Source organism: Oncorhynchus clarkii, chromosome 8 (assembly GCF_045791955.1).
Source record: "Oncorhynchus clarkii lewisi isolate Uvic-CL-2024 chromosome 8, UVic_Ocla_1.0, whole genome shotgun sequence".
In the NCBI taxonomy this organism is placed as follows: Eukaryota; Metazoa; Chordata; class Actinopteri; order Salmoniformes; family Salmonidae; genus Oncorhynchus; species Oncorhynchus clarkii.
The window spans coordinates 31,140,216-31,249,286 of record NC_092154.1 but is presented as its reverse complement, the minus strand read 5'-3'; the positions used below and the strand labels follow the sequence as shown (position 1 = coordinate 31,249,286).

At 44.2% G+C, this 109,071-nt stretch overlaps 6 protein-coding genes across 29 annotated transcripts in view; 4 read left to right on the top strand and 2 right to left on the bottom strand.

Moving 5' to 3' along the window:
• The window catches only part of LOC139415270 (gephyrin b), a 121,782-nt gene extending 113,945 nt beyond the window's left edge, over positions 1-7,837 (top strand). For 8 of the 16 annotated variants that reach the window (XM_071163256.1, XM_071163250.1, XM_071163260.1 and 5 more), the window contains 8 exons: positions 282-435; positions 2,104-2,225; positions 2,440-2,542; positions 3,740-3,813; positions 3,920-3,987; positions 4,109-4,212; positions 5,946-6,042; positions 6,511-7,837. In XM_071163256.1, the coding sequence (XP_071019357.1) occupies positions 282-435; positions 2,104-2,225; positions 2,440-2,542; positions 3,740-3,813; positions 3,920-3,987; positions 4,109-4,212; positions 5,946-6,042; positions 6,511-6,644 (856 nt within the window). In that variant the 3' untranslated portion in view covers positions 6,645-7,837. The remainder of the gene's footprint in view (positions 1-281; positions 436-2,103; positions 2,226-2,439; positions 2,543-3,739; positions 3,814-3,919; positions 3,988-4,108; positions 4,213-5,945; positions 6,043-6,510) is intronic. The other 8 variants (XM_071163262.1, XM_071163254.1, XM_071163261.1 and 5 more) reach the window with 3 other exon arrangements.
• A 1,092-nt stretch (positions 7,838-8,929) lies between these two features.
• On the top strand, positions 8,930-42,611 carry LOC139415266 (protein PALS1-like). The gene is made up of 14 exons (XM_071163244.1): positions 8,930-9,105; positions 13,295-13,867; positions 15,455-15,666; positions 19,880-19,957; positions 27,115-27,243; positions 27,725-27,886; positions 28,156-28,233; positions 28,348-28,531; positions 29,823-29,891; positions 30,334-30,405; positions 30,909-31,076; positions 31,549-31,751; positions 33,748-33,858; positions 41,519-42,611. Exons 2-14 carry the CDS (start codon positions 13,456-13,458, stop codon positions 41,693-41,695), a joined length of 2,055 nt encoding a protein of 684 aa, XP_071019345.1. The 5' UTR covers positions 8,930-9,105; positions 13,295-13,455; the 3' UTR covers positions 41,696-42,611.
• A 582-nt stretch (positions 42,612-43,193) lies between these two features.
• On the bottom strand, positions 43,194-54,278 carry LOC139415269 (ATPase H+ transporting V1 subunit D). Its single transcript, XM_071163246.1, has 9 exons — positions 54,030-54,278; positions 53,266-53,383; positions 52,389-52,468; positions 52,205-52,272; positions 52,068-52,112; positions 44,684-44,787; positions 44,533-44,599; positions 44,334-44,412; positions 43,194-44,192 (listed from the first exon to the last, which is right to left on the bottom strand). The coding sequence occupies exons 1-9, from the start codon at positions 54,068-54,070 to the stop codon at positions 44,048-44,050; spliced, it is 747 nt and encodes a 248-aa protein (XP_071019347.1). The 5' UTR covers positions 54,071-54,278; the 3' UTR covers positions 43,194-44,047.
• A 13-nt stretch (positions 54,279-54,291) lies between these two features.
• Positions 54,292-62,305, top strand: LOC139415268 (eukaryotic translation initiation factor 2, subunit 1 alpha b). Its single transcript, XM_071163245.1, has 8 exons — positions 54,292-54,482; positions 55,237-55,479; positions 55,589-55,668; positions 56,114-56,265; positions 58,181-58,287; positions 58,889-58,986; positions 59,136-59,279; positions 61,668-62,305. The coding sequence occupies exons 2-8, from the start codon at positions 55,239-55,241 to the stop codon at positions 61,791-61,793; spliced, it is 948 nt and encodes a 315-aa protein (XP_071019346.1). The 5' UTR covers positions 54,292-54,482; positions 55,237-55,238; the 3' UTR covers positions 61,794-62,305.
• Positions 62,306-62,501: 196 nt separating this feature from the next.
• On the bottom strand, positions 62,502-76,456 carry LOC139415264 (RNA-binding protein 25-like). 6 transcript variants are annotated; one of them, XM_071163237.1, is made up of 17 exons: positions 76,295-76,456; positions 75,587-75,683; positions 72,709-72,914; positions 72,337-72,409; positions 71,839-72,008; positions 71,237-71,416; positions 70,133-70,219; positions 66,510-66,977; positions 66,343-66,432; positions 65,988-66,061; positions 65,575-65,725; positions 65,230-65,356; positions 64,795-65,193; positions 64,134-64,444; positions 63,726-63,824; positions 63,586-63,633; positions 62,502-63,392 (listed from the first exon to the last, which is right to left on the bottom strand). In XM_071163237.1, the coding sequence occupies exons 2-17, from the start codon at positions 75,663-75,665 to the stop codon at positions 63,300-63,302; spliced, it is 2,655 nt and encodes an 884-aa protein (XP_071019338.1). In that variant the 5' UTR covers positions 75,666-75,683; positions 76,295-76,456; the 3' UTR covers positions 62,502-63,299. The 6 variants fall into 6 exon arrangements, with proteins under 6 accessions (XP_071019338.1, XP_071019339.1, XP_071019340.1 ...); XM_071163238.1 differs by having other exon boundaries at positions 64,795-65,356; positions 66,510-66,627; positions 66,706-66,977; XM_071163239.1 differs by having other exon boundaries at positions 64,795-65,356; positions 66,510-66,627; positions 66,706-66,977; positions 72,352-72,409.
• A 514-nt stretch (positions 76,457-76,970) lies between these two features.
• On the top strand, positions 76,971-85,663 carry LOC139415265 (breast cancer metastasis-suppressor 1-like protein-A). 4 transcript variants are annotated; one of them, XM_071163241.1, is made up of 11 exons: positions 76,971-77,236; positions 77,518-77,608; positions 77,753-77,880; positions 78,011-78,034; positions 78,221-78,300; positions 80,920-81,016; positions 81,242-81,331; positions 81,459-81,523; positions 81,613-81,652; positions 83,574-83,700; positions 83,924-85,663. In XM_071163241.1, exons 1-11 carry the CDS (start codon positions 77,101-77,103, stop codon positions 84,039-84,041), a joined length of 996 nt encoding a protein of 331 aa, XP_071019342.1. In that variant the 5' UTR covers positions 76,971-77,100; the 3' UTR covers positions 84,042-85,663. The 4 variants fall into 4 exon arrangements, with proteins under 4 accessions (XP_071019342.1, XP_071019341.1, XP_071019344.1 ...); XM_071163240.1 differs by having other exon boundaries at positions 76,972-77,236; positions 81,459-81,524; positions 81,605-81,652; positions 83,924-84,292; XM_071163243.1 differs by lacking the exon at positions 78,011-78,034 and having other exon boundaries at positions 76,972-77,236.
• Positions 85,664-109,071: the final 23,408 nt, after the last annotated feature.

Genomic DNA, 109,071 nt, shown 5'->3' with positions numbered 1-109,071 from the left:
GTGTGTGTGTGTGTGTGTGTGTGTGTGTGTGTGTGTGTGTGTGTGTGTGCGTCAGTGGAGGCTGGTGGAGGCTGGTGGAGGGTGGGCTCATAGTAACGGCAGGAATGGAATAGATGGAACGGGATCAAACACATATTGCACATATGGAAACCACATGTGTATGTGTCTTTCTGTATGAAGTGTGTGAGTGTCTGTAGTTATTTGTCTGTAAAATGTGTGAACATATGTTTCAATGGTGTCCCTCTGAATCCTATCCCCTCCCGGTCTCCGCTTCTCTCCAGGCCCATAGGTCATGACATCAAGCGTGGGGAATGTGTCCTGTCCAAGGGAACCCACATGGGCCCCTCTGAGATTGGCTTGCTGGCCACCGTAGGGGTCACCGAGGTGGAGGTGCAGAAGTTCCCCGTGGTGGCTGTCATGTCCACAGGCAACGAGGTGAGACAGACAGACAGACAGACAGACAGACAGACAGACAGGCAGACAGGCAGACAGGCAGGCAGGCAGGCAGGCAGGCAGGCAGGCAGGCAGACAGACAGACAGACAGACAGACAGACAGACAGACAGACAGACAGACAGACAGACAGACAGACAGACAGATTCACACACTTGGCTGTGTATTTCCTGGTCAGGTCCTGTGGTCAGCCCAACCTCCAGGCCCTAATCATAGATGGAATGACATGAGGAAAAGAAGCTGTTCAAAGTACTGTATTCGGACAGTCATAACAGTACATGAGTGTGCTGACCTGCACCAACCCAGGCTCCTGTTTTAAAGGCCCAGTGCAGTCAAAATTCAGTTTCCCTTTGTTTTGTATCAACAACTAATGAAACTCACACTATAAAAGTGCGAGAACATTTAATCAGGGTTATTCCCTAATAGTTGCTGGTTGAAAATACAATTTACACAGGACTTTCTAATCAGCAGGTTTTGCATGAGGGGAGTTTTGACTTGCCTGTTGACACCAGGGTATGGTTGATTGGCGGGAATCCGGCATTTACTGATATATAACTGGATAAATAACTGTGTGAACGCAGTACATTATAAAACATTATTTATATCAACAGCAGAAGCCTATATATCATACTGTATATGTATTGGATAACGGCACAATCATTTGGGCTTGGGCTCATAATGTATGGCTCATAAAATGTATTTAATGTATGGCTTATCGGGGTCAGGTAGCTTCAGGCTTGAATTTTCGATCAAAGCTCTTATCAAACCTGTTTGATAAGAGGGGCTCCCGAGTGGCACTGCAGTCTAAGGCACAGCATCTCAGTGCTAGAGGCGTCACTACAGACCCTGGTTTGATTCCAGGCTGTATCACAACCGGACGTGATTTGGAGTCCCATAGAGCAGCGAACAATTCGCCCAGCGTCATCCGGGTTAGGCCGTCATTGTAAATAAGAATTTGTTCTTAACTGACTTGATTTATTTATACATTTTTATTTAACCTTTATTTAACTAGGCAAGTCAGTTAAGAACAAATTCTTATTTACAGTGACGGCCTACCCCAGCCAAACCTGGCATGCTTTTGAATGACATTTCCGGATTTGGAAACACTGGGTTACCAGGGAGAAAGTGATTTATTGTCAGGATGGAACATTTGTAATATCCCTGGGAAATATTCAACCTACACCAGGGGGTAAATGTTAATAGACAAATAAAGAGAGTTCCAAACCTCTCTGCTAATAACAGCTAGCTTTCAGGTTACATATCCCTCCTATTAAACCCCTTCGCTCTAGTGGATTGATCCCTGCACCACAATCCTGTGGTTAGTACATCGCTTTGGTGACCTTCCCCGCACCACTCTGATCACTCCCAGACAGTCCTAGCAAAATTCCTGCTAGAGAAATCGTTTTTGCTAAAAAGCTCATTTTGTTCACTTTTGACCATTTTAAATATTACAGCAAGTTACTTAATTGTTACCCAAAAATGATTTGATATTGAGATCAAAACAGCTGCACTGGGTCTTTATTAAAACATTTTGCAAACAGAAACTGACAATGAGTGTTTCTTATTGGACAAATCCAGGTTGTCCCTTCCTGTTGCAGTTCGTTTTTTTTCTCCAATTGCTGCCTAATGAACACGTCCCCTGGTGTCTCTAGCTGTTGAACCCAGAGGACGACCTCCATCCAGGGAAGATCAGGGATAGTAACCGCTCCACGCTGCTCGCTACCATCCAGGAGCACGGATATCCCACCATCAACCTGGGCATCGTGGGAGACAAGTAGGACTTCACACTCCTCTTCCTGTTCTTGATGCTCCTCCCCTTTCTGTTCATCTTCCTTTTCCTCCTCCTCCTATCCCTTCTCTTCTTCTCTGTCTACTCTCCTTCCTGTTCCTAGTCCTCTTCCTCCCATTACTTTTCCTCCTCCTCTCTTCTCCTCTTCTGTGGTGTTTGATGGTAACTGGTAACTGTTCTCTGTCTATCGGCCCCACAGCCCAGACGACCTCCTGAACGCCCTGAACGAGGGCATCAGCCGTGCTGACGTCATCATCACCTCTGGAGGGGTGTCTATGGGAGAGAAGGTATGTGAGCAAATCGTGAGTATGAATGGTCATTGGTCATGACATTGCACTATGCTGACACCTTGTGGTTGGGATGGGGAACTGTTTAAAAATATATAGTAGATATTATTTCAGCCTGGTCTCATAGACCAGATGTAACAAATTAGTATGATATGTTATGTTTGGTATGGTTACATAAGACATAGTTATCGAAGGCAAAAAATGTAAGTAGGATGGATGGATGGGAGTATAAGGCAAACGTCTAGCTACCCAAAGGTTGTGAGTTTGTATCTCATTACGGACAACTTTAGCATTTTAGCAAGTTTTAGCAATTTTTTTATTTGAGCTAACCCTTCCCCTAACCTTAACCATTTAAACTAACTTCTACACTTAACCCTACCCTTAACCCTAACCCCTAGCCTAGCTAACATTAGCCAAATAGCTAACATTACCACCTTGTGCAAATTCGTAACATATATTGCGTTTTGCTAATTCGTAACATTTAGTATGTTTTGCTAATTCGTAACATATTGTAACGACCTGGGTTTATAAGCACGGAAATCGACCCTGCCGCACGAGCATGCTTTTACGGCACAGTCGATAGCGCGCCGGACCTCAGGCTAGAAGGTCGAGGGTTCGAGACCTGCTCCCTACTGTTTCATTACAGTATAGTAAGTTTTGAAAATTTGTAACATATAATACAAATTGTCATTCGTAATATATCATACGAAATGAGTGATGGACATCCACTAATTAATACATACTTTACGAAACGTAACATATCATACTAAATGCTAAATCTCGAATTTACTTACATAATGATACAAAATGCTCTGAGACCAGGTTTTTAATTTGCACATCCCTCTTTGGAGGACATAATTGTGTTTTTTTTACAGCTATTTCGTTACCTATACATTTGACACAAATGTTACATACATACATGTAATTGTGGTGTTAATATTATGTGGAGAAATGTACAATTTCACACAGCAAGGGTCGTATTCATTAGGGCCCAAAACGAAAACATTTTTGCAATGAAACATTTCTATCTAAGTACTCCCTTCCTGTTTCAGTCAGTTGTCTTCCGTTTGGTGCCTGTTGAATACACCCCAATGGTGCACAAGACCTATCTGGGTTTTAAGTACAGCTACACTATAACTAGAAGGTGAATGTTTTTGTCTAATGTTTATGTGTACCTTTGAAGACTCCAAAATGTGTGATCCTCTTTTTCAGGACTATCTGAAACAGGTGCTGGATATTGATCTGCATGCTCAGATCCACTTTGGACGAGTCTTCATGAAACCAGGGTGAGATGGATGGATGGATGAATGGCTGGCTGGCTGGCGAGGTGGATGTGTCGATGGATGGTTCCTTGAACAACCGTGTTGTTCTTCTCTTCTCCCATCATTTCAGTCTCCCGACAACATTCGCCACGTTGGATATGGACGGCGCTCGCAAACTCATCTTTGCCCTCCCAGGTAGTGTGTAAAGTAAAGAGAAAGAGGGAATCAGACAATCGTTTCCAGACTGGTTTTCTAACACACTCTTCTTTTCTCTCTCTCCCCACCTCCCCCCCCCCCCCCCCCCCCCCCCCTGGCCCAGGTAATCCCGTGTCTGCCGTGGTGACATGTAACCTCTTTGTTATCCCCGCCTTAAGGAAGATGCAGGGGATCCTGGACCCACGGCCCACCATCATCAAAGCCAGGGTAAGAAGGCACAGGGCTCCATGAATCTTTCTCAATTTGTCTTACCTCAATTGCTTGCGTCCTCTATCTCGCCTTCCTCTCCAAATTCAATAGAGGAGAAGGTCAGAGTGGAGGAATCTGGGATCTTCTCCTCCAATGCGTTTTGAGAAGGAATCGGGAAAGAGCCCGCGTACCTCGAAGTAGGATCAGCTCCATGCAAATTTTATACTCCGCGTAATCACATTTTATACTCTGCGTAATCACATTTTATACTCTGCGTATGCACATTTTATACTCTGCGTAATCACATTTTATACTCTGAGTATGCACATTTTATACTCTGCGTATGCACATTTTATACTCTGCGTAATCACATTTTATACTCTGCGTAATCACATTTTATACTCTGCGTATGCACATTTTATACTCTGCGTATGCACATTTTATACTCTGAGTATGCACATTTTATACTCTGCGTAATCACATTTTATACTCTGCGTATGCACATTTTATACTCTGAGTATGCACATTTTATACTCTGAGTATGCACATTTTATACTCTGCGTATGCACATTTTATACTCTGAGTATGCACATTTTATACTCTGAGTATGCACATTTTATACTCTGCGTATGCACATTTTATACTCTGAGTATGCACATTTTATACTCTGCGTATGCACATTTTATACTCTGCGTATGCACATTTTATACTCTGAGTATGCACATTTTATAGTGGTTGATGTGTTGTATTGCAAGCAGGCAAGTAAGTATTTTGTGCATAGAGGGGATATGATGACATGCTTATTCTTATTCTGATTGTTTTTTTTAACAGGAGCTTTATGACGTTAGTGAAGAGTGGAGAGTGGATAGCTCTGTTGTATTTTTGGAAAGTAAAATAATTTGACATAGAAATCTATTTCCTATATGTATTTTATTATCATAAACATTGCAGAATAAATTCCTCACCTCTTCTGGCTGTGATGGGTTCATATTCACGAAGAAGTCATACAACAACATACCATGCCCAAATCTCATTTAATTGGGCCTAGTAGCCTAGTAAATAGATAGGCTGTGTATTTCAAGTTTTGCTGTATGCGATCCTATAGGCAGTGTGGTTTATAATAGGCGAATTTCAAAGACCAACACTTTATCTTTTACATTGAAGTATGCTACTGTATTTTTTTGTGGTTGAGTAGGCCTACAATGTTTCAGTCCAGAATATTTGGGTTGGGGGAAAAGGTCCACAACAATTTGCCATTGTTTTCTCTTTAAGAAACTCACATTCCTTTGCCATAAGTTACTGCAAAAGATTAAAAGATTCTGCCGTCTCCAAAAACACTATAACATTTGCCATTGCTTTTTCTTTTAGAAACTGCTGTTGCCTAATTCCAATAGTTCCAAATTCTACAGCAAAATGGTGTTATTTTCACCATGAAAGGTGAATGGAGGGTGTTTTCCAGGTGTCGTTATAATGCTCGTTCAGGTGCACACAGTTTTGCGACAGGTCTGATTTACAACGGAAAGCATGCGCACAAGTATGTATGGCGTGTGCAAAGTTTTCATTATCTATATTTGCTGGCATAAGTACTCTTTTTCAGAAATGGCGCACTCAGATATTTAGTGTGAAATGTATGCAACGGTTATAAATGAGGCCCCCTGGGTCCTACCTATGAGCGTTTACATTTTTGCGCCCCAATAATCTGTCTTTACTCCTGAAGTGTACACTTGTTTACTTCCTTTCATGTCTCGTAGTTGTCATGTGACGTAAAGTTGGATCCTCGCCCTGAGTACCACCGCTGCATTCTGACATGGCACCACCAGGAGCCTCTGCCATGGGCACAGAGCACAGGTAATAATAGAACCCCATTCTATTCTATTCTGTTTTATTGTGCCCTGCGATACGGAGCGATACGCTGCTATACTATACTGCATGTGTAGTCACAGGCTCTATAACGGACTATCAATGGACTGTTCATTGATTTTGTTCATGGGCAATTGTAGAGGGGTTAGCTACAGTCCTCTAATCTAACAAAGCCTCCCACTGTGACTATTTTATTGTTTTGTATTCCATGTAGTGCCTAATTGATTCAGTATACTGTAGAGCTCAAGTGCATAAAGAGCTACAATTAGATTGTGTGGTATTAGTAGCCTCTCACCCCATTGCATGGTGTGGTACCGAGGTCATCCTGACTGTCATGGGTTAGATCCTCCTGGACTTGTGTGGTTGGTTAGGGCCTAAAGTGCATTCTCACCATCAGTCTCTTTCTCTCCTCATTTCCTCCCTCCTTTCCTCCATATCCTTTCCTCCATCCTGTAGGTAACCAGGTGAGCAGCAGGCTGATGAGCATGCGCAGCGCCAATGGTCTCCTGATGCTACCTCCAAAAACAGAGCAATATGTGGAGCTGCACAAGGGAGAGGTGGTCGACGTCATGGTCATCGGCCGGCTATGATGTCATCAAAGGGGGACGTTGAGATGGCTTCATAGAGAGAGAGGGTTCAAATGGGTGTTTCACGGTGCATGTCCACATATCATTGACTATTCTGTAATATGCAACGGCACAGCTAGTTTTTATTGATTTGGATAACGTTGAGGTATAGTCAACATCTCGATCACAAACCTAGGTACATATGATACAAAAAAATATACAATTACTTTAAAAAGATTATAATAGTATTTCAGACAAAGAAAAATATAACTTTTAAAGAAGAAAATCGAATTATCAAAAGAGATTTATTCTGTAATATATTATTATGATTATTCGTATTATTGTTATCATTATTCTTCTTATTATCATTATTATATTATAAGTCAACTTAATTCCTTTCATTGCAATTGCTTTGTGTGTTCAATGCTAGATCTTATCGATATCGGTAGCATTTTAATAGAGCTGTAGGTGCCTGCCAGGACAAAAAAAAAATATATATATATATATATATATTATTTTCTCATCTTTAGTGGGGGAAAAATGTTTGTTTTTTTAAATATAAAGAAAAACAATGAGGAAGACTCCAGATTTCCCACGGTGCTCGGTTAAGAGGAAGGAGGGGAGGGCATAATCTAGGTCTACTTTCTCTGTGGTGTGACGCTTTAACGGTGACGCCACACACTTCTATTTTTCTCTCGTTAGTATGCATCATAATGGCTTCACAAAGAGCTTTGCTTGTTGTTTATCTTGTGAGTCTTGTTTATGTGCGCAGTGCCAAATGCCTGGGCAGTGACGGTGGTGGTGATAGGAGGGAAGGGGGCAGTCACCCACCAACCTGCCCAGACCCTGAAGCTTCCTTATTTATCATCTGACCAGGTGCAACTCTGCGCCCGAACCCCCTGGGGGCGTGGTCACCCGTGAAAAACAAAAACTTTTATTTGATCGACTAAGAGTAAGGGGGGGGAGAAAATGAAATAAAATAAACAGCTTCTTTACGTGCTGACAGCCTTTTTAACTGACTTCACAAAAAAAATGTACAGATAAAAAAAAAATGCGAAGAAGATGAACCATATTGTACAGATATATGTGACCAGCACTCCTAAGGAAATGATTATTATTAAGCAATGAAGAGACATTGAACAACGCTGTACTATAATACATTTTCCGTAATGATATGAAACTGATGAAAGAGAATAAAAATCCTTGATCATTATGTAAAAAAAAAAAATTACAAAAATTGTTGGGTTTCCTTTTTTCAAATAAAAACCTATTCAAAGAAAGAAAAAAGTGTTCTTCTTTGATGCGTGCAGTGACACCTTGTTTTAGGGTGGACCATTAACATGATCACGTTGATCAACTTTATTAGCACTTCCGGGGCCTGTAGAGTGGGAGTGCTTATCCACGATTCGTTTTGCAATTCGGATTATATTCCTAGATCAGCATTGGTACACTGAGACGCTTTATGAATACGGGGCCCTGGACGTTCCGCATCCTGATGTAGCCTATGAAGAAACCTAGGCCATTGAACGGTTGATTAAATACACGTGTCACTGAGAGATGAGAGCGGATTACCCTCATAGAAAATACAGTGGAAATACTTCTGAAGCTGTGTTTGGGCAGACAGATACAGTGCAGGTGCCGTTGACTGACCCTACCTAGAATCATCAATTGCTTCCTTTTTCGGTCCCACTTTAAACGAAGTACAACTTGTAAAAGCTTTATATAGTATACGTAGGCGCTTCTTAAGCACTACATAAATGCTTCACAAATAATTTATAAATGGTGTATACGCGTACATAGTGCATTACGTCGCATTTGGCAATTCACCCTAAAGTGGGAATGGTTATGCCACCCTTTATAAACCATGTATAGTATTACATACTCTTAAAGAGGATTTGTGATGCAGTTATGTAGTGTTTATGAAGCCTTTATATATCCTATGGAAAGCCTTTAGAAATTGACGGCTACTTCATTTAAAGTGTGACCCCTTTTTCATTGACTTCATGCACACTGCCACGTGATATTACAATATTATTCCACTAATCATATATGATCGTGAGGTGCACGGTCTATTCTCCATAACTCCACTAATTCTGACCAAAGTCTTCTTATTATAATATTTAGCCGTTATGTATGTGTCGTGCTGAAAGTAACCTAGTGCATTGTTTGGGGAATAGAATGTCAAGGTATTTCAGGCTGTTGACAGGTGAACACTTTGGCGCATGACCATTTAAATGGTCAACTGTGGCGCTGTGGATTTGCCTGGGAGATGCCCAAACACCATGCGCAGTTACACCACATTGATGTGAGCTGACCCAACTCGCCACAGACCCGCTAAGTACGATCATGAGAGACCAGGCCGAAGAATAAAGACGTTAAAGCTACGCATCTTGGAAATGTTATGTACGCAATAGAACACGACATTTCAGAACCATCGCATGTTAAGGGATTACGGGATTACTTCTTCTGTAAAGACTTGGAAGCGGTGAGTAGACTTCTCTGTGTAGTGAGACTTGCGTCCGATCGATTGACTACTCTAGAAAACATTCATTGAATACCAACTTCACCAACAGGATCAGCGCACTCTTGAGTGTGTGTGTAGAATGCAATGACTGTATGATGTGGAATGTTGGCCACCCAACGGTAATCCGACTATTCAATAAAGAAAATCACAAACAACAAGCCTACAAATGCATCAATTTAACTTGTATAAAATATTGCTGTATTTCACAATTTAAGTGGCTGTTTATCGCAATTAAAACTGGACATGACAGATCGGCACTCCAAAGGTAGGCTATAATTGTTACATTAACGGTGTTACTATGTAACACCTATGTCGTGCCATTATGTAACAATAACTCCTTGCTCCCAGTATTAGCCCCACTACTAGACATGTAATAGGTTTTGCTGTTGCCAGCAGTGAAACAAACCTCTAAACTGCCTAATCTAAGTAGGTCTAACAATAACGTACTTTTAAGCAAGCCACATGGCTGTCCTGTCCTGCTTCTATACATTTCGATAGATCTACATTGTCCAGACCAAATGTAAAAACCTTTCCTATTTTGGAACCCTTTTGACGTATGAGTCCACCTGACATTTAAAAGACATTTAAAACAGAGTTGTACAATAGATTCCAGGGCATCTTCCTGTGAACAGAAGCCCACATTTTTGGACCGGTTTAGACAATCAAAACACATATTGTGATCTGATTATGACCAGATCATCCTGACCACCTCCAGAGGAAGTCAGGCACACATTGTGTCTGGATATCTTACACGTGTAGACAGAGCTGGACAAAAACCCTGTTCATACCTGCTGTTAACATGTGTCCTTCATCCTGATCTTGTCTGTGTACACTTTTAAGATCTGATCACAATGCATCTTTTAATCTTCTACACTTCTACACTACACTCAAAAATGTGGGCACAATCAAAATGTGGACAAGATCAGGACAAAGGCTACATGTTAGAACACAGGTAAAAACAGTGCTAAATCACTGACAGGTAGCACCATTATGTCTTGCAATAAATAAATTAATAAATATTATTTAGAAAGAATAGCTGTGAGATAATTGGCATAAAGGAAGAGACCAGGAAATCTGGTCACAATGCAGACACAGTGGATGGATAACAGACACATTTTAATACCATGTGTAGACACATTTCTGGTAATCTGGCCACAATCAGAATGTGGACAAGATCAGGACAACGGACCCATGTTAAAACCAGGTATAAATAGGGCTATAGATAGTTGTGCACTGCTTTTGAGGAGAGTCCATAATGCTGGTCAAAGGTAGTTCACTATATAGGGAATAGGGTGCCATTTTGGTACACAAGCAGTCACTCTGACAAGTAGTCTAGCCACCAGCTGTAAGGAACAGTATTTAATTAGTCACCAATTTGTACCTGTTTACCCAGAGGGGCACCTCTTATCAATGTCCCCCTCAATGAATCAATTAGCTATGATCTAGTGTAGTTAAAGCTAGATGACCCTTGAGCCCTACTGTCTATTGTAAAGCTTACAGTTAGTGAATTGATTTTATACACTTCTAAATTATACAAGTGAAGATAATTCTACTTAGGTCTAAATTTGGATACAGTTACCCCAACAAAGTGTGTGTGTGTATACATTCATAGTTGAATTTACATGCAGTCATCTCATCAGAACCAATGCCAGCTCTCAGATATCTCCTCAGTCTCACGCTGCTGACAGAGATGAAGCCTGGAGGACTGTAGTAAACCAGATCTCTCCTCAGTCTCACGCTGCTGACAGAGATGAAGCCTGGAGGACTGTAGTAAACCAGATCTCTCCTCAGTCTCACGCTGCTGACAGAGGTGAAGCCTGGAGGAGTGTAGTAAACCAGATCTCTCCTCAGTCTCACGCTGCTGACAGAGATGAAGCCTGGAGGACTGTAGTAAACCAGATCTCTCCTCAGTCTCACGCTGCTGACAGAGATGAAGCCTGGAGGAGTGTAGTAAACCAGATCTCTCCTCAGTCTCACGCTGCTGACAGAGGTGAAGCCTGGAGGACTGTAGTAAACCAGATCTCTCCTCAGTCTCACGCTGCTGACAGAGATGAAGCCTGGAGGACTGTAGTAAACCAGATCTCTCCTCAGTCTCACGCTGCTGACAGAGATGAAGCCTGGAGGACTGTAGTAAACCAGATCTCTCCTCAGTCTCACGCTGCTGACAGAGGTGAAGCCTGGAGGAGTGTAGTAAACCAGATCTCTCCTCAGTCTCACGCTGCTGACAGAGATGAAGCCTGGAGGACTGTAGTAAACCAGATCTCTCCTCAGTCTCACGCTGCTGACAGAGATGAAGCCTGGAGGAGTGTAGTAAACCAGATCTCTCCTCAGTCTCACGCTGCTGACAGAGGTGAAGCCTGGAGGACTGTAGTAAACCAGATCTCTCCTCAGTCTCACGCTGCTGACAGAGATGAAGCCTGGAGGACTGTAGTAAACCAGATCTCTCCTCAGTCTCACGCTGCTGACAGAGATGAAGCCTGGAGGACTGTAGTAAACCAGATCTCTCCTCAGTCTCACGCTGCTGACAGAGGTGAAGCCTGGAGGAGTGTAGTAAACCAGATCTCTCCTCAGTCTCACGCTGCTGACAGACATGAAGCCTGGAGGACTGTAGTAAACCAGATCTCTCCTCAGTCTCACGCTGCTGACAGAGGTGAAGCCTGGAGGACTGTAGTAAACCAGATCTCTCCTCAGTCTCACGCTGCTGACAGAGATGAAGCCTGGAGGACTGTAGTAAACCAGATCTCTCCTCAGTCTCACGCTGCTGACAGAGGTGAAGCCTGGAGGACTGTAGTAAACCAGATCTCTCCTCAGTCTCACGCTGCTGACAGAGGTGAAGCCTGGAGGAGTATAGTAAACTAGCAGATCCCTTTTCCCAAGGCTTAACCAACCCCACAGGAGAGGAACAGATGGCCTTGGTGGCTGACTGTGGCTGTCTGTACTGTTTGTCAGCCTCACCGCGCTCTAAACGGGGCTAAATGAGAGTAGACCTGCCAGACATGATTAGCTGGTGAGGGGGATAGGGAGGTTTACCATGTGGGACGTGTTGTGGGTGGCTGCATCTCTGACAGGATCCTCCCAGGTTTCAGTCTAAGAAAATGCTGAGAAAATGTCCAAGATAATCTTTCATTATTACATTGATGACGTTCTCATGTTATTTCCTGTTATTCCCTTTCACTGGGTTTCCTTTTTGTCATGTTAGTTCGAGACATTTACATTGTTTGCTTCATTTTCATGAGGTTTTCTCCCGTTTCCCACAGCATCAGGTCTGACTGGGTCTTGATTGGGTGGACATTTAGAGAGCCGGCTGATTTTTATAGTGAAGTGCCCCAAACACTACCTGAGTAATGGCCCTAGCTTTCTGCTTCTCCATTCTACTGTTCTTAGCCAGACAGAACCTCACCTTCGTGAGAACTTTGTCCTCACATCCTGGCATCCTGAAATACTGTACTTCCGTCCCTCACACACAAAGAGCTTTCTCCTCATCCATTCTCACCTCTTTCTGAAGAAAAACAAGACTCACATTTTGCCCTGTAAAAAGAACTTGAAGTTCAGTTGTCTATTTCCCACTGAACATCTAATAGTCATACAATCATACAGTTGGCTAATCCAGATTAATACTGGGTAACATCCTTAAAATAGATTGTAATCCACAGCAGCAATAGCAGACCAGGTTGGTTGTATACCCGTAGTATAACGGTATTGGTTGAGTGCAATATCCTACACTTATTGTCTCATTTTGTATCCCTATTATGGCTGTAGATGGATAAGATCAGCCTGAAGGACCCAGAGAGCAAAGAGTTAAGTGCTAAGCGGGTATTAAACGAAGAATAGATACTCAGAAGGAGAGATACTCAGGCAAGTCCTGCTGGGGACAGAGTGACAGACAAGGGTGGATGAACCTGCTGGACTCAAGGGATTGCTGCAGGCAAAGTAAGGGCAGGCCAGGGAGGTTGCCATGTTAGGAGTTAGATTAGCTCTTCCTGTGATTGGAAACCTGGGAGGAGGAAGGAGAAAATGGTGGTTCTTGTAGTAAGGTAGGTGATTAACAAAGGTCAGGGTGAAGCAACCAGGTTGGCTATTATTGTCGCATATGGCTCACAAGACTAAAACAGTGGTAACCTTGCTGCTCTATCCTGATTATCTGTTTCAGGACCTGCTGCCCCACTGAAGACAGATAAGATCCGTTCCCGACTGAAGTGCTATGGCCCCTGCTGCAGTGAGGAGTCCTAGCCTCAGGCCTTCATAGTGGACATTGAGCTACCATCACACACGGGTATAGGCCAGGGCCAGGGCCAGACTCCCGGAGCAGGGATGATCACTTCCCACAGGAACGGAGGACCCGGATATGTAATAGAGGACCCAATGGGGCCTGTGAGTGGCACAGAGGGTCTTGGGAGTGAAGCCAAGCTGCAGCAGAGGGAGAGGGCTGTGGACTGCCCCCCTGGGGACAAGGTGGTGGGGACTGGGAGCAGCGTTGTGCAGGGTTCCCGGTGCAGCGCCCAGATGGAGAGGATCCAGCGGTACCAGGAAGAGCTGAGGAGGAAGAGGGAGGAGAACGCCAACAAAGCGAAGCATGAGATCGATCTCAACGCCTCACTCAGGCTCAAGAAGCTTGCCCAGAACCCAGCCAAGACGGGTATCGACAACCCTACGTTCGAAGCGCCTAAGGCGGGCAAGGAGACCAAGGATGGGAGCCCCCCGCTTGGTGGGGACACGGTTGAGGGTGAGTAGGGTCATGTGGGACTGAAGGGAGGAAGTGGGGGAGGTGGAGGCGAGGGGTAGCTCTGTGAGAAGAAGAATAGGAGAGTTGGGAACTTTTGTGACATTTCTGTGAAACAAAGAGTCAGTGTTTTAGGGGGGGGGGGGGGGCTGAGCGAGGGGTATTGGTGGAGAATGGGGGATCAGAAGTGAATGTCAATGCAGAGGCTCTCTCCATTTAGTCACATTAAAGTCACTCACTCCCCCTCACATTAAAGTCACTCACTCCCCCTCACCTCTGGATTCATTTGGAGTTTAAAACACTTCGGTTTGGAAGTTTGTTTTTTTGTCGGTGTTCTCATTCCTGCATAGGCCTGAAAACTATCTGCTTGGTTGGAGGGTGGTTGTAAATCATATTAAGTGATCTTAATATGATTTGTGACGTGAAAACGAGTTATTTGAAATTTTAAAAAATTCAGAGTATTAGCTTTTGTGTCAGTTGGCTAGATTTAGAGGAGACGGGCGATTGCTGCTGACCAGTTTTATCAGACTCTTATGAGCATAAAACTCAAGTCTGCCTCAAGTGCCTATAATATAATGACCATTAATAAAATATAACCTTATATCTGCACAGCCTTTTCAAAAAACACACACACACTCAACATGGGCATACACTCCCCTACTTATTTATTTGGACAGTGAAGCTAAAATGTTTTATTTGGCTTTGCACACCAGCATTTTGGATTTGAGATATTTTTAAAGTTAAATATGAGGTGACAGTACAGAATGAACTTTTATTTGAGAGTATTTTCATACATCTGTTTTACTGTTTAGAAATGACAGCACTTTATGCATCTAGTCCCCCATTTGAAGGTGTCATAAGTAATTCAGACACATTCACTTAAATGTGTATTAAAGTAGTAAAAAGTTGAGTATTTGGTCCCATATTCCTAGCACTCAATGACTACATCAAGTTACTAAATGGCCCACACACACACACACACACACACACACACACACGCACACACTATACACCCTCCCTGCTTCTTCTTATCTCAGGTATACCCACTCAAACAGACCAGCTTCTGGTTCACAACAATAGATTGGGCTGTGTGAGAAAGGCTTTACCCTCCCTTTCCCCTGGTGCTGTGTCTCTGTGCTCCTCAGAGGTGCTATGTGTAGGTGGTACCTTCATGCCAAACTTGATGCAGATGCCAAATCCTGTCTGGGAAGTGCAGAATCCCACGGTTGCACAACCCAAGCAGGGTTTGGCACCTAAACCGACTTTTGGCATGACAATATCCAATTAGTAGCAAGGTTTTCACATAACCACACTGTCTCCATGCAAGCCAGTGCCTACTAGCGCCAGAGAGGTTTGAAACAGAGACATGCCATTACCTTCAGAAAAAAAACGCCCCATTGACGGTGGTCTGAATCTTTGGGGTCACGGGCGTTACAAGTAAATGTATGTTGAGTCTCTCGGTTTTAAGCCCCTCTCTATGGCACTAGTAAGCAAGGGCTCGCATGGAGATCGAGTGTTCCTGGTAATTAGGCAATTGAACCTAACCAACCTCTTTGTCTCTCCCCCTCCCCCTCCCCTCCCCCTCCCCAGAGCTGGAGGAGCTGCTGGAGGCCCTGCGGCGGGTGCAGAGCTGCCTGGTGGACGCCCAGTCGCAGGCCGACGTGGCTCTGGTGCTGGGCCTGCTGCACAAGGAGGACTTCCAGAGCGCCTTCGCCGTCCACAGCGCCGTGGCCCAGCAGATGCAGCCGCGTGGCAGCCCGCCCTTGCCCCTCACCGCCAAGGCCCGCAGCCTTTATCAGGAGGTAGAGTGAAGTAGAAAAGAAACTACAGCAGACTCGTGATCTTGATGGATCTAGAAGCTGAATGGATCTTTTTTTCACCAATGTATCGGTCAGGAGGAAGGGGGGAGAAAAGAGGAGAAAGAAGGGATGGTGTTAGGAAGAAGGTAGAGAAGTGTTGGGAGAAGGGAGAAGAGGATTTGGGGGACGAACAGATGGAGATAGGAATCTGGAAAGGAAGAATGGTACAGCAGGGTAGGGAAGAGAAGTGGAGAGAGGTGGATGGAAGGAGATTAGGATGAGAGGATGGTGACAGAGAAACCTAAAGAAAGGAGGGTAAATGGGGCCGGGACGAAAATATCCTTGGCACTGACCTTAGTGTGTTGAAACTGGATTAGGGTTTTGGCTGGACGGAGTGGAGCTACAGACTGAAGTGACTTTAAGTAGCAGGTAATGAGAACTAACGCAGCAGGTTAAGATAATGTCGCAGGTTAGGATAGTCCGGTTAAGGTTAGGGTTAAACGCTACAGTTAAACGCTTAAACGCTACAGTTGTCCCCTGACGCAACTCTAACATGCGACTTCTGGACCATAGCTTTATTCTATCTAGCCACAATCCTGAATTCCCCCTCTCGCTTGTCGTTTGTTGCATCCGTGACGTCACCATTGAACACCTCACAACATTTCCCTGCTGGGAGTGGTGCTACTCACTGTGCCAAGATGACAGGTGCAACATGAACTCAGATGTGGACATGCACCCTGAGCTATCTGAAGACGGGTGTATGGCTGCACTGGGCCTTCCCACACATTCCATACAATAATAATCATTCACTGGGTTTATAGAGCCACGCAGTCTGTCATATAGTCAGCCATGCTGCAGTCTTGAGAGAAGGAGTTGATCTAGCTACACTGTAATATATCTGATGGGATCCTCCCACAATATACAAGTTCTCGGGATTGATGTCAAGAACTAATAGGACATGATGGAATTTAACACACGCGGGTCAATATTGATCAGCGTTCGAATAGTATTAACTTTTCTTCCAAATTATTTAGCTGCGCTTGATTGAGCTTGCCTGGCGCATTGGAATCAATGGAATAGTCCCAAAAGCAAACTTCTACCATTTGGCACTCCGCGGCAGGCTCAATAACACACTTAAGAGTTTGAATGAAAACAAATACTATTTGGACCCAGGTCTTGATTTCTATAGGAAAGCTGGCTGTCAAACAGTCACAATCACGCTCACGCTCAGCCACGCTCAAGGTCCTAAACGATATCATAACCGCCATCGATAAGAGTCATTACTGTGCAGCCGTATTCATCGACCTGGCCATGGCTTTCGACTCTGTCAATCACCACATTCTTATCGGCAGACTCAACAGCTTTGGTTTCTCAAATGACTGCCTCGCCTGGTTCACCAACTACTTCTCTGATAGAATTCAGTGTGGCAAATCGGAGGTCCTGTTGTCTGGACCTCTGGATGTCTCTATGGGGGTGCCACAGGGTTCAATTCTCGGGCCGACTCTCTTCTCTGTATACATCAATGATGTCGCTCTTGCTGCTGCCGATTTTCTGATCCACCTCTACGCAGACGACACCATTCTGTATACTTCTGGCCCTTCTTTGGACACTGTGTTAACTAACCTCCAGACGAGCTTCAATGCCATACAACTCTCCTTCCGTTGCCTACAACTGCTTTTAAATGCAAGTAAAACTAAATGCATGCTCTTCATCCGATCGCTGCCCGCACCTGCCCGCCCGTCCAGCATCACTAGTCGGACGGTTCTGACTTAGAATATGTGTACAACTACAAACACCTAGGTGTCTGGCTAGACTGTAAACTCTCCTTCCAGACTCACATTAAGCATCTCCAATCCAAAATTAAATCTAGAATCAACTTCCTATTTCGCAACAAAGCATCTTCACTCATGCTGCCAAACATACCCTCGTAAAACTGACCATCCTACCGATCCTCGACTTCAGCGATGTCATTTAGAAAATAGCCTCCAACACTCTACTCAACAAATTGGATGCAGTCTATCACAGTGCCATCCGTTTTGCAGTGCCATCCGTTTTGTTTATTCCATGTGTAACTCTGTGTTGTTGTACGTGTCGAACTGCTTTGTTTTATTCTTGTCCAGGTCACAGTTGTAAATGGGAACTTGTTCTCAACTAGCCTACCTGGATAAATAAAGGTGAAATAAATAAAACAAGCAATAGGATAACTGCTTTAGGCTGATAGGGTTAGTTTGGAGAGCACTGTGTGAAATTAAGGAAGAGGTCGTAGGCTACGATTGAGGGCCTCAATCAGTGCGATGATGATCTCTCTCACACACACACACCATCTCTGTGCGTACAGTAAATAGATGTATACATTTGCGCCAGGAGATACTTAGCAAGGTGGTAATAGTTTGAGCCGGTGAACTGTGTCTAAACTAAGTGGCTGTTGCCGTGGGACTTCCTGATTGGCCTTCGGGGCGAGGTAATCTCCCTGCTGCCCCTGGGCCTGGCAGGAAGTGGCTGGGGATCTGAACTGCCGTGGCCAGAAAAAGAAACTCCAGCGGCTTACAGGCTAGAGGGGCAAGGGCTGGAGGGAGCGAGGAGAGGAGGGCTGGAGGGAGGGAGGAGAGGAGGGCTTGAGAGAGGGAGGAGTGGAGGACTTGAGGGAGGGAGGAGTGGAGGGAGGGAGGGCTAGTGGGAGGAGGAGAGGAAGGCTTGAGGGAGGGAGGAGTGGAGGGCTGGAGGGAGCGAGGAGAGGAGGGCTGGAGGGAGGGAGGAGAGGAGGGCTGGAGGGAGGGAGGAGTGGAGGGAGGGAGGGCTAGTGGGAGGAGGAGAGGAAGGCTGGGAGAGGAGGGGGAGAGGGGAAAGTGCGTCACCTCGTTACCGACACCTTTGATTAGTTGAATGGATGAGCTAAACTAGAGCCAGGGACCCGGATTGAGGGAGACGGAGAAGAGGGGGAGGAGGGAGGATACAAGGGTGGAGAGAAAGAGGGGATTGGGATTCTCATTTTGAAATGTGCAGTTTTTTTTTCTATGATGAAGTAGTTTGTGTATGTTGATAGTTTGATAGTTGTGGGTGCTATGAAGTTGTTATAGATGCTACTATACTTCTATGCTACGTACTTCTGTTGGCCTCACATGTTGAGAGCTTCATTCAGTGTCTTTATTTTCCAACGCAACAGCCAGTGAGCAGAATAAGTGTCCGTCTCAAATGACAACCTATCTCCTATATAGTGCACAACTTTTGGCCAGAGCCCTATGGGCCCCAGGGGCCCTAGTCAAAAGTAGTATACTAGGGGATAGGGTGCCATTTGGAATGGAGACTGTTACAGTAGTGTGACTTCCCTGTCTGGAATGTGAAACCCCACTGTGACTCATTGGAGAGCTGCCAACTCTCTGTGTGTGTGTGTGTGTGTGTGTGTGTGTGTGTGTGTGTGTGTGTGTGTGTGTGTGTGTGTGTGTGTGTGTGTGTGTGTGTGTGTGTGTGTGTGTGTGTGTGTGTGTGTGTGTGTGTGTGCGTGCGTGTGTGTGTGTGCGCGTGCGTGCGTGCGGAGGAATCCAATCGATTAAGTTAACAGCAGAATGGCGTATGACATGACCTTCCCGTAAGAGCAAATTATTTGCAGGCTGAGACTCCCTCAATTATGAGGCAAACATATTTACTGTTATGGCCTTCATATGAGGACAAAATACCTCTGATAACATGAGCCCTCAGTCATAACGCATACACTACACGATGACAAGCGTAGCAGGATGAACCATCGGTGGTTTTAACGATAATATACTAAGACGTCGTTTGTGAGTAATGACTGAAGCCTTGGCTATGTTGAGGACGGGGTGATTCTCCAACCCATGACGTGTGTTCAGGAAGTTGTATGATTCAACTGCGATGTTAAATCACACGTAGATTCTCAAGGAGTATTCAAGATGGCCATGTCCCTACTGGTTCCTGGCTGGTGAAGTTACTAACTCATGCACACTTTGAACTTCGAAATGACGGTTCCAGATTACCAATGCTGCTTACTTAGTGGTGCTTATACAGCTTACGATAGCCTGACCCCTTCTCTCGCTCTCTCTTCCTTACCATCCCTTCACCCCCTCTCCCCGACTCTCTCCCCCTCTTTCTGTCATTCCCTCCCCTCTCTCGCCCTTTCCATCCTCTTCCCCCTCCCCGTTCTCTCTCCCCCTTTCTTCGCTCCTGATTTCTCCCTACTCTCCCCCCTCTCTTCTTCAAGGTGCAATGCATCCTACAATCCAGTCACCAGGAGGAAGGTGTAGAGCTCAGGAGCCTACTCACCACCCCCCACTTCCAGGTAAGAGACCTGAAATGCACCAGAACTTAACCCGTAACCTTCAATTAGGGAACATCACCTCGGATAACATCTAGAAAACATTATTTGGTTTGCGGGGTGTCCATGGCCCCCACACTCTGTCAGTGGTCCTGAGCTGGCCACCTGAGACGTACTATGGATAAAATCACAATGTCCCATTTGCCACTCAGATATCTGTGAATATGCTCCATATGCCTTGTTCATAGATTCCATATACTGTACGTCTATGCGAATCCCTGAGTCATCCTCATGTGTCCGACTGTATCCAATCCTGACTTCAGCCTCCGAGGGGCTAAGGAAAGTCACTTAATGGGTTTTAAGTGGCTTGGCCCGTTAAGGGCCTTGAACTTTACTCTGTGTCTTGACTAAAGGTTCACATGACTGTCCTCGATGAAAGTTAGGGAGGACACTTCCATTTGCCTACTAATGAATTGGCACGCTTTTCAGGTCACGGATGAGAGAGGACAGAGGAGAGAGGGTGGAGAACGGACTTTTTCCCAAATGAGACAAGGCCATGATATTACAGGGCATCGTGGGTTTTGGAATTTGGAAGGTTAACATGATACATACAATTAGGATGATACTTACAGTGTATGCATCTCCGACACTGAAATCTCTTCTTTGGGTTTATAGCCGAGCATGTCATCAACAAATCCTTAGATCTATGAAGCAGCCTAAGAGTTGCCCTTTGACACTTGACCCAAGCTTCTTTGCTGGTCAGTGTCCAGCTCAATGGCATGCCCCATATGCGTGCCACACAGGTACAGAGAGGTCACTCAATATAGATGGCTTACCGCTGACGTTTACATGATTGACCCCAGGGCTACGTGCCAGCCTGGTGTTGGCACCGCTGAGATGTGCTCTCTAAAGCCTGTCGCATGCTTCCCAGTCAAAACAGTTTGCGCATATATTATGACTACATTTTGTGACGTTTTGGTGTTCGGCAGGGTTTGTTCGTCTGTTCGGGCACACTAAATGTTTTCTTGGGGAACGTCAAAGCTCGGTAGCCATAGTCTACACCCCTTTGTCGGTGATTGGTCAACCGTACTAACCCTAGTGGCAGTGGGAACTATGGACAGAATTCTTCAATAAAGTGTTTGTTGTCATTCAACGAGAGACAACTAGGTTTTCATGCAAATTTTTTCGCTTGAGAAATACTGAACCAAACAACTTAGTTAAATGTTAAATTGTGCAACTAAATCTCCTCTGCAAAAATTTACAAATGTATTACAAATGCCTTGATTTATCTTACATTTATTCTGACTATTTTGAGGAAGTGGCAGTTGTTGTTGCTGCAGCGTATCAAGAGGGACAAACGGTAACATTGCCGCTTTTTTCTGGCTTTTCAACAAGAAGAAAAAGAAGGTTCGGTTTGCTCCTAGCAGAACTTGGCTAGGCTAAGCGAACGTATGTGTCTCAGACACTCCCTTAAAAGACCTTCGCTTCGCCTAGCCAAGTTCTGCTAGCAGCAAACCGAACCTTCTTTTTCTTCTTGTTTTCTGCTATTATGGCGGTCTGCAAACAAACTTTAAAGGTGCATGCCGCCACCTACTGTACGGGAGGCCACCCCATTGCGAGATATGGAAAAACCCCAACATCGTATACAATTCAAAAATAAAATAAATCCGAAAACCCATTCCCCACCCTTCAGACATAGTCCAAATCACATCCCTATACAGGCGCAGGGGTCTGTGAGGACGGAACATTCATCCACAGGATTCCTTGTAATAAATGATACAAAGTCCACCTTTTTAACATGCGACATGTCAGGATCCTGTCGGCGAGTAACATTTACTGGGGGTCTCTTACCCAACTACCATGGTTTCTTCAACGTTAACCCCTCATTTCGTTCTCCTCCATGCTTCCGGATAGGAGACATGTTGGACAGCCTGGCTCTTACATGGTATCTCACTTAACCCAAAATACATTGTACAAAACATTAAGGCCCCCCCCCCCTCCTTTTTCATTCAGAACAGCCTCAATTCGCTGGGGCATGGACACTACAAGGTGTCGAATGCTGGCCCATGTTGACTCCAATGCTTCCCACAGTCGTGTCAAGTTGGCTGGATGTCCTTTGGGTGGTGGGCCATTCTTGATACAGACGGGAAACTGTTGAGCGTGAAAAACCCAGCAGCGTTGCAGTTCTTGACACGAACCAGTACACCTGACACCTACCACCATGCCCTGTTCAAATACATTTCAATATTTTGTCTTGCCCATTCACCCTCTGAACGGCACACATACAGAATCCATGTCTTAATTGTCTCAAGGCTTTAAAATCATTCTTTAACCTGTCTCCTCCCCTTCATCTACACTGATTGAAGTGACACCAATAAGGGATCACCTGGCTTTCGCCTGGATTCACCTGGTCAGTCTATGTCATGGAAAGAGCAGGTGTCCTTAATGATTTATACAACCAGTGGGTCTAATCCTGAATGCTGATTGAGACTCTTCTTCAAAGAACAAAATAACACGGGCGTGCACCAACCACGGAATCTATACTGAACGGAAATATAAACTCAACATGCAATCATTTCATTGATGTTACTGAGTTACAGTTCATATGAGGAAATCAGTTGACTGAAATAAATAAATTAGGCCTTAATCTATGGAGTTCACATTACTGGGAATACAGATATGCATCTGTTGGTCACATATGCATCTGTTGGTCACATATACCTTTAAAAAATGGGCCTCAGGATCTCATCACGGTATTTTTGTGGATTCAAATTGCCACTGATAAAATGCAATTGTGTTCGTTGTCTGCAGTTTATGCCTACCCTACCATAACCCCACCGCCATCATAGGGCACTCTGTTCACAACGTTGACATCAGCAAGTTGCTCGCTCACATGTCGCCATACACATGGACTGTGGTTGTGAGACCAGTTGACGCATCTATGATTTTCATCGAGACGTCAAACGGATCTCCCAGATAACGCCATTGGTCCAAAACGCTCACTCCAACAACAACAACAGAGTCAGAGGCTTGGATTTACTAGATTCCACGACTACTTTACTTCTCTTATTTCCCTTCTTGTTCGCCACTGTAATCCATTCCTTCTCACGCTCATCTTCGCTCAACGTGCCATCCGTTTCAAACAAAGAATCCCCGCCTTCGCCATCTTCCTCCTGCTTCACCTTTTGATGTCAAGCTTACAATCTCACGCCATTCGAAAACCGAACCTCGTATGCGGGTGCCTTAACAAGCTCCAGTTGAAAACTGTTCCCTTAACGAGGGTGTGGCAGCCCTCTAATTGACTGCATAAAGACTTTAAAGGCCCAGTGTGGTCAAAAAGGATTTTCCTGTGTTTTATATATACAGTTGAAGTCAAAAGTTTACATTCACCTTAGCAAAATACAATTAAACTCAGTTTTTCACAATTCCTGACATCCTCAAATGTATTTATATAGCCCTTCTTCTTTCAGCTTATATCTCAAAGTGCTGTACAGAAACCCAGCCTAAAACCCCAAACAGCAAGCAATGCAGGTGTAGAAGCACGGTGGCTAGGAAAAATTCCTTAGAAAGGCCAAAACCAAGGAAGAAACCTAGAGAGTAACCAGGCTATGGGGGATGGCCAGTCCTCTTCTGGCTGTACCGGGTGGAGATTATAACAGAACATGGCCAAGATGTTCAAATGTTCATAAATGACCAGCATGGTCAAATAATAATAATCACAGTAGTTGTCGAGTGTGCAGCAAGTCAGCACCTCAGGAGGAAATGTCAGTTGGCTTTTCATAGCCGATCAATATGAGTATCTCTACCGCTTCTGCTGTCTCTAGAGTGTTGAAAACAGCAGGTCTGGGACAGGTAGCACGTCCGGTGAACAGGTCAGGGTTCCATAGCCGCAGGCAGAACAGTTGAAAATGGAGCAGCAGCACAGCCAGGTGGATTGGGGACAGCAAGGAGTCATCATGCCAGGTAGTCCTGAGGCATGGTCATAGGGCTCAGGTCCCCCGAGAGAGAGAGAGAGAGAGAGAAAGAGATAATTAGAGAGAGCATACTTAAATTCACACAGGACACCAGATAAGACAGGAGAAATACTCCAGATAGAACAAACTGACCCTAGCCCCCCGACACATAGACTACTGCAGCATAAATACTAGAGGCTGAGACAGGAGGGGTCAGGAGACACTGTGGCCCCATCCGATGAAACCCCCGGACAGGACCAAACAGGAAGGATATAACCCCACCCACTTTGCCAAAGCACAGCCCCCACACCACTAGAGGGATATCTTCAACAACCAACTTACCATCCTGAGACAAGGCAGAGTAAAGCCCACAAAGATCAGGATTCTAGCAGCCGTATTTAGCACTAACTGAAGTTTATTTAGTGCTTTATCCGGGTAGCCAGAAAGTAAAGCATTGCAGTAGTCTAACCTAGAAGTAACAAAAGCATGGATTAATTCCTTGTCTTAGGTCAGTTAGGATCACCACTTTATTTTAAGAATGTGAAATGTCAGAATAATAGTAGAGATAATGATTTATTTCAGCTTTTATTTATTTCCTCATATTCCCAGTGGGTCAGAAGTTTACATACACTCAATTAGTATTTGGTAGCATTGCCTTTAAATTGTTAAACTTGGGTCAAACCTTTCAGGTAGCCTTCCACAAGCTTCCCACAATAAGTTGGGTGAATTTTGGCCCATTCCTCCTGACAGAACTGGTGTAACTGTCAGGAGGCCTCCTTGCTCGCACACGCTTTTTCAGTTCTGCCCACAAATGTTCTATGTCATTGAGGTCAGGGCTTTTTTTTTATTTATTTTTTTTACCCCTTTTTCTCCCCAATTTCATGGTATCCAATTGTTGTAGTAGCTACTATCTTGTCTCATCGCTACAACTCCCGTACGGGCTCGGGAGAGACGAAGGTTGAAAGTCATGCGTCCTCCGATACACAACCCAGCAAGACGCACTGCTTCTTAACACAGCGCGCATCCAACCCGGAAGCCAGCCGCACCAATGTGTCGGAGGCTACACCGTGCACCTGGCAACCTTGGTTAGCGCGCACTGCGCCCGGCCCGCCACAGGAGTCGCTGGTGCGCGATGAGACAAGGACATCCCTACCGACCAAGCCCTCCCTAACACGGGCGACGCTAGGCCAATTGTGCGTCGCCCCACGGACCTCCCGGTCGCGGCCGATTACGACAGAGCCTGGGCGCGAACCCAGGGACTCTGATGGCACAGCTGGCGCTGCAGTACAGCGCCCTTAACCACTGCGCCACCCGGGAGGCGGTCAGGGCTTTCTGATGGCCACTCCAATAGCTTGACTTTGTTGTCCTTAAGCCATTTTGCCACAACTTTGGAAGTATGCTTGGAGTCATTGTCCATTTGGAAGACCCATCTGCAACCAAGCTTTAACTTCCTGATCGATGTCTTGAGATGTTGCTACAATGTATCCACGTCATTTTCCTTTCTCATGTAGCCATCGTTTTTGGAAGTGCACCAGTCCCTCCTTCAGCTAAGCACCCCCACAACATGATGCTGCCACTCCCGTGCTTCACGGTTGGGATGGTGTTCTTCGGCTTGCAAGCATTTTTCCTATAAACATAACGATGGTCATTATGGCCAAATAGTTCTATTTTTGTTTCATCAGACCAGAGGACATTTCTCCAAAAAGTAAAATCTTTGTCACCATGTGTAGTTGCAAACCGTAGTCTGGCTTTTTTATGGCAGTTTTAGAGCAGTGACTTCTTCCTTGCTGAGCGGCCTTTCAGGTTATGTCGATATAGGACTTGTTTTACTGTGGATATAGATACTTTTGTACCTGTTTCCTCCAGCATCTTCACAAGGTCCTTTGCTGTTGTTCTGGGACTGATTTGCACTTTTCGCACCAAAGTACATTCATATCTAGGAGACAGAACGCGTCTCCTTCCTGAGCGGTATGATGGCTGCGTGGTCCCATGGTATTTTCCCTGCGTACTATTGTACGTACAGATGACCGTGCTACCTTCAGGCGTTTGGACATTGCTCCCAAGGATGAACCAGACTTGTGGCGGTCTACAATTTATTTTCTGAGGTCTTGGCTGATTTCTTTTGATTTTCCCATGATGTCAAGCAAAGAGGCACTGAGTTTGAAGGTAGGCCTTGAAATAAATCCACAGATACACCTCCAATTGACTCAAATTATGTCAATTAGCCTAACAGATGCTTCTAAAGCCATGACATAATTTTCTGGAATTTTCCAAGCTGTTTAAAGGCACAGTCAACTTAGTGTATGTAAACTTCTGACCCACTGGATTTGTGATGCAGTGAATTATGAGTGAAATAATCTGTCTGTAAACAATTATTGGAAAATGTCTTGTGTCATGCACAAAGTAGATGTCCTAACCGACTTGCCAAAACTATAGTTTGTTAACAAGAAATATGTGGAGTGATTGAAAAACGAGTTTTAATGACTTCAACCTAAGTGTATGTAAACTTCCGACTGGGGTGCATTCATTCTGCCGACTCTGTTGCTATACATTTCTTAAACTGAAGCAAATGGAATGAAACGGGGAGGGAACTCCCACTGGGCACAGACCTCTTCCCCTTTTTCCTTCCTCCTCTCCCTGCCGTCTTCCTTCCTTCCATGGAATGCCGAGATCGAGGTGTTTTGATGATTGATGGAGGGGAATCCTGCCTCCTAAATGCAGGGCAGATTAAGACGGATTGTGTGTACGCTGGAAGCTTAGCCAGCCCTCCTCTCTGGCTTCTCAAGTCTCTCTGCTGCAGGATAGAGACACTAATTTGGCTTGACGGTTATTAATTGCGGAGTACGGAGCGCCTGTCACCTTAAACGAAGTGGGGGAGTAATCTTTGTATTCTTGTTGGCTTAGAGGTGGAGACTGCTGACGGCTTGTGATAAGGAGGGAAGAAGGGAGAGAGAGAGAGACTTTCGGTAACAGGTGCATGTTTAAGCATGGGATGGGAGCAGAGTTTAGGTTTCCCCCTTGACCTTTTACAATAACTGGTGAATATGAAAGGATATGCGTGTGGATACACTGTGTATCAAGTAGTGGCTCAAGATCAAGAAGCTCCAATTCACCTTAGTCATTACTACAACAATCTAATTCAAGCAAAATCGCATACACACACTTCCCAGTTCTCATGGCACACACTCCTTCTCATCCATGTGCCTGTGTGTGTTGTGTCCATCCCAGGCTCTGATGCAGGCCCATGATAGTGTGGCGGAGCAGGAGTTGGAGCCGGACCCAGAAGAGAGATTGATTCAGTACCTGGGTGAGACCGTCAAACTGGTGCGGCTGGAGAAGGCCAGCGACATTCCTCTGGTGAGCCACTCTCCCACCCCCACACACACACCCATCTCTTCTGATGCTCCAAGATATTCTAATTGCTATCCCTCACAAATTACCAGTTACCAGTTGCTGAATCCCTGAACTGACTGGGAGGAAGTCTGCAAGGAGTGAGCCAGCAGCTGGAGGGTTACCGGCTTCAATATCCTATATACTACAGTACATGCTGCTGTTGTGCACTTGATCAAGGCAATTGATTGTTCCAGGGGTGCTTGTGTGCTGCCTGTGCTACTCCCAGCCTATGATGTGTGTTTTGTGTCAGGTTGGGTACTGGAACAGCAATATATATATGTATACTGTATATCAATATCAATTTCTGTAGACCAATAAAGCATGTCATGTATTGTATTGTATGTCCCCGATGCAGACTTGTCTTTGTGGTGGATCTTTGTGTCTTTGTGTCAAGTACGTCTAGGTGGTTTGCACTGATAAGCATGTCTGACTGGTTTTTGCCCAGGGCGCCACGGTTCGTAACGAAATGGACAGCGTGGTGGTGAGTCGTGTGGTAAAGGGCGGGACAGCCGAGCGGAGCGGTCTCCTGGCTGAGGGAGATGAGATCCTGGAGATCAACGGCGTGCCTGTCCGCGGGAAGAACGTCAACGAGGTCCACGACCTTCTGGTGAGGAACGGGTTAACAAGTCAGGAACGCTCACAATGGATATCACATCTGCCATATTTAAATTGACTGGTGTCAGTGGTACATTGATGCCGTCAGATCTAATGGATATAACATTTTATATAGCGCCGCTCTCATCATTCTTGAACCAGAATATGTGTTGAGGTCTGGTCCCTCGAGACTGTATTGTGTGATTATTTCTTCATTTCAATCAAGCTGATTCCATGTAGATTCTACTCACTGTGTGTTACTGTGTTCTCCTCTCTCCTCAGGTGGAGATGCATGGCACTCTGACCTTCCTCCTTATCCCCAGTTCTCAGAACAAAACACCCTCACACAGGCAGACTGTGGTAAGGTTTTCCTTCAGAGTGTGTATGTGTGTGCACAGAATGTGTGTTCAATTATTCAATTCTAATCAGTTCATAAACTCTTTGGAGAGATGATGATGTCACCCATGTCTTCAGATGCACGTGAGGGCTTACTTTAACTACGACCCGTCTGATGACCCGTACGTGCCGTGCAGGGAGCTGGGCCTGTCTTTTCAGAAGGGAGACATCCTCCACATCATCAGCCAGGATGACCCCAGCTGGTGGCAGGCCTACAGGGACGGGGATGAGGACAACCAGCCCCTAGCCGGGCTAGTTCCAGGTACACAACCCTAACCACCCCAACCCTATCCCTAACCCTAACCATAAAACTAACCTTAACCACCCTAACCCTAACCCCAACCACAAAACTAACCCTAACCACCCCAACCCTAATCCTAACCACAACACTAACCTTAACCACCTTAACCCCAACCATAACCACCCTAACCCTAACCACAAAACTAACCCTAACCACCCTAACCCCAACCCTAACCCCAACCATAACCACCCTAACCCTAACCACAAAACTAACCCTAACCACCCTAACCCCAACCCTAACCACCCTAACCCCAACCACAAAACTAACCCTAACCACTCTAACCCCAACCCTAACCACCCTAACTACAAAACAAACTTTAATCACCCTAACCCCAACCCTAACCACCCTTACCACCCTAACCCCAACCCTAACCCTAACCACAAAACTAACTTTAACCACCCTAACCACAACCCTAACCCTAACCACAAAACTAACTCTAACCACCCTAACCCCAACCCTAACCACCCTAACCCTAACCACAAAAATAACCCTAACCACAAAACTAACTTTAACCACCCTAACCCCAACCCTAACCCTAACCACAAAACCAACTTTAACCACCCTAATCCCAACCCTAATCACCCTAACCCCAACCCTAACTACCCTAACCCCAACCCGAACCACCCTAACCCCAACCACAAAACGAACCCTAACCACCCTAACCCCAACCCTAACCCCAACCCTAACCCCAACCCTAACCCTAACCCCAACCACAAAACTAACCCTAACCCCAACCCTAACCCCAACCCTAACCCTAACCACAAAACTAACTTTAATAACCACCCTAACCCCAACCCTAACCACCCTTACCACCCCAACCCTAACCCTAACCACAAAACTAACCTTAACCACCCTAACCCCAACCCTAACCCTAACCACAAAACTAACCTTAACCACCCTAACCCCAACCCTAACCGTAACCACAAAACTAACCTTAACCACCCTAATCCCAACCCTAACCCCAACCCTAACCCCAACCCAACACTAACCTTAACCACCCTAACCCCAACACTAACCTTAACCACCCTAACCCCAACACCTAGCTTGACCCCAGCTGGTGGCAGGTCTACAGGGACAGGGATGAAGACAACCAGTCCCTGGAAGGGCTTGTCCCTGATATGAGGCTTATCAACCTCCTCCTTGAAGAACTATAAACTATGGCAGTCTATGGGTTAGTCATAGTGCAGAGTTAGGCTTCATCAACACTTTCATTGAAACACACTTGTTTCTGTCTCCCTTCTCCTTCTCCCAGGGAAGAGCTTCCAGCAGCAGAGAGAAGCTATGAAGAAAAACATTGTGGTCAGGAATCCTGACAGCCCAGGTAAGGGTTTATATACTCCCTGCACAGTTACACACTCCAGCCACCGTCACAAGCGTCTTAACACACACACACACACACACAGGCACGCACACACGCACACACACGCACGCACGCACGCACGCACACACACTCACACACACACACACACACACACACACACACACACACACACACACACAGGCACGCACACACATGCACACACACACACAGGCACACACACACACACACACACACACACACACACACACACACACACACACACACACACACAGGCACGCACACACATGCACACGCACACACACACTCACTCAACATGGGCATATGATCGCTGCCATTATGATTTGATAAGCTGCATTGTTAGTTAAGGGCTTGTAGGTAAGTGATTTGATTTGATAGGCTCCAAATCACCCTTTGATAACATTCCACATCTAATTTTCTCCAGGGAAGCTTTGGTGTGCAATGAAGAACAAGAAGCAGAGGAAGAAAACCATGTACAACCCCAACAGGAACGTTGGTACGGCTAGTTCTTTTTCCCAGCTCTTTTTGGTCCAATCCTAAATCGACCCCTAGACCCCTATGCATTTGTGGAGATTTATAGGTATGAGCAATATGGTGAAACTTCCACCTAGCCTATCAGAGGACAAGGTGGAGCTTATACCTGTCAAGTCCTCTTGGATATTCACAAAATAGAGGGGGCATAGGTCATAGACATACTACATAGGCATAGGAGTTGATTTGGGATTTGGCCTCTCTCTCAGTCAATGTCCCTATGTACATTCTATGACTTGATAAGCCTGCTGGTTCCTGAGCCAGACTTGGTGTTGGTGTGACATGTACCCAGGAATCATGCCTGCTCTATCCATTACATTTCTATCGGCAACATTTACCCTCGGCTGAATATTCAGATAGAAATATGTCATGTCGAACAGATATACTTATCTGATAGAGTAACATTTCTATGACAACATTTCACCTCCAGTACACCCCCACCTCTCTACCTACCTCTGTCCTGCCCAGACTACTATGCCGACGAAATCCTGACCTATGAGGAGATGGCACTCTACCACCAGCCGGCCAATCGCAAGCGACCTATTGCCCTGATTGGTCCACCCAACAGCGGGCAGGACGAGCTGCGGCAAAGGCTGCTGTCCATCGAGCCGGACAGGTTCGCCGGCGCCGTTCCACGTAAGTAGACCAATGAGAAGAGGGGATTGGGGAATAGAGGGCGGGGCAAGACTTGAGATGGGTCTAGGCTACATAGTTATTGTGTGATGTTAAGTTAGTGGCCTGTTAGGTATGATTTTCAATATATTTTATTGTGTCCATTTTCTATAGTGTTGTGATTATTCAATGCATTTTAAATCAAGTTTGATGGAGTTTGATAGCTTGGAGCATTGACGAATGACCACAGGAATTCAATCAGGTAGGGTAAACGTTACCACTACATACAGCTTAGCTTCTACCAATTTATCATGTATTATTTTATGTTAAACTGTTTATTATAATAGACTAGACACTAACTTAACGTCACACAATAACTGTGTAGCCTAGACCCATCTCAAGTCTTGCCCCGCTGGAATGAGTAGCTGTGTCCAAACTTTTGACTGGTATTGTACATTTTAAAATACCAAATTCTCATTTCACAATAATCACTCAGATACAACTAGAAACCCACGCATACATGAGAAGAACGGGAGGGAATACCACTTTGTAAACCAGCTGGCTTTTGAGGCGGATGTGGCAGCGGGGAAGTTCATTGAGTCTGGGGAGTACGAAAGGAACCTGTACGGCACCAGCAGTGACTCGGTTCGACAGGTCATCAACTCAGGCAGGATCGGTCTGCTGTGCCTGCACACTAAGGTAGGAAAACACTGATTTTTAAGCACTGCATAGAACTTCATAAGCACTACATAGAACTTCATAAGCACTACATAGAACTTCTTTAGCACTTACATAGAACTTCATAAGCACTACATAGAACTTCTTTAGCACTACATAGAACTTCATAAGCACTACATAGAACTTCTTTAGCACTACATAGAACTTCATAAGCACTACATAGAACTTCTTTAGCACTACATAGAACTTCATAAGCACTAAATATAACTTATTTAGCACTACATATAACTTATTTAGCACTACATAGAACTTCTTTAGCACTACATAGAACTTCATAAGCACTACATAGAACTTCTTTAGCACTACATAGAACTTATTTAGCACTACATAGAACTTCATAAGCACTACATAGAACTTCTTTAGCACTACATAGAACTTCTTTAGCACTACATAGAACTTCATAAGCACTACATAGAACTTATTTAGCACTACATAGAACTTCTTTAGCACTACATAGAACTTCATAAGCACTACATATAACTTCATAAGCACTACATAGAACTTATTTAGTACTACATAGAACTTCATGAGCACTACATAGAACTTCTTTAGCACTACATAGAACTTCATAAGCACTAAATATAACTTATTTAGCACTACATATAACTTATTTAGCATTACATAGAACTTCTTTAGCACTACATAGAACTTCATAAGCACTACATAGAACTTCTTTAGCACTACATAGAACTTCATAAGCACTACATATAACTTCTTTAGCACTACATAGAACTTCATAAGCACTACATAGAACTTCATAAGCACTACATAGAACTTCTTTAGCACTACATAGAACTTCATAAGCACTACATAGAACTTATTTAGCACTACATAGAACTTCATAACCACTACATAGAACTTCTTTAGCACTACATAGAACTTCATAACCACTACATAGAACTTCTTTAGCACTACATAGAACTTCTTTAGCACTACATAGAACTTCATAAGCACTACATAGAACTTCTTTAGCACTACATAGAACTTCATAGGCACTACATATAACTTCTTTAGCGCTACATAGATGTTTCATCAATCACGTGGAAGCAAGTCATTCTGCATGAAGGATGATAGGTCCTTACATCTGGTGCTTTGCCAAATGTGGCATAGCCCTTGGCCCCACATTTTAGAGCATGACGTTTTTCAGCATTTAAACAGGCCATATAAAGGGTTTATTAAGGCTGTATTATCCTATGTTATGTTATGTTTAAAGTGGGACTCTTGTTAGCCACTAGTTGAGAATATGTTGTGGAGCAGTAGTGTAAAGTACTTAAGTAAAAATACTTTCAAGTACAGCTTAAGTGTTTTTTGCTGGAATATACTTTACTTTACTATTTACATTTCTGACAACTGTTAATTTTACTTCACTACATTTCTAAAGACCTAGTGTACTTTTTACTCCATACATTTTTCCTGACACCCGAAAGTATTTACATTCTGAAGGGTTAACAGGACAGGAAAATGGTCCAATTCACATACTTATCAAGAGAACATCCCTGGTCATCCATACTGCCTCTGATCTGGCGGACTCACTAAACATTGTAAATCATGTCTGAGTGTTGGAGTTTGCCCCTGGCTGTCCGTAAATAAAAAATGTAATGGTGTCGTCTGGTTTGCTTCAAATAAGGAATTTGAAATAATTTATACTTTTACTTTTGATAATTAAGTATATTTAAAACCAAATACTTTTAGACTTTTACTAAAGTAGTATTTTACTGGGTGACTATCACTTTTACTAGAGTCATTTTCTATTTAGGTATCTTTACTTTTTTTCTTTTCTAGTCTCTTTACTTTTACTCAATTATGACAATTGGGTACTGTTTCCACCACCGTTGTGGAGGGTATTTCATAAACAGGGTTTGAAAGATACTAACCACTCTATTACTCTCTTCTCTATTACCTACCTTTTCTCTAACCTTCTCTCCTCCTGCTGCTGTTTTCATTTGTTCTCTGTCAGTCACTGCGGGTACTGCGGTCCTCCAACCTCAAGCCCTATGTGATCTTCATTGCGCCTCCCTCTCAGGAGCGATTGCGCACCCTGCTGGCCAAGGATGGCAAAAACCCAAAGGTATTTCCTGCTCTTCATATCTCACAAAAAAACTATTTTATCAGCATTAGCAAGTATTGTTGATACATTCATATCCACAGTGAATGTGTCACTACATTGATCACACGTATCATGTCGATTATATATGCCTGTGAGAAACTATACACCCTTTTGTTGGTACAATGCTTAAACACTCCTCTGCTAGTATAGTAATAGTTCTGCCTTGCCGTCTACTGGTCTAGGTGGAATTTTTGCCACATTGCTTGTACATTTGCAATCTTTTCCGATAGGAGGTAGAGGCTAGGCGTGGTTTCTGGACATGACCTACTTATCTCCCTAGCATCCCTTCCCTTTGGAATGGACATCCCTGTCTAGTGTACCCAGTGCCTACGAACATTAACATTGTGAAAACAACATGTCAATTTAGCATCATTTAATCTGACCAGGATATCTGTAACTCCTGTCCTTTCCTACTGTGATTTCCTTCATCTAGCCAGGATATCTATAACCACTGTCCTTCCCTACTGTGTCCCTACATCTAGCCAGGATATCTATAACTCCTGTCCTTTCCTACTGTGATTTCCTTCATCTAGCCAGGATATCTATAACCACTGTCCTTTCCTACTGTGATTTCCTTCATCTAGCCAGGATATCTATAACCACTGTCCTTCCCTACTGTGTCCCTACATCTAGCCAGGATATCTATAACCACTGTCCTTCCCTACTGTGTCCCTACATCTAGCCTGGATATCTTAAACCACTGTCCTTTCCTACTGTGTCCCTACATCTAGCCAGGATATCTATAACCACTGTCCTTCCCTACTGTGTCCCTTCATCTAGCCAGGATATCTATAACCACTGTCCTTCCCTACTGTGTCCCTACATCTAGCCAGGATATCTATAACCACTGTCCTTCCCTACTGTGTCCCTGCATCTAGCCAGGATATCTATAACCACTGTCCTTTCCTACTGTGTCCCTACATCTAGCCAGGATATCTATAACCACTGTCCTTCCCTACTGTGTCCCTTCATCTAGCCAGGATATCTATAACCACTGTCCTTCCCTACTGTGTCCCTTCATCTAGCCAGGATATCTATAACCACTGTCCTTTCCTACTGTGTCCCTTCATCTAGCCAGGATATCTATAACCACTGTCCTTCCCTACTGTGTCCCTTCATCTAGCCAGGATATCTATAACCACTGTCCTTCCCTACTGTGTCCCTTCATCTAGCCAGGATATCTATAACCACTGTCCTTTCCTACTGTGTCCCTTCATCTAGCCAGGATATCTATAACCACTGTCCTTCCCTACTGTGTCCCTTCATCTAGCCAGGATATCTATAACCACTGTCCTTCCCTACTGTGTCCCTTCATCTAGCCAGGATATCTATAACAACTGTCCTTTCCTACTGTGTCCCTTCATCTAGCCAGGATATCTATAACCACTGTCCTTCCCTACTGTGTCCCTTCATCTAGCCAGGATATCTATAACCACTGTCCTTTCCTACTGTGTCCCTACATCTAGCCAGGATATCTATAACCACTGTCCTTCCCTACTGTGTCCCTTCATCTAGCCAGGATATCTATAACCACTGTCCTTCCCTACTGTGTCCCTTCATCTAGCCAGGATATCTTTAACCACTGTCCTTTCCTACTGTGATTTCCTTCATCTAGCCAGGATATCTATAACCACTGTCCTTCCCTACTGTGTCCCTTCATCTAGCCAGGATATCTATAACTACTGTCCTTCCCTACTGTGTCCCTACATCTAGCCTGGATATCTTCAACCACTGTCCTTTCCTACTGTGTCCCTACATCTAGCCAGGATATCTATAACCACTGTCCTTCCCTACTGTGTCCCTTCATCTAGCCAGGATATCTATAACCACTGTCCTTCCCTACTGTGTCCCTACATCTAGCCAGGATATCTATAACCACTGTCCTTTCCTACTGTGTCCCTACATCTAGCCAGGATATCTATAACCACTGTCCTTCCCTACTGTGTCCCTTCATCTAGCCAGGATATCTATAACCACTGTCCTTCCCTACTGTGTCCCTTCATCTAGCCAGGATATCTATAACCACTGTCCTTTCCTACTGTGATTTCCTTCATCTAGCCAGGATATCTATAACCACTGTCCTTCCCTACTGTGTCCCTACATCTAGCCAGGATATCTATAACCACTGTCCTTTCCTACTGTGTCCCTTCATCTAGCCAGGATATCTATAACCACTGTCCTTCCCTACTGTGTCCCTTCATCTAGCCAGGATATCTATAACCACTGTCCTTCCCTACTGTGTCCCTTCATCTAGCCAGGATATCTATAACCACTGTCCTTTCCTACTGTGTCCCTTCATCTAGCCAGGATATCTATAACCACTGTCCTTCCCTACTGTGTCCCTTCATCTAGCCAGGATATCTATAACCACTGTCCTTCCCTACTGTGTCCCTTCATCTAGCCAGGATATCTATAACCACTGTCCTTTCCTACTGTGTCCCTTCATCTAGCCAGGATATCTATAACCACTGTCCTTCCCTACTGTGTCCCTTCATCTAGCCAGGATATCTATAACCACTGTCCTTCCCTACTGTGTCCCTTCATCTAGCCAGGATATCTTTAACCACTGTCCTTTCCTACTGTGATTCCCTTCATCTAGCCAGGATATCTATAACCACTGTCCTTCCCTACTGTGTCCCTTCATCTAGCCAGGATATCTATAACCACTGTCCTTCCCTACTGTGTCCCTTCATCTAGCCAGGATATCTATAACCACTGTCCTTTCCTACTGTGTCCCTTCATCTAGCCAGGATATCTATAACCACTGTCCTTCCCTACTGTGTCCCTTCATCTAGCCAGGATATCTATAACCACTGTCCTTCCCTACTGTGTCCCTTCATCTAGCCAGGATATCTATAACCACTGTCCTTTCCTACTGTGTCCCTTCATCTAGCCAGGATATCTATAACCACTGTCCTTCCCTACTGTGTCCCTTCATCTAGCCAGGATATCTATAACCACTGTCCTTTCCTACTGTGTCCCTTCATCTAGCCAGGATATCTATAACCACTGTCCTTCCCTACTGTGTCCCTTCATCTAGCCAGGATGTCTATAACCACTGTCCTTTCCTACTGTGATTTCCTTCATCTAGCCAGGATATCTATAACCACTGTCCTTCCCTACTGTGTCCCTTCATCTAGCCAGGATATCTATAACCACTGTCCTTCCCTACTGTGTCCCTACATCTAGCCAGGATATCTATAACCACTGTCCTTTCCTACTGTGTCCCTACATCTAGCCAGGATATCTATAACCACTATCCTTCCCTACTGTGTCCCTTCATCTAGCCAGGATATCTATAACCACTGTCCTTCCCTACTGTGTCCCTTCATCTAGCCAGGATATCTATAACCACTGTCCTTTCCTACTGTGATTTCCTTCATCTAGCCAGGATATCTATAACCACTGTCCTTCCCTACTGTGTCCCTACATCTAGCCAGGATATCTATAACCACTGTCCTTTCCTACTGTGTCCCTTCATCTAGCCAGGATATCTATAACCACTGTCCTTCCCTACTGTGTCCCTTCATCTAGCCAGGATATCTATAACCACTGTCCTTCCCTACTGTGTCCCTTCATCTATCCAGGATATCTTTAACCACTGTCCTTTCCTACTGTGATTTCCTTCATCTAGCCAGGATATCTATAACCACTGTCCTTCCCTACTGTGTCCCTTCATCTAGCCAGGATATCTATAACCACTGTCCTTCCCTACTGTGTCCCTTCATCTAGCCAGGATATCTATAACCACTGTCCTTCCCTACTGTGTCCCTTCATCTAGCCAGGATATCTATAACCACTGTCCTTTCCTACTGTGTCCCTTCATCTAGCCAGGATATCTATAACCACTGTCCTTCCCTACTGTGTCCCTTCATCTAGCCAGGATATCTATAACCACTGTCCTTCCCTACTGTGTCCCTTCATCTAGCCAGGATATCTATAACCACTGTCCTTTCCTACTGTGTCCCTTCATCTAGCCAGGATATCTATAACCACTGTCCTTCCCTACTGTGTCCCTTCATCTAGCCAGGATATCTATAACCACTGTCCTTTCCTACTGTGTCCCTACATCTAGCCAGGATATCTATAACCACTGTCCTTCCCTACTGTGTCCCTTCATCTAGCCAGGATATCTATAACCACTGTCCTTCCCTACTGTGTCCCTTCATCTAGCCAGGATATCTTTAACCACTGTCCTTTCCTACTGTGATTTCCTTCATCTAGCCAGGATATCTATAACCACTGTCCTTCCCTACTGTGTCCCTTCATCTAGCCAGGATATCTATAACTACTGTCCTTCCCTACTGTGTCCCTACATCTAGCCTGGATATCTTCAACCACTGTCATTTCCTACTGTGTCCCTACATCTAGCCAGGATATCTATAGCCACTGTCCTTCCCTACTGTGTCCCTTCATCTAGCCAGGATATCTATAACCACTGTCCTTCCCTACTGTGTCCCTACATCTAGCCAGGATATCTATAACCACTGTCCTTTCCTACTGTGTCCCTACATCTAGCCAGGATATCTATAACCACTGTCCTTCCCTACTGTGTCCCTTCATCTAGCCAGGATATCTATAACCACTGTCCTTCCCTACTGTGTCCCTTCATCTAGCCAGGATATCTATAACCACTGTCCTTTCCTACTGTGATTTCCTTCATCTAGCCAGGATATCTATAACCACTGTCCTTCCCTACTGTGTCCCTACATCTAGCCAGGATATCTATAACCACTGTCCTTTCCTACTGTGTCCCTTCATCTAGCCAGGATATCTATAACCACTGTCCTTCCCTACTGTGTCCCTTCATCTAGCCAGGATATCTATAACCACTGTCCTTCCCTACTGTGTCCCTTCATCTAGCCAGGATATCTATAACCACTGTCCTTTCCTACTGTGTCCCTTCATCTAGCCAGGATATCTATAACCACTGTCCTTCCCTACTGTGTCCCTTCATCTAGCCAGGATATCTATAACCACTGTCCTTCCCTACTGTGTCCCTTCATCTAGCCAGGATATCTATAACCACTGTCCTTTCCTACTGTGTCCCTTCATCTAGCCAGGATGTCTATAACCACTGTCCTTCCCTACTGTGTCCCTTCATCTAGCCAGGATATCTATAACCACTGTCCTTCCCTACTGTGTCCCTTCATCTAGCCAGGATATCTTTAACCACTGTCCTTTCCTACTGTGATTTCCTTCATCTAGCCAGGATATCTATAACCACTGTCCTTCCCTACTGTGTCCCTTCATCTAGCCAGGATATCTATAACTACTGTCCTTCCCTACTGTGTCCCTACATCTAGCCTGGATATCTTGAACCACTGTCCTTTCCTACTGTGTCCCTACATCTAGCCAGGATATCTATAACCACTGTCCTTCCCTACTGTGTCCCTTCATCTAGCCAGGATATCTATAACCACTGTCCTTCCCTACTGTGTCCCTACATCTAGCCAGGATATCTATAACCACTGTCCTTTCCTACTGTGTCCCTACATCTAGCCAGGATATCTATAACCACTGTCCTTCCCTACTGTGTCCCTTCATCTAGCCAGGATATCTATAACCACTGTCCTTCCCTACTGTGTCCCTTCATCTAGCCAGGATATCTATAACCACTGTCCTTTCCTACTGTGATTTCCTTCATCTAGCCAGGATATCTATAACCACTGTCCTTCCCTACTGTGTCCCTACATCTAGCCAGGATATCTATAACCACTGTCCTTTCCTACTGTGTCCCTTCATCTAGCCAGGATATCTATAACTACTGTCCTTCCCTACTGTGTCCCTTCATCTAGCCAGGATATCTATAACCACTGTCCTTCCCTACTGTGTCCCTTCATCTAGCCAGGATATCTATAACCACTGTCCTTTCCTACTGTGTCCCTTCATCTAGCCAGGATATCTATAACCACTGTCCTTCCCTACTGTGTCCCTTCATCTAGCCAGGATATCTATAACCACTGTCCTTTCCTACTGTGTCCCTTCATCTAGCCAGGATATCTATAACCACTGTCCTTCCCTACTGTGTCCCTTCATCTAGCCAGGATATCTATAACCACTGTCCTTTCCTACTGTGTCCCTACATCTAGCCAGGATATCTATAACCACTGTCCTTCCCTACTGTGTCCCTTCATCTAGCCAGGATATCTATAACCACTGTCCTTCCCTACTGTGTCCCTTCATCTATCCAGGATATCTTTAACCACTGTCCTTTCCTACTGTGATTTCCTTCATCTAGCCAGGATATCTATAACCACTGTCCTTCCCTACTGTGTCCCTTCATCTAGCCAGGATATCTATAACCACTGTCCTTCCCTACTGTGTCCCTTCATCTAGCCAGGATATCTATAACCACTGTCCTTCCCTACTGTGTCCCTTCATCTAGCCAGGATATCTATAACCACTGTCCTTTCCTACTGTGTCCCTTCATCTAGCCAGGATATCTATAACTACTGTCCTTCCCTACTGTGTCCCTTCATCTAGCCAGGATATCTATAACCACTGTCCTTTCCTACTGTGTCCCTACACCTAGCCAGGATATCTATAACCACTGTCCTTCCCTACTGTGTCCCTTCATCTAGCCAGGATATCTATAACCACTGTCCTTCCCTACTGTGTCCCTTCATCTATCCAGGATATCTTTAACCACTGTCCTTTCCTACTGTGATTTCCTTCATCTAGCCAGGATATCTATAACCACTGTCCTTCCCTACTGTGTCCCTTCATCTAGCCAGGATATCTATAACCACTGTCCTTCCCTACTGTGCCCCTTCATCTAGCCAGGATATCTATAACCACTGTCCTTTCCTACTGTGTCCCTACATCTAGCCAGGATATCTATAACCACTGTCCTTCCCTACTGTGTCCCTTCATCTAGCCAGTATATCTATAACCACTGTCCTTCCCTACTGTGTCCCTTCATCTAGCCAGGATATCTTTAACCACTGTCCTTTCCTACTGTGATTTCCTTCATCTAGCCAGGATATCTATAACCACTGTCCTTCCCTACTGTGTCCCTACATCTAGCCAGGATATCTATAACCACTGTCCTTTCCTACTGTGATTTCCTTCATCTAGCCAGGATATCTATAACCACTGACCTTCCCTACTGTGTCCCTACATCTAGCCAGGATATCTATAACCACTTACCTTCCCTACTGTGTCCCTTCATCTAGCCAGGATATCTATAACCACTGACCTTCCCTACTGTGTCCCTTCATCTAGCCAGGATATCTATAATCACTGACCTTCCCTACTGTGTCCCTTCATCTAGCCAGGATATCTATAACCACTGTCCTTCCCTACTGTGTCCCTACATCTAGCCAGGATATCTATAACCACTGTCCTTTCCTACTGTGTCCCTACATCTAGCCAGGATATCTATAACCACTGTCCTTTCCTACTGTGATTTCCTTCATCTAGCCAGGATATCTATAACCACTGTCCTTCCCTACTGTGTCCCTACATCTAGCCAGGATATCTATAACCACTGTCCTTCCCTACTGTGTCCCTACATCTAGCCAGGATATCTATAACCACTGTCCTTTCCTACTGTGTCCCTACATCTAGCCATGATATCTATAACCACTGTCCTTTCCTACTGTGTCCCTACATCTAGCCAGAGGAGCTGAAGGAGCTGATTGAGAAGGCCCGGGAGATGGAGCAGGCCTACGGGCACCTGTTTGACGCGGCCATTGTTAACGGCGAGCCAGACACGGCATTCCACGAGCTCCTGCGGCTCATCAACAAGCTGGACACGGAGCCCCAGTGGGTGCCCTCCTCCTGGCTGTGCTAGGGGTAAGAGGTTAGGGTTGAGTGGTCAACCTAGCGGGCAACTCCAGGGAGCCACAGGAAGGAGAGTTTGGCCTGGGTTGTGTTCATTAGGCACCAAATGGAAGAAAACGTATTGAAACAGGAAGGGAATACCTGGACTTATCCAATGAGAACCATATGTTTTAGTTTTTCATAGATAAACGTTTTAACACATTTCACAACGATGTATCCTAATGAACATGACCCATAACACAGCTCTGGAGGAACGACCCTAAAAGGAAGGATGGACAATGATCATTGAGGCCACTGTTAGACCATTGTGGAGCCTCGCAGACACAAAATAGAGGGCCCATTCATTTTTTGCCAGAAAGGGTAACTTGTCCTTTATCTAGCCTTCTTATGAAAGTTGGAGTTTACTTCATTTACAGGGATGGACTTTTTATTATATAAGTGTTTGTTTCTGTGTTTGTCTTTGTGAATGTTCTCTTGGGTTTTTGTCAATGTCGGCACCATTCCAGATTCCAGTAGCATATGCAAAGACATTTATCCAAAACTGTAGAAAACATATTTCCATTTTATTCTACTCTAAATAGCTATTTATAATTGTAAATATCTATTTTTAGATGAAATGGCAAACAAATGTGATTTACCATTACATCAGACCCAGTCTAATAATGTATGGTTTGTTTGTATGTGGTATACAAGACTGGAACTGTCTGTCTACAGTTGAGGACCAATTTGCTCCTGGGGAACTACTGTATGTAACTTTCTCCTAGAAGTAAGGACCAAAGAGAAAGCCGTTGTATTCTAAAGATGGGTGAAGGTACTTGCTGTGTATCAATGATAGTATTATGTTGTGTTATCTTGAGTTGCTGCACTTGTACATCAAAAACAGACCTCGAGAATCATTGATCATCAGTAAAGATGACCTCGATATCCATTGTCTAGTGTACCTAGTGTCTACCTACGGACATGAACAGTGTGAAAACAACATATCAATTTAGCATCATTTAATCTGACCAACTTTTATTTTATTTGGTACTTTATAAGCACAACCCAAAAGAAGCCATCTTCAATATAATGAATATTCCTGAAGAGAATTGTTTCAAAATGGTGGACATTAAAGTTACATGAATACTATTTAATCAGGTAAAATGTATGATTTTGGAATATACTCGATACATATTCATTGTGTACGAGGGTATGCATAGTTAAAACATTTGAGTAGGAAAAAGAACGAGAGCGAATATAAAATGTACACAAATTCCTTCCGTGGCACCACACAATACAGCATGTTACATTTAGCGCTTCAATGCAAAATGGCTGCCATTTCACATACAGGTGTGTGCCCCAGATACGTTCAGGATGTTGTACTTTGTAATAGCTTTCTCAGATAGGACTTTGTTCAATGTCTCCAGCACAGCTTTGTCAACAGACATCAGAAACTGAGGGACAAATCGTGACTGAAACACCTACAGTAACACCTCATTTGAGAGAAGAATCGCAAAGTGACACTTGGAGAATATTCAGATCATCTTTATTTGGATGAATTGTTCTGACATAAGAGGGGTTGCACTCAGGGTGCCACTGTGGATGGTTATAGGGGGTCAGCGGTACATTGTCATTTAGCAGACACTCTAATCCAGAGTGACTTACAGTACTGAGTACATACATTTGTCGTATTGGGGCACCGTGGGGGTACCCCACAACCCTGGCATTGCAAGCGCGATGCTCTACCAACTGAGCCACACGGGACCCACATGTTAGCCATCCTCCTGTAAAGGGTCAATACAGTACCATAGAAATAGAATGAAATTGCACAGAAACAGAATGTCATTGTTTTATGGTCAATACAACCCCACTGATATGTGGTGACCATGGAAGGGATTAGCATCCACAACACAGACGCTTAGGGGGGGAAAGAACAGCCACCCTGTTTTAACTGTACAGAATGACAGCATGCATTGACTGAGTGTTCTGATGGAAGCATTGCCAATAGCCATCTATGTCCTAACCCAATCAGATGGAATGCTTAAATACAGTTCACATTTGTAAACCATGTCATTTAACTCAATGTACATATATTATTTGCTACTGAAGCATTCAAAAGATAACTCATCTTCAACACGTTTGACACTCTAGTGAACTGATGTGATTGCTGTTAGCTGCAAAGTTCTGACAGTTCTATACAGTGCTAAATCTGGACACTAATCTCCAATACTGAAAACGACAACAAAACATCACCAACATGTACACACAAAAAAAACAGACAATTCTTCCCTTTCGCACACAAGAAGAAGACAACAACAACGTGGCCGGAGAGGCACAGAATAAATAGAATGTGGGTGACGGAGTAGCCACGGGTGACGGCATGTCACTCAAACAGCAGGTCCTGGTCGGTTTCCTCCATTAGCATGTTGGATGGCTCGGCGATGGGGCCCAGCTTGGCCAGACGGGCGGCGATCTCCTTCTCCGTCCTCTCCCTCATCTGCTTCTTTTTCTCCTGGATCTTCTTCAGCCTGAGGAGGTGGGACTCACCATAGAAATCTGAATTAGAACACTCAATACCGCTACGAGACACGCGGACAGTGATCCTCCAGTCAGCTGGGAGTGTAGACTTGGTGTGGAGGATGAGGAGTCTGAGGGATGACGTAACTTACCTGTAGAACTCTTCTCGTTCCCTCTCGTCCAGCTCAGTGATGATGTAGCTGAGGGTCCGCTCAATGCGGGGGATGATCACTGAGGACAGGTCAAACCATATTTTATCCTCTCCACGCGGTCTTCCAACCATCTCTTTTGACTGCCATTATCGATATGTAGTGCAGGTTTAGTTATTGTGCCGAAGCGGTGCAGACTCACCATGCTCAATGGCGTTCACGCGGCGGTTGGTGATCTTGATGGCCTGATCCAGTGTGACAAAGGAAGTCTGTAGATCAAAACAGTGAGACCATGAGACTTTGTTGTTCAGTCACACATGCTCCGCATGGTTTACCAGTCTCGCGAGACTTACCTGTAAGGAGGCCAACTCCACCAGCAGCTCCACTGCTTTGGCATAGTTCCTCTTCAGCCTGGAGACCTGCTCTCCTCCCCTGGCCAGACCAGTCAGCTCATAACCTAACAAGGGGAGGATAGAGGGAAGCAAAGAATACAGTGAGCAGTGACACAGAAACACACTACAATACAAGTTCTATAGCAGGGCATAGCTTTCTAGAAGTTGTTCAACTAAATTTGCCCATAAATGGAGCCATGCCAATATTTGAGGTAATTTTAACAATAATAAATGCCATTTGCAGATGCTTTTATCCAAACAGGGCCACAGGGTTAGGGTTAATTCCACAAACTAAATTAGATTCCCTCTCCCTGTAAATTCCATTGAATTCAATTCAAATTCTAGGTCTTTGAATTCAGAACAGTGTTGGTGAAGCTACTCTGAAAATATAGTTTGCCAAGCTACAAATTACTTCACACTGGAAGAAGTTAAACTAGACCACAGAAAAATTGTTTACTTAACGAAAGTTACTTCGAAAAAGTATTTCACCACATACACAACACTTAGTGAAAGATTATCATATATAAATCTGAAATGTCATAGACTACTTTGGGGTAATATGTTAACAGAATGTATAAAAACAAGATCTCACCCATCTACATAAAATAAGTGTTTCTAGACATTTTTGCAAATGTATTGAAAATGAAATACAGAAATATGATGCTACAAACTGAGTTTAGATGCATTGAATTTCCTTTGATCATCCTTGATATGTCACTACAACTTGTGGCCAATTCAATTGTTTTTTGGATATGATTTAGAAAGACAACACACCTGTCTAAATACAGTGCATTCAGAAAGTATTCAGACCCCTTGACTTTTTCCACATTTTTTATGTTACAGCCTTACTCTAAAATTCAAAAAAATCGCAATCTATACACAATAAAGCAGAATGACAATGCAAAAAAACAATATATATTTTTTAAATGTTTGCAAATTGATAAAGAAATCAAATCTTAATTATCACATTTACATACAATTGAAGTCGGAAGTTTACATACACTTAGGTTGGAGTCATTAAAACTTGTTTTTCAACCACTCCACAAATTTCTTGTTAACAAACTATAGTTTTGGCAAGTCGGTTAGGACATCTACTTTGTGCATGACACAAGTAATTTTTCAACAATTGTTTACAGGCAGATTATTTCACTGTATCGCAATTCAAGTGGGTCAGAAGTTTACATACACTAAGTTGACTGTGCCTTTAAACAGCTTAGAAAATTCCAGAAAATTCCACCATGGCTTTAGAAGCTTCTGATAGGCTAATTGACATAATTTGAGTCAATTGGAGGTGTACCTGTGGATGTATTTCAAGGCCTACCTTCAAACTCAGTGCTTCTTTGCTTGACATCATGTGAAAATCAAAAGAAATCAGCCAAGACCTCAGAAAAAAATGTTTACACCTCCACAACTCTGGTTCATCCTTGGGAGCAATTTTCAAATGCCTGAAGGTACCACGTTCATCTGTACAAACAATAGCATGCAAGAATAAACACCATGGGACCACGCAGCCGTCATACTGCTCAGGAAGGAGACGCGTTCTGTCTCCTAGAGATGAACGTACCATGGTGCGAAAAGTGCAAATCAATCCCAGAACAACAGCAAAGGACCTTGTGAAGATGCTGGAGGAAACAGGTACAAAAGTATCTATATGCACAGTAAAATGAGTCATATATCGATATAACCTGAAAGGCCGCTCAGCAAAGAAGAAGCCACTGCTCCAGAACCACCATAAAAAATGCCAGAATACGGTTTGCAACTGCACATGGGGACAAAGATCGTACTTTTTGGAGACATGTCCTCTGGTTTGATGAAACAAAAATAGAACTGTTTGGCCATAATGACCATCGTTATGTTTGGAGGAAAAAGGGGGAGGCTTGCAAGCCGAAGAACTCCATCCCAACTGTGATGCACAGGGGTGGCAGCATCATGTTGTGGGGGTGCTTTGCTGCAGGAGGGACTGGTGCACTTCACAAAATAGATGGCATCATGAGAAAGGAAAATTATGTGGATATATTGAAGCAACATCTCAAGACGTCAGTCAGGAAGTTAAAGCTTGGTCGCAAATGGGTCTTCCAAATGGACAATGATACAAGCATACTTCCAAAGTTATGGCAAAATGGCTTAAGGATAACAATGGCAAGGTATTGGAGTGGCCATCACAAAGCCCTGACCTCAATCCCATAGAACATTTGTGGGCAGAACTGAAAAAGCGTGTGCGAGCAAGGAGGCCTACAAACCGGACTCAGTTACACCAGCTCTGTCAGGAGGAATGGGCCAAAATTCATCCAACTTATTGTGGGAAGCTTGTGGAAGGCTACCTGAAACGTTTGACCCAAGTTAAACAATTTAAAGGTAATGCTACCACATACTAATTGAGTGTATGTAAACTTCTGACCCACTGGGAATGTTATGAAATAAATAAAATTGAACTATTATTCTGACATTTCACATTCTTAAAATAAAGTGGTGATCCTAACTGACCTAAGACAGGGAATTTTTACTAGGATTAAATGTCAGGAATTGTGAAAAACTGAGTTTAAATGTATTTGGCTAAGGTGTATGTAAACTTCCATCTTCAACTCTAACTATTCAGACCCTTTACTCAGTACTTTGCTGAAGCACCTTTGGCAGTGAATACAGCCTCGAGGTTTCTTGGGTATGCTACAAGCTTAGCACTAGAGGTCGACCGATTAATCGCAATGGCCGATTAATTAGGGGCGATTTCAAGTTTTCATAACAATCGGAAATCAGTATTTTTGAACATCGATTTTATTTATTTTTTTACACCTTTATGTCATCTTTATTTAACTAGGCAAGTCAATTAAGAACACATTCTTATTTTCAATGACGGCCTAGGAACGGTGGGTTAACTGCCTCGTTCAGAGGCAGAACGACAGATTTTTACCTTGTCAGCTCGGGGGATTCAATCTTGCAACCTTAAAGTTAACTAGTCCAACGCTCTAACCACCTGATTACATTGCACTCCACGAGGAGCCTGCCTGTTACGCGAATGCAGTAGAAGCCAAGGTAAGTTGCAAGCTAGCATCAAACTTATCTTATAAAAACAATCAATCATAATCACTAGTTAACTACACATGGTTGATGATTTGACTAGTTTATCTAGCGTGTCCTGCGTTGCATATAATCGATGCGGTGCGTATCGTTGCTCCAATGTGTACCTAACCATACACATCAATGCCTTTCTTAAAATCAATACACAGAAGTATATATTTTTAAACCTGCATATTTAGCTAAAATAAATCCAGGTTAGCAGTCAATATTAACCAGGTGAAATTGTGTCACTTCTCTTATGTTCATTGCACGCAGTCAGTGTATATGCAACAGTTTGGGCTGCCTAATTTGCCAGAATTTTACGTAATTATGACATAACATTGAAGGTTGTGCAATGTAACAGCAATAATTAGACTTATGGATGCCACCCGTTAGATAAAATACGCAACGGTTCCATATGTCACTGAAAGAATAAACGGTCTTGTTTCCGAGATGATAGTTTCCGGATTCGACCATATTAATGACCTAAGGCTCCTATTTCTGTGTGTTATTATGTTATAATTAAGTCTATGATTTGATAGAGCAGTCTGACTGAGCGGTGGTAGGCAGCAGCAGACTCGTAAGCATTCATTCAAACAGCACTTTTGTGCGTTTTGCCAGCAGCTCTTCGTTGTGCTTCAAGCATTGCGCTGTTTATGACTTCAAGCCTATCAACTCCCGAGATTAGGCTGGTGTAACCTATGTGAAATGGCTAGCTAGTTAGCGGGGTGCGCGCTAATAGCGTTTCAAACGTCACTCGCTCTGAGACTTGGAGCGGTTGTTCCCCTTGCTCTGCATGGGTAACGCTGCTTCGAGGGTGGCTGTTGTCGATGTGTTCCTGGTTCGAGCCCAGGTAAGAGCGAGGAGAGGGACGGAAGCTATACTGTTACACTGGCAATTCTAAAGTGCCTACAAGAACATCCAATAGTCCAATGTTAATGAAATACAAATGGTATAGAGAGAAATAGTCCTATAATTCCTATAATAACTACAACCTATAACTTCTTACCTGGGAATATTGAAGACATGTTAAAAGGAACCACTAGCTTTCATATGTTCTCATGTTCTGAGCAAGGAACTTAAACGTTAGCTTTCTTACATGGCACATATTGCACTTTTACTTCCAACACTTTGTTTTTGCATTATTTAAACCAAATTGAACATGTTTCATTATTTATTTGAGGCTAAATTGATTTTATTGATGCATTATGTTAAAATAAGTGTTCATTCAGTATTGTTGTAATTGTCATTATTACAAATAAATACAATTTTATATAAAAAAATATATAATATATATATATATTTTTTAAATCGTCCGATTAATCGTTATTGGCTTTTTCTTTTTGGTCCTCCAATAATCAGTATCGGCGTTGAAAAATCATAAATCGGTCGACCTCTACTTAGCACACCTGTATTTGGGGAGTTTCTCCCATTCTTCTCTGTCGATCCTTTCAAGCTCATCAGGTTGGATAGGGAGCGTCGCTGCACCACTATTTTCAGGTCTCTCCAGAGAAATTAGATCTGGTTCAAGTCCAGGCTCTGGCTGGACCACTCAAGGACATTGTCCCGAAGCCACTCCTGCGTTGACGTGGCTGTGTGCTTAGGGTTGTTGTCCTGTTGGAAGGGGAACCTTTGCCCCAGGCTGAGGTCCTGAGCAGGTTTTCTTCAAGGATCTCTCTGTACTTTGCTCCGATCATCTTTTCCTCGATCCTGACTAGTCTCCCAGTCCCTGCCGCTGAAAAACATCCCCACAGCATAATGCTGCCAGCACCATGCTTCACCGTAGGGATGGTGTCAGCTTTCCTCCAAACGTGACACTTGGCATTGAGGCCAAAGAGTTCAATCTTGGTTACATCATGCCAGAGAATCCTGTTTCTCATGGTCTGAGAGTATTTAGGTGCCTTTTGGAAAACTCCAAGCAGGCTGTAGTGTGTCTTTACCTGAGGAGTGGCTTCAATCTGGCCACGCTACCATAAAGGCCTGATTGGTGGAATGCTGCAGAGATGGTTGCCCTTCTGGAAAGTTCTCCCTTCTCCACAGAGGAACTCTAGAGCTCTGTCAGAATGACAATCGGGTTATTGGTCACCTCCCTGACCAAGACCCTTCTCACCCGATTGTTCAGTTTGTCCGGTCGGCCAGCTCTAGGAAGAGTCTTGGTGGTTCTTCCATTTAAGAATGATGGGAGGCCACTGTGTTCTTGGGAACTTTCAATGCTGCAGGTACCCTTCCCCAGATCTGTGCCTCGACACAATCCTGTCTCTGAGCTCTACGGGCAATTCCTTCGAACTCATGGCTTAGTTTTTGCTCTGACATGCACTGTCAACTGTGGGATCTTATATAGACAGGTGTGTGCCTTTCCAAATCATGTCTAATCAATTGAATTTACCACAGGTTGACTCCAATCAAGTTGTAGAAACTTTATTTAAATGTTTGCAAAAATCCTAAAAAGCTGTTTCGCTTTATCATTATGGGTATTGTGTGTAGATTGATGGGGGGAAAAAATATTTAATACATTTTAGAATAAGGCTGTAACATAACACAATGTGGAAAAAGTCAAGGGGTTTGAATACTTTCCGAATGCACTGTAAGGTCTCACAGTTGACAGTGCATGTCAGAGCAGAAATATACAATCAAGTCCAAGGAACTGCCTGTAGATCTCCGAGATAGAATTGTGATGAGACATACAGTATCTGGGGAAGGGTATAAAACTTTCTAGAGTGTTGAGATTTTCCAAGAGCACAGTGGTCTACATCATTGGGAAATGTAACAAATACGGAACTACCCAGACTCTTCCTAGAGCTGGCCGTCCGACCTAACTGAGCAATCGGGCTAGAAGGACCTTGGTCAGGGAGGTGATCAAGAACCCAATGACCACTCTGACAGAACTACAGAGTTCCTTGGCTGAGATGGGAGAACCTGTCAGAAGGCAAACAGTGTCTACAGTACTTCACCAATCTGGGCTTTATGGGAGTGGCCAGATGGAAGCTACGCCTGAGAAAAAGGCACATGACAGCATGCCTGGAGTTGGCAAAAATATTCTGTGGTCTGTTGAGACAAAAACTGAATTATTTGGCCTGAATGCAAAGCACTATTTCTGGAAAAAACAAGGCACAGCTCATCTGTCTAACACCACATCTAACACCATCACTAAAGTGAAGCATGGGAGGCAGCATCATGCCATGGGGATGTTTTTCAGCAGCAGGGACTGGGAGACTGGTAATGATAGAGGGAACAATGAATGGAGTCAAATTCAGGCAAGTCCTTGATGAGAACCTGCTTCAGAGGACAAACGACCCCAAGCATCCAGCCAAAGCAACGCTGGAATGGCTTCAGAACAAGAATGTGAAAGTCCTTGAGTGACCTAGACAAAGCACAGACTTGAATCCCATTGAAAATCTGTGGCAATTCTTGAAGATTGCTGTTCACCGCTACTCCCCATCTAACTTAACAGAGCTTGAGAAAATCTGCAAGGAAGAATGGGAGAAAATCCTCAAATCCAGATGTGCAAAAATGATAACAGACATACCCAAGACAACTCAAAGCTGTAGGGGCTCCTACAAAGTATTGACTCGCGTGTAAATACTTATGTAAATTATATTTCTGTATTTAATTTGCCAAACATTTCTAAAAACATGTTTTCAGTTTGTCATTATGGGGTGTTTTGTGTGAATGGATGAGAAAAAAAAATATCTAATCAATTTTTATTTCAGGCTGAAACAACAAAATGTGGAATAAGTCAAGGGGTATGAATACTTTCTGAAGGCACTGTAGATTTGAATACCACCAAGCTACTGCAATATGTAGTTAAATTACTAGTTGAACTACATGTAGTTAACTACTACCAAACACTGATTCAGAGATAATTCAATTCCTCTAAATTACAATGTTGGGAATTTAATTATTGGATATATTATCCTCAACAATTCCATAAATTCCAATTTGAATTCAATTCCCCTCAGGCTTTAAGGCTGATCATGTCACTGTTCAGACAGTCTAGCTATACTGGAAATATAGAAATACAAGTTAATGACTTCAAACAAACCCTTTTAGTCATTTCATTAACTGGGCAAAGTAGAAATATTTAATTTGAATTATTAAATTATTTTTATCATTCCAATTCAAAACATCCAAACAGCCTAAATCCAATTCCATAACTTGAAGATTGTTGAAAATCTAATTGAATTCAACGTAAATTCTCCACTTCATGAGTGAATTCAAGAATTGATTTGGAATTTCAAACTAAATTGGAGTTGGCCTCAACCCTGCATGACCAGATAAGAACACTACTTACTGTCCCCTCCTTCTTGGTAGTGCTCAAACACAGGTAGAGTGACACCTGTGAGGAAAAGGAGAATCACACAGGTGAGACATTAAGGAGAGACATGCTGTTGTTCTAAAAAGATACAGAGAAGTCCAAAAGGTGTTGACCTGCCACGTTATCCTTCTTAGCCCGAACCTTCACCTGGGCCTTGTTCACATTCTGGATGACAGTGGTGCTGTGGGAACATGATAATGTTATGAGAATATTTACAAAACATTAGCAAAATATTGACATCAGACAAACACCTAAATAAAGGCCTCAAATGGCTCATGATGAGGCCCATCCTCTCACCTGAAGTCGCCAGCGGCGAATTTCGCCTCAGCCAAAGAGAAGGCTGCCTCCCTCATCACTTCACCCATCAATGTCTTTGTCTAGAAATCGGGAGAGGCAACAAAAAGACAGGAGCCAGCGTAACATGCACCGATGACAGGATTTTATACAAATAAATAATACAACTAGGGCCTCCCGGGTGGCACAGTGGTTAAGGGCGCTGTACTGTAGCGCCAGCTGTGCCACCAGAGACTCTGGGTTCGCGCCCAGGCTCTGTCGTAACTGGCCGCGACCGGGAGGTCCGTGGGGCGACGCACAATTGGCCTAGCGTCGTCCGGGTTAGGGAGGTGTTGGTCGGTAGGGATGTCCTTGTCTCATCGCGCACCAGCGACTACTGTGGCGGGCCGGGCGCAGTGCGCGCTAACCAAGGTTGCCAGGTGCACTGTGTTTCCTCCGACACATTGGTGCGGCTGGCTTCCGGGTTGGATGCGCGCCGTGTTAAGAAGCAGTGCGGCTTGGTTGGGTTGTGTATCGGAGGACGCATGACTTTCAACCTTCGTCTCTCCCGAGCCCGTACGGGAGTTGTAGCGATGAGACAAGATAGTAGCAACTAAACAATTGGATACCACGAAAACGGGGTAAAATCCCCCCCCCAAAAAAGAAAATAATTAATACTTATATTAAATCAGATAAGAAACAGAGAATTAGACAATGTTTTAATCATAGAAACAGAACTACTAGAACAGATATTCCCATTCAAAGATTGATGGTCCGTGATGGGTGGGCCGGCAAACATATTGAGTTCACTCATGAGCGCACTGTCAAATGTCCATGGTCCGGGGGGCTTTTTCCGTTCTAGTCATTCTTGTTTCTATGGTTTTAAACCTCCTTGAATTACCTCGATGATCTTGCGGAGGATCTGACGGAAGCGCATGGAGAGGGCATCAGCCTTCTTCTTCAGTAGGTTTCTACCAGTCTGGGCCCCCTTCAGACGGGCCTTCATGATCGTCTGGGCCCTTCACAGACAAGTCATCAGGTGTCAGAGAGGACTTCCATCATAAACATGCATGGCCATTCAGATTTGAATCATTTTGAAAGATATTGGTGCTTTTATGCCGTTTTCTGCAGGTCACCACAATATCAAAAGTGCCTGTTATTGACCCATCATTATGATGTTCCAGACAAATTAAGATAGTAAGTAGTTAGACATGGCATAATCTGTGCCATAGACTGTGTGAGTAAAGTTAGGGCACATCAAAATCTCCCAGTGGTTGTTTGGAAATTATGGGCAGTCATCACATGACAGTGACCGTCCATTTCCTCTTTTAGATGTTCATCATGAAATGGCAAAGAAATACAACTATTGACTCGAAATAATAACTAATGCCATTGCAAATTGTTGCAACAGTGCAAAGGTTGAGTTTTTCCAACATTTATTTTAAAGGGCTCACAATTGACTGTGCTTGGCTAACTAGCTGACAGCTGGCTCAGTTTACTGATCTGTAATTTCCTTCATTTCAATTTGGCTCAACCTAACACAACTAAAATGTCATGTATTAAATAGGGGGCATAAACTTGCTCCCCTAGATTGAGTGGACTAGCTTGCTAGAAATGTCAAACTATGTTGGCTAAAATAACAAGCTACCTAGACTTGCTACTTACATTCTAGAGGGGAAGACGTCGATTCTCTCTTTTCCTGACATCTTCTTTGGCTGCAAACGGTCTTATGTACTTCAATTACGTCTGGACGGCGATTAAATAACGAGACAGCACGCAAATAACTAAAATATTAAAGAATAGGTATTGCACAGTTGTTATTACTTGGAGAATAACAGCTTTGTAACCGATGTCGTGTTATTCATGATATTCTATTGCAAAAAGCCATCAGCTGGTTAGTAGTCATGTGACTATGTTGTTAACCGCTATTGCGCTTGTGCGTGTCAACCCGGGCGCTTTCTCTTCCGGGTCGAAAAATTTGCACACCACGGATGAATTTGAAGTTGTAGCAATCGGGCCTAATTCGCTAGCTACGTATTTGAATACAAATTATAACGTTTAACAAAAAAAACTAATACAGGACATTCAACAGTGTTGTTCTGTAACCATACGATACAGGTAAGGCATTTACTCGAATCACTGCGAACACAACAGCTGTTTGCCGGAGTTGTGAATGACTGGCTAAGTAACGTAGCTATGTAGCTAGCGCTATAGGTGCATGTGCCGCATGTATGAGCTAATGGGTTAGCTGGGTAGCTAGCTAGCTAAATGATCAGTTTTGCGTGTGAATAAATGTGGATGCGTTGACGTCCATACATCAGACTGAAGACATAGATTCATGATGACAGCTATTTAGTCTTGCAAGTGTATATGACACTCTGTTAGTATCATCTTCAGCTCTAGCCAGCACACGTTACAGTAGCTAAGTTAGTTAACGGTAAGTAAGATGATGACGTTGAGTAAGTGTACAAGGATAGCTACATGACTATGAGAGATGACTGGCATTTTGTTCTGATATTGCAATCTAGCGGCACCAGATCACTCCTCCTTGTCCCGTCCCCCCCCCCCCCCCTCCAAAAAGGCATTTTCAATTGTTCCAGTACTGTTACCAAGATGATTGACCAATGATTGACAAAAGAGAACTGCCACTGTATATCATGAGAATGTATTCCGTCTTTTCCTGATGTGACTGTCCAACCAAATATACACCCCATTTCCCTCTTTTCAACCTAATTAGACCTCTCATTCAGTTGCTCTCTAGAGTTTAATCAAAGCCTGTTTAAAACCCTTTGTAAGTATATGGAATAGCATATTTCTCTGTTTTCATTATATTGACCTCTGTCCTATTGTCTCCCTAACCCCCCCCCCCCAGTGATGCCGAACCTTAGCTGTAGGTTCTACCAGCACCGGTTCCCTGAGGTGGAGGATGTGGTGATGGTGAACGTGCGCTCCATCGCCGAGATGGGCGCCTATGTCAGCCTGCTGGAGTACAACAACATTGAGGGCATGATCCTGCTGAGCGAGTTGTCGCGCCGACGTATCCGCTCCATCAACAAGCTCATTAGGATCGGACGCAATGAGTGCGTGGTGGTCATCCGAGTGGACAAAGAGAAGGGTGAGGCGGGGTTTGAGTGTGTGCGGTCAAGAAATGTAGACCGTGTGTGTGTGTGTACACATTGTGTTACAGGTTTAAAAAAACAAAAAACATTGTCAACTCTTTGCAGGGTACATTGATTTATCAAAGAGAAGAGTTTCGCCAGAGGATGCTATCAAATGTGAAGACAAATTCACCAAATCTAAAACCGTAAGTTAGGTTCACCGTCAACACTCAGCCACGTGCCGGAGGATGCTGTAATATACAAAATTCTATTTATCATTCCGTTCCACCGATGTCATAAACTCTCAGACGTCTGTGCAGCCTGGTCCCAGATCTGTTTGTGCTGTACAGCCTACTACTGTCGTTGTTGGGATGACAATGACCATAGGAGTCCGTAAGAAAGCACAAACAGGGCCGTATTCATAGAGCATCTGATTATGAGTGCTGATCTAGGATCAGTGTAGCCTTTTAAATCATAATGAATATGATTACACAAACAGGGGGCACCTGATCCTAGATCAGCACTCATACTCTGAGACACTTTATTAATACGGGCTCAGATCTTGGACCAGGCTGACATTTGTGAGTCTTCCCTCTTGACCAGAGGTGATATCGAGGTGTAAATGTTTTTATGGTGTGGCGTCCGTGGCAGGTGTACAGTATCCTTCGACACGTGGCTGAGGTGCTGGAGTACACTAAGGACGAGCAGCTGGAGAGCCTGTTCACGCGCACCGCCTGGGTGTTTGATGAGAAGTACAAGCGTCCGGGATACGGCGCCTACGACGTCTTCAAACAGGCTGTATCGTGAGTATCGTGACTCTTCTTCCTATATACATTACCAGTCAAAAGGTTTGGACACACCTACTCATTCAAGGGTTTTTCTTTATTTTTTGCTATTTTCTACATTGTAGAATAATAGTGAAAACATCAACTATGGAATAACACATGGAATCATGAAGTAACCAAAAAAGTGTTAAACAAATCAAAATCTACTTTATATTTCAGGTTCCTTCAAAGTAGCTGCCCTTTTCCTTGATGACAGCTTTGCACACTTTTGGCATTCTCTACCAGCTTCATGAGGTGGAATGCTTTTGCAACAGTCTTGAAGGAGTTCCCACATATGCTGAGCACTTGTTGGCTGCTTTTCCTTCACTCTGCGGTCCAACTCATCCCAAACCATCTCAATTGGGTTGAGGTTGGGTGATTGTGGAGTCCAGGTCATCTGATGCAGCACTCCATCACTCTCCTTCTTGGTCAAATAGCCCTTACATATTCTTACTAAGAGCAAACCAGATGGGATGGCGTTTCGCTGCAGAATGCTGTGGTAGCCATGCTGGTTAAGTGTGCCTTGAAAGCACCATCACACCTCCTCCTCCATGCTTCACAGTGGGAATCACACATGCCGAGATTATCCGTTCACCTACTCTGCGTCTCACAAAGACACGGCGGTTGGAACCAAAAATTGCAAATTTGGATTTCTACCAGTCTAATGTCCATTGCTTGTGTTTATTTGCACAAGCAAGTATCTTCTTCTTATTGGTGTCCTTTTAGTAGTGGTTTCCTTGCAACAAAACCACAAAGGCCTGATTCATGCAGTCTTCTCTGAACAGTTGATGTTGAGATGTCTGTTACTTGAAATCTGTGAAGCATTTATTTGGGCTGCAATCTGAGGTGCAGTTAATTGCTAATTTCTGAGGCTGGTAACTCTAGTGAACTTATCGTCTGCAGCAGAGGTAACTCTGGTTCTTCCTTTCCTGTGGTGGTCCTCATGAGAGCCAGTTTCATCATCGCACTTTGTTTTTTTGCGACTGCACTCAAAGTATTTTACATTTTCCATATTGACTGACCTTCATGTCTTAAAATAATGATGGACTGTTGTTTCTCTTTGCTTATTTGAGCTGTCCTTGCCATAATATGGACTTCTGTATACCACCCCTACCTTGTCACAACACAACTGATTGGCTCAAACGCATTAAAAAGGAAAGAAAGTCCACAAATTAACTTTTAACAAGGCACACCTGTTAATTGAAATGCATTCCAGGTGATTACCTCATGAAGCTGGTTGAGAAAATGCCAAGAGTGTGCAAAGCTGTCATCAAGGCAAAGGTTGGCTACTTTGGGGAATATAAGATATATTTTGATTTAACACTTTTTTTGGTTACTACATGATTCCATATGTGTTACTTAATAGTTTTAATGTCTTCACTAATATTGTAGAATTGAGAAAATAGTTCAAAAAACAGAAAAACCCTGGAATGAGTAGGTGTGTTCAAACTTTGGACTGGTACTGTACACATGACTGAGCAAAGCCAGGCTGTGTTAGGCTGGCTTGGTTACGTATTCTCCATAGTTGCTGGAACCATGCTGGAAAGGACAATGTGAAAATAATATATCCGAGCCAGCACGGTGTGGCTGAACTACCCTGTAGTGTGAATAAGGTTTACAATGAGACTAAGACCTTTTATGTAGGTCTGCCCTTGCTCTGTCCTTGTCTATTAATGGTCTGTACTATGTCATGTTTTGTGTGGATCCCAGGAAGAGTCACTTCTGCGACAGCTAATGGGGATCCTAATAAAATACCATCTGTCATTCTTAGTAAGGGATGGACGCAGATATTGTAGACGGGTGTGAAATGGGTTGTAAGTGTAGTGTTTGCTCCCGATCTCCTCAAATCATTTAGTCAGATATTCATGCTCCAAAAATGTTTTATTTTTCCCAGTGACCCTGCCATGCTGGATGGGCTAGACCTGACCGAGGAGGAGAGGGCCGTGCTCATCGACAACATCAACAGGCGTCTCACTCCACAGGCTGTCAAAATCAGAGCAGGTCACAGCACACTCAACATTAACTGTGCAATAAATATGTACTAGACATGTTAGAGAAGATCAATGAGGGGGGGGGGGAGATTACATTGTAAAGATATGGGGGGTAGTTTTGAAGCTACTTGCATTCCTGCATTTCTAGACATTTTGTTGTGCGGCTGAGAGAAAAGGTTGCAGATTTACTGCAATTCTATGTATTTTGCCATGGCTAATGCTGTGTTGTTTTGCTCGAACATAATAAGAAAATCTATACTGCTAAATGTATTATTTTAGGATGATGGTTTATTTAGAAAAAATTTTCCCACTGTTTGGACTTAGGCGAGCTGGAAAAAAAGATTAGGCGGCCCACCCAAGGATTTCAATTGCAGGAAAGTTATTGGCTAACCGATGAAGTCTTGTTGGGTCCGTATTTCCATATTTGATGTGTGTAGTGCCTACACAACTATGGGAATTGGTGACAAATGCTACATAATGTTCATTGATTCATTTGCCAGAGTGGCATGTTGATGACACTATTGAACTCCTCTGAAGTTTTCAAATTAGAAACATGGCGACTTGACACTTTATTTTCTTTAAACAATACATTTTGACTATCATCCTTGCAGACATCGAGGTGGCATGCTACGGGTATGAGGGCATTGACGCTGTGAAAGACGCACTGAGGGCGGGGCTTAGCTGCTCGACAGAGGCCATGCCCATCAAGGTAGGTTGCATCAAGGAACTCTCATACTCAATACTTCTAATCTATTTAATTATATTTCTCTATCGATTTCATCTCGTCGTCCTGTGGTTGACCTCAACTTTCTCGAAGGCGTTGTATGACCACGCGTTGTATGACCACTCTCTCCCTAGATTAATCTGATAGCACCGCCACGCTACGTCATGACCACAACCACTCTGGAGCGCACCGAGGGCCTTTCGGTTCTCAACCAGGCCATGGCAGCCATCAAGGAGAGGATCGAGGAGAAGAGGGGCGTCTTTAACATCCAGATGGAGGTGAGACTGAGGATATGCAGTGACTTCAGAAAGTATTCACACCCCTTGACTTATTCCACATTTTGTTGTGTTACAGCCTGAATTCAAAATGATTTAAACAGACCCATCTATACACAGTACCCCATAATGATGAAGTGAAAAGGTTTTTAGAAATGTTGGCACATTTTATTGAAAATAAAATACAGAAATGTCTCATTTACATATATATTAACACTCCTGAGTCAATACATGTTAGAATCACTTTTGGCAGGTTATTGTCCTGCTGAAAGGTGAATTTGTCTCCCGGACCCTGTTGGAAAGCAGACTGAACCAGGTTTTCCTCTAGGATATGTCCTGTACTTAGCTCTATTCCATTTATTTTTATCAACAACAAAAAACTCCCTAGTCCTTGCTGATGACAAGCATACCCATAACATGATGCAGCCACCCCCATGCTTGAAAATATGCAGAGTGGTACTCAGTGATGTTTTGTTGGATTTTCCCCAAACAAAACGCTTTGTATTCAAGACATAAAAGTTTATTTCTTTGCCACATTTTAAGCCGTTTTACTTTAGTGCCTTATTGCAAACAGGATGCATGTATTGGAATAATTTGTGTTCTGTACAGGCTTCCTTGTTTTCACTCTGTCATTTAGGTTAATATTGTGGAGTAACTACAATGTTATTGATCCAACCTCAGTTTTCGCCACAGCCATTAAACTCTGTTTTAAAGTCAACATTGGCCTCATGGAGAAATCCCTGAGTGGTTTCCTTCCTCTCCAGCAACTGAGGAAGGACGCCTGTATCTTTTATAATGAAAAAGTGTAATTAATAGCTTCACCATGCTCAAAGGGATATTCAATGTCTGCTTTTTATGTTTACCCATCTACCAATAGGTGCCCTTTGTGGCATTTGAAAACTTTCCTGGTCTTTATGGTTGAATCTGTGTTTGAAATTCACTGCTCGACTGAGGAACCTTACAGATAATTGTGTGTGGGGGGTACACACACACAAATAATGTTAAACACTTATTGCACACAGTGAGTCCATGCAACTTATTATGTGACTTGTTAAGCAGGTTTTTACTCCTTAACTTATTGAGGCTTGCCATAACAAAGGGGATGAATACTTTTCAGCTTTTCACTTTTAAATAATAATACTTTTTATACCTTTTTCTCCCTAATTTCGTGATATATAATTGTCCCATCGCTGCAACTCCCGTACAAACTCAGGAGAGGTGAAGGTCGAGAGACACGACCCTGCCAAGCCGCACTGCTTCTTGACACACTACTCGCTTAACCCGGAAGCCAGCCACACCAATGTGTTGGAGGAAACGCCTTACAGCTCTGGTGAGCGTGCAGGCGCCCGGCCCGCCACAAGAAGTCGCTAGAGCGCGATGGGACAAGGACATCCCGGCCGGCCAAACCCTCCCCTAACCCGGACGGTGCTGGACCAATTGTGCGTTGCCTCATGGGTCTCCCGGTCTCGGCCGGCTGCGACACAGCCTGGGATCGAACCCGGGTCTACCGTGACGTCTTTAGCACTGTAATGCAGTGCCTTAGGCCGCTGCGCCATTCGGGAGGCCCATTTTGTAAACATGTCCAAGAACATCATTTTACTTTGACATTATGGGGTGTTTTGTTATAGGCCAGTGACAGTCTCAATTTAATCCATTTCAAATTCAGGCTGTAACACAACAAAATGTGAAAAAAGTATTGGGGTGTGAACACTTTCTGAAGGCACTGTAGATACAGTAGATGGTTGGGTGAGAAAATGGAGCGATGGGTGGTCAGTTTGCCAGTAGTATGAGGGAATACCAAAGTACTTGGTGGTTTCTCTCGTCGTGGCCTTTGACGCTACTTCCCATGAAGTGCATGTGTCATGTCCAACCATGTTTATCATACAGAAGAGCCCAAACTCTGTTTCAAATGTTGACTCGGCGTGGATGTACCACCTGAGTACGTCCATTCAATATAGTGCAGTGTTCATTTACACCCGTAGCTCTCATCCACTCCCTTCCACAAAGATGTACTTCAGTACTTTTCGATTTCTCCATGCATATCTTATCAGCCAGGAGACCTTTATTTATTTGGAGTGCACATTCCTTCAGTTCCCTGCAGTCCACTAAATAATTACACTTCTCATACACAGAGCTTGAACCTAACACTACTTTCAATCTCTGAGGATATATAAAAACAAAGAAATAAAACACCACCAGTTTTTCTTACCGTTTACTATAATAGTTAGGTGGGTGCTTATATTTGTCCTGTTTCACACGTGAATTGGATTCTACATTTTTGTTGTTGCATATCTTACTCCTTGAGTTGATTGATTGTAAGTCGATCTTTATAAGAGCATCTGCTAAATAAGTAAATGAGGTGTAATGTTCTTGTTATACCCCCCCCTTCAGGCGAAGGTGGTGACGGACACGGACGAGACCGAACTGGCCCGTCAGCTTGAGAGGCTAGAGCGGGAGAATGCAGAGGTGGACGGAGACGATGAGGACGGAGAGATGGAGGCTAAAGCAGAGGACTAGTCCAGTTAGCCCTGAAAGAAGGGTCGTTTGGAAGAAAACAAAAGGATGGACAGACTTCGCCATAGTCGCACTGTCCCACAGATGTGCAACTCTCATATTACATAAAGAGGTATTCACTGGCTAATAACCCTCTAAATTGATAATTAGGGACTTCTCAGAAGGAGAGAAACATACATTGCTATTCTCCTAAGTCTAGAGGTGGATAGACGGAAGTGTTTTAAAGCAAATAAGACAAACTATACCAGTAACCATTTACAGTACAAACACCAATTTGGATCAATTATACCTATATATATATGCAGAAAACTGTTTAAAAGCAGTGGCCATCGCAAATTCACCTCTCGCTGGTCACAGGAAGTGATGCGTGTAAAGAGGTATAGGCTCTAGTTGTGTGTGATACTGGCTTGGGTTACTTATGTGCTGTTCCTCTTCCAGTAGTATGGATTTTTACTGGCAGGATCTTGCTTTTGTGTAGCTCATGACATCAATAAAGTTCTGCACGTTTGATCTCAGTGGTTTTGGGTATGAATTGCAGCTGTGCTCTGATTGGTTATTTCATCTGCAACATGCCCATATAAACAAGTATTCAAACTTTAATAGCACAATGAACCATGGCACAGTGGTTCTTCATAATACCAATAATTTAAACTATTGGTGTATGATGGGCCACAACCCCTTATCTATTGACAAAATCCAAGTATCCAATTCTTAAAAAAAAAAAAAAAGTATTTATTCAAAACAAAATTTCCACTGGTACAAAAAGAAAAAATGGAAACAATGTTTACACAAATCAGTATCCTTTCCAGGTGGTGCTGTTGCCTGTGTTACGAGACCACCAACCACAAGTCAAATGTTCAATAGCTGGCCTATCCTTAAATAGAATTTATAGAAAGCATTGTTTGTAATACAAAAACAAATCTACCTTTTAAGGTCTACCCTTCGCATAAACACAAGTTTCACTCAGCAGATGCCACGTAGAAACAGCAGTCCAATAACCTTCGATATTACTAACGTCACAAAACTAGAGAGAAACAAAACGGTGAGATGCTTTTCAGCGAACTTTTTTCCAAAGCTTAGTAGCTATGTTCTTCTCTTCATCAACCGTTAACCCCTAATCCGCTACCTCCACTGTCACCCTCAGAACATCCAACTCGAGCCAAGAGTCTGTAGTAGGGCCATTGTCCAAGTGGTTGCTTTCATGCATCTTCAATAAGCACTTCGTCATTCATTCATTCAAGCACGCACGCACGCACACACATACACGTAGGCTATACACCAATACAAAGTCAGCAGCTGCAGTGGAGTAACATGACATGTACCAGAGTCTATTGGATGAATGAGAAAACGGGAGCTCAACGTGTGAATGCTGTTGGGGTATTATTAGGTTGAGCGCATTCTTTGATTTTAGGCCACTCAAATTGAGAAGTCTTTTTGGTGACTGACAACGCTAAAGTCAGATTACTCTAATAGAAAAAGTTGGATTCGTTCAGTGCTTTCCTGGGTTTCTTATTTCACAAGCCCAATCTTCTTGGCTTCAGTTTCGTAGATCAGCAACCGCCACATCTTGACGATGAAGACCTCTGCTTCTTCATCCAAAACCTTGGTGTAGAGGAACCGCATTGCAGTTAGATTAACGACATAGTACTTAACAAGTTTAAATCAGGAGACCAAAAGCAGTTCACCAAGGCTCTTTTAAGGCCTGTTTAATACTTTGATCAAAATACAGTTAAATCAGTTTTAGCTGGACAGACAACTCTGAGAATGTTCCCAGTATATTTCTTGGGATACTCACCATGGCAACATCATCCAAGATACCCTGTGGTGTACCATGAGCCATCACCTGGGGGAGGTCAAAATTAAGGAATCAGAATGATACTCATATTGCAAAAACATCCAGCTCCCCAGTAAATTGCATCAATCACGCTTACACACCTTGGAGCAGACAAAATCGACTAGCGTAGCCTCCTCTTCTCCAATGTACTCGATTATCTTTTTGTTGATCCAGGGGCGTATGCGTCGATCCATCAGAGTCTGGGGAGAACAGTCAGAAATACTTTAGTCACTGCACCAGGTATTATTCATATAGGTCTGTACCAGTTTTGTAGGGAAACACATTTTCTACTTTGACAAAGAAGGGCTACATCAGCCATTCCCTTGGACTACAGCCTCTAGTCATTGAATTATCAAAACCAACCAGCGTTATCTGTATGTCATATTTCCTCTGGTCTGCCCACCACTAGTCTGGTTTCCATTCCGTTTCTGCACTCTTGCTAACACAGAATTAGTTGGCAAGAGAGCAGAAAGACTGGAAAGCGGGGTACTGCCACATCCTATCCTCACCGAGTCCACTGCGGACCAGTCCAGCGGGTAGGAGAACAGCTCCGTCTTGCCCGTGGGGATCTTCTCGATCAGGCTCTTGATGTGCTTGCGCTTCTCCTCTGTGTTGGCGCCCTTGATGGCCGCCAGGCCCGAGGCGCCGTCTACCACACTCTGGAGGTTCTTGTCGTCGTCGCCGTAGTCCAGTGGTACCAGCTTGCGCTTGCGGGGAGCCTCGTCTGCCTCCTCGTCGTCGAATTTGTTAAAGACGCTGTCCACAGTGAGCTTCTTGCGTTTGATGGCCACGTTGGGCTGGCTGGGGCTGCTAGTGGCTCCTAGAGAGATATTTAGACATACTTTAAACCTTTCGTCATGGAGTATGTCTGAAACAGGACAGTTCCATTTAATTGATATCTTAAAGCAATTTGAGTGACATCCCTCTCAAATTAAACAGTTTGTCAGGCTCAAGATATCTGTGCAGATACAGCTATATGCCTCAATCTAAAAATGAATGGTAAAGATAGGCAGTCCTGCTTCATTATTTTAATTATCTTGATCTTTCCCCTTCATTAGTGATTGAGGCGCTTAATTGGATCTACACAACAGATCATTAGGTAGTTAGCACTATAGTTGTCATTATGTCCATATGATTCTAGACCTAGCTTGTCCCACCAACCAAACTCACCCAGTTTGAGACTGAGGCCGATCTTGGGGCGGAACTCCTCCTGGGGTGGGGTCTCGTGAGGGGGTGAGTTCTCGTGGGGGATGATGATGCCGCAGGGTGACTCGTCCCCGCCACAAGGCGTGTTGGGGGTGGCGCCCCCGCTGGCCGACGAAACAGAGGGGGCCGCAGTGATTGGCCGCAACGTGGGCTTCAGGCAGGGCTTGGACCCCGATTGGTCGTCGTCATCAAACTCCTCCCCCTCTTCCACATCATCATCAGAGTGGGGGTGGTGATGGTGGGGTACATGGTGGTCCCCTCTGTCCCTCTCCCGGTCTCTATCCCCTCTCTCCCGGTCTCTTTCCCCCCTCTCTCTCTCCCGATCACCTCGGTCTCTTTCCCCCCTCTCTCTCTCCCGATCACCTCGGTCTCGATCACCTCTCTCTCTCTCCCGATCACCTCGGTCTCGATCTCTGTCTCCTCTGCGATCCCGGTCCACCCGTGGGGCCTTGTGTACCCGCTCCTCCTCGGGGTCGGGCTCTGGCTTCACTGGAGGCTGGCGCAGACGCTCCGCCTCCTCTTCCATCTGGACCAATCGGTAAAGAGAAGCAGTGTGAGACAAGGGGCTTACAGTCAGGAAAGTGGATACACTCGCCTAACGTTATTGTGTAGCCAAGATAGCCAGATGGATAGAGACGCACTTACAATGCAGACATACAGACAAAGGGATCCGAGGACAAAATGACCTTCAGGAATAAACACAGTCAAGCGGATACAGTCACACACACACTCCCTCTCTCTCACCCTGCGTATCTCGGCTTCGGGGTCTGGGTGTCCCTCGGCCAGCAGCCTTTGTCTGATCTCCTCCAGCTCTTCCTTCTCTCTCTTCCTGTCGCGCTCATCCACCTCAGTCTCCTTCTCCCGGTCTCTCAGACGCTTCTGCAGTGCGCTGCCCCTAGGGGTCACACACGGAACAACACTTTTTATAACAATGGCCCTGACACTCATCAACAAATGTCTTCAAGTTTTTTTTGTTTTATTTTAAGTAGTGAGGTTTCTCTTCCCAAATGTCGAAGCCAAAAACATGTTGTCGTTTCAGACCGCCATCATCTTGACAGTTTACATTATCGACATTAAAATGGTCTCAATTATATCTTCTGTAGTATGTAAACCCAGCGGATCAGCATCATAAATGAATTAAATATGCTGGTGGTCACCTGTAGTACTTAGGGTCATCTCTGTCGTCATCGTAGTCCTCCAGGAACTCCTTCAGCCGTTTGCTTTCTTTAGTCTGTAGGACACAATGAAGAATGGAAACACATACCAATTATGTCTACGGTAGGACCCTTCAAGCCAGAAGGACATTTCACACCCAGATCAGTGGTAAACCTGAGTCCTGTTCAGTAGTGGGGCACAGCGTGGTAAAACATTTCACAACGTACAATTAAAATCAGCATTCCCATTGGACAAGTTCAGGTAGTCCCGCCCCTGGTTTCAAAAGGTTTTCTCCCTGCTCAACACGACCCAGGAATGCCATGTGAGGGTGAGAACGGGGTTTGTATTTCTTCCTACCATTTCTCTCCTGCGCTCTTCCTCCCGCTCAGACTCCTTGGAGTAGTCTCGAGCCTTCTTCCTCTCGCGGATCTCCCAGTTTTTCAGACGCTTCAGACAGACACGAGACAGAAATTAAGCAACATTTCACAGACAACACACATGATTCTCACACCACTGTAAGCTACCTCTTGATAGGCTGCCTCCTTGTCTCGGAGTTTCCTCTCCAGCCTTCTCCGCTCGTAGACCTCCTCCTCATCCTCTTGGTCACGCTTCTTGTCCTTGTCTCTGTCGCGACTCACCTCTCTACAACATAACATCAACCTAGTTACCTCCCAATCATTCCTTCCTTCACAATCCATTGCTTTATTTAATAACACACACCTGGAGTGGCTGCGGTCCTTGCTCCTGTCACGGCTCCTCTCCCTTTCCCACTCCCTCTCCTTCGTCCGGTTACGATCACGGTCTCTGTCACTTCTGTCCCGCTCGCGTTCCCTCTCGCGCTCCCTCTCACGCTCCCTCTCCTTCTCGCGCTCTTTCTCCCGCTCGCGGTCCCGGCGCTCCCTTTCACGTTCCCTCTCCTTGTCCCTCTCCCGTCGCTCGCGATCAAACTCTGCACGCTCCTTGTCTTTCTTGTCCTTCTCCTCCTCCAGTTTCTGCAAAGAGAACAGAGGAGGTTGATAAGTTGGAGGCTCCGGGGAGGACAGCAATGCAACAGAACAGGAGCACAGTGAGGCTGGGTCACACGCTTCTCTATAAGTGCACAGAAGTGGATCTAGAAGTGGCTTCCAGGCTCTGGGGGCGGAGGGGACTACTGTAACAATGTAGATTCTTGTTATCTAAGGATGAAGTAGTTGAGTTAGAGGCTGACATTTTTGCACAACAGCCGCACCTTGGCTGGGCTAAGAGTTTCATGAGACACGGCACTCCTTTGTCCATATATAGCATGATTTTGTTTTTTTCTCCCCCGAGGACCTTGGGGACCAAATAAAAAAAAATGAATCGGCTTGCGGGACGGATTTGGCCTGCGGGCCACCAGTTGCAGACCACAGTATCAATATAGTACAATGATTGTTTAGCACAAGCTGGGCGACTTACAAGTTACCTAAAAAAAAGACACTGGAAACCACTTTGAGGTCAAAGACGACATCTTGTTGGCCATGTCAAAGGTCACAGACATTCAAAACGAGAAAAAGGAGCTGCTTGATAGATAACGATCTCTCTCTCCCAAGTCAGTGTCCTCATTACAAGGGAAACAACAAAACAAAAAAAGGCGTCAATCCTTTTTGTGAAACTAGTTGGTGACTTACAGGTGTTGAGCTACGGATTTCAGCCCGTCGCTGCCCCTACAAGACTATAAAAGTTAGGCCTGGAAGGAAAAGCAGGTCAAACAATACACCGGGGGGGGGGGGGGGGGAGAGATTCACTTTCCCTCAAGCAAATCATCAAAAACAACCGTTAACTTCTATGGGGTACATTGGTAAAAACAGAAAGCCATGAAACATCCTGGTACATCTTTAAAAATAAAAAAATAAAACATTTTCTGGACAGGTAAATTAAATCGTAGAGGCTCTTACCCCTGCTTCGGTCTTCTGTAGTTCTCCCGTGACTCGATTTCCCAGACACACGCTAAGAGACAACTCCCTCCTAGCACTACGCCCATGGCTCCCCATGTACTCAACTGATTAGCAGACAATTACAAACCATGCATTCTAAATACACTGAGGCTCAAGTTTGTGTTGGGGTTTTTGTGAAATACACAGTGAGACCACAGGTTACCTATGGGCCTTTCCCACAAGGTCGGACCACTAAAAGCAGTCCATAACGAACAACAGATGGTTGTCCTCCTGGTCTGACCCAGACTACAGAGCCACGGGTTTAGTGCAGCTAAAGACGAAGAGCAAGGAAAACAGGCAGAGAAGGAGAGATGGGGGAAATAGAGAAGAGAGCACAGATACTATGGGCATGGGTGGAAGGGGTCTGATTGGTTAAGTCTTCCTACTTGAACTTACCTTGCTCTGCGCTCCATTGGTGACAACTTGGGCATAGAGTAACTGCAGGTAGGCCATAGGTACATGACTTTCCCCTTCTATATCAAGCATAGGCCTTACCATTTGTGCTTGAGAAAGGATCTCATTACGTATTACTCGTACCTCCACAAGTCTATTGCCGTAGATTGTGAACACCAAATAATGGTCGCGTGAAAATGGAGATGAAGGGGGTGAACGGCAATTAGAAACCAGGAAGAAAAGGGGACAGACAAGTTCAGAGAATAAAGGGAGAAAGAGCTAAAGTGACGAGGGAAAGAGAGAATCAAAGAAGACAAATAGAGGGACTGACAATTGTACACAGGACTAGGAGAGATGGGGCTTTTCTCTAACACACACACACTTATCCACAGGGTGGGTTGGAACTCACCTGGCTAGTCTTCAGAACGCAGAGTGCTGTGGAGGGGCGCCCCCCCCACTGCTATAACAGTACAATCTACAGCCCAAAATCACTGCAGTGGTTATTGACCTGAGTCTCAGTGACTGGACTTTTACACACACATTATGTAGAATGGTCATCATTTACAGAGGACTCACACAGGTTCACTGGCCTCCCTGGCTTGCGGACATGATAAATAGATGGAAATCAAAAATGGACGTGGTTCTCTCCACATTTGGCAAATAACTGGTCTAAAAGCAAGACCAACATTCTGTTGACATGTATCTAAATGGAAAAGGTGGGCTGTGTGTTGAGAGGTTCTCATTAAGTTCCACAACCTCAGCCACCACTGTAAGCCAGAGTGCCTGTGCAGTTGCCCCTATGCAAATCCTCGAGGAGGGAGCGCCCAGTATATGTACAAAATAAAGGAAAGCTCATACTTACATGCTATCCTCGACAACTTTTTCCAAAGCTCTGAGATTCATCTTGCTTTAGTCACCATATGATCTCTATCATAATGGCGGGGTTTAATGAATAGATTAGCTTTAAGGTAACTTTACATTGTCGCCATGCATTTTGTTTGTGTGTGATGAATGAGTTATGAATCTAGCCAGCTATACTATCACACCTAAATACCCTAATTATATACAAAATAAAAATGTCCCGTCGACACGAGTCAAATTAGGTTTGAAAACGGTGACAAAACTACAAATCCAGATATTTCACATTGAGATTTTTGAGCAAGGTATGCAATAGTTTGGCGTAATATTCTCCCATCCTAAATTTAGACCAGGGATGGGCAACTGGTGGCCCGTGGGCCTTTTGAATTTCAAAACATCTGCAGTTTTACTCTTGTTTTGTCAGTCAATTTGCCCATGTCAGCTAAAATGTTTTAGATTGCCAAGTTAGTTTAGCGGCCAGCTATCTAAACTTGTTATCATGGTGGAATTACCGGCCGGGGGCCCCCCCATTGATTTTGTTAGTCCGTCTCAGTCAGAAAACACATTTTAAAAACTGCAAACCTTTTTCCAACCGCATGGCAAAGTGAGTAGAATTGCAAAAAAAATAAAAAATAAAACTCCACTGTCAAAATGGGGGCCACCAATTTTTTTTTTGCTCGCAGTGTAATGTGTGTGTGTGTGTGGGGGTATGGATGTGGGTACGCAGACCCGCGAGTAACTGCAGCCCCTCATGATGAGTTCAGATTGTGGCCCCCACCCCCAGCAAAGTTGCCCATCCCTGATTTAGACTATATAAAACAGGTCCTTGCACAAAATGTCCACTAGCAGTAAGTGTAAACCCAAAAGGACTGTACTACTAGCGTGTGTAGCTTCTTTTCCAAAAACCTGCAATGTGAGTGAGAGAGATGAGTACAGTCATATACCTTGTGGGTGTCGCGGAATTTACTGATCTCTCTAGAAATCAGGTCTCTCTTGTCATCCTCCAATCCGTCAATTGCGTTGATATCCTCCTAAGGGACGATGGGAGGCAGGAAGAAGGGATAGTGTTCAGGGTCATGCTGACAACCAGACTGACAAAAAAAATAATAATGATTAAATATAAAATGTTGAATCTGTAGACTTCCTCAAATTAAGGGGATTGGTCCTCAAGTCATGGCACAGTCATTTTATTTAGGTTAAATGGGGTTAGCCTGCACCGGACCAGGTGTAGTGCTGAAGAATTCATTGCCATAGAAATGGACCTGGCTAAAAGGTGAGACACTTTCGAATGACCGGTTATCCCGAGTTGAACTCAGAGATGACCAACGTTATCTCACCAACTCCTCACACCAGGTACGTAGGATACTCCTCAGGACTAGACTTAATCCCTATCCAGACTTTCATATACCAACAAATACAATGTAGGCAATTGGATTAACATAAAATAATTTCACCATTTTTTTTGAACATACCATTTTGTTCAGTCTAGTTTATTTTCCCCTTTTCAGGATATCCAAGTGGTAGTTACAGTCTTGTCCATACGGGAGTTGCAGCGATGGGACTCGGGAGAGGCGAAGGTCGAGAGCCGTGCATCCTCCGAAACACGACCCAGCCAAGCCGCACTGCTTCTCGACACAATGCCCGCTTAACCCAGAAGCATACTCCTGGCGATCGTGTCAGCGTGCATTGTGCCCGGCCCGACACACAAGTCTGTAGAGCGCAAAGGGACAGAACATCTCCTGCCGGCCAAACCCTCCCCTGACAATTGTGCTCCGCCCCATTGGTCTCCCAGGTCGCGACCCGGCAGCGACAGAGCATGGACTCAAACCAGGATCTCTAGTGGCACAACTAGCGCTGCAGTACAGTGCCTTAGACCACCGCGCCACTCAGGAGGCGTTATCCTGCCTTTTATTTTGCTCATCTTTATCAAGGGTGCCAATAATGTCAGTCATGACTGTATATAATGTGCCCAAATACAATATCACAACCCCCAACCAACATGTACCAGGTAAACCTAAAGTGAGATAAGAGAAAGTAGCCCTAAGTACCTCTTCTTTCTTCTCTTTCTTCTTCCTGCGGTGGGGGGACTCATCATTCGAGGCAGCATTGAGCTCGCTGGCATACTCGCGGATCAGACCGTCGATGGCACCCTTGACGACCTGATCCCGCCTCTTGGTGTCCTCGTCGATCACCTCCTCTTCCTCCGCCTCCTCTTTTCCAACCTCTGCCTTCAAGCAGAAAGAAAAACAGAGCGCGAGAGACAGGCGGGTTAGTATTACATCCAAGTCAACTCATCTCCAGCTATTTTGTTTCAGGCCTTTCGCCAGTTTCCCTTTCGTTTAGCCAACCCCGCCCCCGAGAGCTGGGTGAATCAGTCTCCACTGGAAGTCGCTCAGACCTGCATAATAGCAGGAGGCTGAAGGTTTTAATTCCATTCAACATTTAGGACCAGTTTCCTAAAAACAGATTAAGCCTAGTCCAGAACTAAAAAACAAAGTCAGTAGAGATTCCATTGAAATAGATTAAGCCTAGATTAAGCCTAGTCCTTGACTAATCCTAGAAACTAGCCCATAACCTACATGGTAATGTGACATTCCCCTCTCCCATCCCTCCAGCTCAGAATGTCCCCCTTCCCCACTACATTACCCACCCCATTGCCGTTGGTGCTGCTCTTCTTTTTGGCCTTGAACTCATCCAGCTGGGCCTTGGTCTTGGCATCCACTTTTACCAGCAGCTTTTTCACCCCGATCTGCAGCTCGTGGAGCAGCCGCAGGGCCCGCAGCGTTGACTCGGGCTCTTTGTACTCACAGAACCCAAAAGCTGGAGAGAATAGAGAAGGAAGGATGGGCACCGGGGGTTTATATCAATACACAGCCATCGGAGTAGCAACCAGGAATGAGGACTGGGGTTGTGTTCATTAGGGCATGGAATGGGCATTTTTAACGGGTGTTTCTTATCAGACAAGTACATGTAGTTAAACATTTTTTAGTCTGCTTTCTTCTGATTAATGCCTACTGAACATTTCAGTAGTTCAGCATGCACATTTTTTTTTCACTAAATAGTAGTTGCGCTTCACATTGGCAAAGCACGCCTTGGTGAGGGTAACATTGGACTTACATGGTGGTGGAGTACTTTAGAAGTGTTGTACCTGTTCTGTTTTTACCTTGAAGTTTTCCAGAGGCTCCTTGGACTCTCTTCCAGCTTAGGACCAGGCCACATTTCTGAAGAGTGAATAATTGCTTGCTTTACTACGGGGACCTACTAAAGGACATTGCTTTTCATCAGAGTATCAGGGGAAACATTGTTGGCCAAAAGGGAAACAGCTTTTATAAATCAAACCTAAAAAGGCAAACTGCACCGTCACATGCAAAAAAACAGAAGCAAAACTATCCTGGCTCGGAAAGGTGGTTTCAATTGTCTATTCCACTAGCACGACTTGTGACTAAAGACATGGTCTATAGCCTAAATAAAGCTTAATGTCTCTTTCCAAAGCATCTGCATTCAAGTTCCCCTTCCTCACCGCCAGCAGCTGTCGAATCAGCATGTCCGAGGCTCTCTCTGAGATGTTCCCTACAAATACAGTGGTGGTGGGGCCACTGTTCTCGTCCGTCTCCTTGGCCTTCACCAGGGCGGCCTCCTTCCTGGGTGCCGCAGGCATTGAGGTGGACACCAGGACCGCGGGGGTTTGGGTCATAATACCCATGTGGACTGGTATCATTGGGGTGCCTGGAATAGAGACAATGCGATAATGTATACTAGAGGTCGACCGATTAATCGGCAACCGGCCTTTTTGGACACCGATTACATTGCAATCCACGAGGAGACTGCATGGCAGGCTGACCACCTGTTACGCGAGGGCAGCATCAAAAGGACCTTGTGGCTGCAAGGAGCCAAGGTAAGTTGCTAGCTAGCATTAAACTTATCTTATTTTTAAAAAAAAATCTTCACATAATCACTAGTTAACCTAGTAATATCATCAACCATGTGTAGTTAACTAGCTTGTCCTGCGTTGCATATAATAAATGCGGTGCCTGTTAATTTATCATCGAATCACAGCCAACTTAAATTTCGCCAAACGGATGATGATTTAACAAAAGCCCATTCGTGAAAAAAAGCACAATCGTTGCACAAATGTACCTAACCATAAACATCAATGCCTTTCTTAAAATCAATACACAGACGTATATATTTTTTTAAACCTGCATATTTAGTTAAAATAAATACATGTTAGCAGGCAATTGTGTCACTTATCTTGCGTTCAGTGCAAGCAGAGTCTATGCAGCAGTTTGGGTCACCTGGCTCGTTGCGAACTGTGTGAAGACCATCTCTTCTTAACAAAGACCGTAATTACTTCACCAGAATTTAAAATAATTATGACATAACATTGAAGGTTGTGCAATGCAACAGCAATATTTAGGCTTAGGGTTGACCCCCATTCGTTCGATAAAATACGGAACGGTTCAGTATTTCACTGAAAGAATAAACGTTTTGTTTTCTAAATGATAGTTTCCGGATTTGACCATATTAAGGACCAAAGGCTCGTATTTCCATGTGTTTATTATAATTAACTCAATGATTTGATAGAGCAGTCTTACTGAGCAGTGGTAGGCAGTAGGAGGCGTGTATGAATTCATTCAAACAGCACTTTACTGCGTTTGCCAGCAGCTCTTAGCAATGCTTGAAGCACAGCGCTGTTTATGACTTCATGCATATCAACTCCTGAGATTAGGCTGGCAATATTAAAGTGCCTATAAGAACATCCAATAGGCAAAGGTATATGAAATACAAATGGTAGAGAGAGAAATAGTTGACGCGTCAAAATTCCAATAATAACTACAACCTAAATCTTCTTAACTGGTAAAATTGCATAGACTCTGCTTGAAGACTGGTGAGGGAGATATGAGTCTCCAGCTTCAGTGATTTTGCAATTCAATCCAGTCATTGGCAGCAGAGAACTGGAAGGAAAGGTGGCCAAAGGAGGAGTTGGCTTTGGGGGTGACCAGTGAAATATACCTGCTGGAGCGCGTGCTGCTATGGTGACCAGGGAGCTGAGAAGACTTTGCTAGATAAAGCACCGCCTTATAGATGAACGGAAGCCAGTAAGTTTGGCGACGAGTTTGAGGCGAGGGCCAGCCAACGAGAGCATACAGGTCGCAGTGGTGGGTAGTATATGGGGCTTTGGTGACAAAACAGATGGCACTGTGATAGCAAATTGGGTGCAGTCTGAGTAGAGTGTTGGAGGCTATATTGTAAATGACGTCGCCGAAGTCAAGGATTGGTGGGATAGTCAGTTTTATAAGGGTATGTTTGGCAGCATGAGTGAAAGATACTTTGTTGCGAAATAGGAAGCCAATTCTAGATTTAATTTTGGATTGGATATGCTTGATGTGAATCTGGATGGAGAGTTTACAGTCTAACCAGACACCTAGGTGTTTGTAGTTGTCCACATATTCTAAGTCAGAACCGTCCAGAGTAGTGATGCTAGACGGGCGGGCAGGTGCGGGCAGCGATCAGTTGAAGAGCATGCATTTAGGAGAGTTGTATGGAAGGAGAGTTGGGTGGCATTGAAGCTCGTTTGGAGGTTAGTTAACAAAGTGTCCAAAGAAGGGCCAGAAGTATACAGAATGGTGTCGTCTACGTAGAGGTGGATCAGAGACTCACCAGCAGCAAGAGCAACATCATTGATATATACAGAGAAAAGAGTCGTCCTGAAAATCGCCACAGGCCCTCCGATGACTGACAGAGTCGAAAGCCTTGGCCAGGTCGATGAATATGGCAGCACAGTATTGTCTTTCAGTGGCGGTCATGATATCGTTTAGGACCTTGAGCGTGGCTGAGGTGCACCCATGACCAGCTCGGAAACCAGATTGCATAGAAGGTACGGTGGGATTCGAAATGGTCGGTGATCTGTTTGTTAACTTGGCTTTCGAAGATGTTCTGAGCAAGGAAATTAAACTTCAGCTTTTTTACATGGCACATATTGCACTTTAGTTTCTTCTCCAACACTGTGTTTTTGCATTATTTAAACCGAATGGAACACGTTTCATTATTTATTTGAGACTAAATTGATTTATGTATAATATTAAGTTAAAATAAGTGTTCATTGTGCATTCAGTATTGTTGTAATTGCCGTTATTACACACACACACACAAAAAACAGGCTGATTAATCGATATCGGCTTTTTTTTGGTCCGCCAATAATCGGTCTCAGCGTTGAAAAATCATAATCAGTCGACCTCTAATGTATACAAAATGTCTTTTAAATTAATGTCTATCTCAATACAAAGTTCGCTGAGTATCAGATATCCTTACAAATCAGTCATGTTAACAATCTAGTCGCTGTTTAATTTACATACAGACAGGCCCATAGGATGGGATATCTGTCTCTGATGACTCACCTGAAGGAAAACCAGCAAACTGTGGAGGGGGGATGCCCGGTGGCAGAAGGGTTCGGTTGAGATGAGGAGGGAACGACATCTTGTGGAAATCACCCACCTAAACATGGGACCGAAGAAAACCAGTCAGAACTGCAATAAGAGAGTAGTATGAATTAGACCCTGACCATCTCTCAACACAAGATAACAGCACGTGTTCAGTTGGCTTTTTTGTACTTGTGGCTGCATATGTCAGCTGACAGATGTCCACCTGTAAAATACCCGCCACAGGTCGTAAGTTAGATCTGTGTGGTCGAATGAAGGCCTGGTACTAACGTTAGCCAACTTAAACGTTAGTTAGATGGCTAGCTAACTGGATAACAGTAACGTCGTCAGGTCATATCCATGACTCTGGGTAACGTTAGCAGGCTAAGTTACTTATGAAAGACTAACTTCACCTTGTTTGTCATATTTGTCGTTAAGGGCAGCTACAACGTATTCTAATTAGTTAACGTTAGCTATACTCGCTAAGTAACAGAGGTTTTAGGTTTTGTCCTCCACAACAAGCCTGGCAAGGCTAGCTTGTGTGTTGTAACTACGCTAACTAGCAGCTAACTACCGTACCGGGAAACCATTCTCACAGTTTGTTAGTTACAAGTAGCCAGCTAAATATTGTCGATAATACTCAGACAATGAAGTGAAAAACAAACTATCGAATCAGATTTTACTTACCCACAACCAGTCGGTTAAGATGGGCTACTTCGCTTCTGTATCCCTCCGTTTAGGTGGCTAAATGTGATAGCTAGCTACTGTACATCAACCCCGCAAAAAGTCAGCGCACCAGAGATATTACAGAAAGGAAGAGATGGGACTCACATTGGGCAACGAAAATCGTATAACGCCCCACCCAGCAGACTGTCGACCTATCGTAATAAAGCTGTAATTATACGTCACGCAACTGCTAAACAAATCGCCAAGCGTTCATGTGCTAGTCGAACTAGGAAACGGGTTGCAGTTACACACGTGCCGCGTTCAACCAATCAGCAAGTCCGAAATGTCCGCGTGTCCAAAATCCGATTAGCATTTTCGTAGAGAAATCTTAAATCTGCCTATTTTCCTCGAAAGTACGTAATGTCACGATTACAAAGCTACACTGAACAAGTCAATTATCTCAGTTAAGATTTGTAATGTTGTACTTCTTGTTCACAACATACATGCTAATTTTGGGTTTTTGAGCTAGCGCCCAATTGACACCCATTCCGCCCCTTATCCCAGAATGCACAAACGGCGTGTATATGACTCAAATAGAGTTTCCCATCTCCTCAAAATTGGCTCCGAGAGCACGCAGCAGGAGATGGACATTTTTTGTAAAAGAGCATCTGATTGGTCGATTCGGTAGCCATGTTTTTAACCTCCAGTTCCCTCTGTTGTTTTAGCTAGCTAGTTGTTTATCCGGTTAGCCGTCGTCATTTTTATTGCTATTTTTTAAAAGTCAGTTCGCAAACCCTTTCCTCTAATTTTCCAAGAGAACTAACGTTATGCCGGTGCACGCCCGCGAAAAGAAAGAAAGCAATCACGAAGAAATGGAGGTTGATTTTCCCGATCAAGACGCTAGCAGCACCGACGAAGAGGACACTGTAAGCTCTTCTGTATCCGAAGATGGAGACAGCTCGGGTAAGGGATAGGTACATTACTAGTCTGTAAATATTAGAGCTAGCTAGGCAAAATGCAGCTGGCTGCTATGCATAATGCATTGTAGTTCCTAAATTAATGTGTGTTTGCTGTAATGCAATGTAGGTCCATTTTTATGATGGTCTCCTTAATTCTGGCCAAATAAAGTGATGTTGGTGCTGCGTGGCCAACTAACAGTTAGCTAGCTGACGTTAGTTAGTATCAAGCTACCGCTAGTTTGTTTACTGTATTAGATGTGTCTGCATGTTTATTATTGCCAACAGATATGGACGATGAGGACTGTGAGAGAAGACGAATTGAATGCATGGACGAGATGACTACCCTCGAGAAGCAATTCGGCGACTTGAAAGAACAGTAAAGACACCTTTTCTACTTTTCACATTTAAGCACACTTTCCACATTGTTTTCTTTCTGGTCCATGTTTACATGCATGATTATAAGCCAACCAACTACTGATGCTGCTGTATTGCTCACCGCTGTCTGTCTCGTTGTGACTAGGTTGTACAAGGAGAGGCTAAGTCAGGTGGATATAAAGCTGAAGGAAGTGATAGCTGGCTGTGCCCAAGAGTACCTGGAACCACTGGCCAATCTGCAGGAGAATATGCAGATCAGGACCAAAGTAGCTGGTAAGTTTGAATGTAATTTTAGCCTACACTAGATTAGATACTAACGTCCCACTTTGTAACTTTAGTTGTGGCAGATGTCAATGTCAAGAAGATCAGTGGTTTTCTAACATTTTAGTTGTGTGTTCCTCAGATGACCTACCTACCAGCTCCCTGGGTAGGCTACCTCCAAATATAAGAAACACACATCTGTTAATATATGTTGTCTCTATTCTCATATGCAATGTACTGTTATAACAATGTTACAATGTAATATATGTCTCTGTTCTCAGTGATGTCAAACCGTCTGAAGGGTGCCGACAGAGGCTAAACATTTGTTTTCCTTGTCTTCTATCTTCTCCAGGGATCTACAGAGAGCTGTGTCTGGAGTCTGTGAAGAACAAGTATGACTGTGAAATCCAGGCTGCCTGCCAACACTGGGAGGTCTGATGGCAATTCAATACAATAAACCTTTATTTATCCCCAATGGGCAATTGTTGGCACAGTGAATAATAACACAGTGGTCAAGCATAAAGTGCATCCATTGTTTATCTCTAGCCCTGTCTAAATACTGTAGGCTCTGAATGACCAAGGCTCTGAATCTGTCCTCGTGCTCCTAAACCTTAGTGCCACTTTTGACACTGTCAATCACCGCATTCTTTTGGAGAGATTGGTAAGCCTAATTGGTCTACACTGACCAGTTCTTGCCTGGTTTAGATCTTATCTGTCGTAAAGATATCAGTTCGTGTCTGTGGATGTTTTGTCCTCTGACAAGTCAATTGTACGTTTCGGTGTTCCTCAAGGTTCTGTTTTACGACCACTATTGTTTTCACAATATATTCTACCTCTTGGTGATGTCATTTGGACACACAATGTCAACTTTCACTGCTATGCGGATGACACAGCTGTATATTTCTATGAAATATGGTGAAGACTCCAAATTGCCTACCCTGGAAGCCTGTGTTTCAGACATAAGGAAGTGGATGTTGGCAATTTTGTATCTTTTAAACAGAGATGCTAGTTCTAGGTCTCAAGAAACAAAGAGTTCTGCTGTTTGATCTGACAATGAATCTTGATGGTTGTACAGTCGTCTCAAATAAAACTGTGAAGGACTTCCGCGTTACTCTGGACCCTGATCTCTCTCTTTTGACGAACATATCAAGAATATTTCAAGGGTAGATTTTTTTTCCATCGTAACATTGCAAAAATCAGAAACTTTTTGTACCAAAATAATGCAGAAAAGCTAATCCATGCTTTTGTCACTTCTAGATTAGATTACTGCAATGCTCTACTCCGGCTACCCGGATAAAGCACTAAATTACCATCAGTTAGTGCTAAATAGAGCTGCTAGAATCTTGACTAGAACCTAAAAATGTGATCATATCACTCCAGTGCTAGCCTCTACACTGGCTTCCTGTTAAGGCAAGGGCTGATTTCAAGGTTTTACTGCTAACCTACAAAGCATTACATGTGCTCACTCCTACCTATCTTTCCGATTTGGTCCTGCCTTTACATACCTACACGTACGCTACGGTCACAAGACGCAGGCCTCCTAATTGTCCCTAGAATTTATAAGCAAACAGCTGGAGGCAGGACTTTCTCCTGTAGAGCTCAATTGTTATGGAATCCATGTGAGAGACGCAGACTCGGTCTCAACCTTTAATACTTTACTGAAGACTCATGTCTTCAGTGGGTCCTATGATTGAGTGTAGTCTGACCCAGGGGTGCGAAGGTGAATGGCAAGTCACTGCAATGATGAACCGCTCTTGCTGTCTGGCTGGCCAGCTCCCCTCCCTCCACTGGGTTTATCTGCCTCTGGCCCTATCACGGGGGCTAGATCACTGGCTACTAGGGGTTTTCCACTCCGTCCCTAGGGGGGGTGCGTCATGTCATGCCAGGCTTTTCTGCGCTGTACGCGACTTGAGTCAGTTGAGCCACTGACGGGATCTTTCTGTCCGGTCTTGCACCCCCTCAGGAGAGTAAATTGGTTGTCTGTAGATATCCCTCTAGTGGTGTGGGGGCTGTGCTTTGGCAAAGTGGGTGGGGTTATAGCCTGCCTCATTTGCCCCAGGGCTATCGTCAGATCTCCCCGTCTCAGCCTCCAGTATCTCTGCTGCAATAGTCTATGTGCCGGGGTCTGTTATATCTGGTGTAATTCTCCTGTCTTGTGCTTTTGTGTGTGAATTTAAGTATGCTCCCTCTAATTCTCTCTCCTTCCCGGAGGACCTGCGCCCTAGGACCATGCCTTAGGACCACCTAGCATGATGACTCCTGACTGTCCGCAGTCCACCTGGTCGTGCTGCTGCTCCAGTTCCAGCTGTTCTCTCTGTGGCTATGGAACCCTGACCTGTTTCACCGGACGTGCTACCTTGTCCTGGACTTGCTGTTCTTGACTCGCTCTCTCTCTACCGCACATGCTGTCTCGACCTCTGAATCCTCGGCTATGAAAAGCCAACAAATATTTACTCCTGAGGTGCTGACATGTTTGGTTACCTGTACAACCACTGTGATTATTATCTGACCCTGCTGGTCATCTATGGGCGTTTGTTCTTCAAGATGTTCAATCTGACCTTAATGGTCATGTACTCTTACAATCTCCACCCGGCACAGCCAGAAGAGGACTGGCCACCCCTCAGAGCCTGGTTCCGCTCTAGGTTTCTTCCTAGGTTTCTGCCTTTTCTAGGGAGTTTGTCCTAACCACTGTGCTTCTCCACCTGCATTGTTTGCTGTTTTAGGCTGGGTTTCCGTATAAGCACTTTGTGACATCTGCTGATGTAAAAAGGGCTTTATATATACATTTGATTGATTGGGCAGGTGAAAGCAGTCGGATTGAATCCTTACCTTCACTTGTACAGTCACATACAGATCAACAATATGGCTACCTCAAGGAAGGGAGCAATGAAGGATGCATGGAAAACTACTGGGAATTGACCTTTGTCTAAGTAGAATGCTTTGCAGTTCTGCAATCAGCAAAGGTGCATTTCGTATGTATTGGACACCAGGGTCTCTCTCCGTGGCTTTGGTGCTACAGTAGGCGTCGGTTTACTGTGTTTCTCCTCCCAGAGTGAGAAGCTGTTGCTGTTTGACACGGTGCAGAGTGAGCTAGAGGAGAAGATCAGACGCCTGGAGGAGGACCGACACAGCATCGACATCACCTCAGGTGCTCTGCACACATGACCTCTAGTGATCTGGAAGGTTTTGTTCCAGCCCTGCACTAATTACAACAAACCTGGCTTAAGTAACGGAGGAAAAGTTGGAACAGTCAAATCAGGTGTTTTAAAAGCTGGGCTGGAACAAAAGCCTGCACTGCCTGTAGCTCCCCAGGGTTTGCTTTGCCCCCTTTAAAAAAAATATTTTTTTTTCAATCTGTCTCTCTGCATTCCAGAACTTTGGAACGATGGTTTACATTCACGGAAGAACAAGAAGAGGGATCCCTTCTGCCCTGCCAAGAAGAAGAAGCCTGTTGTCGTCTCCGATATCCTTTCTTTCTACCGGTCTTCCTCCATCCATCCTCTGATACAACGAGATACTGTCAGTGGCAATAAAAATGTCTCATTTCAATACTGCGCCAGAAGTTTTTGTTTTTCTTAACCCCTTCTCACGACCGTATATTGTTTATATGCTGCAAGACCTGGATATACTTGAAGACTGGACAGCAATACGAAAGGTATTTGAGTTAACCAAACGTAAGCCTTTGTTGTGATTTTGTTTAGGGTTGGAATTTAACCTTTTGATCTTGTTCTGTATGCACCACAGGCGATGGCGTCGTTGGGGCCGCACAGGGTCAAGGTTGACGGTAAGAATCTCTCATATCATTGTGTCACTGTAAAGCTCAGGGGCCTCATTTATTACCGTTGCGTAATTTTCCCCGTACATTTCTGTGTGCGCCATTTCTGAAAAAAATCTGCCCACAAAGAAAAATATAGAGATTTATAAACTTGGCGCACACCATGCATACGCATGTTTCCCGTTATAAATCGGTCCTGTCGTAAAATTGTGCGCGAGCGAGAATTAAAACTCTGTCTGGAGTCTCTCAAGGACAAGTCTCTGAATGTCCTTGAGTGGCCCGGCCAGAGCCCGGACTTGAACCCGATCTAACATCTCTGGAGAGACCTGAAAATAGTTGTGCAGTGACGCTCCTCATCCAACCTGACACCGCTTGAGAAGATTTGCAGAAAATATTGGGAGAAACTCCCCAAATACAGGTGTGCCAAGCTTGTAGCTTCATACCCAAGAAGACTCAAGGATGTAATCGCTGCCAAAGGTGCTTCAACAAAGTACTGAGTAAAGGTTCTGATTACTTATGTAAATGTGATATTTCAGTTCCGGGAAAAAATATTTAAAAACCCGTTTTTGCTTTGTCATTACGGGGTATAATGCCCTCAAATAGGGAATGGATGATGCTTTTCCTATGGTTCATTTTCATGCCAGCCAGGTAGGCTATACTCCTGTTATAAAACAAAGTAATGTGCTTAATGTTAGGCAAGTTCGTAAATAATTATAGTAGGCCTAGCCTATAGAAAGCTGATGGGGACCCCTCTTTCTAATAAGAGGCCATCAAATTTGGGGGGGGTCATTCTTGATACACACGGGAAACTGTTGAGTGTGAAACACCCAAACTGCCACCTAGTACCATACCTACCCTCTGAATGGCACACGTATACAATCCATCTCAAGGCTTAAACCTTCTTTAACCAGTCTCCTTCCCTTCATCTACACTGATTGAAGTGGATTTAACCTGTCTCCTCCCCTTCATCTACACTGATTGAAGTGGATTTAACCTGTCTCCTCCCCTTCATCTACACTGATTGAAGTGGATTTAACCTGTCTCCTCTCCTTCATCTACACTGATTGAAGTGGATTTAACCTGTCTCCTCCCCTTCATCTACACTGATTGAAGTGGATTTAACCTGTCTCCTCTCCTTCATCTACACTGATTGAAGTGGATTTAACCTGTCTCCTCCCCTTCATCTACACTGATTGAAGTGGATTTAACCTGTCTCCTCTCCTTCATCTACACTGATTGAAGTGGATTTAACCTGTCTCCTCCCCTTCATCTACACTGATTGAAGTGGATTTAACCTGTCTCCTCTCCTTCATCTACACTGATTGAAGTGGATTTAACCTGTCTCCTCCCCTTCATCTACACTGATTGAAGTGGATTTAACCTGTCTCCTCTCCTTCATCTACACTGATTGAAGTGGATTTAACCTGTCTCCTCCCCTTCATCTACACTGATTGAAGTGGATTTAACCTGTCTCCTCCCCTTCATCTACACTGATTGAAGTGGATTTAACCTGTCTCCTCTCCTTCATCTACACTGATTGAAGTGGATTTAACCTGTCTCCTCTCCTTCATCTACACTGATTGAAGTGGATTTAACAGGTGACATCAATAAGGGATCAAAGCTTCCACCTGGATTCACCTGGTCAATCTGTCATGGAAATAGCAGGTTTCCTTAATGTTTTGTACACTCAATGTAGACTGGTACAGTGCAACTGCGGTGCAGCTATTGATGCATAGTAACGTTAGTAGTTTAAACTGTTGGACCTACCCTTGTGACCAATGTTTTGCTGTGTGTGTGTGTGTGTGTGTGTGTGTGTGTGTGTGTGTGTGTGTGTGTGTGTGTGTGTGTGTGTGTGTGTGTGTGTGTGTGTGTGTGTGTGTGTGTGTGTGTGTGTGTGTGTGTGTGTGTGTGTGTGTGTGTGTGTGTGTAGTCCCTGCCAAGGCTGACAGACACCACCATGTGGTGAGGTCTGAGGAGGGCAGACTGTTCTATGACAGCCAGTGGTATTGCAGAGGACAGGCCATATGCATCAACAGGAAGGACCAATACCCCACCAGGTGTGAGTCTGTGTATGAAATGTATGTTTTTAAACGGTGTGTGCCCTGATGTTGGAGTACTTGAGGAAAGTGCGTGCGTGTATATTTGTATGTGGCGCAATTGTGCGCGTATGCCGCTGTCGTTCATAGACTAGATCCAAGTGTCGCTGTGTGGTGAGGCGTGTGTATATAATGTACGTTCCTCTATTTTACTATCCAATCCTCTTCCACCTCTCCTCCACAGCGCCATGATAACCACCATTAACCATGACGAGGTGTGGTTCAAACGGCAGGACGGCAGCAAGTCCAAGTTGTACATCTCTCAGCTGCAGAAAGGCAAATACACCATCAAACACTCCTAATGTCCCTCACGTCTTGCCGTACTTCCTCTCCCTGGATAACAAATAGTGAACTTCGGTGCCACGATCCCGTCCCTTACTTTCATTGCCGTAGGGGGAAACTACATCATGTCAATGGTCTGGAGAGCTGTAGGTCAGGGTGGGTAGGGGTTGTACAAGGTTGGTGACGAACTACTGCTTTCTCTAAATATGTATGTATGTTACAAATATCTGCAAGGCGTCCAAGTGTCGTTCCTCCTGGAAGAGAAAGAAGCAAATGCTGCTAAGAAGGGATGAGTTGCTGTTGAGAGTAGTGGTGGTGTTGTAGCATGCCTTTTTAAACAAGATGCCTACAGTCCTGAACTAACTCAGTGCAGTGAAGCCTTAATTCCTACGGCCTGTGAGAACAGTACTAGGATCAAGTCAAAGCGGGTCATTTTCTTTGAGTGGGTGAGTAAATGGAAACCTACAGTGTACCATCCAGGTTAAGAATGAACTATTCAAATTTCCTAAACATTGAGATCGCATCTTTTACGCCGGCAGGCTGGCACAGCCAGTAGTATGTTTGCCCTCTGTACAGAACCCTTGTTGATTATGATGAGGGCCAGAAGATCTCTGAGGCCTGGTTAGAGACTAGGGCCTGAAAACTCTGTTGGAAACATTGTCAGGAAAAACTCCTGGCCTTAATTCTGTGTCATGTCTTAAATTCACTGTGAACTCAGTAGCCATCTGCCTCTTGTAGTGTACTTTTGGAGACTCTCAATTGCGTATTCCTTGCGTCCTTTCGCCTCACCTCCCCCTCAAAACCGATTTGGAGGAGAAAGCCAGAGGTCCCTCCCCTTTGACCTTATCCTCCAACGGGTGTTGAGGAGTCGTCGGGGAGAGTGGACACGAGGAGTACGCAATTGAGATTCCCCCTGCGTTTTTCTGTGTCATCTTCCCTCCCCTGTGAAGAACTCCCTGCGTCTCCATGTTCGAACGATACTCTACCTTTTTCTCCTGTAGTGCGCACTTGTGCACTCCTCCCTACCCATGCCAGAGGGATCTGATGACATTGAGAAGGGTCAAAGTGTCTGGTTGTCGTACAATCCCGTCCATGCAATCCCATCCACTCTTTTGCACATTATTGGATAGAGGGGAAACCGTGTGTGTGTGTGTGTGTGTGTATAGTAACGTACTGCTGGTTCAACCTCTATGTGGTCATGTGGTGCTTTACATTCACAGCAGCATCACATCTGTATAAAAGTATCAACTGCCAACAGTGTTGCATTGAGAAGATTCTCAACATGTTATGAATTATGTAGAGATGTTACAAGCTGTAATGTCGGGAGTATTTGCAGGGTTGTGGTTTTGTTGTATTTTTTTGCAGCTCACGAAGAAGGTCTGTCATAATACGATTAGGTCAAATGTTACAGTGCCATGAATTGAAACGTAGTATTGCTTTTTGTCCTCGAGTTTTATTTGTCAAGTATGGATTGTTATTTTGTGTTGGTTTTTTGGGGGGGAGGGGGGGTTGTAGTAAGTCATAACGCTCAGCCGCTACACTACGTTATCTTTTCATATCATGCGGGAGGGAAATATGAATACAACTCTTGTTATAGTGCCAATGCATGTACAGCAAATTAAATGTTTAATTTTGTAGTAAACATGTCCCTTGCCTTCATTTGTAACGATTGAAGTCCCATGAGGCATTCATAAAAATAGAACTATATTTATAGCCTTTTGATTGAAGGGAAATATGCTGGATGGGATGTTAGGGCCTATCCTAATTCATTTTTATATTGTCTGTCAGAAATATATCATGTATAATGTGCTTGTTTGAAGTTGGTGCTCGGGTGGAGCAGTATCTTGATTTTCATACTGTTTCTGTAGGGAGTATACGATATTACCAGAAGTGCACACAAAAGATGCTATTTAAAAAATAATAAAAAACATTTACAAAAATTTGTTGGGGCTCACAACAATTTAGGCAACATGGGAATCTTTGATCCAGGAGGGTATTGGTTGTCTCTGCTGTAACCAGGAAACTTGATCTAGCCACTTAGCAAGTTAGCTAACCAAATGCAAATCTGGAGCCCTGAGCTGCATATAATTTATTTAGAAAATCTTAGATAGTTAACTTAGCAGTGGCGTAGCACGCACCCCCCCCCCCCCCCCCCCCGCGAGGCGATGGGGCCCCCAACCCCAATTATATGTTTTTCTACGGATTTGACAATCACACCATCAATATAAATACCCCGGTATACGGTATATCGCCCAAGCCTAGTTGACAGCATGTCTGGCTATAACTAAATCAACTTCACATGTAATGGGCAGTCTGCTGTGCTTAGCATAAGCCAATCTGTATTGCTCTCTGTCCATTGTGAAATGAAGAAGCATTAATTACCACAGACAAATCACTAGATATAATCTTAACAGCGCCAGTCTGGCTGACAATGCTGTCAATTCCAAGGTTTATGCAACCTAACCCTCTTCATTTGAAAATGACTTGCTTTGAAAATAGTGAGCGTGGCTCGTTTGATAAGGGCTTAAATCCGCTGTGCTGTTCAACCTTTTAGCCAGTGTTGTGTGCCACTCACTAGATTAACGCACTGTATTGGGATCGATTCAGGATCCACTTAAATATTTCACTCATCCCCTTCTCCATTCTCTACTTATCTCCCATGCCGAGCACAATCTAATACACTAATTTACAAAGTAGCCTACTGAATAGGAGTTGACCTTAGACACAGATCTAGGATCAGTTCTCCCTGCCCCTAATCCTACCCACAACCATTAGAGGTATGAAAGATATCTGACCCTGTATCAGTGGTGAGAGGTGATTTTACTCCCAAAAGCACATGCAGTATATAGTGCAGTACTACCAAAATCAAATTTCTCACTGCAGAGTTCCCATCTGACCAGGTAGTGTCAGTAGAGCTCCACTGTAGCGGTGTTGCAGCACTGCACTAGATTGGAGAGGAGAGGAGAGGAAAGTGGTCCCTGTAACTGAGGCACCCTTCTGGAGAGAAGCTTCCCAGCTGATGATGGTTGGGAGGGAGGGAGGGACGCAGGCGGGCGTCTGCTGTGGAGGGACACTTTCATCACATCACAGCTCGCTGGCCATGTCTGCTGCTGCCAGAGAGAGAGAGAGAGAGAACAAGAGAAGGAGGGTAATACAAAGAGCTGGAGAGAGAGAACTAGAGAGTGAGAGAGGAAAATCCCCATCACAGTGTCGCAGGCAGGACTGGGCCCCGGCTGTCTGTCTCTACGCAATCACATCTCTCTAGAGCCTTCTCTCTGAGCCGGAATCTGTTCAAACATGCATAACAAGAGGAGATTCTCACTGTGTTTTGCTCCCCCTCTCATGTTCTCTCTCCCTCCCTATCTCTCACTCATGTCAGAAGGTCTGCATGGCTGTATTAGCCGGGTTGTTTGGAGCTTTGCATGATACTAGGTCCTGTGACTGCAGAGGTCTTGAGGTGTTGCTGGATGAGAGCGAGGCAGAGGCTAGTTTCGGTCCCATCCGTAGTTGATGAGCCACCAGACTGTGAGGGTCATTTGGATGTGTTTAAAGCAACACATAGGGCTGAGTAGACCGTAAAGTGTGACACTCCGCTAAATAACGTATAGTCCTCTGTCCCTGTGTGTCTGGGTTGCAGTGTGTGTGCATGCGTGTCTGTGGGTATGTGTGTGACGATGTAATATGCACACTTAGGCTGGACAGGCAACTTCTCAGCAGCGGAAGCGGTCACCACGATGACTGCGCCCTCGAGGGCAATTTATTTTCAGCATGGCAAGAAAGGCATTCTCTCAGGTATCTGTCTCACTGTGTGAGATACAGAATCCAGGCATGCCTCGCCTGCCCAGTGCGGCCAAGTGTCACCATCACACTTCAGCTGTCACCTGGCTTGTGTGCACTAGGCCACACAACAGAAAATGTTGTGCAACGGAAAACAAAAATGAGCAGGTAGTCCCTGCTTCAGTCTGTTTTCTTACGTTTGGTGCCTAATGCATACAACCCTGACTGTGCAAATAAGGTTACTCGTCACTGTCTTTCCTTAGATTAGAAGAAGTGAAGCGCATGCTTGTACTGTAAGTCATTTTGGGTAAAAGGAGTGTTCAAAGTGGCTTAATATAATGTCAAAAGTATGATATGGAAAGCAGCAGCTGTAACTTCCCTGTGAAGGTGGGCAGGGCTGTAGGGTGGCAGTGGTGTGGGCACAAGCACAGAGCTGGGCTGATATGGAAACGTAGTCAAATTTTCAGCTGGTGTTGATCGTCTTTGGGAGACTGCAGAGCCCATGCTGGAGTAGCCGGTGCTGGAGTAGTCGTGAATTAGATTGTTTTTGGCTTTTATTTACAGAAGTGTGTGCACGGCGGTGCACGCATACGTGTGTTTGTGTGCGCATGCATGCAAGTGCGTGTGTAGTACTGTCAGTGTGTGCAGACTGGTCACAGAGTAAATGTAAATCTAAATCTCAAATTCGTAACACATTTAAATGGAGGATGGACATCCACAAATTAATACATACTGTACTAAACGTAACATATACCAAATGGAGAATCTCCGATTTCCGTACAAAATAATACGAAATGCTCTTCGGACCAGGTTGGCGAGTGTATGTATTTTTGTGGCGGCGTATGTATCTGTATGAGCGCGCGTGTGCGTACTGGACACCGAAACTCAGACTCGGTGGAGTGAGGAGAAAGCTCAGCCAGCCATTTGGCTCTGGTCCTAATTGGTTGAGTTGAAAGGATGCTGACAGTGCATCTCAGACAGGTAGCTACTTAACTGTGTATGTGTGTGTGTGTGTGTTCCTCCACCCTCCACCCAGGAATCCCCCGCTGTCCTAATTTTCACCAAAGAACACAGCAGTAGCCCTTCCTGTCTTCTGAGCCTTTGAAGAGCACTACTTTGTTTTTTCTGAGCTTTCGCTACAGAAGAAAAGGGGAGCATGCTGGAGTGGAGCCAAGCCTAAGAAGATTTTTCTCAGCTCATCAGCCAGTTTGTTCTACTGCATGGTGACCCAGCCCAGCCTGGATATACACACACACACACGCGCACACACACACACCAATTATCTCGGTACTTCAGACAAATTGAGCCAGACATCCTGGGCATAGATAATCAAACTCCCACACGTACAGTTTGCACACTTGACTCTATGGGACAACACACACACTTGCTGGCCGTGGAGGGCAGAAGGGTGTTTCTAGTAGGAAGACTGCAATTTAAACCCAACATTATGAAAGTGTTCAGGTGACATCCAAACATACAAACTAGGAGTTCCCCTTTGGTCAGTTCACCTGAAATAGACTGCATCATTTATTCCACTTGTGGACTATGGAGTTTACATTCATCCGCAATATGGCCCAAGTCTATTTTGTGGCAATTTTGTTGTTGTTGACACACACATAAGCAACGACTAAGAGATTAAAGCCCAGGGTCAGCCTCAGTCCAGTAGCCCCAGAGAATATCTTTCTAGGAACCTTCCAGAAATGAGGGAGAGTAAAATAGTCTAACCTCAGAGCAAGCAACATTGAGAAGAAGTGAACTGTGGTTAATTCCTTCAACAGAGAGGCAGAGTTAAGAGGAGGGAGAGTTGTAGTCGGCGTGCCAAATGCCACTCTATTCCATAGTGCACTACCTTTGACCTGGGCCCATAGGACTATATAGGGAGTAGGGTGCCATTTGGAATGCAGCTGTAGTGTTGAGTGTCCAGGCGTCTCAGAGCCTACTGTCAGGGGACGACTGCAGTGGAGGCATGGTTAACTAGCTTATACTCACTCCTCACGGCCTCCCTCTCAATATCCCTACTCTCTTTCTCTCCCTCTCTCTCTCACCCTCTCTCTCTTTCTCTCCATCTCGCCCTCTCTCTCTTTCTCTCCATCTCGCCCTTTCTCTCTCTTTCTCTCTCGCCCTCTCTCTCTTTCTCTCCATCTCGCCCTCTCTCTTTCTCTCTCTCAGCTTAAGTCTCTCTTCAGCATCCATCGCTTCTCTCTACTACTACCTTTCTCTTCTCACTCTCTCACTCTCTCTCTCTCACACTCCCTCTCTCAGCACGTACCGACATCACGCTGTTTCCTTTCCCAGCACCCCTCCCCCTCAACAGTCCTGCAGCACACGTTCGCTTCATAATAGAACAGCTTTATGATACAAAACATGTGAGGTTGCCAACGGCCACAAGTGTTACTGATTTACACACGCCTTTATAGTAAGATCTGTTAGGTCTTACTCCTATAGGTCTCCGTCTTTTTAGGAATTCAAAAATCTGGCTTGATAAAGATCATTGAGGTTTGGGAAAAGAAGGAGAACTTGCACGCTTGTACATTTGACCCCTGTCCAGGCTATTCAGGGTTGTCTTCGCTTCTGCTTTTTAACGAGAAGCCGACGCGCAGATTGAGAGAAACAGTCTCTAAAAGTTCTTGTTTTGAGCTTTGTTCTCTGTAGGCTGGAGACGCTACTCCGCTGTGTGTGTGAATATTCCACCGCATGTGAAAGTGTGCTCTGTTTTACTGTTCCCCCCTAGCTGCTTCCTTCTCCATTTATGACGTTCTGATGTCGATTCATTCTGTTTCATGTCCATATTATCAACCCTGAGTCACAGCCAATCTCTGATTGATGTTGTACAATTTCCAATGAACAAGAGAAACCTTTCAGCTGTGCTACAGAGATCTCCAGGGCATTGCGGAGGAGTTACAGTGAACCTGTTCCACTTATCGGGAAGCTGGTTTAGTGCTTAACCCTTACCATTGGCTCATCTATCATGATAAGCCAACATTGCCTGCCACATACTGTATGAGACACACTGTGTATTGCCACCCAAGGAAGGAACCGGACATAAGAGGCAGACCTGGGTTAAAATACATTTTAGTATCTGATATTTAACAGCGTTTTTTCCTCCCGTGTATTTGATTATTTCCAAGTACACAGCCCAAATCAAGTACTTTTTATGCTAATGACATCAGTGTGATCCGAAATGAATGATCCCAATTGGGATTTCTTTTCTTTGATAAGACATATATACATGTCATCACACACACGTTGCACGCGTGTACACAACCCCCCCCCCCCCCACACACACACACACACACACGCACAATCACATTAATTGTGAATACTCTTATGCCCCCACCCCGAGCTCTTAAAAAAAAGAAAAGTTAACAGAATAGCTCACTCTGACCGACCAACCAACCGACCATTTCTCTCTTCTCTGTGCTGCTGTGCTGTTCATTCATTCATTCATATGGCTATGTCTTCCTACTGGGCTGTAACACAACACAGCTCTCACACCCCTTCAGCTTGACAGCCCTGCTTTCACCTCCAGGCTCTTTCAGCCATGCCTGGGCTCTCTGCATCTGAGATTTACCTTCACCTCTTTTGTAACAACGAAGAAGAGACTGAGAGAGAGAAAAAAGAGGCACTTCTTTCCTTCTCCTTTCTTCTTCACTGTCTTCGTTGAGCTTTAGTGTTGCCGCAGGATGTGTTTTAGCCTACAGACTGCACTGGAACATACTATATAAAGAGAGCACACAGAGAGAGAGAGAGAGGGTGGGTGGGTAGAGAGAGAGAGGGTGGGTAGAGAGAGAGGGGGTAGAGAGAGGGGGAGAGAGAGGCAGGGGGGTAGAGAGAGGGGGTAGAGAGAGAGAGAGAGAGGGGAGAGGGAGGGAGAGAGAGAGAGGAGGGATAGGGTGGTGGGTATGTTTTGTAATAGTGGTTGGATAGAGGGAAGTAGTCCACTTGGCTTTACAGGGAGACATTGGGTTCCCTTTATTCTGTCAGAGACCTAATGCACAGGGCCACGGTGTTACAGTATGTCTGTGGTGAAAGGGCTTTTGTTGTGAAAGCGTTATTATCGCGAAATGGACAATGATGCAATGGATTTGGGTCTATGGTTTGGGTACAGACAGAGGCAGACGGGCCACAGCCAGCAGACAGAACAACAACCACTAATGGAGTGAGTCCCTGAAGGTCTAATCATTTCCTGGTCAGACCAACCCAATGGACTTTTATATTGAATCGCTAGTATTTTCCTTGCTTTTTCGAATTAACCAAGAATGAGTGAGCCTCATAGTAAATGTTGAAGCCTCACCGTTGCGCTTTGTTCACTAGATAGACTGTGGTTGTCTAGAATCTGTCCCAATATCCATACTTGCACACAGTGTCTTTGCATACTATGTAGTATGACAAGACATTTTATGGACTTTAGGACACTGCTCTGTTTTACTGACCTAAGCCCTAGGTAGTGCCACTTGCAGGACTGGGCGTGATGCCCAAAGGCCTTTCTCTGCTCCCTCCATGGTCTGTTCCCCTCTCCCCAACCCCCTCCCGGCCAGGCCTTCCTGGTGGTGCTCCAGCAGGACTGAACTCTGACCCCAGGCAACTGGCCATAAACCTCCATTATTAAAGAGGTACCGCTGATAAACACTCTGTCCTCATGTGGGATCCAGTGTCTCGTTAATACACCGGGGCGAAGGAGTTACTCTCTCCATGACTTCAGCTCAGCCGCAGTCTGTCAACCAGCCAGCACAGTTTGGAATCAGAATACCTGGGTTCAAGTACTATTTGAAATAATTTCAAATACTTTATCTAGGCTTGATTGAGCTTGCCTGGCGCAATAGAACAAATTTGTGGCTAAATGGGAAAACCTCGCCCATTTGGCTCCCCAGGCAGGATAAAGCAAACACTCAAAAGTATTTGAAAGATTTCAAATAGTATTTGAACTCAGTTTTACTAGCCAGCCCGTTTGTCGTCCAGTCTCAGGGAGCCAACTGATTGGGCCCAGGCAGGGAGAGCAATCTGACAAGCTCCACTCCAGGGTAAATTAAAGCCGGGTTGGTTAGGTAGTGGTGAGTTTCAATACAGCGCTTCACCGTGCTGTGTCCCTGCACTTCTCAGGTTCTTCATCCATGTTGAGTCCCTGCTGCGTCCCCGTAGCAACGCTGGATGGACCCTCTAATTTATCTATCCACTTTAGTGCTCGTTCAGCGACAGAGAAAATAAGCAAAGCTGTGTGTGGGTGTGTGTGTGTGTGTGTGTGTGTGTGTGTGTGTGTGTGTATGCATGTGTGTTGAAGTGAAAGAAAGAGGTGTACTCAGACAGACAAAGGAGCACTCCATCGCCAAGAGATGTGGTACGGGGAATGTCTTTCTCTCCTCGTCTGGCACTCCATACATTTCTCACACTACAGCTTCGTTGTTCACCCCCCCACTTCACTTAATCTGTTTCTGAAGCTCTGCATCAGCTAGGCCCTAGAAGTTAACATTGGCCTGTATGACCCCTCTATTTTCCACAAAGACCTATTAGAAAAGTCTGAAGGTATAATGCTATATAACTTGTTATAAGCATGTACAGTTGAAGTCAGAAGTTTACATCCACTTAGGTTGGAGTCATGAAAACTCGTTTTATCAACCACTCACAAATTTCTTGTTAACAAACAATAGTTTTGGCAAGTTGGTTAGGACATTCTACTTTGTGCATGACACGGGTCATTTTTCCAACAATTATGAAATAATCTGTCTGTAAACATATAATTCATTGTATCACAATTCCAATGGGTCAGAAGTTTACACACACTAAGTTGACTGTGCCTTTAAACAGCTTGGAAAATTCCAGAAAATGTATGTCATGGCTTTAGAAGCTTCTGATAGGCTAATTTACATCACTTGAGTAAATTGGAGGTGTACCTGTGGATGTATTTCAAGGCCTACCTTCAAACTCAGTGCCTCTTTGCTTGACATCATGGGAAAATCAAAAGACATCGGCCAAGACCTCAGAAAAAAAATTGTAGACCTCCACAAGTCTGGTTCATCCTTGGGAGCAATTTCCAAATGCCTGAAGGTACCATGTTCACCTGTAAAAACAATAGTACGCAAGTATAAACACCATGGGACCACGCAGCCGTCATACCGCTCAGGAAGGAGACGCGTTCTGTCTCCTAGAGATGAAAGTACTTTGGTTGCGAAAAGTGCAAATCAATCCCAGAACAACAGCAAAGGACCTTGTGAAGATACTGGAGGAAACAGGTACAAAAGTATTTATATCCACAGTAAAACGAGTCCTATATCGACATGACCTGAAAGGCCGCTCAGCAAGGAAGAAGCCACTGCTGCAAAACCGCCATCAAATAGCCAGACTATGGTTTGCAACTGCTCATGGGGACAAAGATCAGTCAAAGACATCAGTCAGGAAGTTAAATCTTGGTCGCAAATGAGTCTTCCAAATGGACAATGAACCCAAGCATACTTCCAAAGATGTGGTAGAATGGATTAAGGACAACAAAGTCAAGGTTTTGGAGTGGCCATCACAAAGTCCTGACCTCAATCCCATAGAAAATTTGTGGGCAGAAGTGAAAAAGCGTGTGCAAGCAATGAGGCCTACAAAACCTGACTCAGTTACACCAGCTCTGTAAGGAGGAATGGGCCATAATTCACACAATTTATTGTGGAAGGCTTCCCGAAACGTTTGACCCAAGTTAAACAATTTAAAGGCAATGCTACCAAATACTAATTGAGTGCATGTAAACTTCTGACCCACTGGGAACATGATGAAAGAAATAAAAGCTGAAATAAATCATTCTCTCTGCTATTATTCTGACTTTTCACATTGTTAAAATAAAGTGGTAATCCTAACTGACCTAAAACAGGGAATCTTTACTAGGATTAAATGTCAGGAATTGTGAAAAACTGAGGTGTACGTAAACTTGTATGTAAACTTCCGACTTCAACTGTATGAGCCTTTATCATGTTTTATAATATGGATTTAGATGCTTGCTCTTTTCTCTGTATTTCTTTTTTTAACAATTAAACATTTGTTAATTAAAGGCCAGGCAGGCATTTGATTCCCCCTCATTAGATAAAGTCAGCAGTTAGAAAACAAGACCCTTAATCTAATCCTGACTCTTCACTATTTTACGAATTTGCAAAACTTATGATATGTTATGAATTCCAGTTTGTTGTAGCTAACATTAGCTAGGTGGCTAACGTTAGTTTGGTTAGGGGAAGGGATAGCTAACATGCTAGGTAGTTGCAAAGTTGCTAGAAAGTAGTAAGTAGTTCCAAAGTCTCTAATTAGCTCAAATGATCTGTGATGAGATTCAAACACGCAACCTTTTGGTTGCTAGGCGTTCACGTTGTACCCATCCACCCCGACCACCCACCCTACTTAATTTTTGCCTTAAGTGAACTTCTGTCTTATTTAACCACACCAAACCATATCTTACTATTTAGACTGTTTTACACGTACTGTTACGTTTATTATATGACACCAGGTTGGTTTAACACTCATTGCTACTTTATAATGATTATGATGATGATAATATGGTATTTAAACATTTAACAGATGCTTTAGTACATTATGCATTTATCCAAAATGAGTCATGCATCTATCCAAACTTGAGTATAGGTGACCCATCGGGAATCCAACCCACAATTCTTGGTTTTGTACACGCCATGCTTCGTCATCGATCTGAATCATCTGACATGTTATCTGTTCCTAATAATACATTTTCTCATATTGGAAAGGTTGAATTGCTCATCCTTTGGTAGTCACTGTAAAAATGATTCTAAAAACCTTATGAAAGTCCTGTGTAGGTAAATGTTGACTTTCATCCTGAAACAGCCCTACACATCTCTGCAACGTGTTTGTGTGCGGTACATGCGTGTGTGTATGTGTGCGCGCGTTCATCATAGATGGAAACAATTTTTCTTTGGCTCGGGAAAGCGATCTTATTTGCGTTTCCGTCGCTGTGAGCCTAGATCTATTCAACTGAGTCCAACCTGGTGTGTGTGTGTGTGTGTGTGTGTGTGTGTGTGTGTGTGTGTGTGTGTGTGTGTGTGTGTGTGTGTGTGTGTGTCTGGTAGGACGTGGCACTCTGGACGCCCAGTGCTCAAAACCATCAGCCTCTCTGTGATCAGACAGGCTGTAGTCTGATGACATAACTAGCAACACATCCATTCTCTAGTCCACCAGATCATCTTTTTATTAAATGGGTGAATCTACGACAGCAACAACATTGATTTGTTATTTATTTGGTACTGACACTTGTTGCTTGTCCCTACTGTATAAGATTAATTTGTTAGATAATGCTATGTATCTTTACAATATATATTCTGTTGTGAGTTAGCTACTGTAGTGTATTGCCTGTATGAGATTTTCCCTGGTCTATTTGGTGCCATTGTCTATTTGAACTGTTATGTCCCACTGGCTTAAATATGCGTTATAAAGGGTTTTGTATAATTCCAGCCAGTAGTTTTGAAAGTAGTGCTCACGAGCAGAGGTGAAAGTAGATCAAAATGATTCTCGGTACCGCACCTCCTATCTGTGCACGCTCCCAATTCATATAGATCCGTCTTTTCACTTTAAAAATGTCTTACCTTTTATACCAGTTAGCAGAACCAGTCATAGCGTTTTCATCTGATTGTCAAACAAATCACTTCAAAGGCACCGTAGGCTACCTGCGCACGTTGATCCACTCTATCCAATTCCAGGAACCAACAGCGAACCAGCCATCATCTCTGCCGTGGCTAAGTTTCTGTGTGCTCACACACACACACACACACACACACACACACAATAACAAACACCCCCCACACAATAAGCCAATGGAAAATGAATACAGAAAATGAAGACTGTAATAGACTTTATCAAACAAAGGTTTAATGACATAACTCAAGTCCTGTCAACATAACAAATAGGCCAAATAGTCATCGTTACTAAAGATACAAACAAGTTAATTAACAGAAACTGTTGCCTATAGAAATGTGTCTGTGGGCGGCGGCTTGGCGACTTGTCGAGAGAAAAGAGGTGGACAGCGCCCTGTTGCTGAACATTAGATCAGATTCAAAATTAATCATCGTGAACATTAGAAACATTCAATATATCATATTTCCATACATAAGCTTTAAAATTAAATCAAAATAGCTAAGTTAATCATATAACTTATCATTAGTTCCATCCCACTTCACGTAGCCATTAATGACATTAAAACATAGCCTATCAAACAGACAAAATATTAAATTAGGCTGACTTTTTTTAAACACGAGACATCAGAAATCAGTCATCTTCCTGAATGGAGACTGGTCTATCAGATTCAGAGATTAATTGCAATCAGGATGGCAAAATAAAAAGTTGACCAACAAATAGGATCATTGTGCGGCCTGCCGTGCTGTAGCGAGAGAGAAAATAGATGGACAGCGCAGTGGTGCTGAAATGATGTATTCCTGATCCGAGTCATCACACACACAGTATGTGACATACCCGTTTCTCCCATCTAAAAACAACATCTTGAACATAATACAAAATTCAATACATCTACTTTCCATATAATGTCGTGGAGAATCGTTTCAGAATATAACACTTACAAGAACTTGTGAATTCAATATAGGCTTTTAATACAAACATATTAGAAGCCTCAGATGGTTCGAGGAACACATCCTTTTCCAGAGAACTGGCTCTGTATTTATACACATACAACATATGAGTCCATCCCACATGCAAATGAAGTTACAGTACCTTTTGCTCCCACAATAACCGTTGAGACTAAAATCAAAACAAATAACTTATTGCATCCACTTTATCAATAGCCTATAATGACACCAAGACATCATTCCAAATCATTGTGGGGTTTTATTTCAAAGGCACTTACAGAGATGCATTGACTCACGAGCCAAAACAGGTCCTCGAAAATGTTCCACAATTGTGTACTTAATCTATTTAGTATGTTTTGTCCTGCAAAGTAAAATACAAAATCGTGCAATTTGTATGATATACTGCAAATTCCAATTGCTAGAATATGTTAGGAATTTGTAAGTGCTAACAAGATCCTGTTAAATTCTTTGAGACCCCTAGAGTTGGTTGACACACCTGTGCATCACATGGTGACATCATGTTGAATATTGAATACCTCACAGTGTGTTTATGCTATTTATGCTGCAACTCAATCCACTCTTTCCACCAATATAAAGTTTGCGCCTGTTTAACCCCGAACCGTGTGAATGGTTAATGTAAATGGTGCCCTACTCTTCTTCAATAGCTGTGTGAAGTTGCTGGATATTGGTAGGAACTGGAACACACTGTTGTACACGTCGATCCAGCGCATCCCAAACGTGCTCAATGGGTGACATGTCTGGTGAGTGTGCAGGCCATGGAAGAACTGGGACATTTTCAGCTTCCAGGAATTGTGTTCAGATCCTTGCGACATGGGGCTGTGCATTATTATGCTGAAACACGAGGTGATGGTGGCGGATGAAAGGTACGACAATGGGCCTCAGGATCTCCTCATGGTATTGAAATTGCCATCGATAAAATGCAATTGTGCTTGTTGACCGTAGCTTATGCCTGCTCATACCTCGCCCACACGACGCCAAACATGCTGTCTGCCATTTGCCGGGTACAGTTGAAACCTGGATTCATCTGTGAAGAGCATACGTCTCCAGCCATTCAGTGGCCATCGAAGGTGAGTATTTGCACACGGAAGTCAGTTACGATGCCGAACTGCAGTCAGGTTAAGACCCTGGTGAGGACGACGAGCACGCAGATGAGCTTCTCTGACACGGTTTCTGACAGTTTGTCAAAATCAAATGGCTAAATGATCCATTTTATGACCATCTTAAAACAATTCCATATGTTTGCTTCGTAGATATTGATATCTAAGGGCTTAGACCTACAGGGTTTTTTAAGAGAGAAGAGAGCTCTGACAGTTCACTGTCTGTTATTCAACTGTAGCTTTGCCTTCACTGGTGCTTGACCTATCCTGGGAGGGAGCAGGGAGGGAATATGCTGCCTACTGCCTGTCCTTTTAACACCACTGTCTGTCTGTCAGCATCTTTCACAGAATACACCAGGCAGTCTGTCCAAACCACTCTCTGATCTCACCCATCGCATCCTTCTCATCTCTCTTCTGATAGGGTGTGTTCGTGTGTGTGCACGTGTGCGTGTGTGCGTGTGTAGCTTTCTTCTCCGACAGAGCTTTTCCCACAGCAGAAAGAATATGTGACTGGACCTCAGCCTGTTCATCTCTATAAAAACCTCTGAGTCGACAGGTTGTTGTTGCCACTAGAGTCGACACTCAACAATAGTGAGGGAAACAAAACATAAATTAGAATAACGACGCATGCATAAACAACACTGTCACAACACATTGCGTAAATAACTCAAACAACACTGTAACAATACATTGTGTAAATAACACAATAAAAACACTGCCACAATACATTGTGTAGCTAACTCAATAAACAACACTGTAACAACACATTGTGTAGCTAACTCAATAAACAACACTAACAATACATTGTGTAGCTAACTCAATAAACAACACTAACAATACATTGTATGGCTAACTCAATAAACAACACTGTCACAACACATTGTATGGCTAACTCAATAAACAACACTGTCACAACACATTGTGTAGCTAACTCAATAAACAACACTGTCACAACACATTGTGTAGCTAACTCAATAAACAACACTAACAATACATTGTGTAGCTAACTCAATAAACAACACTAACAATACATTGTGTAGCTAACTCAATAAACAACACTGTAACAATACATTGTGTAGCTGACTCAATAAACAACACTGTAACAATACATTGTGTAGCTGACTCAATAAACAACACTGTCACAACAATTCATTGTGCAGCTAACTCAATAAACAACACTGTAACAACACATTGTGTAGCTGACTCAATAAACAACACTGTCTCAACACATTGTGTAGCTAACTCAATAAACAACACTGTAACAACACATTGTGTAGCTAACTCAATAAACAACACTAACAATACATTGTGTAGCTAACTCAATAAACAACACTGTCACAACACATTGTGCAGCAAACTCAATAAACAACACTGTCACAACACATTGTGTAGCTAAGTCAATTAACAACACTGTCACAACAATGCATTGTGTAGCTAAGTCAATTAACAACACTGTCACAACACATTGTGTAGCTAACTCAATAAACACACTGTCACACCTCATTGTGTAGCTAACTCAATAAACAACACTGTAACAATACATTGTGTAGCTAACTCAATAAACAACACTGTCACAACACATTGTGTAGCTAACTCAATAAACACACTGTCACACCTCATTGTGTAGCTAAGTCAATAAACAACAGTCATAACAACACATTATATAGCTAACTCAATAAAAAACAGTCAAAGCAACACATTATGTAGCTAACTCAATAAACAACAATACATTGTGTAGCTAACTCAATAAACAACACTGTAACAATACATTGTGTAGCTAACTCAATAAAAAAACAGGCATAGCAACACATTATGTAGCTAACTCAATAAACAACCCTGTCACAACAATACATTGTGTAGCTAACTCAATAAACAACACTGTAACAATACATTGTGTAGCTAACTCAATAAACAACACTGTCACAATACATTGTGTATGTAAGGATCTGGGTGTAGCTGGTGCAGAGGAGTCAGGTGCAGGACAACAGAGATGAGTAACACAAGGAACTTTACTCAAAATGTCCAAATCCATGAAGTAATACCAAGCCCACAAACATCGGACAGAACTTACAATAAAACAATCACGCACAAAAACCATGGGGAAAACAGAGGGTTAAATAATGAACATGTAATTGGGGAATTGAAACCAGGTGTGTAAAATAAAGACAATACAAATGGAAAATGAAAAGTGGATCGGCGATGGCTAGAAGGCCGGTGATGTCGACCACCGAACGAACGCCGCCCAAACAAGAAGAGGGACCGACTTTGGCGGAAGTCGTGAAAGTGTAGCTAACTCAATAAACAACACTGTCACAATACATTGTGTAGCCAACGCAATAAAAACACTGTCACAATACATTGTGTAGCTAACGCAATAAAAACACTGTCACAATACATTGTGTAGCTAACTCAATAAACAACACGGTCACAACACATTATGTAGCTAACTCAATAAACAACAGTCATAACAACACATTATATAGCTAACTCAATAAAAACAGTCATAGCAACACATTATGTAGCTAACTCAATTAACAACCCTGTCACAACAATACATTGTGTAGCTAACTCAATAAACAACACTGTAACACTACATTGTGTAGCTAACTCAATAAAAAACAGTCATAGCAACACATTATGTAGCTAACTCAATAAACAACACTGTAACAATACATTGTGTAGCTAACTCAATAAACAACACTGTCACAATACATTGTGTATGTAAGGATCTGGGTGTAGCTGGTGCAGAGGAGTCAGGCGCAGGACAACAGAGATGAGTAACACAAGGAACTTTACTCAAAATGTCCAAATCCATGAAGTAATACCAAGCCCACAAACATCGGACCGAACATACAATAAAACAATCACGCACAAAAACCATGGGGAAAACAGAGGGTTAAATAATGAACATGTAATTGGGGAATTGAAACCAGGTGTGTAAAACAAAGACAATACAAATGGAAAATGAAAAGTGGATCGGCGATGGCTAGAAGGCCGGTGACGTCGACCACCGAACGCCGCCCAAACAAGAAGAGGGACCGACTTCGGCGGAAGTCGTGAAAGTGTAGCTAACTCAATAAACAACACTGTCAAAATACATTGTGTAGCTAACTCAATAAAAACACTGTCAAAATACATTGTGTAGCTAACTCAATAAACAACACTGTCACAATACATTGTGTAGCTAACTCAACAAACAACACTGTCACAACACATTGTGTAGCTAACTCAATAAACAACACTGTCACAACACATTGTGTAGCTAACTCAATAAACAACACTAACAACACATTGTGTAGCTAACTCAATAAACAACACTGTAACAATACATTGTACAGCTAACTCAATAAACAACACTGTCACAACACATTGTGTAGCTAACTCAATAAACAACACTGTAACAATACATTGTGTAGCTAACTCAAACAACACTGTAACAACACATTGTGTAGCTAACTCAATAAACAACACTCTAACAACACATTGTGTAGCTAACTCAATAAACAACACTGTGTTAACACTGTGTTAACTAACCTCCAGACGAGCGTCAATGTCATACAACTCTCCTTCCGTGGCCTCCAACTGCTCTTAAACGCAAATAAAACTAAATGCATGCTATTCAACCGATCATTTCCCGCACCTGCCTGCCCATCCAGCATCACTACTCTGGACGGCTCTGACTTAGAATACGTGGATAACTACAAATACCTAGGTGTCTGGCTAGACTGTAAACTCTCCTTCCAGACACACATTAAGCATCTCCAATCAAAAATTAAATCTAGTATCGGCTTCCTATTTCGCAACAAAGCTTCCTTCACTCATGCTGCCAAACATACCCTCGTAAAACTGACCATCCTACCGATCCTTGACTTCGGCGATGTCTTCTATAAAATAGCCTCCAACACTCTACTCAGCAAACTGGATGCAGTCTATCACAGTGCCATCCGTTTTGTCACCAAAGCCCCATATACTACCCACCACTGCGACCTGTAACGCTCTCGTTGGCTGGCCCTCGCTTCAGTCGTAGCACATGCTCCAGCAGGTATATCTCACTGGTCACCCCCAAAGCCAATTCCTCCTTTGGCTGCCTTTCCTTCCAGTTCTCTGCTGCCACTGACTGGAACGAACTGCAAAAATCACTGAAGCTGGAGATTCCCATCTCCCTCACTAGCTTTAAGAACCAGCTGCCAGAGCAGTTCACAGATCACTGCACCTGTTCATAGCCCATCTGTATACAGCCCATCTATCTACCTCATCCCCATACTGTATTTATTTATTTTTCTCCTTTTGCACCACAGTATCTCTACTTGCACATCCATCTTTTGCACATCTACCATTCCAGTGTTTAATTGCTATATTGTAATTGCTTCGCCACCATGGCCTATTTATTGCCTTAACTCCCTTATTTGACCTCATTTGCACTCACTGTATATAGACTTTTTTGTCTACTGTATTATTGACTGTATGTTTTGTTCATTCCATGTGTAACTCTGTGTTGTTGTATGTGTCGAACTGCTATGCTTTATCTTGGCCAGGTCGCAGTTGCAAATGAGAACTTGTTCTCAACTAGCCTACCTGGTTAAATAAAGGTGAAAAAAATACATTGTGTAGCTAACTCAATAAACAACAGTCATAACACATTATGTAGCTAACTCAATAAACAACACTGTCACAATACATTGTGTAGCTAACTCAATAAACAACACTGTCACAATACATTGTGTAGCTAACTCAATAAACAACAGTCATAACAACACATTATATAGCTAACTCAATAAACAACAGTCATAACACATTATGTAGCTAACTCAATAAACAACACTGTCACAATACATTGTGTAGCTAACTCAATAAACAACAGTCATAACACATTATGTAGCTAACTCAATAAACAACACTGTCACAATACATTGTGTAGCTAACTCAATAAACAACACTGTCACAATACATTGTGTAGCTAACTCAATAAACAACAGTCATAACAACACATTATATAGCTAACTCAATAAACAACAGTCATAACAACACATTATGTAGCTAACTCAATAAACAACACTGTCACAATACATTGTGTAGCTAACTCAATAAACAACAGTCATAACACATTATGTAGCTAACGCAATAAACAACACTGTCACAATACATTGTGTAGCTAACTCAATAAGCAACACTGTCATAACAACACATTATATAGCTAACTCAATAAACAACAGTCATAACAACACATTATGTAGCTAACTCAATAAACAACAGTCATAACAACACATTATGTAGCTAACTCAATAAACAACAGTCATAACACATTATGTAGCTAACTCAATAAGCAACACTGTCATAACAACACATTATGTAGCTAACTCAATAAGCAACACTGTCATAACAACACATTATGTAGCTAACTCAATAAACAACAGTCATAACAACACATTATGTAGCTAACTCAATAAACAACAGTCATAACACATTATGTAGCTAACTCAATAAACAACACTGTCATAACAACACATTATGTAGCTAACTCAATCTCCCTTGACAGCCCAGAGAGAGCACAGACCATTTGAAGATGAGTTTTATCCCATTTTTTTTAAATCAGAAGAGAACATTAACATTTAATAAGAACTTGTCCAGAAGGAAAAGGGGAACAGTGTTGCATCTTGCCATACACATACTTACAAGACTAAAACAAGATTTGTTTTGAAAATTGTATGAGATGCCCACATTGTTGTTTTGCTGTACTATGTCGAGATGACCGAAATCTAGGTTATGGTAGTAAACAGCTGCTCTGTATGGGTAGAGATGGGGATTTTTTTTTTTGGATAATGAAAATGCTAGATTTGACGGCTTCCTGGATGGGTGTAGCAGTGTATAGGAAGGAGTGAATATTCAGTCAAATGTCCCTTCAAATTGACTCAACATATCTGGCAATGTCAGCGAGTGGGGTTCCAAATACAATTCACATCAAATCAGTGTGCTATAGTTGTCATGAAGAGCAGATATTGTAGTTTGTCGTTTGATTTAGTTACACAGCTCTGCATAGACCCTTGACACTGGTTCAGAAAGGCATCGGTTCTAATCATCATCACAGTGGAAATCAGATATTCCCAGAACATCCTCGATGCGAATCACGTCTGCAATGCTGCTCCTCTCCTGCCTTCTACTGCATTATGTTGGCATTAACATTATATTGCCTCTGCAAGACTGGCCCCTTTCCCTCAACCCCTTCTCCATTCCCTGCCCCTGCCCCTGCCCCTTCTCCATCCCCTGCCCCTTCTCCATCCCCTGCCCCTTCTCCATCCCCTGCCCCTTCTCCATCCCCTGCCCCTTCTCCATCCCTGCCCCTTCTCCATCCCTGCCCCTGCCCCTTCTCCATCCCTGCCCCTTCTCCATCCCCTGCCCCTTCTCCATCCCTGCCCCTTCTCCTTCTCCATCCCATGCCCCTTCTCCTTCCCCTTCTCCATCCCTGCCCCTGCCCCTTCTCCATCCCCTGCCCCTTCTCCATCCCCTGCCCCTTCTCCATCCCTGCCCCTTCTCCATCCCCTGCCCCTTCTCCATCCCTGCCCCTTCTCCATCCCTGCCCCTTCTCCATCCCCTGCCCCTTCTCCATCCCCTGCCCCTTCTCCATCCCTGCCCCTTCTCCATCCCCTGCCCCTTCTCCATCCCTGTCCCTTCTCCATCCCCTGCCCCTTCTCCATCCCCTGCCCCTTCTCCATCCCCTGCCCCTTCTCCATCCCTTGCCCCTTCTCCTTCTCTGCCCCTTCTCCTTCTCCATCCCCTTCCCCTTCTCCATCCCCTGCCCCTGCTCCATCCCCTGCCCATTCTCCATCCCCTGCCCCTTCTCCATCCCCTGCCCCTTCTCCATCCCTGCCCCTTCTCCTTCTCTGCCCCTTCTCCTTCTCCATCCCCTGCCCCTTCTCCATCCCCTGCCCCTGCTCCATCCCTGCCCCTTCTCCTTCTCTGCCCCTTCTCCTTCTCCATCCCCTGCCCATTCTCCATCCTCTGCCCATTCTCCATCCCCTGCCCCTTCTCCATCCCTGCCCTTGCCCATTCTCCTTCTCCATCCCCTTCTCCATCCCCTTCTCCATCCCTGCCCCTGCCCCTTCTCCATCCCCTGCCCCTGCCCCTTCTCCATCCCCTGCCCCTTCTCCATCCCTGCCCCTTCTCCTTCTCCATCCCCTTCTCCATCCCTGCCCCTTCTCATTCTCCATCCCCTTCTCCATCCCTGCCCCTTCTCCATCCCTGCCCCTGCCCCTTCTCCATCCCCTGCCCCTTCTCCATCCCCTGCCCCTTCTCCTTCTCCATCCCCTTCTCCATCCCTGCCCCTGCCCCTTCTCCATCCCCTGGCCCTTCTCCTTCTCCATCCCCTTCTCAATCCCTGCCCCTTCTCCATCCCTGCCCCTGCCCCTTCTCCATCCCCTGACCCTTCTCCATCCCCTTCTCCATCCCTGCCCCTGCCCGTTCTCCATCCCCTGCCCCTTCTCCTTCTCCATCCCCTTCTCCATCCCTGCCCCTGCTCCATCCCTGCCCCTGCCCCTTCTCCATCCCCTTCTCCATCCCTTGCCCCTTCTCCATCCCTGCCCCTTCTCCATCCCTGCCCCTTCTCCATCCCCTGCCCCTTCCCCTGCCCCTTCTCCATCCCCTGCCCCTTCTCCAATCCCCTGCCCCCTCTCCAATCCCCTGCCCCCTCTCCAATCCCCTGCCCCTTCTCCATCCCTGCCCCTTCTCCATCCCCTGCCCCTTCTCCATCCACGGCCCCTGCCCCTTCTCCTTCTCCATCCCCTTCTCCATCCCTGCCCCTGCCCCTTCTCCATCCCCTGCCCCTTCTCCATCCCTGCCCCTTCTCCATCCCCTGCCCCTGCTCCATCCCCTGCCCCTTCTCCATCCCTGCCCCTGCCCGTTCTCCATCCCCTGCCCCTTCTCCTTCTCCATCCCCTTCTCCATCCCTGCCCCTGCTCCATCCCTGCCCCTGCCCCTTCTCCATCCCCTGCTCCATCCCTTGCCCCTTCTCCATCCCTGCCCCTTCTCCATCCCTGCCCCTTCTCCATCCCCTGCCCCTTCCCCTTCTCCATCCCCTGCCCCTTCTCCAATCCCCTGCCCCCTCTCCAATCCCCTGCCCCCTCTCCAATCCCCTGCCCCTTCTCCATCCCTGCCCCTTCTCCATCCCCTGCCCCTTCTCCATCCCCGGCCCCTGCCCCTTCTCCTTCTCCATCCCCTTCTCCATCCCTGCCCCTGCCCCTTCTCCATCCCCTGCCCCTTCTCCATCCCTGCCCCTTCTCCATCCCCTGCCCCTGCTCCATCCCCTGCCCCTGCTCCATCCCCTGCCCCTGCTCCATCCCCTGCCCCTTCTCCATCCCCTGCCCCTTCTCCTTCTCCATCCCCTGCCCCTTCTCCATCCCATGCACCTTCTCCATCGCCTGCCCCTGCCTCTCTGCCAGGTCTTCCCCAGACTGTGATGGGTAACAGCCGGTGCACTCTGGTCTTGTGTGTGTGTGTGTGTGTGTGTGTTTGGGTACTGTGCAGTACTGTGCAAGGGAATACATTAGAGGGTGGAAATTCCTGTCACGAGTATCCCAGTTCAGCACTTTCTCCCTCTGCACACACCCACTGGCAGTACTACACACACATACACACACACTGACAGTACTGCGCATGCACGTGCACTTGCATGCATGCGCACACAACTGCTGACACTGCCACAATCCTCTGCCACTAAGTCATCCCCCCTCTGTGTGTGTGTGTGCGTGTTCAGTCAACTGTATTATGTAAGGGGAATAGGGGGTGTGTGAGGGGGAGGGGGGAGGGTTTTCCCCACACAGCTGTGTAGGTGCACTTCAGACTGTGTTAATGTTATTACCGTAACTCCATGATATACATAAGCTATCAAAGTGAGGGAAGGCCCCATTGTGCAGATATGCACCCAGTGATGGTAGGCCCCATGGCGCAGGTAATCCGTGTGCTGCAGATAAGCCCTGTGGCGCTGTTGGACCCCATGGTGCAGGTTATCCTCACTGTTCCAGGGTGCATTTAGTTTTATTTGCGTTTAAGAGCAGTTGGAGGCAACGGAAGGAGAGTTGTATGACATTGACGCTCGTCTGGAGGTTAGTTAACACAGTGTTAACACAGTGTTGTTTATTGAGTTAGCTACACAATGTGTTGTTAGAGTGTTGTTTATTGAGTTAGCTACACAATGTGTTGTTACAGTGTTGTTTATTGAGTTAGCTACACAATGTATTGTTAGAGTGTTGTTTATTGAGTTAGCTACACAATGTGTTGTTAGAGTGTTGTTTATTGAGTTAGCTACACAATGTGTTGTTACAGTGTTGTTTGAGTTAGCTACACAATGTATTGTTACAGTGTTGTTTATTGAGTTAGCTACACAATGTGTTGTGACAGTGTTGTTTATTGAGTTAGCTGTACAATGTATTGTTACAGTGTTGTTTATTGAGTTAGCTACACAATGTGTTGTTAGTGTTGTTTATTGAGTTAGCTACACAATGTGTTGTGACAGTGTTGTTTATTGAGTTAGCTACACAATGTGTTGTGACAGTGTTGTTTGTTGAGTTAGCTACACAATGTATTGTGACAGTGTTGTTTATTGAGTTAGCTACACAATGTATTGTGACAGTGTTGTTTATTGAGTTAGCTACACAATGTGTTGTGACAGTGTTGTTTGTTGAGTTAGCTACACAATGTATTTTGACAGTGTTTTATTGAGTTAGCTACACAATGTATTGTGACAGTGTTGTTTATTGAGTTAGCTACACTTTCACGACTTCCGCCGAAGTCGGTCCCTCTTCTTGTTTGGGCGGCGTTCGGTGGTCGACGTCACCGGCCTTCTAGCCATCGCCGATCCACTTTTCATTTTCCATTTGTATTGTCTTTGTTTTACACACCTGGTTTCAATTCCCCAATTACATGTTCATTATTTAACCCTCTGTTTTCCCCATGGTTTTTGTGCGTGATTGTTTTATTGTATGTTCGGTCCGATGTTTGTGGGCTTGGTATTACTTCATGGATTTGGAAATTTTGAGTAAAGTTCCTTGTGTTACTCATCTCTGTTGTCCTGCGCCTGACTCCTCTGCACCAGCTACACCCAGATCCTTACATACACAATGTATTGTGACAGTGTTGTTTATTGAGTTAGCTACACAATGTATTGTTACAGTGTTGTTTATTGAGTTAGCTACATAATGTGTTGCTATGACTGTTTTTTATTGAGTTAGCTACACAATGTAGTGTTACAGTGTTGTTTATTGAGTTAGCTACACAATGTATTGTTGTGACAGGGTTGTTAATTGAGTTAGCTACATAATGTGTTGCTATGACTGTTTTTTATTGAGTTAGCTATATAATGTGTTGTTATGACTGTTGTTTATTGAGTTAGCTACATAATGTGTTGTGACCGTGTTGTTTATTGAGTTAGCTACACAATGTATTGTGACAGTGTTTTTATTGCGTTAGCTACACAATGTATTGTGACAGTGTTTTTATTGCGTTGGCTACACAATGTATTGTGACAGTGTTGTTTATTGAGTTAGCTACACTTTCACGACTTCCGCCAAAGTCGGTCCCTCTTCTTGTTTGGGCGG

What these genes read in the sequence shown, in the direction of transcription:
- LOC139415269 (XM_071163246.1), bottom strand. Translation starts at nt 54,070, where the DNA reads ATGTCAGGAAAAGAGAGAATCGACGTCTTCCCCTCTAGAAT. An exon ending in TAAGAAGGATAACGTGGCAG is followed by an intron (nt 52,113 to 52,204) that starts GTCAACACCTTT and finishes TTTTCCTCACAG; the next exon opens with GTGTCACTCTACCTGTGTTT. An exon ending in TGGAGTTGGCCTCCTTACAG is followed by an intron (nt 44,600 to 44,683) that starts GTAAGTCTCGCG and finishes TTTGATCTACAG; the next exon opens with ACTTCCTTTGTCACACTGGA.
- LOC139415265 (XM_071163240.1), top strand. Translation starts at nt 77,101, where the DNA reads ATGCCGGTGCACGCCCGCGAAAAGAAAGAAAGCAATCACGAAGAAATG. An exon ending in GATCAGGACCAAAGTAGCTG is followed by an intron (nt 77,881 to 78,010) that starts GTAAGTTTGAAT and finishes TGTGTTCCTCAG; the next exon opens with ATGACCTACCTACCAGCTCC. An exon ending in AAGGACCAATACCCCACCAG is followed by an intron (nt 83,701 to 83,923) that starts GTGTGAGTCTGT and finishes TCTCCTCCACAG; the next exon opens with CGCCATGATAACCACCATTA.
- LOC139415264 (XM_071163233.1), bottom strand. Translation starts at nt 75,665, where the DNA reads ATGTCGTTCCCTCCTCATCTCAACCGAACCCTTCTGCCACCGGGCATC. An exon ending in TCAAGGTAAAAACAGAACAG is followed by an intron (nt 72,009 to 72,336) that starts GTACAACACTTC and finishes TATTCTCTCCAG; the next exon opens with CTTTTGGGTTCTGTGAGTAC. An exon ending in GCAGCACCAACGGCAATGGG is followed by an intron (nt 71,417 to 71,838) that starts GTGGGTAATGTA and finishes TTCTGCTTGAAG; the next exon opens with GCAGAGGTTGGAAAAGAGGA.
- LOC139415268 (XM_071163245.1), top strand. Translation starts at nt 55,239, where the DNA reads ATGCCGAACCTTAGCTGTAGGTTCTACCAGCACCGGTTCCCTGAGGTG. An exon ending in AATTCACCAAATCTAAAACC is followed by an intron (nt 55,669 to 56,113) that starts GTAAGTTAGGTT and finishes CGTCCGTGGCAG; the next exon opens with GTGTACAGTATCCTTCGACA. An exon ending in GGCTGTCAAAATCAGAGCAG is followed by an intron (nt 58,288 to 58,888) that starts GTCACAGCACAC and finishes TCATCCTTGCAG; the next exon opens with ACATCGAGGTGGCATGCTAC.
- LOC139415266 (XM_071163244.1), top strand. Translation starts at nt 13,456, where the DNA reads ATGATCACTTCCCACAGGAACGGAGGACCCGGATATGTAATAGAGGAC. An exon ending in TGGTGGGGACACGGTTGAGG is followed by an intron (nt 13,868 to 15,454) that starts GTGAGTAGGGTC and finishes CCCCCTCCCCAG; the next exon opens with AGCTGGAGGAGCTGCTGGAG. An exon ending in TGCTGTGCCTGCACACTAAG is followed by an intron (nt 31,752 to 33,747) that starts GTAGGAAAACAC and finishes GTTCTCTGTCAG; the next exon opens with TCACTGCGGGTACTGCGGTC.